General features: G+C 42.4%; 1 protein-coding gene across 2 annotated transcripts; it reads left to right on the plus strand.

Annotated features, from left to right (window-relative positions):
• The first annotated feature begins 15,200 nt into the window (after window positions 1-15,200).
• Window positions 15,201-118,208, plus strand: SDC2 (syndecan 2). Of its 2 annotated transcripts, XM_072949490.1 has the most exons (6): window positions 15,275-15,901; window positions 41,806-41,868; window positions 104,248-104,359; window positions 111,945-112,081; window positions 115,863-115,998; window positions 116,941-118,208. In XM_072949490.1, exons 2-6 carry the CDS (start codon window positions 41,848-41,850, stop codon window positions 117,102-117,104), a joined length of 570 nt encoding a protein of 189 aa, XP_072805591.1. In that variant the 5' UTR covers window positions 15,275-15,901; window positions 41,806-41,847; the 3' UTR covers window positions 117,105-118,208. The 2 variants fall into 2 exon arrangements, with proteins under 2 accessions (XP_072805590.1, XP_072805591.1); XM_072949489.1 differs by lacking the exon at window positions 41,806-41,868 and having other exon boundaries at window positions 15,201-15,901.
• Window positions 118,209-144,179: the final 25,971 nt, after the last annotated feature.

Below are 144,179 nucleotides of genomic sequence, written 5' to 3' on the forward strand. Positions count from 1 at the left end.
ACTCTTAACAAAGCTCAATTCACAGATTCTGTACTATGTAACAGTATTTTTACCCATCTCTCCTGACTTTAGCTCTTCTTAGTGTTTCCTTTTTGAGTTACAGATGAAGAAATGGGCAAAATAGAAAATGCTTAAATATTTTTCTCAAAAATCAGCAGGGAGCTCAGAAAAATGACTTCCTAGGCTTTTATCTCTATACCCAACAACATACCAGTTCAGTTTCCCTAACCAGCAGCAATGACTTCACAGTTCTTTGAGTTTTTCAGTTTTGCCTATGGGGTTACTTTTTCTTCTTAATCAATCTTGTAAGGGGTTAATACTTTCATTAATCTTTTCAAAGAACTGATTTTTTTCCTTGTTAGTTTTCTTTACAGTTTGTCTATTTTCTATATTGTTAATCCTGACTTTGCTATTTTTCTTTTTTCTACCCATTTGAATTTATTTTTCTTTTTAATTACTCATTTTAAGAAATTCAGGGAGTTGATTTGACATTGTTCCTTGTTTCTAATTTAAGTATTTAAAGTTACACATTTCTCTTGAAACATGGCTTTAGTTATATTCTACAGACTTTAATATAATATTTTCATTCAGTTAAAGACATGTTTCTAATAAACCTTCTGATTTCTTCCTTGATCCATTGGTTATTTAAAATTATGTGGTTTAATTTCCAAATATTTGAGCCCTTTCTGAGTATCTTATTGTTATTACATTTTAATTTGTTATCAGCTTCTACTGTAGCCAGAGAACATATTCTGCCTGATTTAAATCACTTCAGAACTTTATGGAAGACTTATTTTGTGTCACAGGTTATGGTGCACCTTGGTGAATGTTCCATGTGTACTTGAAAAGAATGTGTATTATGCAGTTGGATATAGTGTTCTGTAAAAGTCGATAAGGTCAAGTTGACTGGTAGTTTTGTTCATATCTTCTACATTCTTACTGATTGTTTAAAATCTATTTATTCTATCCATTACTGATAAAAAGTGTTAAAATACAAAGCTACGGTTGTCTCCGTTTACTTCTGTCAGTTTCCCTTCACATCTTTTGACGCTCTGGTACTACCGCATACATATTCAGGATTAGATTATTATATTTTCCTGAAGAATTGAACTTTAACATTATGAAAAGTCTCTTTTTTTAATCTTTTCTAGTATTTTTTGTCTTGAAGTCTACTTTGTCTGATATTAATACGGCTACATTTGGTTTCTCAGGCTTACTGTCTACCAGGTATATTTTTTCTATTCTCTTCATTACAACCTATCCGAGTCTTTATATATAAAAGTGTATTTCTACCTAGAGTTCAGTCTTACTTTTTTATTCAGGCTGATTTCAGCTTTTAATTGATATGTGTAGTCCATTTGAATTTAATAAATAAGTATTGCTATAATTGGGTTTAAGTCTACCATCTTGCCGATTTTATTTTATCGGCCTTATGTGAAATAAAATGACCAAACATCCTGGGAAATACCTCAGCCCCAGGTACACCATCAAAGGTGGTTACCCTCAGATCACAATATGGACCTTTACCTTACCAATATCTAATTCTAATTAATATTTATACAAAATGTAAGAACCTTACTATAATTCTAGTTACTACTCCCCTTCACTCTTTTTTGCTGTTCCTCTCATGGATTTTCCTAACACTAACACATTATAAACTCTAAACTAAAACTGTAATTACTTTTACTCTAAACAATCGAGTATCTTTTAAATAAATTAAAAGAAAAAAGATTTTTAAAATGTGTACAATTGACCCTTGAAAAACATGGATTTGAACAGTGTGGGTCCACTTCTACATGTATTTTTTTCAGTAAGTGCTGTACATGATCCATGGTTAGTTGAATCCCTGGATGCAGAACCGCAGCTACAGAGGTTTGAGTATGGACTTGAGCATCCACAGATTTTGGTATATTTTGCTGGGTCCTGAAACCAATCCCCCACGGATACTGAGGGATGACTGTCCATATCTTTACCATCCCTGGTGTTCTTTCATTCCTGCCTGTAGATTTAGTTTCTGTTTGCTATCATTCCTTTCAACATGAAGAATTTCCCTTAATATTTCTTATAGTGCATATCTGCTGGCAATAAATCCTGTCAGCTTTTGCTTATCTGATAATGTCTATTTCATCTTCATTTTTCAAAGATATTTTTACTAGATAAGGAATTCTGGGTTGACAGTTATTTTTTCCCCTTCTAGCACTTTAAAGATAATTTTTTACTGTCTTCTAGTCACCAAAGTTGCAGAACTCAGTCAAAATTCCTATTGTTATTCCCCTGTGCCTACTGTGTCTTTTATTTTTGACTTTTCAAAGACTTTCTCTTTATCTTTGTTTTCCATCAGCTTGGCTATGATGTGTCTAGGTGTGGTTTTCTCTGTATTTATCCCACACACTATTTGTTAAGCTTCTTGAATCCAATTTTGGAAAAAATCCAGCCACTGTTTCTTCCTATGTTTTTTTCTGCCCAATTCTGTCTCTGTCTCTGTCTCTGTCTCTCTTCCTCTCCCTCCCTCTTCTCTCCCCCACTTTTCTACCCTCCCCTCCTGTCTTCTCTCATCTCTTCTCCTTTTCTATCCTTTTTTCTTCTCAGACACTAATATATATGTTAGATCACTTGCTGAAGCTCTGTCTGTTTTTCACTTTTCTGTTATCTTACTTTTCCATTCTAGAATTTTCATTTGACTCTTTTTTATAATTTCCATTTATGTACTAATATTCCTTATTTGTTTATTCTTTATGTCTATCTTTTCCTTCAAGTCCCTGAAATATTTATAGTAGTTATTTTATTTTATTTTTTACATTTTTTATTGATTCATAATCATTTTACAGTGTTGTGTCAAATTTTAAAGTCCTTATTGGCTATATCTAACATCTTGGCCACTCCAGGGTCAATTTTTATTGACTGCCTTTTTTTTTAAGTACTGGTCACAATTTTCTATTTCTTTCCATGTCTAGTAATTATTGAAGGTGTTCTGGATATTGTGAGTGATCCACTGTTGGGAGCCTGGAATGTCCTGCCTTCCTTCAGAGAATGTTGAGTTTTGTTCTGGTGGGGAGTTACAATACTTGTAGGTCATTTTAATGTCAGAATTCATTTTATGCTCTTGGAGTGGGTCTATTTTGATTTTTACCTTTAGTCCTTGGGAATGGCTAGAACTAACTCTTAAGATGGTCTTTCTCTTGTTTTAACTGAATGCAGTGATGCTTCTGTATTCTGACTGGTCCAGGACTTCACATCTACCAGCACTGTGCAATCTCTGGTATCACTATTCTGCTCTTAGCTTCACAACAGCTGTCTTCTACTAGGCTGCTAGCCCTCTCCCAGAAGCCAAGATGAATCTCCACACAGAGCTCTGAGGTCACCCTTTGCTTAGCTACTTCCTTTCCAGAACGCCGCTCACAAATGTCAGCCTTCTGCAACCTCAATCTCTCATCTCTCTTCCTCGACTCAGCAAGATTGCTACTTGGGCTTTCCATTCCTGAGCTATAGTCCAGAAATTTTCCCCAGGCAGAAAACTAGGGTAGCCATGGGTGTCCTTTTGTGTATTTCCCTTTCTCAAGAATCAGAGTCCCACAGTTCCTGTTACCCAGTGCTTTAAAACAGCTACCTCATATATTTCATCCAATTTTACAGTTGTTTATGAAAACAGGGAGCAAACTCAGTAACAGTTACTCCATGCTGGCCAGAAGAAGAAGTAAAATTACTTGATTCTTACAAGTTTTCATTTTGTTTTTATAAAATCTTTGAATTTTTTACAGCATTGCGAAGGAAATTGAATTATGACTTATGTTCACAGTTCAGAGATCTAATTTCTCATGTTTTGCAAAGCTGTCACATCCCAACTGTTATAAATTTTTTCCTCTCAGATGTCAGAATATTTCTCTGGGACACTTGTGACCTGTCCTCCCATCTCAATCCCAGTGTTTCCCTTTTCATGTCAAACTTTTGCTCACTACCCCAAACTTTCTTATTGACATCTTCTGGAATATTCACCTGAAAACTGAAATTCCAAAGCTCCTTAATGCCTTTAAAAATTCAACATTCAGTCATCATTTATGCTTTATAAAAATGATTCTTGAATCTGTTTATATTTTCTTTTAAGCTATATTTGGGGAAAAGATCTCCAATATGTAACCTTTCTCACATTTATGCACATTTAAAAATTATTTTAGAATAAAATGTTATAGCAAAAACAAAAAGAAAATTCCAAGAGTTCACAATAAGTTCGCTCTCATTTGTCCTAAAACTATTTCTTCCAAGAACTAGGTGATGCTTTTAATTCTAAATCCAGGATTTGATGAACAAGTTTAACCACTCTCCAAGATAACTCTCCTTACTCTATAAGCATCAGTCACTTTCCTGTTCTTCTTAATCTTGTCTGAACTCGACTATTTCATTTAGTCTCTCCTCATTAGCTAGCTCCTAAATCTGTAGGCATTTTTTCTCTAGGACCTTCCAGTGTCCTTTTATGTCTCTTTCTGAAGCACGGTAGCCCCAGCTGCATCTGGTACTCCGGGAGAGCATCCACAATGAATCTGGACAAGGGAAAAACAAACATCACCCAGCAAGGAGGTGCTGGGTTCACATCTTGCGTCCCCTTTTGCTTGATACACGTAAGAATATCCAAATTGTGTTCTCTGATGACAATACAAGTCATTTGGCACTTGGTATTAAAAAGATACATTACAAAATCTATAAATAGGAAAACTAAAAAATACATTAAAAAACAAAACTGAAGACTCTGTCAGTGAAATATTTATAAATTTTGCCTAAGCTGTTAAAAATCTAGCAGGTAACTAATGTGTCCAATTCCTGACCAAGAAGAATTTATGGAAGAAATTTCAGAAGACTTAAAAAAATTCCAGACACATCCTGACTCCAGAACGCGCTAGCCAGGTCAATTTGAGCAAATGATGGAAACTCCCTGAGCCACAGTTTGTAATCTGTAATATGCAGACATTCTCTGGTTTATATGAGGTTTTCCTTGAAATGTTCACCTTGCAAAGAACTCTTGCTTTTTAAACCTTCTCTGTTCTTACTAAACAGGCTTCAAAACCTAGGTCTGTGTGACTCCATAACCCATTCTAGCCACTCTGTCATAATTTCAGTGTATTTCATTTTAGAAAATGTATTAGTAGAGTATTAGTAGTGTATTTCATTTTAGAAAATATAAAATGAAAGATAGCTTAGAAGAATCCACCAAAGTGCTAGTCGTGAATGCCTCCGCCCCACCATGTGTACCTTCGATTCCTCTAAGGGTAATCCTGAAGAGAAATGAATGGGTCATGGAGTATTTATGGGGCGGAAGACATTGTCCGCTCCATGTCAGTATGCTAAGTCTTTCTGATCCCCTCTACAAAGGCCACTGGGGCAAATCTTCCAGCCTCTGAGGCTGAGTTACAGGGAAGAGAGAGGCTTCCTCCAGGTGACCTGGCAGGGAGGCGAGAAAACTGACAGCAGCCTGCCCGTCAGTGCAGGGACACCTGAGCAGGATGGCTTTGCCTTCCCCCACCTATGGATCCCCATCAGAAGAATACTCTCAGATCAACTCAAACTGAGACCAAACCAGGCAACAGAGAAACATAACACCTGCACCTAAAGGTAAGCAGCAGCTTGAGAGAGGAAAAATCATTAGATCACACACCCGAGGAAATAAAACTGCTAGGAGAGACATGAAAAGGAAGTTTCAAAATGCACTTAAAGTACCTAAATGCATCTACAAACAAATACTAATATTAATTAATTAATACTAAAACGTATAATTTCCTAATAAAAAATTCAGAAGGTGAATTAAAGGAGAAAAATGGTCACTGCCATTAAGATCTAAATTAATGGTCTTGGAATTCATGAACAAGAGCAAGCAAAAAGTCAAGAAAATGGAAATTACGTCAGAAAAGCTAAGAGGTTTGACGAATATATTCAGGACATTTAACAGACAAATTATGGGAGTGACAGACAAATAACAGGAGTTCCAGAAAGAGGAGGAAAATAGAAAGAAATAAAATAATGAAATAAATAATACTAAAACCAAACTAAAACAAACCAAAAAACTCCCACAAGCAAACAAGCAGGAAGCTTTTTACTTGAGTAGGCAGACCTGAGTCTGGAAGCTAAAAGGTACACTGAAGAGACATCACAAGGAAGTAGTCATATCCTGGTAAATCTCCTCAGCTGTGAGGCTAATTGGGAAATCACACAAGCACCGAAACAGAGGGAACAAATAACCTACAGGGGAAAATTCATAGCCTCAAGTGCTTTTACTATTAAAGAAAGACATGAATAAAAGAACTTAGGATTCCATTTAAGAAATTATACACAGATCAAGTTTACAAACAAAAGAAAGGAATAAGAGAAAATTAACAAAGACAAAAGGGAAAGCAAACAAACACACAAAAAAGTAAGGCTAAATCAATGTAAAAGCTGCTTTAAAAAAAAAAGATTGATCATAGAACAGATAAATGTCTGGAGCCTAAGGAGAAAGAAGAGATAAGGTAAGGAATGAGGCAAGAATGCAGGAGAAATGTTAAGAATCATAAGGGAATGGTTATCTCCCTAAAAGCAAATACATGGCAACAAATTTGAAACTCTAGAGGATAACAATGACTTTCTGGCAAAATACTAATGTCTGAAATTGACCCTAGAATAAACAGTAAACTTGAACAGATCGGAAATGGTGGTAACAAAGCTGCCATTTAAACAGGCACCCAGACCAAGTGGGTTGCTAGAGTGGGTACTAGTAATCTCTAAAGAACTGACCCTTTCAGTGTCACCCAGATTAGTCCAGGCCAGAGAGGAAATACAAAAAGTGCCCCAATTCATTATATGTAGTCTGTATAACTTTGATGCCACAGCTGATCTAGTAGGAAAAAATGAAAAAATGATACACCTATACCACTTTCAAATAAGATGCCAAAAATTCTGACAAAATACAGATGGTTCCCAACTTACAATGGTTCATCTTAATGATTTTTCGACTTCATAATGGTGCAAAAGCTGTACACATTCAGTAAAAATCGTACTTCGAATTTTGATCTTTTCCCAGGCTAGTGATATGTGACATGACTCTTCCGTGGTGCTGGGCAGGGGCAGTGAGCTGCAGCTCCCAGTCCGTCACTCCATCAGGAGGATAAACAAACGACACACTTAAAACCATTCAGCACTCAGACAACCATTATGTTTTCCACTTTCAGTACAGCACTCAACAGGTTACATGAGACACTCAACACTTTACTATAAAATATGCTCTGTGTTAGATGATTCTGCCTAACTGTGGGCTAATGTTAAGTGTCTGAGCACATTGAAGGTAGACTAGGCTAAACTGTGATGTCCAATAGGTTAAGTGGATGAAACACATTTGTGACATAGGATATTTTCAATTTACGCTGGTTTTATCGGCACATAACCCCATCATAAGTTAAGGAAGATCTGTATTAGCAAATATTACTGAGTTCTCAAAAACTGATGGGCTAAGATCAAACAAGATTTGTTAAAGGAATGTGGAAGTGGCTTCCTAATAAAAAATCACTCTCAGGGAACATCAACACCATCTAGTACATCCACCAACTAAGAGACAAAACTCAAAGAATCATATCAATAAATCTTAGAAGGGCTTTCATAAAATTCAACAACCACTTCTAATAAAAACTCAAAATAAGTAATAAAACTTTTTGATCTACTAAAGACCACCCCCAAACCAACCACAACTGTCATTCTAAATGATAAAACAAAATACACTAAATTGTTTTCATTAAAATCAGGAGTTAGATTGGGATGCCTTGTTATCACCATTATTGTTTATAACACTTCTGTTGTTAAATAACCAGCATAGACATTAGAAATTAAAACCACATTTTTGCTGACGATACAATTGTATACTTAGAAATCCAAGAGACTCTAGTAAAAAAAAATGTACTAGGTTAGCTAAAGAATTTTATAAGATGGTAGTATACTAAATAAATATTAAAAGGTAAGGCAGTTTCCCTCTAGCAATAGCTCTCCAGATGAAAATGGGTGAAATTCTATTTATAATTGTGACAAAATAGAGGTAAGTATCGGGACTATATATAAAAAGAAGTTCACAGGAGCTATAGGAAACTATAAAACCTTCTAAAACACATTTAAAAATCTGAACAAAGTTGAATATAGCATTCTCTGGTTTGAGATTACTTAATATTATAAAAAATGTTAATTGTCCCTAAACCAATATATATAAATTTAGTTCAATTCCAAATGAAATTCTAAAATGGTTTGTTTTAATTGCCTAAAATATTCTTAGAATTTATATGGATGAAAGAAATACCCAAAGATATCCAAGGAAAGTATTTAAAAAAAAAAACAACAACAGTGTGTGATTAGGGAAAGTTGGGAGATTGGCTTTGGAAATATGACAGGGTACTATCTCATCAAGGAAATCAAATGCATATGGTATGACATAGAAATAGACAAATAGGTCAGTGGCTAGACTAAAGAATTGGATATAGATTGTAGTATATATAAAACTATATGCAAGATGGATTGATACCATAGTTGTAGATGGATACATTAAGAGCAATCATACAAGAGCTCTTACTAGAAAAAAGCATGTTACCATGTAGGGAAATGGGAAAAGGATATGAACAGATAATTCACAGAAGACCAACTCCAAATAACAAATACATTAAAAGATGCTCTAAAGCACTGGTACTCAGGAAAATGCACATACCTCTAGCAATGAGCTGTCACTTCATACTTATCAAACCAGCCAAGAAGAAAGCTAACACCTATTCCTGGCTGCGGCATGGAGAAAGGAAAAGGGTGCTCTCAAACAGCACTGGTGGAAGTGTGAGAACTTTTCGTTGTTGTAAAACTGTCAAACATCTCGTAAAATTAAAAATATTTGTACTCTTCAATTCAGCAATCCCACTCTTGGGAATCTAGCCTACAGAAAGAGAATCACGATGAATTAAGGAAATATATAAAAGGTATTGCCTGTAAGATTGTAGGCAACAACTGGAAACAGAATGAATGCCTATTACAGGGAAACGGCTGAATGGAGTATGAAATACTCACACCAAAGGGAAATATGCAGCCATTCAAAAGGAATGAAAGTCCTGTCGAGTGACTTGGAAGAATTTCTACAAGATGAAGATAGTGTTTAATTGGATCCTATTTTGTAAAACAAATTAGAACAAAATAAACAAAAAAAACCCTCATGTGTGTGTATTGTATGTGTGTGCATTGATATAAGCGTGATATGAGTAGAGACGGAAAAGGAGACATTCAGACTTGTGCTGTTCACATAGATCACCTGGGGGTGTTGGGGTGTGGCTGAGGTGAGTGGGTGGTGGGCACAGCGGCTTTTACTGGTTGCAACACTGGAATGAAATCTGCAGAGAACTTCCCTTTGTTACTGATAGCTACACAACAAAGAGCAAGAAGTAGACATACTGAGTTCTGAATCTGTGATAAATTGTATTTTTTCCTTCCCAGAAGCATTTTCCTTATTTCTATCTGAATTCAAGAGAGTGATTTTGTTTGCTCAATTCAATTCTCTTTCCTTCTACTTCATACTGGATTTTTATATTCTTTCTCCAGGTCTTTATTAGGGTTTAGACTTGTTATGGTGCATATTTTTTAAAGGCAGCATGATGGGTACTCTTGTTTCCTATGCCCTTCCTGATGCTATTCAGTGTTTTGTTTGTACTTTTAACTGCAACAGAACATGTTTCCATGAGCAAATTTTACTAATACTCAAATATTCTATCCCAGGTTATAATTCCTAGGTGAGAATTAATTGTCTTAATGGCTTCTTATTCAGTTGAGGAGGATCAGGAAAGGCTACCTGGAGGAGGTGTGCGACACACAGTAGGCATTCAAATATTTGCCAGTGAGGACACTTCTAAACTGACCCTGAAGGGGCAAGTAGAAAATAGCCAGAAAAATGGGAGAACAGATAAGTTATTCCAAGCAGAGGAAATTTTAATAATGACAACTGGCGTTTATTGGAAATTCACTGTGTACAAAGTAACCTGATAACTACTTTGATGTATTAGCTCAAAGATTCCACACTATAGCCCTAGTGTTTCCAATTTACAAACAAGGAAACTGAGGCTTAGATTCAGTGGCCTGCTAAGGTGTCAAGGCCTCTTAAAACATAGTAAGTGGTGGAACTGGGATTCAAACCCCAGTCTGTCTGTCGCCAAAGCCTGAGCGACACTGTATAGCCTCCCCTAATAGCAAGTGTAAGAGGCTGCATTCTGTCTCCTTAATGTATTGGGTTACTTAACAACTCACCCCAGCATGACCATACTACCTGCCTCACATTTCACTGCCTAAAGAACTTAGTAACATTTCACACCTGGATGTTTGTGCCTTTTAGATCTTTTCGAAAAACGTTCAATGAAGCAATTTCTTAGCATTAACCTGCAGGTAGTCCCAGTCTTAATGCTATTCTATTTAGAGAAACATCTATGCATTCTATTCTGCTTTTAGAATTTTAAAGATCTCTAACTGTACTGAGAGTGGAAAATAGTTTTCCCAAGAGAATTCAATAATTTAAATATCTTTTTCTTCAATTATTTTTCTGAAAAACTAAATTATAGTAGTTTATCTTCATTAAAACTGTTCTCTTTTTTTTTTTTTTTGGTGGGGGGTAATTAGACTTATTTATTTATTTTTAGAGGAGGTACTGGGGATTGAAACCCAGGACCTCGTGCTTGCTAAGTATATGCCCTACCACTGAGCTGTATCTACATCCTAAGCCTATTCTTTACTCATGTAAGCCTGTCAAGCACTGAATAGCAAGGTAGTCAAAACCCTGCCTCGTTTTCAGCCCTGTCTTTGTCTGGGATCATTTGTTTACTAGGAACAGCAAGCCTCTTGAACTAGCAAGGAAAAGACGAGGAATTTACCTTAAGAATACCAGAATATCTCATAGATCCTAAAGGAATCAAGTTGATTTGGGTCTCCAAAGGAGCTAGGAAAGGAACTGGAAAAAAAAAGAGTCTACAGAAAGCAGTAACAAGAGTAGTACCATCTTACATAAAATCGGCCAAGATTAGATATTCCTGTCCAACTGGTCATATACAAATGCAATGCAAATAATTTGAAGATGCCTTTATGGAGCCTTCCTAGAGTCACATATCCAAGTATGACTCTTAGGAAAATGTTTGATGCCCAAGAATGATGTACTCTATAAATAATGTTTTCTTTTAAGTTTTCATATCTGATTTTAGGGTGGAATCTGACATGGACCTTAGTCACAGACTTGTGACTTCAGGACACCTCTTAGTTTGGAATGCATTAACTAACACATTTTAGGAAAATTCACGTGCCTACCCCATGAGTACCTGGTATGTGGCAGGTATGTGGATGTATGTTTATCAAATGAATCAGTGTCCAGTTTTGCCAGTCCTTCAAAAACCATACCACTCTGTATGGACAACCAAAAGAGTGTTTTGCCTCCTATTTTATTCAGAGGATAATTTATGTATTATACAACCTTGACTTTCCTGCCTGTGTCCTGCTGCCCAAAATGTGATAATTTTGTTCAACATTACTACTGAGGCAAATTATGAAACTCCAATCAGCCAACTTCCCTGGCACAGGGCTGACGGAGGGGAACAGAGAGAACAGTGGAAAGACTGAGGCTAAGAACAGATTTTTTTTGGATTGCCTGTAGTTTTTCACCATGGTCTCCGCTCACTTGCCATTATTAGCACGGGTAATTAATAGCTGCCTGGCAGGATCGCCTTTTATTCTCAGGTTCTATCATCTTACAAGTGAGATTAGTCAGGGCTGATCCTACTAAATGGATGTTTAGCCTAGACCCCTGGGAACATTCCAGGGGATGGTGAGTGGAAAAGCAACCAAGAACAACCAAGTGGCATCTTTCTCCCTCTGCAGGTTCCTGCTCTGACAGCTCACCCTGGAACATAGCACCTGTTTGTCCACAGTTATAATATGATATCATTAGATACCGTAGTGACAGAGTCCAATGTGTCAGCTTAGGTTAAAAAATATGTCTCTAGTAGCTTTCATGTCTGTTATTTCATTTTGTCTGGTTCTCATTATCTCCTATTTTTTACATTTCTGGATCTACAGTCTGTGCATTTGCTATATTGTCTTCCAAAATTCTCGAGGTAGGGTGTTGTTTTTTTTTTCCCCCAGCAATCAGTGAAGCTGTTTGGAAAGCAATTGGTTCTGCTGTTTGCTATGACCCTCAAAGCACCGTCCTCAAATGAAGGACCTGAAAACATATATCACAGAGAAGCTTTTGGCTCTAGTCACAAGCTACACTTAGTGTATGAGATACATTGCACAAAATTCTACCAAATTCTGGTCCTCATCAGTTAAAAAAAATGTAATTAGCAGAACACACAAATAGGCAGCGATAGATTAAGTATTTGTGTCCCCCTCAAAATGCCTTTGTTGAAATCCTAGTCTCCAAGGTGACAGTGTTTGGTGATAGGGTCTTCTGGAAGGTGCTTATGTCATGAGAGCACAGCCCTCCTGGATAGGACTAACCCCCTTACAAGAGGCACCAGAGGACTTTCTCACTCCTTCTGCCACACAAGGACATGGTGAAAAGACAGACTTCTGTGAACCAGGAAGCCTGCTCTCACCAGACCCTGAATCTGCTGGTGCCTTGATTTTGGACTTCTCAGCCTCCAGAACTGTGAGAAATAAATTTTTGTTGTTTATAAGCCACCCAGTCTATGATATTTTTTCTTATAGCAGCCCAAACAGACTAAGACCCAGGTCTTGGTCATTTCCAAGTTTAGACACATTTCCATCCCTGGGGGACATCCCCTACTCGCACTTGACGTGGGTAACTTTTTTGTAGTCAGCTCTGGTGTAAGTGCTTTCACTATTTGTGATTTTCACCATCAGATTATCCTTTTGGCCACACCTGTTCATACATTCGAGCTCAAGATCTTGAATATTTATTTGTTATCATATGCCTGCTATTGTGTGACTCTCAGAATAGTACGATCGCCTTGTTACATATACTCTCAATGCTACATGACCATTTATAAAAAATAATACCAAGTCACAGAGAGTCTCATAAACGCCAAGAGTTTTAGGGTATGTCTTCAGGTGCACAGGGAGATTCCTTCAACAGATGCATCTGTTAATTCATTTTTATCACCGCCTTCCCAAGCTGAATCAAAGAGCAACCGCCATGCTTGTCAGTTGGATGCCCCAGTAAACAGCAGCAACCATGAGAGCCATCGGAGAAGTGCATTTTCCTCTTTCATTGGAATTCTAATTTATTTGATAAGTTCTCAATTGTTGGGGAAAAAAGGGGTGTGGCCTTGTCCAAAGCCTGGAGAGCAGACTAGGTTTCTTTTCTGGGTAGAGTGACTTTTTATGGCTCGGTGCATTTCTCTTGTATTGCTCTCAGTCCTTTGGGTACTCCTTTCAGAAGTCTCCCCATCTCAAGAAATTCTCCAACCCACAAATAGATCCTTCTGAACTCACAGGTTGGGAAACCCATAGACCCAGGTTCAAGTCTCCCTCCTTAAAAGCTGGGACCCTCTTCTGCACCAGGGGTCTGCTAAGGATAACTTCATCCAGGTTATAGGATGACAGTGGCCCTTGGACTGGCAGCCCTGCAGAAGTAGGAATGGCCATGCTCAGCCATGTTCAACCCACAAAGAATCCATCTTTAAAATACTGTCAGTTCATTCTCCCCAAAACCAAGCCTGACCCACATTGACCCCCAGGTGCCAGCTCAGTTTCTCTGGAGTCAGAAGCATCTGCTGTTACAACTTCCAGCCTCCTGATCTTCTTCTTCTTTTCTTTCTCTTTCACCCACTCTTTCAGCTTTCCATATTACCTTTTAGCTGCCAACGCCTTAGATTTGCCTGTTGGGAGCTTGGTAGTTGGGACTTAAAACCAAAGAGCTGGATGTCTCAGGCTTTGTGTTTCCTAAAGTTCTCTCCAGTTGTCTAAATCTTTTTCTCTGAGGTTTCTTGCAGTGAAAGGTTATTAAGACACTGTAATTTTCACCTAGTGTATGGCTATATTGTAGTCTAATACTAAGTTCAAAAATTTTCATAGTTTAGTATCTGTATCTACATCTATGTTTCATAAAAGCTCACAACTCTTCTGCAGCATAGATTGAGTTTTAGATAAAAATTTATCTGAGAAATATTTATGTGTACTTTTATGTACCAGGAATGATAATACAGCAGTGAACGAGACAGAAAATGTCTCTGGTCTCCTGGAGTGGGCATTCTAGGAGAAGACTGGCTACGTAACTCATTTAGTCTGTAAGTCAGAGAGAAAAATAGTGCTAGAAACCGGAAGGGAGTATGCATTTGCCATGTCCTGTAGCATACTCTAGACACGGAATTGAAAAAAAGGATTTCACAACAAAATATTTCAGATCAATTACTTCCATTCAGGAAATACAGGCTCATTATTTTCTTCAAACTAGAAATTACTTTATCCCTCTTTTCTTTGAAGTTCTCTTAAATCTCTTGTTATTCAGGGTCTCTATCCAATTTCTCACCAAATTGCCCTATTTGTAGCTTCCAAACGTTAACACCCTGTGCTGAAATAGAGCCTATAAAATGCCTTAAGGGCTTAAACTGTGTGTGAGGCAGAAATGGTATTTAAGCCCTTAATGAAATTATGAGCTTTGAAAGTGTTGCATTTTGGGTTTATGGGAATCTTTCTCCACGTCTTTTTTTTAAGGGCGAGGGGTAAGGAGGGTGGGAAATACTCAACATAAATTTTATTATATTTATTGTCTTCTCTTTTAAAATACAATTTTCATGAACTAGCGATTTACGAACATTTCACACTGCCCGAAAGCATCTGGAAACTTCGCGTGTGTTTTTCCAACTCTCAAAGCAGTTTCTGGCTACTGGTCTAATTCTCGCAGGCAGAAAAGCTAAATATGTCTCTCGTTATCTCACCAATCTTTTTCCAGAAAAGTTAAACTGAAGAGAAGAGAAAATACAGAAGAAAAGAGCACGGAGGAGGAGAAAGGGAAAGGGGAGAAAGAGGAGGGGAAAAGGGAGCCAGAAATTGAAGGAGCACCGGAGCGGAGCATAGACTGCGGACCAGCAGACCCAGAGCAGCCACCGCGCGGAGCCGGCGGCGGCCACTGGTCCCCGCAGCTGCCAATCGGGGCGTAATCCTGTAGGAATTTCTACTGGGTTTAGCTGGGAGTCACACTGCCGCCTCCTCTCCCCGAGACGCGCGGAGGAGCCCGAAGGAGCAGGCTCGGGAGGGAGGGGGGAGGGAGCAGGAGGAGAAGAGGAGGAGGGGGAGGAGGAGGAGAAGGAGGACCCTGGGAGGGAGGCGGCAGCGCTGGAGGAGGAGGGGCGCAGCCGCGGAGCCACTAGCCCCGCTCCGACGCGCTCCTCTCCAGATACTCCGGGAGCTCCAGCCGCGCGGATCGCGCGCCCCCACCGCTCTGCCCCCAAACTTCAGCTGCAGCTACATTCAAGCCGTCTAATTTATTCCTCAGAAATCAGAAACTGAGCCGCGACACGAGGAACGAGTCCGCGGAGGAGTAAAACAACAGCAGAGCACGAACTGCTCCAGAGAGCTGCCTCCCCGGAGCAAGAACTCGGCGTCGGGAGTGTAGGAACCAACAAGTGAGAAGGCGCCGTGTACCGGGGCGCAGCGGTGGGCGGCGGGAGCAGACGCAGGTGGAGGAAGCGAGCGCCCCCGAGCCCCGAGCCCCGAGCCCGAGCGCCGAGCCCAAGCCCCCAAGCCCGAGCCGCGGTCGCTGCTGCTGCTCTGCTCCGGATCTTTCTGCGCGGGCTGCGCGGGGCGCTGGGCAAGAGGCTTCGTTTCTCCTTCACTGCAAGCGGCGGCTGGGAACAGCCGGTCCCCGGGGAATATGCGGCGCGCTTGGATCCTGCTCACCTTGGGCTTGGTGGCCTGCGTGTCGGCGGAGTCGGTGAGTGGGTCAGGCGGGGGACGCGCGCGCCGTTTACGGTGTCGAGGCCGAGCCGAGTCCGCACAGACTGGGGGAAATCGGGGAGCGCCACCTTGGGGATGCCCCCCACCCCGAGACGTGGCGCTCGGCTTCCGAGGACCTGCTGGGACAAATGAACTCGCTCCTCCACCCCTCTCCCCTTACCTTCTCTCAGAAAAGCGCCGCTCGCCAGAGTTGCCCCGCGGTCTCCCGGGATGAGAGCGGGAGTATCTCAGTTTTGTCGAGCCGCAGAGGCCCCTGAAGTCATTCCCAACTTCTTCACCCTCGGAGGGTCTTGCTGCGTGGCCGGGAAGGACCAATGGCAAACGGTGGCTGGAGAGAGGAAGTCTGGATAGGGCTGCGAGGGAACTGGTCCCCTCCGCGCCCTCCCCCAGACCCAGGCACGACCTGGAAACTTTGGGGTCCTTCCTCCGCACACCATCCCCCTGTGCCAGCTTTCCTACTCTATTGAATGCATAGTCTGGGGAGATGGGGTCCACCTTTAAGAAGCCCGCGAGTGTTGGGAGAGGAAAGTTAGCAGAAGTTCTTTTGTTTGATAGTCTCGGTGGCTGGGGCGAGGGAGCAGGCACTACGTGGAAACGCTACCCGCGGAGGCTCAGTCCTTGGTCCCGCGGCTGTTGCGCGGTACGCGCCCCAAAATGCCAGGGTGTGGGCCGCTGGGATCCAGGTCTTGCGGCGACCCGTCCTCGTGGGGCCGGGGGCGGCTTGCGAGCCCTTAGGGGCAGGAGGACATTTCAGCGTGGACTGCACTCGAGTGCAGCAGCAGTAGCAGGGTGAGGCGGGGTGCCTGTGACACTGCGCTCGGCCTCGGGTCGCCAGGCTGCTCGGAGACAGAGGCTTCCAGCCCGCCACGCTCGCCCTCGCGGGCCTTAGCGGGGGTGCATTGAGGCCCGGAGGAGTCTCTTCTCCGGCTCGGCCGGCTGCGGACACCCAGCCTCCCTCCGTGGCCTCGGCGGTGGGAACTTGGTTTCTCCTCCTTTGAGTCGCGTTTCGGGAGTTGGAGCTTGTTTCCCTGTGACGCCCAATGAGCGCCCTCTAAAGGGAACTGCCTCCTGCTCTTCCACTTGTCCGTGGCGGCCCCTACCCGGGGCGCCCGGAGCTGGAAGCCCCAGCACCCCAATTCCATCTGCAGCCTCATTGCGGTCTGGGGCCTCGGTCAGAGAGTGCAGCTGTTTCTGTTCCTCCTAGTGCCTCTTATATCCTCCCTATGCCACCTAATATAATTTGTCCATTTCTAATAAACTGAACTATCTCTTCGAAGACAAATAATGTCATCTTTGGAAGTGGCTTTGTGAGTTTTTTCCCCTTCGCCTTTGGTGTGCTATTTCTCTCTTCTCCCCCTCGCCCCCCTTTTTTGAGTTGATGCGATTTGGGATTGGGAAACCTCTTCGGCACTGAGCAGCAGATGGGCATTTTTCATCGGCATCGGAGCCCCTGTGTGGGCTAGCAGGTCCCCAAACGTTTACGCGAGATAGGAGAGCATGTAGGATTGCAGACTAAACAGAGTAGATGAAAATTTGGGTGCTCTGGCTGTAAAATAGAACTCTGAGCCTTATCGGCATTTCTCTTTGGCAAACGGTCATTCTGTCTGTTGGGACTGGTAATCTTCCAGCCAGTTATGAACTTTGGCTCTTTGGACACAAAAGGGAGAGATTCTCTGTTTGTTTCCGAAAAACATTATTGCTCATCTTGTTGCAAAACAGGGCAAAGGGAGAATTCTATCTAAAGATATACAGGAGAAACCTGCCTAAAAAGATATACAGTGCTAAGGAGGTTCCTTTTTGCTGAGTCCCGTTCAGGGATTTGCTAGGAAGTGTTACTGTTTGCAGATTCTAGAGAAAAACTGTCTCCTTGGGTTTTGTTCTTAAATCTGACAGTACTTAAGGAAGCTTTTTGGCTGAACTATACCTATCGTCCCTACTGACATCTTTCTTCCCAGCTCTGTGTCTTTGGGGTTGTAATATTTCTTATTTCCAATCAGAATTGGAGTGAGCTGTTCCACTGTGGTAGATACGGTTTTCAGTAATTGGAGTATCATTCAAAAGAGTGATTAGCTATTTTTAAAATGTCAACTTGAGACTGTAGCAGAGTCTTTGTTAGGCACTGAGTCAGTTTTCCTCAATAGAAGCTGTTTGAAAGCCTGGGATGGCCAATAATAGTCCATTTAAATTACTTTTCAGCCTCTGTTTCATATATAGCAGCATAAATGTTGGCAAAGTTGAAAGACTTACTTTTTCAACATTTAGCCATTATAGTCCATTATTTCCAGTACTCCACATTTTAATTTGAAAACTGCAACTGTTTCCTGGGAACTAGAAGTAGTGAGCATCTGAGCTTAAAGCCTCTCTTTTTTAAAAGGGAAAAAGGTAAAATGTCCACAGTTAGTGAGTTCTTAAATTTTATACTAGGCTCAAGGGAGAAAAAGAGGTTCTCAGCAACTAAGGCTTAGAGCTGTCTGTAAAAAGGGACTGGTGGCCCTTCCTTTATGGACGCTGGAGACAGCAGGGAGAGCCTGGTCATGGCGATGCGTTCAGGCTTCCCATCAGCCCTGCGAAGGGAGAGACTGACCGAGTGTGGCAGTAGTGATATGCTGCTGTTTTTCTATCAATTTTTTTACATGACTGTATATCTTTAGAAATAATACATTGCAGACTGCTATAAACACGTAATTTGAACTGGAAATATGTTTAAGGAAAGGAAGCTTTTTGAACTAGTGGAATTTTATACACTTGCCTAGATGCACGTAAATTAAAAGGAACTGTCAAATCATTTGGACCCACGCATTACCTCTCAGTGTATTATGAAAGGCAGGCATTGGAAAGTTTGCATTCGAGGGAAAGATAAAATGGGAACCATGTAACCTTTTGCAGTTCTTCAAAATATATATGTATTTTGGCTGTTCTAGTAATGGAGTTAAATTACATTTGCTAGGGCATCTTACAGAAACGAGGGCTCTTTCTCTGTTAGTTGCTGTTAGTTGGATATTAGAGTAGGTAGCTGTCATTTAAGAAGGAAAGATCTTATTAAGATTAAGCTTGCAGAAGATGGGTGTCCAGAAGGAATTTGAGTACACCGTCTGACTCCTACTTCTGGGATCTGGAGCATATAGCTTTGAGGGTGCTTGTCATTTGAAGGACTGTGTAATACAATTATACACATGGCACCTTGAATAATCATTAGTTTGGGAAGGATTTCAAAAGATTATTTAGGTTTTTTTTTTCCCCCTGGGCAGAACTAGTTCTCAAGTTTCCAGAAGCCCCAGAGACCTGACTGGCAGGCTTCAGGGGGCCTGGAGTCTTCCAGGTTGGCTAAGCCCCAGGCTGACCCAGCCACACAGAGCCCGGCCAGCTCTGTCATTAAGGTTTATAGGGAGTCCGGTTAAGCCACTGTGCTGTAGGCATGTCAACTGGCGGTGATCTTAGATCATGTGAGGAATGTCATCTGAGTTTAGATTCTCATGAGATTGTCTCTCCTCCATTTGCCAAAAATCAAACTAAAAGATCTTGCCTATCATTTTCTTCCCAAGACAGAAGACCTGCTATTCATGCCACTGTTGATGGTACATTCCTGTATTTCAAAAATCACCTAATTCTTTCATGCACCATAAGCCAAAGTAAAGTTGTAGAGAAAAAAGCAAGTCATGAAGAGTTTTGCTGAAAACAAGCCACTCTTTGTCAGTCACCTCTGCTGGTGCCATCATCCTAATTCTAGACTTTTGGATTTGAATCTTGAAGAAGGCCTTGGCCCATTTGTCTTTGTTGACTTCTTGGACCAGTTGGCCTCTAAGTGCACCCGCATGTTGTTCATTTCACTATCTTTATTTAGCATCGACAAAGTGCTCAGGATAAAGGCGTGAGCAAACCCGGCAGCCCCTCTGTCTTCTTGGAGCTCACATTCTGGCCATCCAGGCAGCATTCCCTTTCAGATTTTTCTTTATTGGGGCCTTGCCAGCTTGTGGTCCATGTCGACAGCCTTGTTGTCCTTCCTGGTCCAGGTGCTCACCTGCTGTTTGATTTAGCCTGTACCACTTTGTGTTTCCTTGTTATCATAGTGTGGAGTCTAAATACCTTTGTCGGATTGATCTGATGCCCCATAATATTGCATAATATCCCCCTCCCACGCCCCCCTGTCACTCTCCATCATGTCTCCCTGCCCTCGCCCACTGGTCTCGCTGTTCTGAACGCTCCCCGGACATAGCCACCTCTTCAGTGTTTCTCCTTTTAAATATTCCCTTTAAATTCAGTGGATCTAGCCGTTGTTTCTCTCTTCCTGTGAATACTAAGGGTATCAGAATCACTGGAAGTATGTAAAAATACAGATTTCAGGGCCTCCTACACAATCAGAAGCCTGAAAGGGGCAGAGTGATCTGTGTTTTTATGAAGCATCTCAGATGATGCTAATGAATTAGCCACATTTGGGAACCACTGGTTTAATTACATACTTTATTACATGCTGTTTTGTTTTAGTCCCGGGGCTCCTGACATTAAGAAGCTATATGACCCTGGGGACCAGAGTAGAGACAAAGGGCTTGGGCCAGGGAAGTGGACAAGTCTGAGTTCAGATGCTGGTCCTCTGCCACTTACTCCATGTTAGGACTTAGACAAGATACTAAAACTTTGAGTAACTTGAAAAAACACTTACGTGTGTATACAAATTGCACCTTAGAATATGGTGCCTTTATAACATGACCGTTCGAGGATTAAATGAGGGAGCATAGGAATGGTACTTGAGGCAAAGAAAATATTAAGTGTTTTTTTTTTTCCTTTTTCTTTCTTTGGCTTTGTTTTCTTGAATGTGAAGTGCGAGGGTCATATATGATGTTCTTAAGGCCTCTTTGCCCTCTGACGTTCTAGAGTTTGGCACTGCTGAGGGCAGGGCCCTTGTTTCCACACCTTTGATCTCTGTGGTAAACACCTGTTGATGCCCCGTATTCAAGGACAGGTGCATGTATTTAAGTGCAGGTGCTCATGGCCCGGGCAGTCGGGGTCAGTCTGTCTTGCTGAAGCTTGGCGTTGCTCTGGCCACTGAAGGCAGTGTGGTCTGGGTCACCTGAATCCACCAGCCTGGGGGTGGACCTGGGGCTAGTTTGCAAGTTTTGACTCTCTAGACCTCAGTTTCTCCAACATTGTAGGGTTGGCATGAGGAATAAACAAGACACTGAAGTCCAGCGCCTCACATCACTGTGCATTCCTGCTTCCTCCCATGTCCTTCGGCTGGGTTGAGATTCTAGCCCGTCGGGGGAGAGCGTTCCCGCGGCTCGGCGTGCTTGAGTGCCCCTGGGCATCTAGAATGAGGGGCATGGGAGGTGAGGGATTGTTGGGGAGCTGTGGGCAGCGGTAGGAAGTATTTTTATTTTTTAAGGGTAGAAGTGCACGGAATTTCTCCTTTTAGCAATTTGAGCTGTGGGTCCCACTATTAAGAATCTCCATTGTGTTTGACAAGTGTGTTTCTAGGGCAGCACTAGTTTTAGCAAGAAGGCTGGAGGGATGACTGCCTCTGAATGGAAAAGGACACTGTTGAAATAGACTGTGTGCATCTGTTTTTCTCAGATATCTCAAAGAATTGGTAGGACTGGGAGAAGGGGAGAAGCCTTAAGTTCATTGGAGATTTCCCTTTTGAATCAGCAGAGTGAGGCCAACTGGTATACCAATCAGTGGTGTGAGAGCCAGTTCATGGTTTTGGACCCCAAGCTACAGAAAAATGTTTTCACATTTTTCTATATGTTTTCACATTTCTTTCGTCTGCTGTTGAATCTCTTTTGTGAAAAATGTCACAAAGATGCAGTAAATGTGCCCTTTACAGAGCATTTTGATGTTTACTTTCTTTTCTTAGAGTTACACAGGTATATTAAATACAAACAGTACTGATGTTTGAGGAGTATGTGCAATTACAAGACTTTGGTCTCATGGTAAGAATGACATATGGAACAAGATATCCATTTATTAAAGGGAAGTTATTTTTTTTTTCAGTTTCTTCCCCCTCAAGGAGTTAAGTATGTATTTTTATACGATTTATTGTTAAATATAAAGATGATAAGGATAAATATACCACATTGAAGGCAAAAGTGAGGTTTTGCAGACATGTAATTAATAATCTTAATCCCCGTGGGACCTCAGATTCCCAAACTATAAAATGATGAAGTGACCTGGAAGACCTGTCTGTCTTGAATATTTATTTATTTTTAGTATGCTTCAGGGTATGATCGGAGCAATGTTAAGATTAACCTAATCAATAAGTGATTATTAAGTTCCTGCCAAATACTTACTATTTTATTACTGCAGCAAGGAATGTATTCGCATTACATAAGGGCAAGTCACTTCCACTAGCTGATGGTAATCAGTTAACATTGCTCTGAATAGTCGTGATCTAATGTCTAGTGTTTTTCCGTGTTTTTCTGGTACAAGCCAATGAGCATCAAGAGCAGTAGATGTGACTCACTTTCATTCTAGATAGAAGACAGCGTGACTTGTTGATGTAATATGGAGGGCTTTTCGAGGCGTAAGTCACTGAGGTCTCAGGCTCCTCGTTGGGTTTCTGGCCTTGACCTCTGTTTCCAGAGAGGGGCCTTCAGCTGGTGCCTTCCCTTGGGTGCCTTTCCACAGCGCTGGAGCCCAGGGTCAGTGCTGTGGAGAACACGGCAGAATCTAAATGAGCAGGCAGTGTGGTGAAGTGGCTCAGAGCCTGGGCACTGGTGGTAGGACTTGTCTGGGTTAGAGTCCACTGACTGTGTAATCTTGGGCAAGTTTCTTAGCCTCTCTGTGCTCAGTTTTCTCATCTGTTAAATGGAATATCCTAAACTGGATTCTTAGGATTATGTGTGACAGAAGAGGTAGGCGCTTTTAACACAGCAGCAAGTCCACACTCTATGTCACATGTTACTGTTACTCTCATTCCTGGTTTCCTGTCTCCCTTAAAGATGGGGGGGGTTGGGGCGGGGGCTTGGCACACTACTTGGGCTCATCTGATAAGCTCCAGCCCAGAGGGTGGCCCAGGACATACATGTTTGAGCCTGCTTTTTCATAGCGGGGTTCTTTCTTTGACTCAGAGTCATCCCTTCAAAGGGTTGGAATCAGCTCCTTCCAAACTCCTGTGAATGTTGGTATTTTGACCTCTTCCTGTGAGTCACAAGTGTTCTTAATGACATCTGGAATGGTGAATCCTTTCCGGAAAGTTTTCAATTTACTTTGCCCAAATTCATCAGAGGAATCACTATCAGTGGCAGGCAGAGCCTTATAGAATGTATTTCTTAAATAGTTAAGAATTGAAATTTGAAATGCCTCCTTGATCCAGGGCTGCAGAATGGATGTTGTGTTGGCAGGCGTGAACACAGCATTACTCTCACTGTGCATCTTCACCAGAGTTCTTTGGTAGCCAGGTTCATGGTCAATGTTTTGAAAGGAGTCTTTTTTTCTGAGCAGTTGGTGTCAACAGTGGACTTAAGATACTCAGTAAACCATGTTATAAACAGATGTGCTGTAATCCAGGCCTTATTGTTCCATTTATAGAGCACAGTGTAGACTTGGCATAAGTGGTCATTTAAACTTCATTCAACCTCAAGTCACCAACTGCATTAGCCCCTAGCGAGAGAGATAGCCTGTCCTTGAAGCTTTGAAGCCAGGCAGTGACTTCTCTTGTCTAGCTACGCAAGTCCTAGATGACTTCTTCTTCCGAGAAAAGGCTGTTTCGTCTACACTGATGTTTTAGCGCAGCCACCTTCATGAATGACCTGAGCCGGATCTTCTGGATGACTTGCTGCAGCTTCTCCATCAGCGCTTGCTGCTTCTCTTTGTATTTTATGTTATGGAGACGGCTTCTTTCCTTAAACCTTATGAACCAGCCTCTGCCAGCTTCAGCCTTTTCTTCTGCAGCTTCCTCACCTCCCTCAGCCTTCATAGGATTGAAGGGAGTCAGTGCCTTGCTCTGGATTTACTTTTGGCTTAAGTGAATATTGTCTGGTTTGATCTTCTGTCCAGACCGCTAAACTTTCCCCATATCAGTGATAAGGCTGTTTTGCTTTCCTATCATTCTAGTGTTCATGTGAGTAGCACTTTCATTTGCTTTAAGAACTTTTCCTTTGCATTCATTCACAACTTGGGCAGTTGGCAAAGAGGCCTAGTTTTTGACCTACCTCGGCTTTGGACATGCCTTCCTCACTAAGCTTGATAAGCATTTCTAGCTTTTGATTTCAAGTCAGAGAAGGGCAACAGTTCCTTTCACTTCAATACTCAGAGGCCGAGGTGGGTTATTAATTGGCCTAATTTCAATCTTGCATCTCAGGTAGAAGAAAGAGACAGGAAATGCCGGTCAGCGGAGCAGTAAGAATACACACGACGCTTATTAAGTTCCTTGTCATATGGGCGATGTTCGTGCCCAGAACAATTGCAATAGTAACATCAAAGATCACAGATCACCAAAACACATATAATAATGATGAAAAAGTTTTAAATATTGTGCAAATTACCAAAATAGAACACAGAGACAGGAAGTGAGCAAATGTTGGTGGTAAAATGGTGCTGATAGACTTGTGTGATGCAGGGTTGCCCCAAACCTTCAATTTGTAAAATATGCTTTATCTTTGAGGCATAATAAAATGAGGTCTGCCTGTACTCAGCCATTTCTCTAAAGGTGGGTGATGTGAGAGAATATATCATTGATTATTTCTGGCCCAGGAAAGTTTTCTCCAGGAATTTTATCTTTACAAATCTTTCCAAAGGAAATTATCATAGCTGGGTAGATGTATTTATAGAAGCCAATTTATAATAGCTTTTTAAAAAGTAGAAATAAGTGTACAATTGTAGAGGAAAGGTTAAATAAAATATTTTAAATTATACATTAAATATCTTACAGCCATTAAAATGTATTTGAAGAATGTTTATAACTTGGACACTGTTTATAATAGACAAAAAAGTCAGATTTAAAACAATGTATAATAAAACCTTGGTTATGTTAAATAGTAGTATATGTATCTACACACACATATATATTTATACTATGTATGTATGTATTCACAAACCTCTACATGTGATGAAATTTGCAGAGAACTAAATATATACACACACACACACTCACACACACACACACACACAAATGATTACAGATAAAAGTGAGGAACTCTGAATAAGACTGGTGGTTTGTATCAATGTCCGTATCCTTGTTGTGATATTTACTATAGTTTTATAAAGTGTTACCATTGGGGAAAACTGGGTAAAGTTTCCAAGACATGTCTCTGTATTATTTCTTAACAACTGCATGTGAATCTACAGTTAACTCAATAAAAAAGTCAATTAAAAAAATGGCGCCAACCTAGATGGTTTTGCAGACAGGTTCTGCTGCTCCTTCAAGGAACAGAAAATGTATCCTATGTCAAAACCAGACAAGGAAGAGCACAGGAAAACAAATCGATAGTCCAGTTTCACTTGTGATCACAGATGCCAAAATTTTAAATAGAATATTGTCAAACTGAATATGGCAGCCTATTAAAAGAAATAATGATAAGTCTAAGTAGGGTTTATCCAAGGAATGCTTCAACATCAGAAAAGCAATGCAGTTAGTAACAGTTTAAGGGAGATAACAATATGATCATCTCAACAGATGCAGAAAAGCATCTGATAAAAGTTTATCAAAATGTTAACATAAATGTCTGATGCTGGTTAACTGAAGGCTTACTGTTCGGGTTAGTCCATCTGTGCTGAAGGCTCAATTTCTTTGACATGTTTAGGAACCAAAAGGCCACTGTTTACTGGGTTGTTAGGCAACCGTCTCTGCTGGCATGGATGACAGGTGTGTGACAGCACAGTAAAGTGTGGGCCATAACATACATAGATCCTAGTTTGTGTGAAGTCGTGCTTCTAGCATCATCAGGTTTCACTTGTGTGCTCTCCCAAATCAAGATAACACAGCAAAATGACATCCTATGGAATGGGAGAAAACTTTTGCAAACAATGAAACAGACAAAGGCTTGATCTCCAGAATATATAAGCAGCTCATATGACATAATAAGAAAAAAACAAACAACCCAATCTAGAAATGGGCAGAAGACCTAAACAAGCAATTCTCTGAGGAAGAAATACAAATGGCCAACAGGCACATGAAAAAATGCTCAATATCACTAATTATCAGAGAAATGCAAATCAAAACTACAATGAGGTATCACCTCACACCAGACAGAATGGCCATCATTCAAAAGTCCACAAATGACAAATGCTGGAGAGGCTGTGGAGAAAAGGGAACCCTCCTACACTGCTGGTGGGAATGTATTTTGGTGCAGCCACTGTGGAAAAAAGTATGAAGATTCCTCAAAAGACTAGGAATAGACTTACCGTATGACCCAGTAATCCCACTCCTGGGCATATATCCAGAAGGAACCCTACTTCAAAATGACTCCTGCACCCCAACATTATTAGCAGCACTATTTACAATAGCCAAGACATGGAAACAGCCTAAATGTCCATCAACAGATGACTGGATAAAGATATGGTCTATTTATACAGTGGAATACTATTCAGCCATAAAAACAACAACATAATGCCATTTGCAGCAACATGGATGTCCCTGGAGAATGTTATTCTAAGTAAAGTAAGCCAGAAAGAAAAAGAAAAATGCCATATGAGATCACCCATATGTGGAATCTAAAAATAAATAAATTAATTTAAAAAGAACATAAATACAAAACAGAAACAGACTCATAGACATAGAATACACACTTGTGGTTGCCAGAGGGGCGGGGGTGGGAAGGGACAGACTGGGAGTTCAAAATTTGTAGATACTGACAGGAATATGCAGAATAGATAAACAAAATTATAATGTATAGCACAGGGAAATATATACAAGATCTTGTGGTAGCTCACAGCGAAAAAAAAATGTGACAGTGAATATATGTATGTTCATGTATAACTGAACTTGACACATGGTAAAATGACTATAACTCAATAAAAATGTTTTTAAAAAAGTAAACATAAAAAAAAGATAACACAGCAGATGATGTCAAAGGTTTTAGAATCAAGTATGTTGTGCTTCAGTTTCTGCTATTACCATCTAAAATCACATCACCTTGGGGAGGTTTCCTATCATCCCTGAGCTTGTTTCTTTAGTGTAAAATTGGGAATTACAGTATTTTGCTTTTGGGTTAATTTTGAAGATTAGCCTCAATAATGACTGAAAACTTCAAACAAAAACCCTGACAAACAAAAACACATTTGATTCTCTTTCCTTCCAGCTTTAAATTTTATGTTTCTGGAATATATTATATATGCATAAATATGTATGTTTCTTGTTTCTCACTTGCCTTCTGACCTTTGGCACCAATGGACATTTATTTTCACACGTTTATGACCAGGTCCTTTTTCACCAGGCAGAACATGATGCTGAATTATGTTTTTTCTTTCCTGCATCATCTGTTTGCTGGATTACATTCAGGTAAAGCTCAAAATAGACTTGCATACAGGTTGAAATTTAGTTAAGGCTTGAAAATCTAACATCGTACTTGGGATTATGATTGTAAAATGCTTAAAGGAGGTCAACGTTGGACTCTTACGTTGTAAACGCTGATTTATCTGTTAGGTTTACTGATGAATTAAAGACTTCATTTGTATCTCACTTCTGAACTCATTTAGATGAGAGTGGTATTTTGATTATGTTCGAGTTGATTAGATTTTGTAATTGTCCTGATCAGTTAGTGAATTAAATTTTATATTTGGTAAGTCAGTCAGTTAATAGTTAACTTAAGTTACTGCACATCAACTCTTTGCTTGTCTTGCAAGTTGATAAGAAATGACATGATACCTACCTTTCAAGCAACTGTTACCTGCCTTTGGATTATTTAGGGTAATTGCAGATGGGTTGGGCCCATATTCCACATATGCATTATATGGAGAATATGCATCAGTTTGTTTTTATCTGACTCTAGCTAGACATATCTAGCGATCAAAACTACCTGTGAACTACAGCTGAGAAGGACAAGAAGAACCTCTTATAGAAGTCACTGCTTTCCCAGAAAAACAAAAAACCTTCCCTGAAGAGGCACAGTGTGTTAGAGAGAAACCAGAATCAGACCCTGGATTTTCATACTTTTATCCTTTCCCTCACCAAGGAGCGACTTCTGAATATTAAAATGTACAAAAGACACAAAGAGTGAGAAATTATTTTGAACCCGAATAATCTATTGATATTTTTGTCGGGGGAGAAAGAAATCTTACATTTCATCCAGTTTCATTGGATATAAGCTTTGGACTCTTATTAAAGTTGAGAGCTGGACCTTGTATTTTGTGTTCAGTTAAGATCAAAGAGTCTTAGCTGAAGAATGAAAGAAATATAAAAGTACTGGGGTGATTTTCATTGTACTCTTTTGGATTCTGCTTTTTCAGTATGTAACAGTGGACTTTAGAGCTGGAGTTGACTCATCCCAGATCACATAGTTAGTTAGAGGTATAAGTTGGGCCCAGGCCATCTGATTTGTTACTGTTTTTTCCTTACCATAAAACATTTCCTTTCTGGCTCCTTCTCCCTCATTCCCTACTTTAACAATTAGCACCACTTCTGGCACATGCTTGATGAATAAATGAAGTTCCAAATGGAATATGTATTATATGTTATAATACTCTGCATCAGAGTGGTTTGTGTGTTTTGTGCAAAATGAATGATTTAAAGTGATGTTTCAATCATTTCTCAATTTTCAGCAAAAAACAAGTGTTCCTGCTAACTCTTTCATTGTCTGTGAATCTTTTGGCTAATTAGGAGAGGCAGGGCTGAGAGCACTGGGATTTGGAAGACCCAGAGAGATCAGGGGCTGAAGGCAAGTTGATTTGTGAATCTTAGGGAGATTGTGGAAACTTGTAGGAAGAAGAGGAGATAAGAATCAAAACCAGAAGCAAAATCCTTACAAATTAATACCACATTTTATGTGGGGAGCAAAATGCTGTTGTAGGTTGAGGGAGGAAGAGCATTCCTTGGATTTTTATACTAAAATTATATCAGTGCCTTCAGGGAAAAGAGTGTGGCATTTAGGGCCCAGGCAGAAGTGCTTTTTGCCAGTGTTGGATGTAGGTTTATCTTTTCTCCTGACATTTTTCTCTTGAGTCCTAATTTTATAAATCGTTGTGTAATAACGTGTATCTGACTTACAGTTTTTCAGAAAATAAGTCTGGAGGATGATATTTTTGAGAAACGGATTTGATTAGAAGACCATAACATGAGAAATTACTACACTGATCACCTCCTCTGTACTTAGAACGATGTTGGGTTCTTCCCATTCCTGACCTATAATTGTCTCACAACCCCTCGGTGGTATCACTTGCCACGGCTGTCTTAGGTGACCGAGCAGAAGTCAGATCTTGAGTTTTTCTAGCTTTATATAGCCCTGGCGTGATACTGTAATCTTTCAAGAGAGCAGTGAGTGTTTAAATGTATAATTCACCTTCTAATGCAGTCTGCTGGATGTGGCCCCCCCAGCAGCGACAGTCAGACCCTTCATTTGCCTTGGTTGACCTAACATTCGAAGTCACCCATGGCCTGATTTCTTTATCAACATTTAGCATCTTACCTTGAGGTCTTCTCTCCGCGGGCTTCGGTCTGGTGATGGGAGGACTGAGGAGTAGAGTGAACGGGAATCTCCGCCGGTATCTGGCTGTGTGGCTTTGTGCAGTTTGCTTAGTCTCTCTGTGCCTCAGTGTCTCCTCTGAGAACATGAGTCACCGTGGCCAGCTCATCGAGTTGCCCTGAGGATGAATGAGTTACAGCATGTCAAGCATTTAGGAGAGTGCGGGGCGTGGGGCCGGAACTAGTCTCAATATTGACGCTGATTGAAATGGATGGCTAATTAGGTATGCTCATCAAAGAAGAAGGGATCCTCTTTTGAGTTTTTAAATCTGAGACAGAGAAGAATGATGGTGCCCCTGACCAGATAGGAAAGACTGAAGGAGAGGCTGGAGTTTTTTCTTTTCCTATTTTTTTTGTGACTCATGTTTCGGTGAAAAGAAGAGGTGTTTTCCTTTCCTAGCTCTTAGTTCTCACTCATCTGGATAGGGACGAGGATGTTCTAGATCAGTGGTTCTCAGCCTTTCCCGCACATTAAATTCACCCAGGGAGCTTTTACAAGCTCTCTGTGCCTGGGCCCCACCCAGGACCAATTAAATCTGAATCCATGGGAGTGGAGCTCAGCCAACAGTGCAAGGCTCCCCAGGTGATTCTCACGTCCAGAAGATTTGGGAACCACTGCTCAGGTGATGCTTCTTCTGGGTCTCCTCCAGCTTGCAAGTCTGGCAGGTTAGGTTTTGTTTTCTCAAACCATGCTCTCTACTGCACGTGTGACCACATCGCAGGGAACGCAGTGGCTTCCTGGGTCGGGTCTGTTCCCCTCACGGTCTTAGCTGCGGAGAATCAGGAAATGCTCTCTCCCTGCAGCTTTTCCTTTTTCTACTCTTCTCGTCAGCATCTCTTGCTGCTGTTTCCTACTCTTCGGATACTTATGTTGGTGGATTAGGACACATTTGAGGGCTCTTCAGATGAGAGATTATACATGACTAAATTGAGTTTATCTGAGAATGTCGTAAAAAATTTGAAATATCTGCCTTTCCTTTTGAAAACTTTCCTTAGTGGAACAAAGGATGCTTGTCCTCTGGGCCTGGTTGCAGAAAAGCGTGTTTGGTCAGCTTATTAGATTTGCCTGAGTTCATGCTTTGAATGGGGAGATGGTGTGTTTTACTGATTGGAAATGTATTCTTGGACGTGTCTGAATGTGCTGGTCGTGTATAAGCCGTGCACACGTGTCTTAATGATGGCCCTAATTGTAACTGCACTTCAGTTCAGTTGCTTGGACCTGGTTCAAGTCGAATTAATTTCACGGAACTCTACTGTTTCCGGTTGAAGTCGGGAAGAGCGAGTGCTTTAGGCTAGTCCTGTGAATAAGACATCTGAGTTGTCTTTAGTTCTTGCTCAAGTGAAAAAGCAGCAGCCCATTATCTAATCTATTCATGGTTTACTTTGTTCAGATATCTAATTTGGGAGCATGTTTGCCCTCAGTCAACTCTGAGACACAATTTTCCATCCCTTGAATAAAAGGGGGTATCTTTAATTGACTCGGGGAAAAAAACCTTTTTTCAGAATTCTAGAGTTCTCAAAGCTTTTAAAAATGGCTCTGCAGGATAGCATTAAAATGCTGACCCTTTAGAAATTGCCACTCAACGTGTATCTGTCCTACAATAGAGTTGGAGGAAGTATCATTCTGAGTGAGCTGTTAAAGTGAGCTCTTGGTAGGATTCATAGGCTTTTAACTCCAAGGCGCCTGTAATAGCCAGAAGGAAACTCAACATTACTGTTTATTCTTTTGGTGACAGTAGGGTTAAATGTGTCTTTACAAAGTATTAAGCATGCACTGAGACTTATCTTAGAAATTAAGGAAGTGGAAATGTGAATTTTGCTCCCCTCCCCCAGTGTATTTATGATAGATGTTCCAGAGCATTGATAGAATAAAACTGGCAGATAAAGCTGTTTGTTCTCAGTGGAAATTGAGGTCTGTGCAGGAGTCATTATGTCTAGTATTTGGTCAGTGCTTCTCAGAGTGTGGACAGATGAGCAGCATCTGTGTCACCTAGGAGCTTGTTAGAGATGTGAGTCTGGGGGCTGGGTGTAGCTCCGTGGTGGAGTGGGTGCTAAGCATGCAGGAGGTCGGGTTCAATCCCCAGTACCTCCATTAAAAAAAAAAGAAAAAAAAGAAATGCAGGTTTTGGACGTAACTCCGGACCAACAAACTTATCAGAAATCTAGGGGTGGGGCCCGGCAATCAGTGTTTGGAAGCCTGCCAGGTGGATCCTGTGGTATGCTGGCGTTTGAGAACTACTGAGAAGTGGTCCTCACCCCTGAGGGTCCATGCACCATGGAAGGAGGGCCCCTGGCTGTGGGGCGCAGGTATCAGTGCTTTTTTTAAGCTGCGTTGGTGATTCTGCCGTGCTGCCGCTGGGCTTGCAGACCGCTGCCTGAGGGCGTTCCTGCTCCAGATGTGCGCCCTGGATCACCTGGGAGGGAGCTCATAGAAATGCAGAATCCCAAACCCCACTTGAGACTGCTGACTTCTGATTTGCATTTTAGCAAGACTCCTGGTGACTCAGAAGCACATTGAAGTTGGCAATACCCTATAGAAACAATGAGTTTTCTTTTTTAGAAGTCAGTCCCTAAAATGCCCTTAATTTACAGGTTTGTGAGGCAGCAGTGTAGCTGCTCTGGCTTCTGCCTGGTGTTGACTCAGGGAAGTGGGCATTGATTGGGAACAAAAGGATGGCTCAGTAGCTTCAGCTTTGATCCTAGGATCAGCAGATGTAACCATAGCCCATGAGCCCTCATCATTTGATAGCCGTTAAGACAGTTCCAGGTGCAAGTAACAGAAGTCCCCCCAACTCAGACTGGCACAAGCAATAAAAAGGAACTTTTGGGCCAAGATAATGGAGAAGTCCAGGAGTAGTTCTGTCATCAGGCTGGGCTATCTCAACAGGCGGAAGTATCGGCCTCAGGTTTTACATCTCTCAGTGCAACTTTCCTTTCTTAGATTTAGTCCCAGGACTTACACTAATTAAGGTAACAGATCAGCTGTTGCTAAAAGGAGATTCCTCAAATATAGTGGCTTAAAATAGATGTTTTATTTCCCTTTGACATAATAGTCCAAAGACAACTGGTGGGATGGCTCTACCGTGCTCACATGCAGCTCTTATCTGTGGCTCAAAGGGGGCTGCTCCATCTTTACTGTCCCCCAGCCAGGGGAAGAGTCAAGGGGAGGACAAGCCCGTTCCTGTTAATGCCCTGGCCAGGAAATGCACACTTCGCTTCCGCTTAACATCCCCTTGGGCAGAATGGAGTCATGATCGCACAGGATGCAGTGCAGGCTGGGAAGTGTACTTTCTACATGTGCCTAGTAAAAATCTGGGGAGGTCATACTACTAAAGAAGGGAAGATTCTAAATGATGATGACAACCGGGAGAGACCTCCCCTTGTGGCGGTAAGATGTGGCCTGGCAACTCCAGGCTCACAAACAGCCTGTGTTCTCAGCAGTTATGGTAGAAAGAGCTGCTTTTTCCAAATTATTCTAGTAAGAATCTGAGAATAGCTGGTCATTGACTCTTGATTGGCTTGATCTGAGTGCCTCTGGTCAGTCCCTTCACCTGTGCTCCGGCTCTTAATGCAGTAACTTCTCTCTCTTTCAAGCCTGATCTTCACCTTGCCTGATTTTGCCAGGGTAAGTTGTTACACTTACACTCCTGAGGACGTATCTTGGAAGTGGGTGCATATCTTAGAAGTAGATTTGTATTTTGAAAGTGGGTGCGTATCTTAGAAGGGAGGTCATATATTGGAAGGAGAGGTCATAGATGTTGGAAGAGGAGGGGGTCATATCTTGGAAATGGATTCAGGCATTGCCCTTTATCCAGGTGAAAACGTCTGTGTACACCTATTTAGTGACAAATTAATTAGCAGGCTTAGTGGAGAGTGAGCACTCTTTTAACCTGCTTTTGTTCCTAAACAAGACTGGGAAGTGGAGAACTTGAGGATGCTAAAGCCAGGGATGAGGGAGTAATTACTGTCAACTTAGTTGAATATGAAGTATTTGAATATTACTGGCATATGAGATAAAAGGCATTTAAGAACAGACTTACTTGATGAGTTTATAAACATAGGCGACTGTAGCAGTGTACCTTTTGATGTCTTATTTTAATGGTTGGTAAATGTACATAAAGGAAAAGGTATATTTGTTTATCTGTGGCCGATCAGTAAATGCTTTGTTTTTAAACATTCTAAATGAAATGGTTTGCATCTTTAACTGCTGAAGATTGTATAGAGGCCGTTAGTACATCAAACAGTGATGAGTGTTATAAACTGCACTTGTGTTTACCTCATTCTCAAGGTTTTGTTTCCTTACACATACATGTTTTTATACCTCACTCACTGCACAGAAGCTTTCAGGTAATTTCCAAAACCGCATACTTTTCCACAAACTTTAGAAGAAATGATATAAATGGTTGAATTATATGCAGCTGGAGCATTCTAAAAGCATGCTATGTGATGCGTAAAGAACACCTTTTAACAGAGTTAAATGATAGGAAAAAATGCATCATATTCAAAATAACATGCTATTTACAAGCCTCTCAACTGAATACTTACTGTCTTTTTTAATAAAAATGTGGATTGCAGGCACAGCTGATGTAAATGAATTAAAATTTCATTTGCCCAGAACTTTGTGTATTACGTTAATAAGATTTACCCAAAACACTGTTGTCGGTTTAATAAATATTAAGAGCGTTTGTGAGATGCCTCCTGGTGCTTGCTGTTCCTCTCCTTGGGCATTAACTACATGAGCCTTTGTTGTTTTGTGCCTTGAGGTGTAAATAGAGACAGGAAACCCAGAAGATTCAGCCAAATTCCATACCATAAAGTATTTGCAGATGTGTTTAGTATTCACTCAGGAGAGCCTTTTAGTCTGTTTAATATAAAACTACTTTCTTTCAGCATCTCCATGTGCAAGAGGTTGTATTTACTTTGCTGGAAATTTTAAAAAACAATAATAAAAACATTTTCCGGAAAGTACCATCATCTAACAAGCATCAAGAAGATATGATGTAATGACTTTCATCTGACCCTTTGCCTCCTTGGATCTTTTGGGCAATTAGGAATGAAAGAAGTGATAGCTTCCAAGGAGACAGATTCTGATTGAACAAAATGAAGCCCTTTCTTAAAAGGCAGGCAGAGATGGACTAGACCACTTCAGAAGTAGTGAGGGCCCCAGCCTGGAGGTAAGTAAGTGTGTGTTTGAATGGCCATTGGTTTGGGATCTTTAGAGGAGATTCCACCTTTATAGCTTCCATCTAACCTTAGATTCTACTGTGCTTATAATATTTTGAAGTTAAATACTGAGCCAAGCAACTTGAAATATATTTTATTTCCTTTCCTGATAACTTGGTCTTAGACTGGGTACCATTTGTTGCCGTATTGAAGGATTATGGAGTTCTAGAACCAACTTTGTTAAACTTGATGGCAAGACCTCTATTTGCCAAATTTGGGGACAGTGTAACTATTGAAATTTGACATTGCCTCAAACTTCAAGTGACTCTGACAGGTCCTTAAATCAGGTAGAATAGCCAGCTTGACTGTGATGTGAGCCAGAGAGGTGTGCACCCGGGAGATAAGGACAACTCAAATCACAGCAAGGGGCCTTGAAGGGGAAGGACTTGAGGGGAAAGGAAGAGGCTTCAAAGGAGGATAGGCAGTCTCCCAGCCAGCATGGAGAGAATCAGGGAGAGGGGCCACTGTCTCCATCTGTCAAGCGTTTGGGAGCTCATCGTAGCCTCCCAAGCCTTCACTTCTCTATCACTTGGTGACATGCACCAAGGACCTCTCAGACTGGATGAGACAGTCATGGGGTATCACCATCACTTTGACCTGTGGGTCATAGCACAAAGCTTTCCTTATGAGGCTTAAGCAGCCACTATGAAAACATCACTGAAACTAATGAGGTTGGGAGCCATTTCTCTATCTCTTTACTATTGTCCAAATAACACTCCCTTTGTGTTTCCTTCTTTGTTCTGCATGAAGCAAGAGAATGCTGGACAGGTAGCCAGAAGACTTGGGTTCTTACCAGCTGACCTTCCTCTGTCGGTAACCAGCAGTGGCCACTGGCAAATCCTTCAACTTCTTTTGTCTCATTTTCTCCATTTGTAAAACCCATTGATCTCTGCTATGGTTCTATAATGGCTGTACTTTTTTTTTTTTAAGGAAATAATTTTTTTCCCTCCGTTCTATCTACTGCCTTGGAATAAAGTTTTAAAAATTCCAGTCCATGTTTTAACATTGTGTTCTATTCTCTTCTCCTTTCTCGACCAAGTAAGTTGGTTACAGTTGTCATTTAGAATGCCATAATCTTTCATGACTAACCATTTCCTCCTAGAGATGCCACTCCATCTAGCTGCTGTAGCTCAGATTTCTTCCTCTCAGAGAGGAGGATGGAGGTTGGGGGTATGGGAAGTAGAGGTTGGAGTAGGGGGTGAAGTTCTCACAGTACGGAGAAGGCTGTCCACCTGTTAGAGACAGGAAACAACTGGGGTGTGCAAGCCAGCTGTCCTTGTTCTATGGATGACAATTCCCAGCAGATTTTCCCCCTCATTTTAGTCTGCGACTATTACACACTAGATATATAGTTTTCTTGTCCTGGAATCTAATACTTCTATTAAAAGCTGTGCACTCCAGAAAGCTCAGATGGCTCAAGTGCTGTATTCTGGGGGTCTCTAGGATTTGATGAACTTCCTCTTCCAGAGGCGAACATTTCACCCAGAGTGATCTATCTACAAACTTTCAGATTTGAGTATCTCCCAAATGCCTGTGAAATTGATGGCCAGAATTATCCCAAGGCAGGTGAAAAATGCTGCCCAACTGTGATCATGACACGCCCACTGACTTACAGCTCATTAGCCTCAGGACCACCCGAAGGAGCCTTTCCAGATGGTTGGGTCTCCTTGCCCAAAGTGTTGTCCTCACACTGCCTGTGTTAGAATCATCTTGGGAGAGGGGAGGGATGGTTTGTCAAAAATGCACTTTCTTGGTTCCCACCCTCGACTCTGCATGTTAATGTCTAAACACAATGAAGTTAGGGAATAATTGCTTTAGGCTGAAAAACTGGAAAACTTGGAATGACTTTCTGTGGACCCCACCTCTATGCTAATAACCTTCTTGGTGTTTTTAGTTCTGGTCTAAAATGTAAAATTTGACACAGCTCAGGATCAAAACATACCTTGCGTTATCTGGAAATTATTTCTTTATTAAAAAATAGTTTATTTCGGCACGCAGTAGGAAAACTGGCAAAGTCTTTCTTTTATGCTCTTTTATGCCATTGATGTACATATATACATAAAATTTAACAGCCTAAGATATAACTCACATACCACAAAGAGTCACCCATTTAAAGTATACAGTTTAGTGGTTTTTAGTATTTTCTCAGTTGTGCATCAGTCACCACAACTAAGATTTGACTTTACAAAACAATTTGATTCTAGAACATTTTCATCACCCACAAAGGAAACCCTCTGCCCATCAGCAGTCACTTCTCATTCTGTCCAAATTCTGTGTAACTGCTAATCTACCTTCTGTCTTTATAGATTGTCTCTATAGATTTATTTTTTCTAGACATTTTGTGTAAGTGAAATCATTTAATATATGGTCTTTTGTGGCCAATTTCTTTCACTTGGCATGATGTTTTCAAGGTTCATCCATACTGGTGCAGGTCTCCATTGTATGGATGTGCCAGATTTTCTTCATCCGTTGGTCAGTTGGCTGTGTATACCTAGGAGTGGAATTGCTGGATCAAATGGTAACTTTGTGTTTAATATTTTGGGGAACTGCCAAGCTGGTTTTCAAAGTGCCTGAAATAGTTTACATTCCCACCAGCAGTGCACAGGGGCTCTCTCCCTCCTTGCAGACACTTGTTATTTTCTGTTGTTTTGATCATAGTCATTCTGGTGGGCGTGAAATGGTACCTCATTGTGGTTTTGCATCTACCTAATGACTAATGATGCTGAGCATCCTTTTGTGTTCCTGTTAGCCATTTGTATTTCCTCTTTGGAGTAAAGTCTATTTAAGTCCTTTGCCCATTTGAAAATTGTTATTTGTCTTATTATTATTGAGTTTTGAGAGTTCTTTAAATGTTCTTAATGCAAGTCCCTTGTCAGATACTCAGTTTGTCAGTATTTTTTCCCACTCTGTGGACTGTCTTTTCTTTCTCTTGATAGTGACCTTAGAAGCACAGTTTTTAATTTTTATGAAAACCTATTTATCTAATTTTTCTCTTGGTGTCATATGTAAGAAACCATTTCCTAAGTGAAGGTTGGAAGGCTTTATTCCTATGTATTCTAATGTTCTTTGTTTTTAACACCTACATTTAGGTTTGTGATTCATTTTGAGTTAAATACCAATTTTCGCATGTGTTATGGAATAGGGGTACAACTTTTTAAATTTTTCTGTATGTGGTTTCTTGTTGTTCCAACACATTTTGTTAAAAAGACTGTTCTTTTCCCCCACTGAATTCTCTTGGCACCCATCTTGAAAATCAGGTGACCATAAATGTAAGGATTTTATTTCTGAACTCTTGATTTTATTGCATTTATTGTATGATCTATATACAGTACTACATGTACATAAATATGTGTGTGTGTAGAAGGGAGTCTTCAAACAAACTTAGTTGTGATTGATGTCTTTCCTTTGGCATTAATTTAGATGGTTAGGAAGTGGGACGAATTAAAAAGTCAGAATTTGAGACATTAACTGTATCAGAAGACTTGGCCATGCCAGGGGTAGGGAGGGTGGGTGGGTAACAGAGTAGCAGCGTTGTTGGATTGCTGTTAGATTTTTATTCTTGTTTTTCTTCGTCCTAACATGGAATGCATTTCTGAATGTTTGGAGTGGAACACATTTTAGCCCTCTGGTCCTTGGCTTAACCCTACCAGTAGAAAACTCGGTTAAGTGACCTTCATGGACTCTGACTGCCCTCCACACTGCACACAGATTCTCTGGGCCTGGGTTTCTTTAGCTGTGAAATGAAGGAGTTGGCTAGATTCTAATGCTTACCCTGTCTGCCCCCTCAATCAGCTTAAAATTCTGTGATTTGTGTACCTGGCCACCCCTAAAAAAATGGTATGATTTATCTTAGTTGTCTCTGCATGTAACTGAAAGAATAAAAACATAGCCTACTAATTTTCTCACATTATGTTGGTGGTTCTGGTGAGAAGAGGCAGGGCAGCAAATAAATGGTGGGATGGAAGCGACCCAGTCTCTTAGTTTAATGGTATAAAAAGCCTAGTCCTGTGTTCTTTGTGATGTTTCTTGGTTATTTTAATTTTTAATGATAAAATGCATGACAGAAAAAAGATTTTGTTGTGACACTGTGTGCTTCTGCCTTGTGGATACAGAGAGAGCAGTTAACTTACAGATAAATAGCTGGAACTTCTTTCAGAAATGTCTTATTTTTATTCTTGGGTTCGTGGGAATTTTAGAAATATAGGCTTTTAATTGTTCACAGCTGGTGCGTGAATATAGCGGTAATAATAATTAGAAATAAAATGGTTCACCTCTGAAGTTGTTAGTTTTAATCCACTAATTGTTTTTGATCTGAAGTCTGGCAGAGTCTAAGAGTGGAGCACTTGGAAGAGGTCCACGCTAGTTTTCGGTCAGGGAGTGTGCGTGTCCCCCTTGTCTTGCTAATTTGTTACAGTGACTTCACTGGTTTGATTTTAATGTCTTCCACCTAAAAGCACACACACAAAACCAGCCCACCCTCAACAAAAATCCATCCAGACATCCTCACTGCAGAGCCCTGAAGTAGATGGAGCCATGAGCCTGTATCAGGCGTATCTGGGGAGCTTGCTGCCCCTCTGCAGTGGGAACCCCGCCCGATGGAGATGACAGCCTTGTTAGGAGAGGAGGTGAGCTGGACTTAAGCTCCTGTGAATGGAGGCTGAACACCAGTGCGGCACTCCTTCCTTACTTCCCTGGGATAAAAAGAACTCTTCCAGTTCCCTAGGTGGTAGACCCAGATCATAAAGCTGAGTTTACACATTCTTTATCCCTCCCACCTTGCTTTTTGTAAAGTCTTCAGAGTCCAAAGTATTAAGACAATTTATTGGTGGAATTTACTCTCCATGGTTTCCTAATGGTCCATCATAGAGAAATTTTTCTAAATGATAAATATTTATTAGAGAATAAGTATTTTAAAACGTGTGTTTTGGAATAGTGATTTGGTTGGAAGGAGTAGTCCAGGAAACTTTAAAACAACAACAAAATAGATTTCATATGAGAACATGTAGTTACATCAAGTTGTCAAAAGATACCCCTTTTACCTTGGATAACTTGGGGAGAAAAAAACCTTTAAATTTACACTTCATATGGGAAAGGAATGTAAATGCTAATTTATGTTATTTTTAGAAGTAGTAATGTCACATTAATTATATGAGCAAATTGATAGCTTCTCATAATTTATGCTGGCCACTAATTTGGCTGAGGCAGTCAACAGTTGTTACCTGGAACTATCCTTTTTTTTTCTTAATTAAAAAAAATTTTTTTAGTTGAAGTATAGTCAGTTTACAATGTGTCAATTTCTGGTGTACAGCATAATGTTTCAGTCATACATGAACATACATATATTCCTTTTCATATTCTTTTTCATTACAGGTTACTACAAAATACTGAATATAGTTCCCTGTGCTGTACAGTAGTAGGACCTGTTGCTTACTTACTTTATATAGTGTTGGAACTGACTCTCATAACACATCCTCTTCACTTTTCTCACAGGACTTCCTGGAACAAGACGACTTTTGCCAGGTAGAGTTGATAGAATCTTGCCAAGAAAACTTGGTAATGACGACTTTTTTACTTTTGAATGAGTACACATTGTTAAAAAAAAAAAACAACTCTTGAAACTACAAATAGGACTTTTTACAAACTTAAGATGTGAGTCACATTGTATTTCCAGGAAAACAAGGTGGAATTGTTTTTACTTTTGAGGGCCGTGAAAGTGACGTAGAGAGAGGTTGTGACTTGGTGGAAATGCTAGATCAGTGTTAGGAATTAGTGTGAGATACATCAATGCAGCTTTTTTTCTAAGTGGATGATTTTAGTTCTACTCACTTTTGCTATTTCATGAAATCTGGTCTGTCGTAGTGTATAGAGGGACAGCAGTAGTCCCTTCAGTAAGGAGGCCCGCGTCCCTGCCCCTCGAAGACTCTCTTCCCACCCCAAGCTGTTTATATGGGATCAGCATGTGGACGCTGTGCATGCTTATGTTTTTGAAGTGTTTGCTTCTGGAGAGCCAGCTTGAAAAAGGAAAACAGGAAAATCCATTGGCATTTTGAGAGTTGAATCCACAGAAGATGTTGTTTGCAATGTGCCAAAAACATAAGGTCCAAACAGCCGGAACAGGCCTGGTGCCAGGCAATTTCACTGTGAGAGAAAGAGGAGGTCTGAAGCCGTCCTTTTAGGATTATCTCCAACCCAGCAGCTGCTGTCTGAGTTTGATTATGCACATCCTGCTCTGGGAGACCTGCATTAACCCGCCGGCCCCTGGGGAATGTCAGGGCTCCCTTTTAAACAAAAGACTCTTCCCCTGGACACCCAAGGGCAAAAGCCAAAACAATATGGAGGTTAAAAGAAGGTGGAGCTTTTTGAAGATTGGATTGGAGAGAACAATCCAGGAAGGAAACTGATGGCAGAATTTCGGAACTGCAAGAGCCTTTTAAGACCCTTTAATTTTGCAGATGAAGGAGCGGAGGCCTGGGGAAGTTACGTGATTCGCCCAAGGAGAACCAATCAGAACTGAAATCCAGGTCTCCTGGTCCCCAGGTTACAGCTGTTTTGTACGGTACCGCATTCTTAATGACATGAATCTCACGTCAGTGTGAATGATCCATTTTGTATTTTTGAAAATTGAGCTGAAAGAGAAGAAACTTTTAAAAAGCATTTGGAATGAGGAGTTAACCAGGCATATGCAGAGTTTCCTTTAAGGCAGTAGCATTTCACCAGTGGGGAAATCTTGATAAGTGCACCAGGAAATATATTATTCCAGCAAATTCTGTGTGTTACTCCTTTTTAAAAAAAAAAAATTCACCCTTTTTAATTTTGGGGGGAGGAAGTAATTAGGTTATTTACATATTTATAGGTGGCACTGGGGATTGAACCCACAACCTTGTGCATGCTGGTGTGCACTCTGCCACTGAGCTGTGCCTGCCTCCGTATATGATTCTTAAAGGCAAAACAGGCAGATTGGAGAGGTGTTGGGAGGCACAACTTGAGTCTAGGAAGACTGCTCTGCAAACTAGCAAGTGTGTTTATGTAATGAACTCTTTTTTGTTCAGCGATGGTGGTATCTGGAGCAGGGCTGCAGCCTCTGAGGATTTATGGCCTCCAGTCTGGAGAAGGTAGGTGGGCTCACATTATCTGTATTGAAGAATGTGTGTGGGGTCCTTGAGCCCAAGGCAGTCCAGGTAACAAAGGGCTTTGTCAAAGAGGATGGCTGTCTAGAGTTCTTGGAAAGTAATGTCTTGTGGTTTGTTTCACATCTGTGTTGGGAAGTGAGAATTTTCCCTGCGCTGTGGTTGTAACAAGGTCCCCAGTTTTCTTCCTTTTAAAGATTGGGAAGCTAATTTTTGGTAGAAAATAATACATTAAATCCAGGGATATCGCTAAAACGTGGATGGATGCTTTCTCTTCTTGCCCAATGAAAGGACTGAGCTGTTAAGAGTTATGACTGGTAGAATGGAATTATGTTTGACTCAGCAAGAGAGAAAAACCAGGATGACTTTATTCACTCACGTGCCAAGTGGATTTGGAATCTTTTTATACTTTTTTTTTAATAGTAGGGTTTTTCATTAACTATTCAATTTTCAAGGTTATGTTGACTGTGAGCTGAGTATGCTTCTCTGTATCCCACCATCCTTTCTGGAAAACTTAGAAAATACCACAGTTAAGATACTCACTTGAGATACAGTGGAATGTCTTTGTTTGCATTTATTCTCTTTCTAGGATTTTGGTGACATCTGTAGCTGAAAATTAAGAGGTGACGGGAGGTCTGGAGCACGTCCTAAACAGGCAAACGTGAGAACCTTCTTTTAAAGCTAAGCCTTGGGAATATCTCTTATTTAGTGGCCTAATTAGGACATTCCTGTGTCTGTTTATTGACCGAGGAGCTTTTGAAGTACAACTGTTGCAAGAAAGTGAAATTTTCAAGTAGTTACCTGATTTTTTTTTCCCCTCTGCCTGGAGAAAAGTTGGGGCACAGGGTGAAGCTATGTATTATTTTCGTTGTTCTTCACCAAAGACACTGTTTTGGGTCCTTTGGAAAGAGAAGGTTATCAAAAGGTCATTAATCTTCCCTCTGTTGTTTCCCTTAATTGATAGCAGTGGCTCTTTGTCCCTTTGGGAAACACTCTCTTAATGCTATTTTTATGCTGTAATGATATCAAAGGAGGAAACTAAAGTGATTTTCTCTGTAGGCAGTTATTCCAGTGTATGATATGTTATGAAACTTTTTGGAGAGCTGTTTAGATGACTAAGACAGGGAAAGTAACTTAAGGATCTCTGATCTCTGATTTGAGATAGTTATTAAGCTAATTGGATATTTAGAGCAAAATGAGCAGTTTCAGGATGTGGAGGGTAAGATAAGTCCTGTGTATGTATGGCTTTTGGATTGTCACCTCGACCAGAAGTAACGTCCCCCTGGTGGCAGCCTTCTCTGGGAAGGGGAAATACATATGTCTGTTTCTGGATTAGTTTCACACAAATGAAGTGAATTTCCCACCTGCTGCTCTTTGCCTGGGGTTAGAATTTTTCCCTTTCACTGCTTGTCACTCGGCCTTTGAATGGAAATGTGTCCTCCCTTTCAGAGCCAGGAGAGTCTGTGTAATTCATCAGGAAAAATTTCTCCATGGAGTTATTAATTCAGTTGGACTGTAGTCAGTGGCTCACCCTACAGTGATAAACCTCTGAATTTGAAATCTCTTTAAAAATTGTATTTTTCTATTCTTCAAAAAATGTATACAATTGATTTCTCAGCAGCTAAAAATCCCACATTGTATAGCACTGTCATTCTCTGTAATCTCTTTCATAGAAGATTTGATGGTGTTTTGCTGCTGAAGCTGAACCACATTAACATGAAGTTCAGGCTTTGGAAGTGTGGAAGTCATTCAGGAATAATGACTGGGAGAGCCTTTAGAGCTCCTTGAGGAAGGAAGATGAATGTGTGGTGAATACACATGAATACCCCGTGTTTGAAAATGTTACTTATTAATTTGGGTTGGGGGTTAAGCTGTCCCCTGGTGTATTGGGCCTCTTCCAGGAGTGGCGCTTGGAGTCCTGGGTGCTATTAGAGAGGAGCCTTTCATTCTCAGCATTCTGGGGGAGATTTACATCTGTAAGCCGGATAAAAATAGGTGGCAAGGTGATTAGTTTAATTGGCCCACTCTTATAATTATTCTGTAGGAGGTGTTGGTGGGATGGCTATTATAGCCCAAAATGCCTGGTAGGAAGGGGAGGAGGCTCATTGAGAGCAGCAGCAACACTATAAAACATTGGTTTATATGTGCATTTAATAACCAGTGACACTGGCACTGTAAGAAGGATGGAAGAATTCAGAATCCACCCTAAAAAAGAGGTGGGCCTTTTTTTCTAGGCTAACTGTGGGGAAGTCTGCTAATGATTTCTCTTCCCTTAAAATAGTCTGCGGGGAAACAGGATTTGATGGATGTTGTCTTGCTCCAAGTGTTTGTAACTTTCAGCTGGTCATTCATTTTTTTTTTTTTCAATTCTGAAATCCCAGTCTATTCATTCTGGTCATTCATTCTGAAGGTGTTGCAACAGACAGGGTGGCCACGAGGGTGGTGGTGGTTTAGCTTCTTTCAGAAAAAGCCCAGTCGAGGGTCATGTTGTAAAGTGGAGTGTTTTTCTTTCACATAAAAGGGCAGGGACTGTTAGACAGATAGCCAGCCAAGAAGTAGGGAGCAGGCTTTTCAGAACGTGCTGTGTTGGGAAAGTATGTGTGGAATGTCGTGGTTCAGGGACCAGGGGCCCCGATGTGAATCTAGGTACCCGCCTCGTGCTGTTTTCCCGGAGGCAGAAACTGTAGCCAGATGAACCAAAAATAAAATTGATGGCTTTATTGGACATTCTTTTCATGAAATTCAGCTTTCTGATGTGCACATATATCACTCTGGGGATGTCATTATACACGGCTGACCTTTTGTTTGAGGGAGCTGCTGCAGCTGGCTGGCTGTGCCGCTCCGCTCGGCTCGGCTTTGATTACGGCCCACATCTGTTGAGCATGTGAGATATATATATATATATTTTTTTTTTTCTTCTGAAGCACAACTGGCTAAAAAGATTTAATGGAAACCAGTCAGAACTTATTTCAGTTAGACATTACAGTTTGGGATCTTAGCTCTTTCGGTTTCAGATGTAGAAGTTAAAGCTTCCTCAAAGTTGCTGTTGGAGGCAGCATCAGCATGTCTCCTTGGAGGAAACTCTAATTTGAAAGGACACCTACACCCCAGTGTTCACAGCAGCACTATTTACAATAGCCAAGACATGGAAACAACCTCATGGAAACAACCTCCATCAACAGATGACTGGATAAAGAAGTTGCAGTATATTTATACAATGGAATACTACTCAGCCATAAAAAGAATCAAATAATGCCATCTGCAGCAACATGGGTGGACCTGGATATCATCATTCTAAGTGAAGTAAACCAGAAAGAGAAAGAAAAATGCCATGTGTTATCACTCATATGTGAAATCTAAAAAAAAGACACAAATGAACTTATTTACAAACACCTCGCCCCTATCAAGGGGAGAAGATTAAACAGTGAGCAAAAAATGAAAAAGGCCTTTCCCTTTTCATTTTGAGAATTAAGGGCCATCATAAATACTTGGGATCCATTGCAAAGACAAAGGGCCAATCCAGGGAACCCCAGATTGGGTTTTGTACTGACCATGCATGTGGCCATGGTCAGGGCACCTGATTTCTCTTGTCTCTGTTGGATCATCCATAAAATAGAAACAGTGGTACTGCTTCAAGGAAGGCTTGAAAGGCACTCCCAGGGCTCCTGGATCTGCAGGGAGCTGGGTCTGGCCACTGGCCTGGAGGGGCAGAGGTAGGTGTCCTCTGGAAAGTGATGGCGCCATACAACAGTCTTACTGGGTGACTCCAATTCCTAATTCTTGGCTCTGTTTTGAGATGTCAGAGTCCTGTTCTTCATTCTGTACAACTCCTGCTGATTTTTAGCACTGACCCATCCAGGGTTTATTTCAACAGCTGACTTGGTGTCTGATCCATAGTAGGTGCTCAGTTAACACTGGTTGAGCAAATGCACCCCATGGGGAAGAGGGACTTCGTGCCTGTTGACAGGTGGGGAGAGATCATGCCTGGGGACAGGTTTACAAGCTTCATTGTATCTGTCCCTGGAGTGTTTGCACCCTCTGTAGCAATAGAGGCAATGCTGCCAAGTCATAAATATCACAAAGAATCATTCTTTGTTTTCCACTGCCCTTGTCCTTGTCACTGCTTGTTTAGGCACTCCAGGAGATTCCCAGCTGTTCTCCTGCCTCTATTGGACACTTTGGCGCTAATCTCACCGTCCACTCTTACTGTTCTCTTTATCCTTCTAAAACCGAAATCTGATCACGGCAGTCTCCTTGCTACTTAAAGACCTTCAGTGGCTCCCTGTTGCCTCCAGTAGAGTGCACACTCCTTGCTCCTGGGGCACAAAGCCCTCTGGCCTGGCCCTGGTGCCTGTGCTGTGTCAGATCTCAGGCCTCCTTGGGCAGACCTGAAGCCTGCTGGGGGAGGGGGTGGGGCTCTGATCTGCTGTCTGGGGTTAGATCTGCTGGGTTTTAAAACCAGGAAGTTTTAAACCCATTGTGAATTGTGTCTCCAAATGAGCTGAGAATCATCATATTTGGGACACATTAGTAGGCTATACGTTAAAAAAAAAGATATTGAATGTTTGGAACAGGAGTATAATAATTCATGTTAAGTGACTGGAGAAAATTGAGATGTTAAGGGAGCTTTGCGTATAGTCTTCAGCAATCAATTCAATAAGAAGTGTTTTTCACCGCTCCTTTAGTTTTCCTGGAAGAATAATGTATATGTAAAGGAACATACATATACATAGGTATTTTAATTTGGAAAAGGAATGACACAGAGACTTGTACTAATGGAGATTACAACTTATTGGAAAGCTATAATAATAAAAGAGGATAACATGGGTGCAAAAATATACAAATACTCAAAATAGCACCGCTCAAAATTTTCCAGGGTGTACAATAACAATTCTGTGATAAGTCCTTGGGGGAAGGTACAGATTATCTGGTAAAGGAGGTTGTGAAATTGGATACTTAAAAACAAACAAACAAACAAACAAACAAACAAACCCCACACACAATCTGTTTAGATTCTTGCCTCAGGTCATCACCAAAATATCATTCATGTGGACTCATTTATATATTTTTAAAACACTAAACCGAAAAAAAAAAATTGGAGGATACTTGATCTCTGAATGAGGATGTCTTTTTAAGCCTGAAAGCAAGAAACTTAGTGATTGCCCAACTCGAGTGCATAAAATAATTCCTTTTAGCAAGGAATTATAAATGACTAATAATGAATCACTAGTGTCAAAAATGCAAACCAAAGCAAGTGTTCATTGTTCTGTCATCATATTAGGAAAGATTTAGAAAGTACAAATACGCATAGACACCCTTTCTAGAAAGAAATGTGATTTAAAATAAATTTTAAATAAACTATTTTTAAAGTTTTTGCATTTACATACACTGGGGGACTATTTCTATCTAAAAAGCTAGTGTAAGTTATTTAAAAATGAAAATCTCGTAGTTTTATAACTTTGGTTTTTCATCTTAGTTTTGTTGTTACTGTTGTTTTAAACATCCTTTAGCCTTTGGGTTGTCCAAAAGAGAGGCACCTATAATTTACTACTTTTAATCATGTACTTCTCCATATAAAATGTGCAAAGAGATAAACCAGTTCAGAAAACGTGTCTTATAAAGGAGATTTATGGTCCTTGGTATCCTAGAAGACCATGATGAGGCATCCTGTGTGAAAGACAAGTCATCTTAGATGCCAGTTTCTGAAATGTTCAAATTGTAATTCATAGGGTGACTTTGAACAAGCTGCTTGACCTCTCTGGGTCTCAATATCCTCATCTGTAAAATGGGAGAGTTGGGTTAGCTCACCATTTCCCAACTAGGATGCCGTGGCACAGCTGTGCCAAGATTCTCATGTCCCTGAGCCCTCGGGCAGCTGGACAGAGCCCACAGTGAAGCCACAGATCTGTCATCTCCAGCCAAGAGCAGCCATTTCTCCCAGTAAGTTATGCAGATACCACCCTAAGTCATAGTGAGTTGTTCTACTTTTAAATTCAACAGGTGAAAGCTAGGTGGAGGGGAGCATTTCAGGTATCATAATGAACCACTCATCCTTTCCAGTCAGTATTCAATAGCATGTTAAAAAATGAATGGAGGAAAAGGTTATCAGTAATTATTTCTGGTGGCAGACTTAGGGCTAATTTTTATTCTCTTATTTATAATATTCTCTATCTTTCAAATCTGCTGTTAGGAATGGGTTAAGTTTAAAATATGAATGGTAATTAAAAACAAATTCTCCCTGTAGCCGTCCTTATATTCCAAAGCTCCGTCAGTACAGGTGGCTGCCGTGGCTGTCAGTGTTTCTGATGAAAATAAAACACCGAACCTGGAACGATTTTCTCTTTATGTAAATATCCTGGGGCACTTGTAGCCCAGGATTTCTTGCTCAGTGCTTATTTGCAAGGCTGGTTTAAAGTGTTTGAAGTAACCTTTGAGCAGAAGGCTTGTCTGCTGAGGGAGTTCGAAGTCTTTTCCTTACTCAAAGGTAGCTTACCCCGAAAGTCTTCTTCCTCCCCCAGATGCTTTCTTCCCTCCCTTTTCCCTTCCCTGTGATCCTGGAATTATGGAATAATTCTTTCTCTGTTCTTCTTGATCCCCGGCTTGTATAGGTTGGATGTCCCTTGTGTCCGCTTAGCTGAGCGATGGAGATTCTGTTTTTAACTTGTCCTTTATTTGGCAGCCCTCTAGCTCCTTACTCATAATTGTCTTTCCTCTCCCACCTCCCTCCGGCTTATTTACCTTTTTCTGATAATGCATTGCCTGGAACTTTCCAACGTGTTAGTTTAAACTAGTTTGGGGAAGGTGGGCTTCCCCCCCCCCTTTGTTGGTTTTGCTTTACTTTGAGGATAAACACTGTAGACATCAAAGGTGTTTAAACCTTGTTTTCTCTTGATTTAAGTAGGTGTTTTGATTGGCTCCAAACATTTTAATTCTATGAAAAGTGTGATTGTTTTGTCTAAAGGATGGAGGTGATGGGCACATGGGTAATTCGAAGTGCCATGATAATTCTTCAGCAGAATTTTAGAATGATCAGTAGTGAGGCTACCATGGTGTATAGTAGTTACTTATAAAAGTTAGAATATACTATACTATTGTTGGTATTGAAGCTATGCTAACTGTAGATTACTTTCTTTTATGTGATGCTTTGGGGTCTTACAGTGTGCCTTGACATTCTGAGCAGAGATAACCAACTAAGATATTATGTAATAGAAATTTCTAATTGGTAGAATGCTAGTAAAGAACACTGTAATTACCTGTTTAATTTTTACAGTAATGTTGATTTCTTACAGTGATGCCATTGCAGTGTGAGCCATTGTAACAGATTTGTTAAATACTTCCTCTTAATACAGCTCCATGCTCGGCACTGCAGGTGATAGAATCACATGGTAGTTGGCCACGGGCAGTAGCTCAGACTTAAAATTATAGTTACAAGATGTCAGAGCTAATAGGGACCCCGAGGCCATCTAGTCCAGTGCTTCCCAGCTGTTTTCACATCATGGCACACATTGAAAAGGTTTGCACAGCTCACTGCAGAGAAACAAATGGCTGCTTTTGGCTGGAGGTGATGGTTCTGGAGCCTCCATTGTGGGCACTGTCCAGCTGCCCTGAGGGCCAAGGGGCATCAGAATCTTGGCACTGCTGTGCCAGTGAATCTTAGTTGGGAAATTAACCCAACCCTCCCATTTTACAAATGAGATATCTGTGATTACACATCGACACCCGGAGAGGTCTGGTGGCTTGTTCAAGGTCACACAATGAATTAGTGATGTCATAGTAGACAGAATTTGAGCATTTCAATCACTGGAGTCTGAATCGACTTCTCTTTTATGTAGAATGCCTCTTTATGGTCTTTCCAAGGTTATTAAAGACCATGAAGACCTTTTGTAGAGCATGTTTCCCCCAAGTTTACTATCTCTTTGCCATATTTTATATGGAAAAGTATATGATTAAGAGTAGTAAATTAAACATTTGTTTCTTTTGGACAATCCAAAGAATAAAAGATTTTTTAAAAGAAACCAACAAAATTAAGGTTATGAAACGAAAAAAAGTCCAGTATATGTAAAAACCACCAAACCATTGTATGTATGTATGTGTGTATTTGTTTATTGGTAGCACTTGGGACTGAACTCAGGACTTCGTGCATGCTAAGCAAGCATGTGCTGTACCACTGAGCTATACCCTCCCCCGGCCAAATCATTTTAAAATATTTTATTTATACAAATGAAAAATGTACTCAATGTATAAAACTTGTAAGTTTGGGAGTTACATTGCTTTTGAAGTTCAAGAGATAAAAGTAAGATGGAAAAGAAAATTTAAAATGTAAGTTTCATCATGAACCACCATCACTTATATTTACCAGCTGCTGACTATTTAAGCTCCATACTAGGTAACTGTGGTTGTCTGTTGTAGTTTTATGATTCACTTCTGGTGACTTCTGAGTTCTCCTTCCACCCCAGAGTATGACTCAGTGATTCTAGTGTAACTGGCTCAGTTCAGCCTCACATACGTGAATGTGCGTGCCAGTCAGGATGAGTCCTGGAATGTGGCGTCTCGTGTTCAATTCCTTGACTGAACTACAAACTCTGTGTGCCAATTTAGGACAGTTTATGGTGTGCTAGGGTTGTGCTATCAGATTGAGTTGTTCCATCAGTATCTCAACATGTATAGTCTAGACTCGCATCACCTACCATTAACAGCTGTATGACCTTGAAGTTCCTTCCTTGATCTCTCTCTCTGTCTCCTTTTCCCCATCTGTGCAGCGGGGGGATCATAGTCCCTGTTTGCTGGGCTTGTTGCACAGATTAAATACGTTTATAAATGCAAAGACTTAAGAAGAACACCTGGCACGTAGAAAACCCACAATAAATGTTAGCTATTTTTATTACTATTATTTGCCACCATGGATTGTCATTGAGTAGGGGGCAGGCAGGACCTTCAGGTGGAGCTAAGAGTGCCCCTACTTCTGTCAGTCTCAGACTTACACCTTTTATAAAAGTAGTAGTCACCTGACTGAGTGCCTGGGGCACCAGCAGTGAGACTCTCGCCAGGTACCCCCAGCTGCCTGCTCTTTGAGGGGTCTTTTCGTTGGGCTTTCTTCTTTGTAGAAAAATAAAAAGGAAGCCTACCTCCCGAGATGTGAGTGAAGTATATTTTCCCCTGTAATTAATGTTAAATTTTGGTCATTCTTTTGCAGAATGCCGTGTAATAAGAAGGAGGGATAAAGACTCCAAGTTTTGGTTTTTCTAAGGCCGCAAGTAACTGATGTCTGGATGGAATCGGGGCTTTTTCGGTCATGCGCTCCTCCAGAGAGGGTGAGGGAAGGCGCTGGAGCTTTGAATTCCGACAGGCTGGTGTATAGCAGTGCATCCTGGGCTGGGGTTTTCTGTCTTGAACAGTCCTCCAGTGGGGAGCCACCTCCTACAGGTGTTGCCAGCCACTGGGGATGTGGTGTAAGAGACTTAGCGAGGCGCCTGGAACACAGACTGCATGAACATGACCTCTCTTTTCTGATTTTATTGTTGCCCAAGTGTGGTGCTTTTTTTTAAACTGCTTCTTTGGGCAGGCTTGTGTGGTGGCCCATATGAGGCTGTTGATGCCAGTGGCCTTTTCATGGTGAGTTTCAGTGAGTGGTTCTCAAGCTCCTTGTCCTCTCCCATCTTCCCCTACGGACTTTTTTAGCATCATTCTAAGTTATTCCAACTCCTTAGTTTTGTCACCCAGGTTCTCAGTTCTCTCATCACAACCTCTAGCCTCACTATGCTCCTTGCTGTCTCAGTGTAAGTGTTCAGTATCCCCTCACTCATAGGATTCCCAGATAAAATACAGGGTGCTCAGTTAAAATGTCATTTTAGATAAACACCCAAGTTTCTTTTTTTTTTTTAGCATAAGTATGTCCCATGTACTACTTGGGGTATAATTATACTGAAAAGTATTCATTATTTGAAATTCACATTTAACTGAGCATCCCTTATTTTTAAGTCTGGCAACTCTGAGTATCTGTACCAGTCGTGCTGTTGTAACTCACTCCCAGAGTGGTGTATTTTGGCCTTAAGGACACCAAGAGGTATAAGAGAGGCTTCCCAGGGACTTCTGAGGCCTTGTATTGACTGCCTTGAAAAGAAAATGCCTGCAAGTTAATAGGAGAGGCTGATAGTCAGTAGGGAATTCCGTGATCTCAGGACATGAGATTTATATCTACTTTGATTTGGGAGATTGACATGATATAAAAAGATGGTCATTCAGCAGTTAAGTGTTGCATTCGGCAGTTTTATGAAACGTAGGAGTGGGTTTTTCATGCTGCTTAAAGGCGTGATATTGACCGGGAAAACCCAAGCAGGAATGATTTGTGTTTGTCAACTAGGAACATTTACGGAAATGTCCAGGGGGAATACCGAAGTAATCGGATGACATGGGCTTGCCCAGCAAGGAATCTAATTTATGGGTGAGAAATGTGAAGATAGAATGGCTTATCCCAACTTCTCTTTCTCTTCTTTTTGTTTCTTTTAATTTCCCTCCTTAGAGACAGTACTAAGACTGCCACTGCGGACAGGAATCATCACATGAGGGTTGGTTGTGGCCCGAATGCTCCCAGGGACAGGTTCCACAGATGCTCCCAGATATTTCTTGAGTGCCTTCTGGCTGGGGGTGGTCATCCTGTTTACTGAGTGTCTTGTGTGTGCCTGGCAGGGCTGTAGGTGCTGGGGCACCAGCAGTGAGTGACAGGGGCACAGTCCCAGTTCCGTGGAGCTTGTGTTCCATCATTGTGGGCGCTTTGAGAAATACAAAGATGTCCCAGGTCTGGAGGAAATCCCGGACCCCAGGCGCCTGGTTAGGATTGGTTCCTGTGCACTTTCCCTCTGTTCAATTAGAGAAGGAGTCTGCTGTTGGCCAGAACACTGGAAACCTGTCTGCCTTGTCATCTGGAAAGTTCATCAAACCTCAGGTCCCTCACTGAGGACTTTATACCAGTATCTCCAGTAGCCCACCCAAGCTGACAGTGGCAGGCTGTAATGCAATGGCTGGTCAACAGTCGGTCAATTTATCTTCATAAAATGATGAAGGAACCCTTCACCTTATGTCCAGTAGCAGGCCTCCTAACGTTGGTGTGTTATCAGTGCCTTTGTAGGAGTCTACTACTATGAAAAATGGTGGGGCTTGGTTAATTCTAAGACATTTTGACACATTTTAGGGGAGTTAAGAAGACTGCACTGTGATAACAAGATTTTCCTTCCTCACCAGAAGAATTTACAAATGGTACAGAGTAAGAAAGAAGGCTCATGGTTCTGGAAGTTCAAAAAAAAATTTTTTTTTTTTTGGATAAGAGAGGAAATAAGCCTGATTTTAAACCCCTTGGAGTTTGAACTCTTGTTTGTGTGCTTGGGCTTTCTTGGGCTGCTTGAGGTTCCCCAGCCTGAGGTTTATGGGCCCTCATAGTGTCCAGTGTCACCAAATTCTCAGAAAATTCCGAAAACAATAGACTTAAGGAATAAATGCCCACAGTGGAGTACTCTGCAGGGCTAGCCGGGTTCTCTATTGGGGAAATAACAAATCAAGTGGTAAGGGGGTGGTTATCATGTCAAAAAGACTGCACAGAAATCAGTGGTTTTAGGTGTTCAGGGAAGTTACATTAATAACATTTTTTCTGAAAGATTTTTGCTTTGGGATATTTTGTTTATTTTGTACTAGTTTCAAATGCTGTTTTAATGAGCCCCGTATTTTGTAGTGGGCCTATAACCTAGCCGTGAATTTTAAGGATAATGTGGGGAGGAAAAGTTCATTCTCCCATTCTTAAAGGGCTAATGAACTTAAAAATAACTGTCAGTTTTGTCTTTAAAATCTTTTTATTTACAAGTGACCCCTGCCTTCAGGCCTAGTTGGTTCCAAAGAGTTCAGTCTTGAGGCAAGACCATAACACTAGCTCTCAGTTCCAGGAGGCTGTGTTAAATGTAAAGCTTATCTTGTATATTGGTCTTCCATCCCTGGAAGTCTGTTTTATAAGATTAAAAATAGCAAAATGGATATGAACATACATCAGAAAAACAAATCCATTACAAAAAAATCATATATTAACTATTTCAAGTGAAAGATACTAAAGATAATAAAAAGATTTTCTGTAAATAAATGTTACTCTGGGGGAATTTTTCTGCTTAGGTTGAATTGATTGAAACTTGTTAGTTGAATTTCCCTTAAGCGGATATAGATATTTTTTCCGTTGCTTCAAGGACCTGAAAATTGTGTTCTATAATAGGCTTCTGTTGGGCATGAAAATTCTAGAAATGCCACTAAGTTTCTTAATTGATGGGAGTTGAAGGAGGGGCGGTTGCCATGGCAACTTCTGCAGCCACTCTTGCTGAGCTGTGAACGAAATATTAAGAATTCATTCATGTCTTTAGAATGTGAAGAGCAATTGCTAAAGGAATTCATTCGCCCTGGGTACAGTTAGAACCGACAGCTAGCTGGATTTGTGCTGACCTGAGCCATACTGGTTCACTGACCAAGGCATTGACTTTGAACATCGTCCTTCGTGGGTCTGACTGCCATCAGATTTGTGATCCCTATGAGCATCTTATAAGGGGAGAGGCAGTTTCAAGTTGGCCTCTCTTTGAGGTTTGCTCCCCAAACATCATTAAGGTGTTCTCCTTTAATCTGAGTGTGTTTGTGTCTCAAGAAAGTAAGCAAAATATAAATTTTGGCTACGAGAACAAATTTCTGCTGAAGTCATTTTCTGGTTTTCCTTTGAAATAAGAAAACAAAGCAGGGCCTGGCATGACTTGTAATAACCAGCACTGACCATAGAATTTCATGTTGGAGTACCTGTAGAAACGACGTTAAAGGAAGATCTTTTATCTCCCATGTTTTCAAAGATGAAACACATCTACATGTGAATGAGATGATACAAAAGTGTTTTCCTCAGATGTCTTGGGGTGCTTCTTTTTTCTGACTGATCATCTCATCTAAATTTTGTGCTTTGTAGGGTTGCGTATGTGGTAAATAACTTAAGGATTCATGAGATGTCAACGCTCACTTTCCGGTTGAATTTGTATTTTTAAAAAATTACTGAATTATGTTAAGAAAGGAAGAGAAACAACAATCTTGCACTGGCACTCATAGTCAGGCAAACACCAGTCTATAAATGAACAAGTGTTAAGTATGGTGGATATTTGCCTCGCACTCTACCCCCACAGGGGTCATAGGGACACATGAGGAATGGTCTCTACTCCCTTTAAGTTGCCTGACCATTTGTTAATGATTAAGAAGCATATCTTGGCAATTATAAATAATGTTGCTGTTAATTGCAGGAAGTATGTATCTTTTTGAATTAATTCTTATGTGGTTGGCTTTATTGTTTGGATAACTATGAAAGTTTAAAAAGCTAAAGCTCTAAACGTTCTTAGAAACAATGAACAGTACGTATATGTAAATTAAAAATACATGTGCATTAAAAAAAAAAAGAAATGAGCTATCAAGCCTGAAAGACATGGAAGAAACTTAAAAGACATATTATTAAATGAAAGAAGCCAGTCTGAAAAGGCTACAAACTGTACGATTCCAACCAAATGACATTCTGGAAAAGGCACAGCTACAGAAACTAAAAAGATCATGGTTTCCAGGGGTTTGGGGAGAGGAAGGGAGGGAGGAATGAATAGATGAGGCACAAGGGATTTTTAGGGCAGTGAAATTACTCTGTATGATACTATAGTGGTGGCTACGTGTCATTATGCATTTGTCAAAGCCCATAGAATGTACAACATCAGGAGTGAACCCTAATGTGAACTATGGACTTTGGTTGATAATAATGTGTCCATGTTGGTTCATCGATTGTACCAAACATGCCACACTGATGAGGGATGTTGAGGGAAGGGGAGTATCTATGTGTGGGGAGGGCTATGTGCAAACTCTCTGTGTTTTCTGCTCAATTCTGCTGTGAACCTGCTTTAAAAAAATAAAGTCTATTAATAAAAAAAAGAAACAACAACAAAACAAAAAAAGAAAGCCCAAAGATAAGACTTTTGCCACAACTGATTTTTCTTTGACTATGTGTTGAGAAGGGCAGAACAAAGTTACAAGAAATACGAACATCTATGGCTCTTTGAAATCAAGTGGTTAAAAATTGTTTAATGTCATTGCACAGCATATGGCATATGGTAAATACCTGGGATTTTTGTTTGCTTTTCATTTTTATAATGAGTAAAATGGAAGTTCAGAAGATAAAATTAAATTAAATTAAAAAAAACAGTATGACATGAGTTTAATTAGATTTTCACCACCAGTGCATTCTACTCCCATTTCTTCATTCATCCAGTTTGCTTGTGTTAGATAACATTTCTGGTATTCTTAGTCTTATGGGTCACTCCCCTACTCACATTTTCCACTTTTCCAAGGTGTCATTTCTGGATCGAGAGACAATTTAACCCTTTCCTACCCTTTAGGACATCATATGAGAGGGGTGAGCCAGAAGCAGTTCTGACCAGTTAATGTGGTCAGGAGAATGGGGCCATGTTGACAGGAAGAATTGGCAGAAGAGATGCTTTTAAAACAAGTCATTACAGTTAGCTTCACTGAGATAATTAGATCAACTTTCCAAGAAGTTCCAAGTAGTAGGAAGAAAAAGTGTCACATTCATCGTGAGGAGCATCTGTGATGAAGCATTTCTGCTGTCTGTTCAGAATCTCAGGGTGGCGGAAGGAGGGAGAAGGGAGGCCCCTACAGGAGCAGCAGTAAAGGCCTTGAAGACTCAGCACCATGCACACAGTAGCTTTCAGCCGGTCTCTGATGCTCACCTGCCCTTTGTGGGAGGTCACCCTTACGGAGACAGTGGCTTCCCCGAGGCCCCTCCCACACACTGCTTTTTTGAAACTTCTGTGGTTTGTGGAAGTCAGAATTTGAAAAGATTTAGCGATTATTTATTCATGCTGTAGTGGTTTTTTCTTCCCAGATGAAGAGGCTACTCTCTTGGCCTTCAGGAAAATAGGTTTTACTCTTGCCTTGAAACAGAGGCGTTAAAATACAAGCTGATAAAAGCAAGGAGGTTTACCAGAAGAGCCTCAGTTCACACAGGCCAAGTGAGTTCTTGGGTCCCTTGTGCTCCTGGAATGGGAGGAAACAGAAGGGTGCTTTGGGGAAGCATTCTCTTACCTGTTTTTTTTTTTTTAAATTGCCAGATCATCTCTGTTTCTCTAAGAAATTTTGAATAGTCCAGTCTAAGAGAGAGACTTGAAACCTCACATTTGAGGAGGCTGAGTTCCAGTCTCTGAGGTATAGCTCCTTCAACTCAAAAGGCTAATTTAGTATAGAAAAACAGTAAGGGTTATATACATACATTGAGTTATTATTCAGCCTTAAAAAGAGGAAATTCTAACACCTGCTACATGGATGAACCTTGAGGACATTATACTGAGTGAAATAAACCATTCACAAAAGACAAGTATGGTAGGATTCCACTTTTTTGAGGGAGGTGGTTTTTAATTAATTAATTAATTAGTTTTAATGGTGGTCCTGGGGATTGAACCCAGGACCTCGTGCATGTTAAGCATGCGCTCCACCACTGAGCCATACCCTCCCGCCTTGATTCCTCTTTTATATGAGGCACTGAGAGCAGTCAAATTCATAGAGACAGAGAGTTGAAGGGTGGTTGCTAGGGACTGAGGACTGGGGAGTTGTTTAATGGATTCAGGGTTTCAGTTTTGCAAGATGAAGAGAGTTCTAGAAGGGATAGTGGTGATGATCGTAGAACATGTTGAACTATACACTTGAAAATGGTGAAGATGATGAATTTTATGTTCTGAATATTTTACTATGATTGAAAAAAAAAGGCATTATTGAATATGTTTTTGGATGCCAGATATACCCCAGTGACTGATACAAAACCCCCCATGTTTGGGGGAGCTCACAGGTCAGTGAGAGGTGAGGGGTGTGATGCTGCTGGGCTGGGAAGCACAAGATCACGTCTCGATTAGGGATGCTCTGGTCCTCAACTCAGGGTACCTGAACACCAAGCGATGAAAAGAGGCCAGACGTGGTTCTCTGTAATTCCCACTTCTGCCCAGCTTCCCCTCAACACATGTCCTACTGCCTCGTTGCTACATCCCCAAAGCCAGTGTCTTGGGGATCCCTTTAACCAGGTTTTCCTCTCACTGATTTACTTTCTGCCCTGTTCCCAAGTCCAGCTCTGTTCTTCCTCCTCCGCCTGCATTTTCAGGTCCCCTATTTGATGTGTGAGTGTCTCCTATTTTATAGCCCTTGTCGTTGTCCTTTTGGACTATAGATTCAGGGAGGTTGTGGGCTATGCACTTTGACCTTTGCAGCACCCAGCACAGTAAACTACACTTAATGAATGTTTTGGATGAGGATGAGCCTGTGAAGTTGGAAGCTGACATTGCTAACGCCAATTTAATTGAAGGTTATTAATGCCTCTGTAGCAGTGAAGGATAGTCTTCTGTTTATACCGGCGAGCAAACAAGCCCTCCAGCTTTTCCCAGTGGTTCCCAAAGAATTTGCAGTCCGGTACATAGTGACCTGGACTCTGCATCCCAGAGGGAGAGAGACAAGGGTCAGCAGGGCAGCTTCTCTTTCTTGTGCATGGTTCAAAGATGGAACTCAGCACTGGGATAGCTCCTAATATTTACATACTAGTTCAGCCTATTAAACATGAGATTTTCCTTCTCTTCCTCTTCCTGAGGGGACTTTTCCTTCTGTCTAGAATAATAGTTGTAGATGGGGTTACCCTGTGTCCACCCAGGGTGTTTCATACCTGTTTCTCTGGCTTAATTATTAATAGTTCCCCCTTTCACTCTCCAGAATGCTCTGGTTGGCTGATGAATTTTATTGCTTCTGTGGCTAAAAGGAGGAACATGTAGAATCAGTTATTAGGGAAAGGTGGGGAGAAAAAGGAAGGGAAATTGAGGCTGCAAGAGATTCAGGAGGAGAGGGATTTGAGAGATAACTGTGTAGTTTGAGGTGTGACATATTCTTTGGATGGAAAAAATTATTTGGCTCTTAAATTGGCTAGTCTAATATGTTAGAATTTGAAAGTCTTGCGGGCTACATGGGATCAAAGGGAGATTTATTTTAATTAGTTGCACTATAGAATCCTTTAGTGCAGGTTAATAGGTTAATTTGTTTACTTCAAGCTTCAAACATTTTTTTTCTGGCTGATGACAAAAGAATTCACTGTAATGTACCAATGTGTCTATGTATCTTGCATTTGTGTCTTTAACTATGAAAATTAATTCCAGTCTGTTAAAATTCTGTTTTATATGTGTATATATTTAAACGTTATAATGTGTAGTGGATATTCATTATTGATTGACCTTAGCTATTTTAAAAAGCCATGATTTTTTTTAATAGCCAATCTTTTTTTTAATAGCTAATGGAGGAATTTAGGTAGGACCGTATTAATGCCTTTATATTTATTAAGAGAATGTCATCTAATCTGAACAAAATAATTTTTTTTAAAACTCAAGTATCGTTTAGGAATTTTTTTAGGTTGCAAGTTTCAATTTAAATAAGTTTGAGCTGGTTTTCTGTTTAAGGAAATGTCTCTGTTTAAGTAAACAGGCAGTCTAGCCCTAGGGTGCTTCCAGGGTTGGTTTTCCAGCAGCCCAGCAATTTTAACACCATCCTGTTTATTTCCATTTCTCTGCTCTGGCATCCCTGGCATCTGCTTCAGCCTGAGCCGAGCGCTCCCCTTGCTGTGGGCAGTCGGCATGTTGTGAGAGGAATTTTTTAAAAAATCATGTCAATGTATACTTAAAAATGTTTAAACATTTTCAAAACTTATCTGGTAGTATTGCCTTATACTTTGAAAGAGCTTTATAATTTGACAGAGGATCTTCACATCCATCTTGTTAGACCAGCAGCCTTAAACAGGGTGGAGAAATTATCATTTGTATTTTGCATGGGAAGAAACTGAATGTGAGTGACACACTCAAGGTGTCGTAGCTGACAGAATGAGCTTGGACTCTAACCTTAGTCTTCTGACCTCACATCCGTTGCTCCAGCCATGATGCGCCCTCTTCCTTCTTGCCCACTTTATGGCAGAACATAGCTTTTCCTCCAATTTCTTTTCCATTTAGGCTTCATTTGAGGTTGTGCCACACTATTGTGCCATACTATTGTTAAGAAAGAAATAACCTGGAAGCCTTTGGGCTAATTGAACAAGGTGTACCCATCAACAGAGTGACTTTACTAAATGCTATTTGCAGCAACATGAACGGACCTGGAGATGATCATGCTAAGTGAAGTAAGCTGGAAAGAGAAAGAAAAATACCTATGATATCACTCATGTGGAATAATGAAGTGATCTACAAAACAGAAACAGACTCACAGACATAGTAAACAAACTTATGGCTACCAGGATGAAAGGATAAATTGGGAGTTTGAGATTTATAAATATTAACTACTATATGTAAAATAGATAAAAACAAATTTCTTCTGTTATAGCACAGGGAACTATATTCAACATCATGTCATAACCTATAATGAAAAAGAATATGAAAAGGAATACATGTATGCATGTGTATGACTAAAACATTATGCTGTACGCCAGAAATTGACACGTTGCAACTAACTATGCTTAAATAAAAAATAAATAAAATAAAATAAAATAAAATAATCTCCAACCTACAAGGTGTGTCCAAGAGAGGCCAAGGAGCCTCCGTTCAATTTTCCTCTTGACAACTCGGCCTCAGTTGCCATCCCATCCCATCCCATCCCATCCTGAGCGTAAGGCATTTCCCATCTTTGTCCTTTCCCTCTTGCTCTTCCTGCTTTCAGTCCTCTCAATTCTATCCTCAGCAGCCAGGGGACGCGCTGCTTTCTCAGTGCTGTTTGCTCTCCTTGCTCCAGTAATCGCCCCTTCTCTCCAGAGCTCCTGAGGTCCCTTGAATTTCTCGGACGGCACTCATCACACCTGCTTCGCACCGCAGCTGTTTGTCTTTATTGTATTCCTTCCTGCAAGACTGTGTGGAGCTCCTCAAGGGCAGTAACCATCTCTCATTCAGCTGGGCGTCCCCGCAGCACAGAACACAGCGCCACATCCCTTGGAAGCTTTGCAGTTAATTTTTTTGAATAAGTGAATGAGTTTAGAGATGGTCATGCCCGCTCCTAAGCTTTCAGGATTGAAGGTTTTTTAAAACATGTGCATATTCTAGGGAACCTTATTATCGGTGTAATTATCACCTGGTCTGTGCATAATTTCACAAAGCGATTGTCTGCTTGTATGCAGCAGGGTGTCATGGACAGTTTTAAGACTGCACTGTTCTTTATGGGCCTGTCATTTAATTAAATTGCATAGGGGTTTTTGAGAATGCTCCTTGAGGAAGGGGCAGAGGAGGCGGGGCGGAGCTGAGGTCCTTTTCAGAAGCTGGGTGAGCCGGCTCTTCGCCTCATCGGTAGATCCTGTTAGGCTAAGCCCTGGCACAGCTGTCGCCGCTCTCCCCCAGCTTTTCCCTGGTAGCTGGCACTCCCTGCATTAGCTGAGAGAACAGGTTTAAAAACTTTAACTCTTCTCTGCCTGGTCATCAGGTCCAGAAGTATTTTAGAGGCGTTTTGAAAAAGAGAAATTCAATAAAAAGGATTTGGGTGGTTTTGAGAGTTCTCCCTGTTTTATGTCAATTTTTTTTTTAATGTTCACACATTTCCATTTCACTCCATGTTTTTCCAATTCTGCAGCCCTGGGACTGGCCTAGTAACTGGCAGTTTTAAGAACTAGGTAATTCTGATGTGTGATGTCAGAGAAAAACCCACCTTGCGAGAGAGAACAGAATAGATGAGATGGGGGAAGGGGGGGCTTTGAGATAGACCTTTTAAGACGCATAAGATTTAGGTAGGTGAATATTTCCATGTAGAGGTAAGAAATAGAACGACGTCTAAGGTGAGAATGAGCATGCAGTATTAGGAGGGTCTTAACCAGGCTTCAAATAAGAGATTATTTCTGAGCAGAAGTTCACAGACTGGGGGTGTTGAGTGAGCTTTGTAAATACGCACGTTCCTGCATCCTGCTCTGAAATTCTGTCAGTTTGGGGGTATCCTGAGGTTCAGGGAGTGGCCTGGGCCTCTGCATTTCTGACAAGCATCCACCTGACCTTGGACTCCCTGGAGTGATGGAACCCCTGGAGGTTTTTGGAGGATAAGCTGACAGGGTAGCCGGGACTATGTTTTGGCAGCCCTTCCGTTTTTGGATGAAGTTTTGGGATGTACAGTGGGGAGACTAGAGCTCTGGCTGGGGGACCGGTTGCAGGGCTGCTGAGTAATCCTGGTGAGGTGACATGAGCAGTGAGGGGACCGGGAGAGGGGGGACCGGGAATTACAGGGCAGAGCTTTTCCTCGGAAGAACGTTATTAGCTGAAAAAGGAGTTTGCTCCTCTGTAGACTGCTCAGAAATTGGAAAGAAATTTTCCATTTACATAATCTGTTGACATTTGTTTTTAGAAAGGTAAGCCTTTTCATCTATCTGTTGATGGGCCTGGTGTTGGTCCCTCACAGATGTCCAGAACAGCCTGAGATCCGAGACTGGACCAGTCTTGGGGTTTGACTTGGAATCCATGAATCCTGCACGGGCCTCAGGACTTCGTGAGTCAACTTCCAGAAACTGTAGAGTTTTGTGGGGACACACGGTATTGGGTGGGAGGGTCCACGGTCTCCCGCAGGGCCTCCCGTCCAGGACCCTTCCTGGGATTCCAGGTGAGATAATTTTGTCCTTGGCTGATTGGCTGGCTTGTTCTTTCTCTCTTCCCTCTTCTAAAATCAGAAGCAAATTCCTGTCCCTGACACAAATGAGCCAGAACGCAGGCAGCTCCAGTCCACAGGATGGAGGAGCCACGGGCTTTCTCACGGAAGGCCCCCCTGCGCTGCTGTGTGGTGGGGACGCGATGGTAATAAGCCGAAGGAGGGAGTGGGGAGTGTTTGAAGAATGTGTGAGATGAATTTTCCCGTTCCTCGCGGAGCAATTTCACTGGTCTCAGCCGCGGTACCAAGAAAGGGCTGTTTTAACGGCAAGGAGGTGAATCACTAGTTAACTGCTGTCAGGTTTGGCGTCGAGGAAGAAAGCTGATGTGTGAAGGCGGCCCACGTGTGAATGGCTTTCTCAAGTGTTTCATTAAAAGATTCGTCAGCATGGTTGGGCCTCTAAGGGTCTAGACTCTCTCGCCTCTGATTCCTTTGTGGAATTAAAAAAATGCTTTTGGGAAGAGGGTTTCAACAAGCCTTTTGTTTGCATTTCCATATATTGATTAATGGGCCCGGGAGAACATCCCGCTGTGCGGTCCCTCCGCTGATGGTAACCCGCACAATGAGCAAAGCTTTTCCCAACTGGCACTTGCCACGCAGCCTGCAGGCTGCTATATTGGGTGTGACCATTTTTTAAAAAGCCACAGCGCTAGAATGAAAACAGAGCCATTTCTTAACGGCCTATTGATTTGCAAAACCTTTTTGTGTCAGATTGAATGGTCTCATATCTGGGTTGAGGGGAAAATGCAAGCTATTTTCAGTTTATTATTGTGTCTCAAAAGTTTGAGTTGATGTTCAGGCAGGGCAGCTCCCCTCCTCTTGAAAGGTCCACTCACATCTGTGCCTTGGATGTACATGCAAAAATGTGGTTCATCAGCTTATCCTGTAAAGGACTTCTACAGCTCCACTTACAGAGTGAGTCACAGTCAGTAAATATGGATCAAGAAGGCCTAATTATGGCTCAAGCTCACCCATAAACTTGGGGACCACCTCCCCACCAATGCTCTCCACCCGCTATTTATAGAAGAAGCCACCAGCAATTGTTAGGATCTGTGCTCATTTGCCTCATCACAGTCTTCAATCTTGAGGTGAGTCTGGGCTCTTGCTAAGAGTTGCACATGGTCATAAATGGTGTCACAGGTGAACCCGGGTTTTTTTTGTTTTGTTTTTTTGCCTGCTGATACAGGATATCAAAGTGGCTCTTATGCAAAAGTGTGGGGTCTGGATTTAAAGGATGCTTTCTTTGTCTTGGTATCTGGCCTGACTTGGGTGGGTCCTGGTTTTTATGCAAACTTTTAATGCAGCTTTTGTAGTTGTTTATTACTAACAACGAAACAACAATAATAATCAGACAGGGAGCTGAGACGTCTACTATTTGTCTTTCTCCGAACATGGAGGGTCAAGGAGGAAGAAAGTTCTAAGGGTCACAGAGGCTTTCTGCTGCAGACAGACCTGTGATGTGATCTGCCTTGTGAGAGGGGTTCTTCTCGCCTCCAGGCAGCTTTCCTGCAGGGAGCGAGCTGCCCTCCCTCCTTTCACTGGTTTTTAACCTGTATTTCCCCCCAGCATTTCAGTGCTTCCTTTCTTCCCCTTTTAGAAGTGACAGGATTATTCATGAAAGGTGAGGAGCTCTTGCACATAGCTGTGACCAGAAATGGACTGATGAAATTCCTGGGTGAGGCTTCTGTTTAAACTGCTGATTTTAATGTGGAGGATCTGCTTGGTAATGACCATGAAACAAGGAATTTGCAGCTTTGAGCGCACTCACTTCACTGCCTTGATGTCTGTATTGGTGGCAGGTAGGACCACAGCGACAAAAAAAGCTCTAACCCCCAACACTGGAGCATCCTAGACAACAGTGTGCACGTGGGGTAGGTTTTTGCAGAATCTTTTGTGTTGTATAAAATTCCTTATCACTGTTGTAGCAAATTGAACTCAAATGTGCCTGTGCACCTTTTATCTCTTGGATCACAAATTTTATCTGTCAGAAACATCTCTTGGGTAGTCTGAGGATAGGAATCCAAAAATTGAGTGTTTACCAGAACATTCTTATACTGAAATTGAGATCCTTAGTTCTTCTGAAAAACTTAGGAAAGTGTGTTATTTAAAAACAATTTGGTGTATCTGTCAACTTGCCTTCTGTTTTCCTCCTTTGCATTCATTTGCCTCCCAACCAGAGAAGGGCTTTGGCGGGGGGGAAAAAACAATCTTTTTTCCCTCCAGTGTTTACCTGTGTTTCCTGCTCTGGAATCACCACCTCCCTGAACAGCTCGGTGGCTTGAGGTGCTCCTGCAGGGTGCAGGGCAAGTCCTTGTGAATGGCAAACATCTGTACAAAACCCTGAAAATGGGACTGAAGTCTTTATCTCTGAGAGCTGTCCAGCAGCTGCTGTGCACTGAGCAGCCTTCTTAGAAATGTGTGGCTTATGAGCTACTGGGAATGAGGAAGTTCATTCTTAAGAACAGTAAGGCTGGGAAGCGGTAATACAGCTGGTAGGTGGGACCAGTGACCCACTGAATCGGCCCATGGGAGCCAGTAACTTGGAGGATGTTTATTAATCGGCTGGTTATTTCTCCTCGTTTGGAATGTCTCCGTCAGGCTGTTATCTTGATGCCTCCCATCAGGGAGGATATGATTTTAAAAGCTCTCCTATCAATAGGAGAATTTTTTCTCTTCTGAGGGCTGTAGTAATAGCTCCCGTGTGCGCACCCTGAAATGCCTTTGTGTTGGGACTCAGTAAGTACTTATTATTGTGTTTGATTTTTTAAAATTTAATGAGGATTTCTTAAAACCAATAAAACCTATTTCCTTAGGTTGAATGAACCAAGAGCCTAGAAATGGTTGTGGTGTAGTGAATGTGGGTATTAGACCTTGAGCTAGAAGAATAGAGTTAGAAGAACCTTTCTGATTCATCGGTCTTGAAATCCAGCTCACTCTTGAGACTTCGCTCTCTTTTAGGTTTGAAATTTTGCACTTGGGCTTTTGGAGTTTCCCTGGGAGAGGAGGTAGTACTTCCAAATACAGGCAGCAGAGATAGGCTGGGACCTCTCTACTCACATGAAAATTTGAACCCCAAAAGCTTATCAAAGCGCTCATATACAAGTGTGTATAATATGAAATATAAAAATTAAAATAAAAGTGGAAGGTCGAATGGTTGCTCCCGCCTCACTCTAGAATTTTGGATAGAATAGAGTGGTAATTTAAGCACTTGATGGAGAATGCCAACGGTCATTCCCAGAGATAGACAATTCTACTGGGAAAGAAAGCTTAATGGCCAACAGCACTATCGTTATTGACACAGTGCTTGTGTCAACGGTGCTTGTGAGGAAGGCGTTTTTGTTACTCCCCATTATGTATGTATGACACCTCCACTAACTTGGGCTGGTACCCACCCAACACACAGACCTCTGGAACGCTGGGAACATAACTTAGCCCCACAAAAGCCCCCAACCCCCTCGTCTCTAGGCACGTTTTATTAAAAGAAAATTTTAAATGTTCTGTTTGAGTATATTACAGCGATTCGTACTTAAACTGGCCAAACGTAACAGACCAGTGTCCTGTGATTATTCCTCGTCAGTGTCTGCAGCCCCCAGGAGCCTCCTGTGTAGGTCTCACTGCTGGGGTGACTGGAGTCAAATCCCTTCCTGTTGATGGGTCCTCTGATCATGTTTCTAGTCCTAATACTGTTAGCTCTTAGTTCCTACCCACGGTCTCTGTGATCATCTGTCTGGCGAGGTCCCCAGGGGCGCACAGACCACAAGTTACCACTGAAGAGGACTCGGAACTTGCCTCCGGTTCAGCCAGTGATCAGCATGCTCGCCCAAGTCCCCACCGGTGAGCAGGGCTGCTGGAATAGTAGGTGACTGTCCCTGGGGAGTTCCTGCTTAGTGCTAACCTGTCCCCCAGGTGAGGGTTTCTTTGGTCCACATCTAGCATAGGCAGGTGGTGTGGATGCAGGGAAGACACCTGTCGTCCTTGCTGTGGGCTGCATCACACATCCTCCTACAAGCCCTAGGAAATGCACGTCTCACACACTCAACGGCATTAAGAGAAAAACCTGCCTGTGGTTATAATTTTCCTAATCAAACCCATCTCTTCTTCATGGGACAGCAGAAAACCAACCACTTCGTCAGTAAATAACTTCTAGTAACTAATGCTATGCATTGCTTACTTATGCGCCAGGCAGCTGTCATAAGTGGTCTGTGTGTGTCGGGTCATGGAATCTTCACTGCCGTCTTGTGAGACAGGTATGCTGTTACCCCTTCCAGTTTACAGGTGAGTTAACCAGAGAGACTGGAGCAGTTAAGTCCCTTGCCCAGTGTCACTGGGCTGGTGGAACCAGGAATTAACCCCACCTATCTAGCTCCAAGGCTCTGCCTTTAACCTTTTGTACCGCCCATCGCCAAGTGCAAGCTAGTTTCAGGGTGGTTGATTTGGGATTCTGATGGACTTTTTAGGTGATTGAGTTTGACTGTTTATGAGAGCAGGCAGGTCGTTTTTGGACTCTATGGAGGACAGATACCAAGAAAGAGACCAGGAACAGAAAGAGTTCTTGTCGAGCTCAGGGCTCTGGGACGCCTCTCCTTCCTCTCTGATTCCACCTCCCACACACTTGGGTGCCAGTTCCTCTTGTACTGTTTCCTTTTTCTTGGAATAGGTTCTCCAAGAATCTCCATCTTCCTTCCAATCTTTTCTTCTCTTCCTCCTTCCTTTCTCTTGAACAAGCTCAGCCTGTGCTCACTCTTGGGGGGCAGGGTGCGAGCCCCAGGAATTATAGACCTGACTGGCGGTGCGAGGTGCCAGTTCTCGCTGCCTCCCAGGAGGACTTGCTGTCTCCTGATGGGGGAAAGCAGCAAACGACAGCATCCTTCAACAGAAGCTGCGGCCCATTGGTGTGTATCTGGCTTGCTGCTGATCTGACGGTGCTCTCCTGCCAGACCTGGCCAGAACCCCTGCTTCACCCAGACCTTGTTCAAGTCAGTGTCTCAGCCTCCAGGTGAAATGAGGGATGAAATACAGATTCTAGTATCTAATAGAAAACTCGAACTTGTTTTTACTCTGAGTTCCACCTAGGGACTCTGTTCTATCCAGAGGCCTCAAGGAACTTCTTTCCCTCTTTTGTTTTGATATATTAAAGTTCTTGAATTGTATTTCCTGTTATTGATCTTGGCAAATGTGGGTTTCAGAAGTGAGAGAGAAGTAAATGCTACCCAGTCGTTACCATGCGTTTGTTTGAATTCTGTCCAACATCTAAAAGAAGAGAATTCTATCCAGCCTCAGATTCTGGCCATCTAAAAGAAGAGAATTCTATCCAGCTATCCAGCCTCAGATTTTGGACATACAAGCAGTTTTCACTTTGCCTTTTAAAAAATGGGTTGATTCATTCAGTACATTTGGTGTTTGCTGTACCTAAGAGTATACCCTGGTTCAGTGTCATTGTAAAGTCCCACATTTTACGAGGGCAAAATTGTCTAATAGCCCCACTTACAGGCCATCTTCCTTTGCTTTCAAGACTAAAAAGGACAAAGGAGTTTTTAGGTTTTTGTCACTAACTGTTAACGTATAATTAAAAAGTATTTTTATACTGTTTTGAAGCCTCTCTGTTTTGTTTTGTGGTTCTTTTGTTCTTCAGAAGGGATACTTTACAATCGTTCAGTGTATTCAGTTGACTTTTCCTGGAGTGTGGTCTCCCCTCCCCCACCCCACGTGGGAAGACTATGAATGATGAAATTCCTGTGGAGTCTTGAAGCTTCTTGCCTTTGTGAGGGGGTAATGCTTCTCCAATTCATTAAGCCTATAAGAGTTTTCTGGCACTGAATGAACAAGACTTGTAGGTATTTCAGGAATTCCGGAATAGCTACTTTATAATCCGACCAGTGAAAAGAAAGCAGTTTTAGGCTTGGGGTTAATATGTAATACAAGTTTCAAATGTTAAAAATGATGCAAAAATCTGACACTCTTAAAAAATGCTCTTTTTTCATTGAAGGAGAAATTGCTGCTAAAAGGCATAAAATAAATTTCATTTGATAAATATTTGTAAGAAAAATGTATCTTGTGAGGCATACTTTTAAATAGACTCAACCCCTGTGGCCAATATTAATTTCAGAAAACACTAATTACAGGCATTCAGTCCTGATACCGAGTCTGTAAGTTTTCTGTCCACATAGGTTATATGAGAATGGGTTTTTATCGATTTTTATTCTGTTTTATTCTTTTTACTTTAAAAAATAATTTTTTGACGATACCTACAGCAGTTGTAACTGTAAATGACCTAGAAGTTACGCTATTTAATATGTAAATAGTCTAAAGAGTTTGTGTGTGTATGTGTGTCTACTGAGTCATTACTCTTGCTGACGTTTGAAAGCTTTAATATCTTCCTTTTAGAAAGAGATAAGGATAATGGAAAGTTGTAGCGATAACCTTATACCAACATCGGTTTTAGAGCATCTTACTTTTTTTTTTCTTGCTTGCTTTCTTTTTGGCAGCAAGAACTTCATGCACTAAAAATGGAGTAGATAGAGCCATTTATCCATCGTAAAGAACCACACGTGTGTTCTTTTCTTTATACTTTAATTACTCTACTGTAGAATCTTGCCTTCAGACCATGAGAGGCACTTGCATTTCAACTTCTTTTTGTTTAATTGTATATAAAAATTGGTTAGCTCTCTGTCTAGTTTGGCTTCAAGCTCTCTATGTAATAAGATAATTGATTGATGACATACAATTTTGGATTTATACCAAAGATATTTTTTTCTAAGGAGTGGTGATTATTTAAGATATAAGTTTCTGGGATGTAGAAATGTAATAGATGAATATCCAGACATCCAGCCTTCCATCCCTGAAGGGTCGTAGTGCAGGTTAACGTCTGAATTTTAATAGGGCCTTGTGTTTTGTGAATATCATTCCCTTTAGAGAAGCCCGAATCTGAGAGTATTACTCTTAAAGTAATTATATCTTTGTGCACACGTTTCCTAATTTGTGATTTTTCAAAGGAGAAAGTAGGTTTTATGAAAATCATGGTTTATATTCCAGCATTTAATTGAAATAACCTATAATCTTATAATGCTGTCAATTTGCCACACACTTCACAAAGCAGTTTCACATCCTCCACCTAATTCATTCCTTACATGGTCTCTGAGATGGGTCTTAGTATCTTGGGCTGACACACTAGGTGGGACAGAGGTCAGTGCCGACCTGTTTTTCGGTTGTTTGTTTTTTTTTTCCCCAGTTTTTTAATTGAAGTATAGTTGATTTACAGTGTTGTGTTAAGTTTCTGGTGTACAGCAAAACATGGTCTTACTGTATAGCGCAGGGCGCCCAGCTGTTTCTTCTGATCTGGAACTTGTGACTGGGAGCCACTTGTCTGATTTGGGGTCCAGGCCACTTTCTACTCTGCCAAATGCAGCTTTTTTGTGTGTTTTCGCTTGCCTCTTATTTTATGTTAAAATAAAGACACGTCAACTGGATGCTGCAGGTCTGGCCTCTGCCTACCTCTCTGCCCCGTCTTGCCTGTCCCGCCGTCACTCAGCAGCGTGGGCAGCTTTCTGCGTCTCCTGTGGGCCCATCTCCTCCCTCCGGGGGCTTTTGCATAAGCTGCTACTTCTGCATGGAATGGTCCCCCTTCCTTTCCTTCCTGATTCCCTAAGTGAAGGCCGAGCCTCCTTCAGGCTTCCGGGCAAGTCTCTTTAGACATCCCTCTCCCCCAGAAGAAACCCCACACTCTCACAGCTCTCCTCACCTCTCCTTGGAAGCACTTACTTCTACAGTTTATCTTCATGGCTCTTGATTGTCTCTAAATGGACCAAGCTCCTGGGGGTGGGGACTTGGCCCCTTGTGCACCCTGTGTTATAAATGAGGGAGGAAGCCCTCCACTAGGTGGTGGCGTTCTTAAGGATCATCACAAACGGCTGCAGAAGTGTCTGCTGGAGAGGCATGTAACATTAAAGGAGTTACTGCACTCACAGGTCCTAGAAGAGGGGGGCACGGCTTGCGGTGCAGGGGCCGCGTCTGACGGGGACCTGCGGGCAGGCAGCACACTCCGCCGGGCCGGTGGGGCTGGGGAGAGGACCCATGGGCTAGTGGTGGAGTCCACAAGCACGGGATGTGAGTTCACTGGTGTGACTGAATGACACTAGCTCACGGTTGGTGGAGGGCAAGAGGGGAACTTGTAGGACCAGCTTTATTGCACTGGTGCCACTGGTCGCCTGGATGAAGTGTTGATTTCCTGTTTGTGGGAATGTTGAGGCATGAGGAAAACGAGAATTTTGAAAAATTTACTACACACACATATTCTCAGTTCTTAGCATGGGGCTCAGCGTGTAAGAGGTTTCACATACCTGGATGGGTGGACGGGTGGATGATACAGGCTTTGTTTTGTCTTCTTTCTTAGAATCATGGGGAGCTCACGGGATTCAGTCAGCATCCATTCAGAGTAGCTGGTATGGCCCTTGGCCAGACTTGAACAAATTAGGAATCCTTTGCTTTGTTTAGTTCCAACTCCAATCAGTTACCTAATATTTACTGAGTATGAGACAGGGTGTGAAGTGCTGTGGCCCTGTTGTCTTCTTTATGTCTCCATCTTAGCATTTTTTCATGTTTACAGAGCAGTGAGAATGATTCAAGCAGCTGATGGAAGCCTCCAGGTAAAAGTACGCAGATGATAAATACTAGTATTTATTGGAGGAAGCTGCAAAAGCATTTAAACACAAATGTATATCACATTTAATAAATTCAACTTATTAAATTTTTACTTAATAAGGTAGGCTAGATTAAAATTGTTCCCCTTTAGTATGACATACTTCACGGTCTTGGAAGTTTTCAGAAAATGAGGCCACTTCTCAGTTACTCCTGACAAAACTTAACTCTTCAAATTTAATAGCATTTTCTACACTAACATCCTTCCTTTGTCCATCTCTCAGACTCACTTTATGGACCCTACAAGTTGAGACAAACATGCAGATCCACATGCTAAGCTTCTTTACCTGCTGCAGAGGTTTTGAGAGAGTGTAAATTTTCTCTTGGTCTAAGAATAGTATATTTCCAGCTTGAGCTATAATAAACTGTGAAACTTCATGAAAACGCGACCTCTCCACTTCCTCTTGAGCTTGATTGTTAAAATAGAGTCCATTTGGAGTGAATTCTCAGAATATCACATGTACACATTTATTCAGATGTGATTAAGTGACATACTTGGAAGTCAAACTTGAATTAGAAAATTTATGGCCTGGCTGATTCTTGTCATGTAAGTTCAGATTTCCCACCCTTATGTTCCCCTCTTTGGGGCTGATCATTTGAGAAGTGAATTACATATAAACCAGCTTTAAGAAATGTTACTACATTTAAAAGAAAAAGAAACTAAACATGGAAATTACTCCTCCTCTTTGGCTACACTGCTGCCCCCACCCTGTGCACACACACTTTTAACCAATTTTAGGATTGTATCCATTGAATGTTTTGTCATGTGCCGGTCACTTGCTGTCTTTATATAAAGATGGTGCCGTTTCTTGCTAAACAGTATTTCTGTGTCTTTGATACTTGCCCCAGACCCAAGCACACAATAGCGGTGTTGTGTAGTAAGAAGGTTCTAGAATGCCAGGCTGGGATTTCTGTTTTAAGGAGACACGTAAGTACAAGAGAAACGTATGTACGTTAAACTGATCCTGAAGATAGATGTCAGGGCGTGTCTAAACCGTGTCTACACTCAGTGTACTTTGTAAATAAAGCCCGTAATTGGAGCGCATGAGTAGTTAGAGCAGTTCTAATTGCATGAAACCCGTCTGAGAGAAGGAGCCATTCTGTTCTTGGCGGTTGAGGAGATTTTAAGTGTAGGGTAGAGCTGTGTGTCATTTAGAAACGGTTTGCGAGGGTTCAGACAGGCCGCTTTTCTGGTGGGTGAGGTGGGGTGAGAGGGAAATAGTTGGAGTCCCCCTGGTTCTTGGGAAGGAGGAGGATTTGTGATTCAGGCTCACGGTTTGGGTAACTGGGAACGATGCTCAAGCAGAAGAGATGGCTGGTGGTGGCTTTGTGGCAGGAAACGGACGGACCTTCCTTGGTAAGGGCGTTGCCTGTGTTGGTTGTTGTCTTCAGTTACATCCTTGACATGTAACGGAGAAAACCTTTTCAAAGCAAGTATAAAAATAACAATGTCGAATTTCTGAATTTTACCACTCGAGATGGGCTTAGGGTTCTAATGCTGACTCGGGTTCTGACACCGAGTGGGTGCTCTGAAATATTTATTGAATGAGGGAATGAATGTGATTTTTTTTCCAAATGGGAAAAGTCCATATAAATCAAATATCCACTTTTGAAGCCCTCCCATAAATGACGTGAAATTCGATCCTTACTGTGTAATAAACTAAGGGATGCATATTAGTAAAGCACCTTAACAGGAAACTCTTGAGCCGTACATTATCTTAAAAGTCACGTGTAAAAGTAATTTCCAGATGATTTCACGGACTGCTAGTGGAGGAGCTGGTTTGTTTGTAGACTGTTTTTGCATGAATTCACTGGAATTGGGGAGTAAATGTACTCACAGTAAATTAATGACTAGGTCATCTGCCTCATGCTCGGGTCTGGCCCAGGTGCTTGTGGTGCGAGGTCTCCCCAGAGAATAACGGTGGAGACAAGGTTGCCGTGTTTGGCACAAGGGCCAACGGGGACTAGGTGGGATGCAGTGCCCTGAGAGAGGAGAGTCAAGGCTGAATGGCCGAGAAGGACGTGAAGTTTCAGGTGGGGCTTGGAAGATTTAGGAGTCTGAAGGCTAAAGGGGAGAAAGGAAGGGACTGCTGGAGAAGCTCCACTCACCTGGAGATGCAGTTGAGCGTGAGACAGTGAGGGGGATGACCAACCTTGAGGCTGTTGTAAAAGGCGGGAAATGAGGTGGGGTGTGGGGCCAAGCAGAGGATTTGGGATTTAATAAGACAGGTGATGTTAAGAGACCATTGAAAATTTCTGGAAAGAGGAGTGGAAGAGTGAAACTGTGGTTTAAAGATACATTTGCTGTATTCATGAGCACTTCTTTTGACATTAGTATAATTTGCTGTTTCTGTACCCCTTATGGCCAATAATGATTTAGTGGTTAAAGCTTTCTGCGTATTAGCTTTTTGTCCCAATTTTCATACCTCTCTCAGTCAGAATGCACATAAGTAGTTCAGTCCTCACTCTACAGGAGGGGAGATGGATGAAACTCGAGTTCTTCAGCCAAATACTAACCGAGTTGGAATTAATCCAGGAACAACAGTAAGCCAACTTTCCTCTTCCAGTCACCACTGAACTTGCTAATGTGAAATGAATTGTATCTACCTGGGGACACAAAACCCTTTGTGAGTTTCTGAGTTGTATCAATTTTGATCTTAAAGACGACAAGACAACAAAATATTGAAAATTGATTCCCTGTGTTAGTTTTCAATTGATTTTTTTAACAGCTTTGTTGAGATATGTTTCCCATACTGTATAGTTCATCCATCTAAAAAGGGCACAACTCAGCCGCTTTTAGTATATTCGGAGTTGTGCAACCATCCCAACATGCTAATTTTAGAACTTTTTCATCAGGCCCTTGAAAGAAAACCTGTATCAGTCAGCAGTCACTTCCCTGCCCCCCTGCAGTTCTCACCTCTTCTCCCCCGGCTCACATCTAGACAACCACTAATCAAATTTCTGTCTCTATAGTTCAGTTTATTTTTTAAAATGAGTATTCTGTAGAATGTTACCGTGAATTTTGACATCAGACTACCTAGGTTCAAACCCCAGCTTAGTAGTACTATGACCTTGAGAAAATTTTTTAACCTTGTCTGTTTCCATACTTTGAAAACATGAATAATATCCACATCACAGCTTTTCGTGAAGATTAAAGGATGTTTATATATAAGTGTTATAACAGTGATATATGAGTTCATTGTCCCACAGCAGGTGTGTAACTGAATTACTAAAGAGTCTCAAATATTGATCCTTTAAAGTAGTTGGTGGAACATAATAGAAAGCGTAATAAATGTTTGGATATGAAAGGACAGAGTTTATATTTTTAAGGCTATAGGTTTGTTGTGTATGTGACTTTAGGGTTTGACTTTTAAAATGGAAGAAGTTTTTCTGGATTTTCCCTGCAGAACCTGGTAGAGTGGTACTTATCCTATTTTTGGATCACAAACTCCTTTGAGAATTTGATGAAAGCTATACACATACACTTGATTTTATTTTTTGAAAAATCAGGGGGTTGATGGATCCCTTTAAACCACCCATTTACTCCCTACAGACTAGATTAAGAACCTGCAGCCTTTTAAAAGAGAGAGAAAATAGCTCTTCAAAGCTGGTGTGAACAGCCTCACACATGGGCAGGAAAACACAGCCATCAGCTTGAAGTGTGCTTATTTAGCCTCCAGTTTTAATATCCGTGTAAAAGTGCGCCCAGTGTATGTTGAACCAAGCAAGGTGGATTTTCTTCTGGGTACAGAAATGCACATACATCTCACGTAGAGAAGAAATGAAGAGTAGTGTCCCTGAAAGACAGAGCTGGTGAGGGGAGATAAAAAACAATGACAGCTTCTGTCAGATTGTTAACAGTCCCCCCGCATGCCCCGTCCCCGTCCCCGTCCCCGGCCTGCACATTTTAGAACCCTTGTATAAACAAGCAAGCACTGGATTCCCGGAGGACCACGGGGAGGTGGGAATTCACAGCAGCCCTACGGTGCAGGTGAGCAGGATGGCCTTGACTGACCTTATTCTCCAGATAGTTGCTCTTCACGGGCAGCTTGATACCTCGCCTCTGTTGTTTATTTCATTGTGGTTCACTGGCCCCATGGTGCGACATCCTTCAATCGATTTAACAAAGGTCTTACTGTATGGAAAAAGTAAATTTCTTCCTTATCATATCTATGTTCCCAGTTCCTTCCCTTGATTTGGCATGTTTATTATTGTGGGAAAATACCTGGGTACCAGTGGTAAAAGGGTCCAACTAAGAACAAAGTCCAGAGGGGTGGGACAGGGTAAAAAGATCAATTTTACTCCTAAGGCGGCTGTCAGTTGCTCATCTGTGCATTGGAGTTCACGCACAACAGTTCTAGAATTGAGTTTTGAACTTTAAAAAAAAGTGCACTTTAAGCTGTTCCTCTGTGCCAGCTGACAGGCCCTTTGCCTGTAAAAACACTGTTGAATTGAGGGTTAGACTTCTGTTTCCTCTCTACATATTGGATGAGGACACTTGTCATCTTTACTCATGGGCCGCCGATGGCCACACTCTGTCATTACAGACCAGCAGGCTTTGCAACCAGTCAACTGCCAATTACCAAACTACAGGCCTGTGCTCGGAAAGCTCACCCCACATCTTGGTTGTTCCTTCTGTTGCCGGGCGTAGACATGGGTCTTATAGCTTGGTGGCTTGGTAATTACACCCTTTTGAAGACTCAGGTGTCCCCATCTGTCCTGGTGAGGTTTTACATCTTAGTCTTATTTTTAAATGTAGGAATCTATCCTTGTCCCGTTCAGCATGGGAGTGCAAGCCACCCGTACTGCCAGTGGGCAGGAAAAAGACGGATGGGAAGGCATTGTGGCCTACAGACTATTAGAGGCACTTCTGTGCCTTTTTAAAAAAATTATTTGTTTCATTTATTCACTTTTTAAAATTGAAGTATAGTCAGGTTACAATATGTCAGTTTCTGGTGTACAGCATAATGTTTCAGTCATAATATGCATATAGATTCCTTTTCAGATTCTTTTTCATTATAGGTTACTACAAGATATTGAATACAGTTCCCTGTGCTGTACAGAAGAAACTTGTTGTTTATCTATTTTATATATATTAGTTAGTATCTGCAAATCTTGAACTCCTTCTTTATCCCTTCCCACCTGCTTTTTCTCCTGGTAACTATAAGTGTGTGTTCTGTCTGTGAGTCTGTTTCTGTTTTGTAAATAAGCTTATTTGTCTTTTTTTTTTTTTAGATTCCACATGTAAGTGATATCATACGGTATTTTCTTTCTCTTTCTTGTTTACTTCACTTAGAACGACAATCTCCAGTTCCATCCATGTTGCAGCAAATGGCATTATTTTATTCTTTTTTATGACTGAGTAGTATTCCATTGCATACATACATACATTCTTTATCCAGTCATCTGTTGATAGGCATTTAGGTTGCTTCCATGTCTTGGCTATCGTAAGTAGTGCTGCTATGAACATTGGGGTGCAGTGTCTTTTTGAATTAGAATTCCCTCTGGATATATGTCCAGGAGTGGGATTGCTGGATCATAGGAATCTCCATACTGTTTTTTCATCATGGTTGTACCAAACTCACTTTGATGCTTTTAATTTCACAAGGGCAGGTCCCCAAGGGTGAATGCAGTTTGCAGAGGTCATTTGGAGCTCCTGAGAAGGTCGTCAGTATCTAATAGACTTTTCACTGCTCTTCTCAGTATAGTTGCATCTGCTGCTCTAGCCTATAGTCCTGTGAATGTACTGTTGACATCGGTTGCCTGTGGCCTGGCCTCACACTGAGAGGTAAAGGACCTCTCATTTAGTGGGGCTTCTTGTGTGAAGGGTTCTAAAGGGAAAGCTGAAAGAGTGCTCTCTGATGTGTGAATGTACCTAAGATGTTTCCCTTGTACACCTCTGAACTTCTGATAACCTAACCTGAAATAAAACTTCCCAAGGAAATGCCTAGAGGTTCTAGATTTTTTTTTTTGGCAGTTCAGCTTACAAGTTTTATTATTTCTCCATGGGTAAGTGATGAGGTCAGCCCTGCCGGTGCTCTGGGAAAGCTCCTTGCCCATCGTTTTGGGAGCTGAACTTGGTGATCCTTTAGAAAACTGACTTGTCTTCTGTTGCATCTTGGTCATTCTCTGTACATTTTCCACTCTCCTTCATAAACTTTGATAAGTTAGCAAGCAATAGGGAATTTTTTTCTGCTCGAGTGCATTTGTTTATTCTTTTAAAATTGTACACTGAGGGAAGGAAAGTAGTTTTTAGGAAAACTATGGTGCATTAAACATGTACGTTAAAGGCATAAAATATATCAAGTATTTTAGTTACAGTTTATTATGAATGAATGTTATATGAATGAATTATTATATGAATGAATAGTACACATTAATATGCTAAGCTCTTATTTGTGAAGTTTGTTTTAGAAATGAGATTTCTGTTTTGTATTAGTGTGGTTAAGTGAGTATGTTTGCTGTTCGTAAATGATCAATTTTCTAAAAATTCTCAGAATTTTTTTCCTAGAGGTGAAAGTTTTATCAGAGATGTTGCTTTTTATTTTACAGGTGAGTGCAGTAAGGTCCTAATAAATCACACTGACCACTGAAACCACCCTGGTCTGATTTAATCTTTTATTCAGAAGATATCTCAGGGTCCTATGGGATCATCATACTGAAAAGAATCTTTCGTGTTCTCTGTGCTGAAGAAGTGAATTTAGGTTGAGTCTTAGTTTAATAGGGTTTTGCATTAACAGAGTTTAACATACGTAAATCCTGATACTGCATTTACGTTGCCCTCTATTAGGGCAGGGACAAAGTGGGCACTGGGGGCGGTGGGGGGACAGAACCGAGCGTCTGTGACACCTGCAGCAGCTGCTTATATATGTGCAGGGTTGAGTGTTGCCGTATGGCTGTGTCTCCATTTTCCCTGATGCAGTCATCTCCACATCACACAAAGACTGGGGAAAACTGCATCCCCTTCCACAAGCCCTAGGCCTCATAGCTAACTGCTGGGGAGAAATTGGAGACGTTTGGAATGTGATGGTGTTTCCCCTGCTGGTGGGAGGTGATGGGTGTGGGGTGGATAATTGAGGACTCAGTGGCCCAGAAGTTGTGGTGAGTTGAAGTTCTGCAACCAGTTGAAGCACCTGAATTGTTACCCCGTGGACAACTCGTACAGTGAGTGAAGAATGCCGTGGCCCTGCCACCCCGAAGACCTGGGCTTAAGTCTTCCTTCTTCCCTGTCCCCTTTGTCACTTAGTAGCTGTGTAATCTTGGGTAGGACCCTACACTTGCGTCCTTTTTTTCCCCCCAAATTAAAGGTCTCATGTATTTATTACCAAGCCAGTCCACTAGTGCAGAAACATTGAAACAAAGAGAAAAATCATTTTTCCAATAAAGCACAGCCAGCTGTCCAGATAGTAGCCACGTTTTCATAGTGATACGGTAAGATGAAAATGACCTCAATAGAGCATAAATATCTGCTTACTCCTGTATGACTCCTTATAGACCCAGCATAGTTCTTCTCCAGTGTCTCCTGTTGGAGCTGGACCTGATTTTATCAGGACTTTTCATCCAAATCCACTGGGGAATTGGGACAATTCTGCTTTTGTTTCTTGGCCAGGAATGGCTTGATCCTGAAAGCCTGTGAGAAAACATGGTGAGGAACGAGCCTACCGCACACGCAAGAATGGCAGAGAAGAAGAGAGAGCATCCTTTGATGGCGATGATGCCCGCTGCCTGGCCCACCTCATCTGGACGTAGTGGGCATCTCACTGTAGGATGTGAGAACATGGCATAGATAGAAAGCAGCGAAATGAAATGTCTGGTGTGTTAACATGATCATTATCATGGTTATACTGTTTATTATATTGGCCGGCTTTGTCAGGGGTTTTTTATTTAGATGCTTCCCTTAAAGAAATACGGAATTTTAGTTTAAAAAGCACATCTCACATAAGAACGTTAGAGTTGACTTGGGTAAATTAATGAACTTAAACACTTAAACTCTCTCACAGCCTTTCATTATTTCTTGATTATTTAAGAGTGTCTAACTCATCCTAGTGCTGTGGAGTCATAAAACCGTTAATGCTATTACAGGTTTGGAAGCAAAGGCTACAGCTAAGTTATTAGAATGATGAGGAATGTTGTGAAAGGGTTTTCAGTCATTCTACTCACAGCATTTCTGGGCAAGTAATGAAATGTAAGCCCGAGGAGATTTTAATTGGGCGTATTTTTCTTGTCTAAAGAAGCTTTTATAATAACTATTGTCCTTACTAGTTTATGTGAAGGACAACTAATAAGTATATATACTATATTAGAAAATATTTTTGCTGACCTTGCTTTCTCTGAGATGTTAGTGTCTTTCTTTTTTAAGTCATTCTGACCTTGCAGTTTGCCAAGCATGGGCATTATTTCTGTACTTCAGTCCCTTGTAAGCATTTCTGTTTGGGGGGGGGGGGCGTGTGTATGTCCAAGTCTATCTTTTTATTTCCTAAATTTTACACAGTGAAAAATTTTCAGTGAGATCTCATGGCTATGACAGTTTCTATCAATTGTCATCAAAGTCTGCCTCAAGAATCCGGGTAGCAAAAAGATAGGGAAGGATTTCTCATTTCTCAGTTGCAGTTTGAAGAGAAAATGGTGTCTTCTTCTGGAAGCCTGACGTTCTGGCGTGCTCTGCCATCTTTAATCTGATTGAGTGCTCCCAAGGATAATTTAGTTGTCACAGATCTTTTTTTCCAAAACTTATTTTTGCCATAAAAGCCTCATTACCCAACTATATTCTGAGAAGTAGAGTGGGACTAACATCTCTTGAGTACCTACTGCGTGCCAGGCACTGTTAGATACTTTCTGTCATTCTCCTGTAGTAGCAGTATAGTCTTCACTTTCTAGAAGCAAAAACTCCTATAAATGGTTGCTGTCACTCATTCCTAGGTCCATTACACACTGAATGTCCATATTTTTCCCACTGCTTCCTTTTAAAGGCATAATTGCCAACTCTTTAAGATGCCAGTAAAGCTTATTCTGAACTTAAAGGGGACTTGTCTCAGTTTCCTTTGCTTTGTCTTAAAGTTATACGAGGTAGGGGCCAGGTGAACCCTCTGTCTGCAGCAAAGCCTGTGGATTTTTCCTCTCCTCTTAAGTTCTTAGTTACTTTTGGCATATGTTTTGGTGAAGGGATACGTCTTGTGGGGGTGGAAAATGAAATGGTAACTATAATGAATAAAATTGTTGGGCAGTGCAATGAGTTGGTTTAAACAGAAGGGGAAAGTAGCTAGAATGAATTTGATTTTTGTAATATACCCTTAAAACATAATCAAAACTTGTCGAAGGTACTAAACAATTGTCCAGTTGCTAAAATGGTTGGATTAGTACTTGGTGATAAGAGTCCTGAAGCTCTGTCTGTATCAGCTAGACAGGCAAGGTGGCTGGAGGGGAGATGTCTGAGGGTCAGAGAGGTTCAGTGACTTGCCTAAGGGAAGACCTGGAGGTGGAACCCTTACTTGGTGTTCTTGATTCGTAGGTGGGAAATAAATAACACAGAGACTGAGTTAGAGCCATCTTTTCTTGTATCTGCAAGTTTGTGGAATGTTAACTGGTTTGATACTGTAAATTGAGCATGGGTCTGCTGAAGCCAAGAGCTGGTTGGTGTAGCCCTGGTCAAGGACCAGATCTGAGGTCGCCATTTTGGAAAATTGGGTCTTGACTCGTAAGGAAAAGTAGGGGAAAAGTGCATTCATTCAATAAGCATTTACTAAATGTTTTCTGTGTTTAGTAGGGAAGCAGGTGACAAGGGGAACTCTTCATTTGTTGGGGTAGGCAGACGTAAGTCAGAGTGTAATAAAAGTAAGAGTCATGAGGAATAATGAAAAGTCGTTATATGACCAGGGAAGGGTGAGATGTTACGTGTAGCCGATGCTTGGGTAGGAATGATAGAATGTTCTTTCATCCTCACTTCCCTTTCTTCCTTCTAATTATCTCAGCCTCAATATCCTTTCTTCCATGATGCCCTTTGCCTGACCCCCATCCCAGGACTGGGTTAGATTCCCTTGCTGTGGGGTCCTAGAGTACAGTGTACTGCCCATAGCAGTACCCCCTAGCTCATAACTGACTCTTACCCATCTCTCTTCCTTGACTGCAAGCTCCCATGAGAGAAAGGGCCATGTAGGTACAGTGCCCTGCACTTAGTAGGCGCTTTAATATTTGCTAAATGAAACTATAAAGATTGGAATCCAATTGTAGATGGCTCTGTGATAATAACAATTATAGATATTAATCAAATGCTTATTATGGGCCAGGCACTGTTAAAAGGGCTTGAGATGTATTAACTCATTTAATTGTTAGCCATCCCACAAAGTAGGTACTGTTATGATTCCATTTTATAGATGAGACAAAGAAAGTTGAATCTGTTTTCAAAGATTGCTCGGCTTATAAGTACAGAGCCTGGCTTAACCCTAGTCATTTGGATCTGGAGCCTTGGTCTCACCTACTTGGCTCCCTGCCTGCCCTGCTGGGGAGTTTAGACCAGCTCTTGGAGGCAGAGGGGGCTGTCAGTGCTGTAAGCAGAGGAGTGTGTGAGCATGTGTGCCCTGTGTAAAGTAGTCCTGGCAGTGCTGTGGAAATGGGCTGTACAATGAAGAGGGATGCCTGGAGCAGGGTGGTCACCCCTGACACGGCACCGGCAAGACAAAGCAGTGTGATGTACTGACTTAACAAACACACAGAGCACTTACTATATGCCAGGCACTATTCAAAGGGCTTTACAAATATTAACTGCTTTAATGTTCATGGCAACCCTGTGAGGTAGGCACTGCCATCATCCCCACTTTATAGGTGAGAAACCTGAGGTTCAGAGAGGTCCCACAGCTGGTAAGTGGCAGTAAGGCAAGGCTGGGTCCAGGCTCTTAACCACTATCCATGCTGCCTCTGAGTCTTCCTGTAAATGGGAACATTCAGTTACTGGTAGTCTCCACTGATAACCTCCATTCCAGATAGTAGAGGATCTTGGTAATTTTGGAGACAGGTGCTTCCATTTGTAAAAGCATCTGCTCTAAAGACGTTTGTCTAGAAATATTTATATGATTATATTCTGTTTAATATATGCTTGGCTTAGAGCAGAAAACAAAACAAAAAAACAGAAGGCACAGGCACTGCCTTGAGGAACTTATAGTCTGCTGAAGGGAGACAAGTTATCCACTAAGGTAACTCCTCGCCACGTGTCCACTGAGCACTTGAAACTTGTCCTCTCCACACTGAAGTGCTGTAAGTGTGAAATACACACAGCAGTTCCGCAACTCAGTATGAAAAGAAAGTGACAGAGATCTTAATTTTTACATTGATTATATCTTAAAAATAAATGGTTTATATATTGGATTAAATAAAATAGATTTAACAAATGACAAGTGAAACAAGCTAGGGAGAAAAGGACAAATAGTTTGTGTTCCATTTATATGAGCGATAATCCGATTCCTAGAAACAGAAAGTAAAATGATGGTTACCAGGGGCTGGAAGGGGCAGGAAATGGGGAATTACTGTTCGGTGGGTACAGAGTTTCAGTTTGGGGTGATGAAACAGGCCTGGAGATGGATGGTAGTGATGGTTACTCAACAGTATGAATGTACTTAATGCCACTGAACTTTACACCCTAAAATGGTTACAGTGGTGAAATTTATGTCATATCTGTTTTAACCACAGTTTAAAAAAATGCAAACAAAGGAGTTTACCTTGGAAAATTTGACAACTAAAAATTTAAAATTACATGTGTGCTTCATATTATATTCTTATTGGACTGTGCTGGGATAAAGAGTGATGGGTAAGGTGGTCAGGAAAGGCATTTTTGGGGAGATCTTCAAAAAGAGAAATGAGTTCTGAAATGGGAAGGAAGTGACCACACAGAAGCACAAGGGAAGAGTTTCAGGCAAACAAGGAGCTGGTGCAAAGGTCCTGGGGTGGGAATAAGCCTGAATTCCTGGGGAGGTGGGGTGAGGTGAGGACGGAAGTAGGGGTCCCAGATCATACAGCATCTTACAGGCCACAGTGAAGAGTTCAGACGCTACTTCTGTTCAACCTGAGAACAGAAACAAAGCAGTAAGAAATGCAAATTCTGTCGAGACAAAACCATACAAAACTGACAAAACTGCTGGTGCTTCTGACTTTGGTACAAAATGGCAGTTTCATCTGATTGGACCTAACATGGGGATTTGTTTCACCAGTGATACGCCCTTTCTGCTGTAAAGAACACACTTCCTTGTTTCTGATTCCTTGCTCTTTGGTGGGCGCCTCAGGACAGCACCCGTCCTCTTGGCTTGCGGAGCATGATGCCTGACAACAGATCTGTGTTGAAATGAAGAAAACCTAGCCGGTCGCACACTGACACTGTCACCAATAATGAAATCCTGCAGGCACTGTCTCGAATGTTTCCTACTTTATAAACCTTTGTCTTTGTCAGCTGGGTGGCTTTTGGAAGCTGGAGGGAGAAATAATAGTGTCATTAGCGCCTTTGGATCTCTTGTCTGTATCGAGTGACCGGGGGCTTTTATTATTATCGCACAGGTAGACTTTTCCTTCTGGAGAGGTCTTGGCTCAGGACAAGTAAATTGAAGGGTTGGCTTTCCCCGTCAGGGAGGGTGGTTAGGAAGACAAGCTGGGATGGTTTATCCTTATATTAAAGTCCATCGGTGCCGGCTCAGGTCGGCTCGTGGCCGTGCTCTGCTTCCCAAGTCACCTTGGTGGCCTTGTGTGCTATTACCCCTCTCCCGGGGCCGGGGGCCTGGGACAATAAGAGGCCACCCCACAGGAGTGCTGCAGAGCAAACCTTTTTCTTAATAGTCTTTGATTCCAGAGCCCCTGGTGGAAAATGTTAAAGGGGAAGATGGTTAACACCTAAAATCTTCCATTTCGTAAAAACATTTTCTGGGCTTTGAAACGTCTCCAGCCACCTGCTGGGGCCCAGGGAATCCAGCCAGCGATAATGATTACCGCCTTGTGCTCCCGTCTTTTGTGGAGGCGGGCTGCGTCCTATTTGAAGTCCCGGACGAAACGGTTGTAGTGGCCCCTCAGGTGTGAGGGGAAGAGGTGAGTGTGGTGTCCTGAGGCTATGTTGGGCTCCCCAGGGATGACTAGACATCACTTCTGGTGGCCTAGGTGCTATGCAAGGTAATTTTCTAAAAACCATAGAGGCGTGTTATGTCATTGATACCTGAGCCACAAAGCAGAAACCGGTCCCACAGTTTCCAGCAGATCTCTGGGTTCTGCACACACTGTGATCTCTGTGGGGTCACCACTGTGTCATCCTTGTTTACTGTCAAATGGTCAGTAGAAGTCATTAACCACATTCATTCACCACTTTCTCACCACATAAGGAACTCTGTATTTTGATGTGAAGTGGAGTTGGGTTTAGGTTAGTTAAAGAGACTTGAATTTATTTTTCAGTCCTGATCAGCTGCATTTGATTTGTTTTATGTCAAGGTTAACCAGACCACTGTGAGCCCCTGGCTTCAATATGACACAGAGTAGGAAAGCTGTGTGACTTCTCCGGAGGTGGTGTGAGTTTGAGGATCAGTCACGTGACCTGCCTAAAAGCACAAATGCATCCACACCATCTACACCAATATAATTGATCGTGTGCTGAGTTTTTATACAGTTTACATTAGCTGTTTCACACATTGCCTCTCTTTTTAATCTCCCCGTGGAGCCCGGGAGCCTGGCATTATTATTTTCTCATCTTACAGATAAGGAACCTCAGTCTCCGGGTTTCCGTCCAGGTGCACGGACTTCAGGTCGGATTCTCTTCTGCACCTTCTAACTCCCACATGGCCTGACTTTCCGGCAAGTGGCCAGACTGTAAGAATCCAGTCATTCAACATAAGGGGGGAAGACGACCATGTATCAAGCATCATTTCTGATTCTGTCTCTAGTAACTCCCACGGGCATGTCCTGCTTGCTCTTTCTCCAGACTCATCGTATCTCAAACACAGCTTACTGTCTGAGCTGCATGCCTGCTTCTTCCTGTATTTCCGAGTCGGTGAAGAACTCTACCCCTCATTCAAGGGCCCAAATCAGGACCCTGGGTGTTAGGATTGATATGTGGGTGATGGTGGACACATCATGTGATCGCTAAGGCTCAAGGCTCTGCTGTAAAATGGCGATCATACCTGCCTTACTGAGTGTTGGGAGTTATTTTGGAGTCTCATGCATTTAAATTTGGCACACAAATGCTCTGTAAGGACAGCGGCTATAGCTGTCATTAAAAAAAAAATCATTATATCCTCTTACCCCTCAGTCAGTTGGCAGGTTCTACCCACACCAGTGCCATTGACTGGGAAGGAGGGTGTAGCTCAAGTGGTAGAGCACATGCTTGGCATGCACGAGGTCCCACGTTCAATCCCCAGTACTGCCTCTAAAAATCAGTAAATAAACCTAATTACCTCCCTCCCCCTGCCAAAAACCAAAACAAAACAAAACAGAAAAACAGAAAAACACCATTGACTTGTCCTCTCTAGTCTCTCCACCTTAGACTTCTTACATAATTACTGCCATAACCTGACTCATCCCTGGGACTCCAGTCCAGCCCCTCTAATCCACCATCTACACTACAGCCTGATAGTTCCAAAAATACAAATTTAAACTTCTCCTTGAAGTGCCTCATTTGCTTATAGAACAGCTATTCCTTAGTTTTTCCCCAAAGGCCCTTCATGATCACAGCCTCATCTCACACTATCATCCCAGTTCCTGGATACTGACGGTTCCCTCCATCGTGCAGAACTGGGGCTCCTCTGAATAATTCCCCATCCTGTCTTGGTCCCATAAATGCTGACATTCTATGTCCTCAGTTTCCCCTGCTGTCTCCCTGCCCCTCACACCTTCTTCCCTGCCTCCCTCTGCCTGGCTGGTGTCAATTCACTTTTTGCTTCGTGGTCTAAGCACCCTGCATGTAGTAGGTGCTCAAGAAGTGAATGGATGAACTCTTGGCTTCAGTGGATGCGGTGGGCCATTTTGGCCCGGGGTCCTCTCAAGTCTCTGGCATCTCGTTGGGGGTTTGGCAAGGCCGGACATAGACTGGGTCTTCGGAGGGAAGACTCTGGGTTGGTAGCTGAGCCGCCAGGAGACCCCATGCGGGAACTTGGGCTGAAGAGAAATGAGGTCATTGGGTCACTGTCACCAGAATTCATCCACTTCATCACAACAAGAAGCCTGCCTGCGGTTCACCTACGTACAGCAGTAGCTGTCCCATCAGGTATTTAGATACAAACTCTAGATGGAGTTGCCATTTGACTCTTCAGAATTTAAACCGCAATTGTTCCTAAATATTCCCTGCAGAAGCAGCCGTCTGCCCCCAGCCCTCCCCAGCCACAACCAGCTGAGAGTGATTATCCGTGGTTACCAGGTGCACAGTCTCCTTTAGTCGAGAAGTCACAGCCAGGCCTGCTGTCCCTGCAGGCGGTAGGGTCCTGGCTTTTGTGGTTGGAATCACACCTGTCCAGTGTCATCTGACAGCTTTCTATGGAGGGTTGGGTGCACTCATCTCATTTTACTGTTTCGTGAGAAAGACATTTAATACTTCCCTTCATATGTTACGCTCTGGAAAACTCAGGAAGCATGGAAAAACTTACTACGTTACATGCATGTTCGAAACAACTAGAAATCTAAGCCTCTGTCCTTCATGAGAACTGGGGGGTGTGCTTTGCCCCCGAAAGATGCAAAGCCTGCTAAGTATGTTCCCTGAGTAAGAGTGGATGTCTCTTTGAGTTTTGTGCCTGAAAAAGAAACACACGATCCATGTGCTGTGGACCTCGGACATGCAGCCCTGTCTGAGAGAGAAGGCTGTGACCCGGGAGGAGGCTTTGTTCTCTGGGATGCAGGTCGCTCTCTTTGTGTTGGTTTGGTTTAGCCAACTTTTTACTGACGTGTAACACTATCAGAAAAGGACACAGATCAGAAGCAGACAGCTTGAATTTTCAAGTTGCCCTTTTAATGTATTAACATATAATATGAATAGCTTAGGATTTGGTGTCCACCACTTTCTTGTTTAATTAAATGAAGGGGTCTGTGAGGATGGAGGCGGGAGTCGAGCTCTGAGTTCTGGTCTCTTGGCACAGCTGTTGAATAACCATCCCGTTAGTCATGGGCTCAGGGAGGCAAAGTTCTGTTTTCCCGCTGGTGATATCTGAACCACTCACAGCCTGTAATTCTTGCCTCCGATCCTGTTTCTTTAAGCACTTTGAATACACGAATGAACTCCGCTAAAGCCCCCAGATATAAAAATGGCCCCTTCCTGTCTCCACGTGTCTGATACTTGTTTGTCCAAGAAAAGGACACCAAAGAGTATATCTGCACGTGTTGTTCGGATAAGGAGTTCCTTACCTAGATTGAATTTCTCCCCCTTATGAAGATGCTTCTCTTACCCCTATGTCTCCCCTTTTTCTGCCTTTAGAAGTGACAATTCTTTAGGGCTCTAGTCATCTCTCAAGTTCATGGCCTTCTCTTCTTCTAGAAGATTGTCTAATCACCTCCTGTCGTCCCATGCAGTCTCTTGTGGGTCCATTTAGTTGAAGCCAACTTGATACAGGCTCGTACCATTTTCGGTGAAGTTCAGTTTTCTCTTCCACCTGCTGATGAAAACACTTTCTTGTCCCATTAGTGATGAACTACTCCCTATGATCAGCCTTGGTGTCACTTGAAATGTTTTCAACTGGAATTATTTACCCCCTCACCCTGAAACTTTTTAATTATGAAAATTCTCATATACAGAAAAGGTGAATCTCCTCTACCTAAATTCAATAATTGGTAGTATTTTACCATATTTCCTTTATTCTCTTTATGTGCAGATTTTAGGGGGTTGTACTGTTGATAGTAAAATTTGGCCATCAGGCTACTTCACCCCTGAATTCTTCAGCATTCACCACTTATGAGGGAGGGCAGTATTTTATATAAACGCAATCTTATCCAAGAGAATTAATTATAACTCATAATATTTTCTCATATCCACATTCAGATTTCCCCAGTTGTCCTAAGACATTGTCCTAAGAATGTCTTTTATAGCTGTTGATTTTGTTTTTAAAAACCAGGGTATACAAGAGTTTTTATCACTTGTAGTTTATTAACGCATCAGAGAACATCCAGATGATTGTGGCAGTTAAGTGGATGGAACGATGTTGCAGCTCATCAGTTAATCATGTAGGAAGTTCCCCAGGAGAAGACGGCGTGTGCTTGTCGGCTGTTGGCACTTCCTCACTTATTTGGTTCAGCGGCATAGACAAAAAGGAATGAACAAACATGGGTGCAGGATACCCAGCACCACGGGAAAAGGCCGCTTGCAACTTCTAGCAGTCCAGGACGTCTCATTTATTTCACGAAGCTAATTGAGTCTGCCACTGTGTGAGGCAGCCACATATAGACGTTGTTAACACCCAGAACCCATCTCGCTTGTGCTGGTTTGCCAAAAACGTGTGTTGTTGTTCTAGAAGGGAGCGTAGCTCAGGACAGAAGGCCTCAGGAATTCTCCAGAGATTTGGACTTCATGATAATGAAGAGACTTTGTTTCAGGGAGGCACACTTTATGATTTACGGAATAACTGAACAGATAGTATATAGTTTTATATATCCCCGAGGCCCCTGTTTTCCTTATTATTGCATACTGATTACAGTGAATGAACCAATATTAGCACATTAGCTCTAGCCCACAGTTTACCATAGGTTCACAATTTGTGTTGTACATTCTGTGAGTTTTGACAAATGCATAATGTCGTGTATCCACCGTTACTGTTTTGCACAGAATAGTTTCATGGCTCTAAAAATCCCCTGTGTTCCACCTGTTCATCCCGCCTTACCCCTTAACACGTGATCTTCTAACTGTCTCCACGGCTCTTCCAGAATGTCACATAGTTGACATCATACAGTGTGTAGCCTTTTCAGACTGGCTTCTTTCACGTAGTGGAGTAGGCATTTAAGTTTCCTCCATGTCTTTTCATGGCTTGATAGCTCATTTTATCTTATTGCTGAATAATATTTGGCTGTACTATACTTTGTTTATCCATTCACAAAGCTCACTGTTTTATTTTTAAACAGATCATAGAACATTCCGGCACATAGTAGGTTTTTGGTAAATAAGTAGTTATGAAGTGACCTAGGTAGAGGGAACCCTTACTTTTTCTGACAGGTGTGTAGTGCCGTGGGAGTGTTGTGATGGAGAAGGCAATAATGTTGTTAGGCACTGATTTCTGCTAATAGGCAGTTATTGTTTAAGGAAAGGGCATTTAACACCAGAGCGGCTTTGACCAGAAGCTACAGCTAGCTTTGATATTCCCAGCCTTCCCAGCTTAAAAATGCCCCTTAGCGCTGCGCTGTCCAGTACAGTAGCCACTGGCCACATGTGGCTATTTTTGTTTAAATTGATTAAAAGTAAATGAAATAAAAACTTCAGTGCCTCTGTTGCACTAGCCACGTTTCAACTGCTCGCTAGCTGTCTGTGGCTAGTGGCTACCAATTTGGACAAGGCACAGATGGAGCATTTTCCTCATCTCAGAGAATTTTCTCAGACAGCCCTGACCTAGAGCATTCAAATAGAAGGATGGGTGGAACTGAGCCGACCAAGCTGATTCTGGTCTCTCTTCAACGCTTCGCTGTTTTGTGCTGCAGTGATTTTACAATGGGAGAGAGGAAGGCCAGAGATTTGTTTGCTGGAGAAAAGTTGCTTAAAATAACTTACTGGGGATAAAGAGGCTGCCTGGGCCAGTGAAGCTGTGAAATCTTCCTTGTGTGACCACCCCAGGAGGCCCAGCTCCACAAAGGTTTCGGCCCTTGATCAACTAGTGTTAAGGAGTTTTACAGAACTCCGAGTGCTTGCTTATTTAGTTTGCTGAAAAAGCGGGGGGCCTCCTCTAATTTGAGGGGTTGGGGTGGGTGTGGAGAGAGAGTTAAACTTCTCAACTAATAAATTTGCAAATTGTACACCAGTCCCTTAGGAAACTCCTGTGGTCGTTGGGTGCCAGGAATGTGAAACCTGAACGAATATCAGATATTTGAGACAGAAATTGGAGCTCACCCCCCTTGAAGTTGAAATGACTCTTATTTGGGAGCAAAGCACGTTAAGTTTTCTTAGTTTTTTGCTTTCTTTTTTTGCCAGCTTTTTGGATTTGATCAGATCTAATTTCATTCACGCGGTAAGTGCCATGCTGACACAAAGGATTATGGGCTGTCAGCCTACCTGGATTTCAGTTCTGTATTCCTTTTATGTGGGGGGCATTTTAATCAAGTCTTCATGTCTTTCCCTTCAAAATAGAAGTACAGATAACAGACATTATATAAAATTATGCTTTTCCTTAATGTCTAATCTGGAAATTGGCAGTTGGTGCTGGTGAGGGTTTTTAGTGTAATTTTTAACTGAAAACACCAAATTGTTCCATTTGCACATTGTAACTTTAAATACTGACTTTTCATCTTTTGACGTGCTCGAACTTCTGAGAGGCGTAATGTGGAAAGGCAAATTTGACAGAGTAATGTGTCTACCATGTTGCCTGTGAAAAGACTTAAAATATTCTGGCATTTGGAAGTCCAGTCAGGATGTGACCACTTGGAATCATGACCGTCTATAAACACAGGCTTAGAATTGATAGTTTTCTCTAAGAATAGGCACAGAGAAAATAGTATATTATCTTGTAAATGAAGAATGGGGAAATGCCAGACCTCAAATGAAGACAGATTTCCCTTTAATCTTTCAGCTAGTGTCACCTGCTAAACTGCTCTTAGGAGAGTTGCTGAGATTCAGTCAGTATTTAATAATTATTGCATTTGTTCAACTGATGTTTCATTAAAAGCAGACGTGTTGGCCCTTGAATAAAAGGCGGGGTCATGGATGGATTTCTTATATTTACTATGGTTTTCATTTAACTTTAAAACGTATATTTTAATTTAGACACTGTTCCATGTTAGCGGAGTCTCAAGAAATTGATTATGGTTTCTTTGCATGGAATTGTGTTCTGAAAAGCCATGCAAGGGAAAAAATCAATATTGGGGCTTTCTGAGTGGCAGCATTTTCTGGAGGCCCCCCAAGCACAATTGATTACAGCTGTTTTTGTAAAGGATTTAAAAAGGACAGTCTGTATGAAAAACCTCTTTTGGTATGAGCTTGAACAGTTCCAAGAGGGTTTCCATGGGGGCTGCACCGCAGTGTGACCACTTGAAGGCCTTGTGGCCTCACCGGCGGGCCAGGGCAGCCTGGCGGGGAAAGGCTATTAGGTGAGGGGTGTTGGCATGCATGCCAAAGAGGTTACCCTGGTAGCTGCAGTCATTCAGCCGAAATTCCCTAGCCTTCAAAGAAGGAGGGGCCGGGGGGGAGAGGCAAGTGATTTTTCTGCCAGCAGTAGTTAAGGATAAGCATCCGAAAGAGAGGTGAAAGTACCTCTGTGTTCCAGAGCATCAGCCAAAGGCAAGTATGTCCCATCCAAGTGAGGAATGATAGAAACTGACAGCCCCCCCACCTTCCGCATCCTCAGCTGTTGCCTCGAAGCCTGTGAGGCGCGGACGTGTCTTCCTTCAGCCTCTTAACCCACGAGCACCGGAGCAAGTTCTTCTCTGGCTGCTCGCTGATCTGGTACCAATTAAATAATAAACTCCACACCGTGGGCAGAGGCACCGGAGGGCGGCGTGGGTGCCTAGGTAGCTGAATCTATTTGAAACCGGTCCCATCTCAAAAGGTGTGTGACAGGACCAAAGTGAGAAACCATGAATGTGGGCTGAGCTCCCAGAGCTTGAATTCTCAGTAGGACCCTGCACTCCCTAGGAAATAAACATGCAATAGGTAGGTAGCCCAGATGGCTGTCATCTGAAAAGGCGAGGCTTTTTACATAGATCTTGGCTTTGGTTGCTTTACAGAAGGTATTTGCAGGCATGGAGTGGTCCATTAATTTGGAAAGAAGTAAAGATCCTGGGAAATGTGGAAATTTTATGGAAAAACTGTTAGATTTAGTATCATCAATTTTTACTTAGCATCCTAGGGTGCCAAATCACCACAGAGACCTTTGGTATGACTTGCTTCGAAACTGATGGAATCAGCTGGTAAGCTGCTTTTATTACTAGATTTGCTTGGAGAAAAAAAATGCTTTGAGATGATTTCTAATATGTTTTTGACTCCTAACTATTTGCTTTTCTTTATCTCCCATATTTTTAGAAAAGTAAATGCTATGTCTCTTATGAAATGATGCTTATGAATATGTGTTCCAACAGAGACTTTTAATTATCACCCATGAATTACCACGAATTAGCCTCATTTGAGAGCAAAAAAAACCACAAATAATGATAGGCTCTTTTAAAATATATTCTCAAAAGTGCTTAAATATTATTTTTAATTGAGCATGTAATTTTACCATTTTGCAGGCTTCTTTCACCCTTCATCTTCCACACCCTCGTGTCACAAGACCAAGAGCATACGATTCCATCAGCAGTGTCAGAATGTCTTTGTATACAGATTGTGATGTAGGTAGATCAGAAAGACAGAAGGCGGCACTGGGGTGGAATTGGTTACCTTTCGTGTTTTTGAAGGCTTTGCCCTCTTGTTAGTTTGAACAGCCAATAGTGTTTTATCGTTGGAAAAAAATATGACTATCCACACATCTCCTTTCCTCTTCCTTTGGCAAGACTTGTAAATGTTACCTTCAGATATATAACTCGTAAACAACACTTGAGCGCACCAGCGGGAGTGCTTTGTAAAACGCGTTGTTCGCTTCAGAGGTGGCCGGGTCCCGTGACTATAAACACACTCCTCGTGAAGCAGGTGCTTCTGTCTGGGAGCTCGTGCCCCCACCTTCAGTGCTGTTGTGCAGCCTGGGGGAGGCTCTGTTTCCTAGGGAACTGTATACAGGGTCCACGGTGGATTTCATGATGGACTCTTATGCCTTTACATCTTTTCCTGGTTCCCCTATCAAAGAAATAATTTCTTTTTCTAAAGTATTTCTTACTTATTTTATTTTATTTTTTAACAGAGGTACTGAGGATGGAACCCAGGACTCGTAAATTTAGCTAAATAAGCATGTGCTCTACCACTAAGCTATTCCCTCCTACACCAAGGAAATAATTTTTTAAAAAGCTGCTTGGCCCTCTTTGTTTACTTGGTTGAAAAGTTTGTTCAAGAACAGTTCCTTTATATAATAGAAAGAAATACAGGGCCAGGGGCGATGAGCCTTAGGCAGAATCAGGGTGTTTTTCTGGTAGATAGCAAGAATGTGAATAATCCTATGACACACAGTGCAGCCGCCACTGTGACTTGGCACTTGGTATTAAAAGCCCACCATTCAGAGCAGCTTGACTCCAGTTTTGAAATCCATGGTCTCATCACCTTTGGGTGTTTTCCTTTCTACTGTCTAGCTTCATTACTTTTATTTAGATAAGTGCTGACACGTTTTCAATCTTCCAGTGTCAGGAACTAGCTGCAAATGTCATTTTCTTCATTGAAAAAGTCTCCTAGATCAGGTAGTCACTGTGTCAACCCGAAGGCTTTCTGGAATCAGCAAAAAGAGAGGCAGAGCACAAGATGACAGACAGACGAGATACGTGTGACAGAATGGAGCCTGCCAACCAGGAGAGGCTCGCTGGCGCATCAGTCCTGAGGGGAGTGTCCAGGGCCCAGCGCTCCCGGGTCAGGGACTGGCCACAGGTGAGGACTAAGCTGGAAGGGAGCTTGCTGACTAGGGAACCAGCAACCTCACCGTGACATGGAGTGTCTTCCCTATTTTAAGTAACCCAGGTGTAAAGAGTAGCTAATGAGATGGGTAATTAGACCCAGGAAATTTTAGAACCTAGAATCTTGTTATTAAATATCCATTTTACTACACCTTTTGCCTTTGTGCCCTTAGATAAGATGGATCAGGAGTGGCCCAAGCACTGTAGTGTGATTCAGTGGCACTTTTCTGAAGTGTGAAGATTTTTTAGTGTTTGTTGCATACATACCCATGTACTTCCCTAATGCTTTCTTTAGATTCTTTACACACACACAGACACACATACACATGTATGTAACTGTCTGTTTGAATGCATTCATTGTTAAATAATTAATGCTTGTTTGTGGGAGTTCATTTGTACTTTTGATGTTTGAAAGCTGGTCCCTGGTCATTTCCATTGGTCTCGTGCTTTCTGGGCCTTTAGCAGCAAATATATGTTGGAAAAATAGAACAGTAATATCAATTATGAACGAAAATTGTTCATGCACCACCACCGTCACCGATTAACTCTCTTCGTTTATCCATTGCCCTTTCAATGATTGGCCAAAGGATTTGAAATGTTAAGTTATAGTTATAATATTAGAAAATGTTAAAACAATATATGCTTTTTAAATACAGCATATTGTCTAAACATTTTTCCTTGTTCTGTGGTATATGAGTTTTAATGGCTATGTTGAGAAAATTAATGTATCATGTGTCATTGGCATTGCTGCTCCTCTATAGCTGGCATTTAGGTTGATTGTCTCAGTGATTTTGCCTTAATGCAGTAGTAAGCACCTCACCTTCTCCTTTTTAGGATATTTCCTGAAGATACTTCCTGAGAGTAGAAATACTTGATCAAGTGGTATGGAAGCTTACCTTCTTAAAGCACATTACTCGTGTGCTTCCCAGAGGGCTTGTGCCCATTTCTGTTAGTTGGCATCTTTTAAATAGTCAGAGCGTCTCTTTACAGGCCAGTAGTAAAGGGTCCCCTGTTCCTAGGAACATTCAGGCTCTGCTACAGGCTTGGTGGGGAAATCCACCCACCAACTGCTGCTCACCGCAGAGAGCAGGTTCACTCTGAGGCACCAGTGAGCTGGAAGGGCGTGGCCTGCCCCTTGCACCCAAGGTCTTTCCTATCTTCCTGCCCCGCAGACTTCCTGTGGCACTCCGTCAGCCCCCGAACAGGGTGGAGAATGTATGTGGTTGTGCCTTGGGGCCTAAAATTGTAGCAGTTGAAAAACCCTTAGAGTGAATTATTAAATCTAAACCAGAGCTTGTTGGCTTCCTGTGCTTGAGTTGGAGTCTGTTCCATTATGGTAGTTTTCACAAAACACTTCTGAATGAGAAATAAATTCCAAATCTCCTTCTCCCCCTCTCCTGCCAAACTCCACCAGTTATTATATTTCAGTTAGAGTGTATTAATACTGACCCTCTCCAGCACTTGGGACTTTTCAGGTTAGGCCCACCCGGCTTCTATTTTTACTCTAGTCTAAACTGTGGTCATATGGATGGCAAAATAAATACTGGAATATTCTGGTTTGGGAGGGGGAGAGGCAGCAGAGCTTGTAATAACACGGCTGCAAACCTCTTGCTTCCTTCTGTTTGATATTCCAAAAAAGGAAGAAAGCACATCTTGGAGCACATCTGTAAGTCATGAAAGCTTTCCTTGTGCGTCTCACACATCCTTGATGTAATCCCGCTCCCCGCCCCAGGCGTTGCTTTGATATGCGCAGTGCTTCATGGAGCCCTGTTTTTGGGGTCAACAAATTTACTTCAGAACAAAGGTGGCTTCCTTTGTCTTTTCGGATCAAGACTCCAAACCCTTTACCACACGCAGGAGTAAGAATTTTTGGTGTGTTCTGCGTTGATCCCCTACGATCCCTGCCCCTCACCCCCTACCTCCTGGTTGACTTCCTTGTTGCTAAGGAGGAAGACTGGTTTTTGTTTAGTATTAGCAGTAAACCAGTCTCAGGAAGAGTGTTTCGTTTTTGTTTTTGTTTTTGTTTTTGTTTTAATATTGATTGAATTTTATAATACAAAGGTTTTGAAATTCAAAAGTGACAAAAGGGCCTAAAGTGGAAATTCTCTCCAGGTGAGACATTTTGCATTTAATTAATTGTCCATCATTCCTTTAGGTTACAAAGCACCAAGTATGTCAAGAATTTAGGTGCAAGGTTTAGATTTCTTTCTGCTCGGTTTATTTAATTAAGGGTTCTTCTTCATGAAATGATGGATTATAGAAACAGGGCTTTGGAACAGGGAGAGTTTGTAGAGTGGTACATCAGTGATGTGATCATTGGTGGGTGGGCATATTCTCCGTGAATCTGTGTGATCAGGGCTATTCCCTGTACCAAGTTCTCGATTAAAGAGAAATGTGACCGGGGACCTGTATCCTATCTGTTCTGTGTGTCACAATGCATGGGGGCAGAGGAGGGGCCCATCATTCTGCTAAATAAGCTTCGTGGTCATCATATCTGAGATGCTGGTTTAAATTTACCCAGCAAACCCCTTACTGAGCCAGGTACCGGTCTGCAGACTCATGGTAGGAAGAAAAATAATTTTGAAACACTGGCTACACCTACAGTGAAGCACCTTCTCTGAAAATGCTGTTGAATCTGTTGAATCATAAATGTAAATTCAGACGAGCCAAGTAATCCTTTGGCAAGGTTTTTTTGCTGTTTTTCTTAACAGGCTGATCATTGTGCTGAGCATTTTATTAGCAAAAGAGTTTATCTGAGCTTTGTTGGCTAGGAAATCTCACTGCTTTGAACCACATTCGGTTCTTTTTTTAAACAAAGGGGAGAATTTCTACTGTTAAGTACACTAACTCAGTGTTACTTTTTAAAACGCTTTCCAGCCATTGAAGCGTTCCCCGGAGACTTAGTGTCGTGCCCGGCTCATGGGAGGCCTTCTTAATGAGCTGGCAGCTTCTTCTAAGGTCATCCTTATCTTTCTGGCAGTCCTCCTCACGGCGTACGGCTGAATTCCAGACTGCCTTTTCGAAGAAGAGACCCAGTGAGAGTACTTTCATTTAATTTTCCCTGATGTGAAGTAAGCAAGTAACTTACTTAAAATACATGGTTATTTGCTTTCACCAAATGGCTTAGAGCTTGGATTCAGCCTTTCAGAAAAAACGGGTCCTCCCCTGCTCTTTGTTGAACCTTTACCACATGAGCAGTAAGGGAGGCAGAAAGTACCAGGCCTGGTCCTGGTTCTGGGACCCCTTCAAGGAATCCACATCCTCAGTGGTGAGGTAAGAGTCCCACCCTGTGTGTAGCGTCCAGCGGGCAAACCCACCATGACCGGTAGGTTCCAAATGAGGGGTTCAGTCTTGAAGGATTGTAAACTGATACCGTAGGAATTCTGTCATCCGCTGTGCCTTGGTTTGTTTCGTAGAACTAGTTGAACTTTTCCACAGTTGCCCATGATTTGACTTATTAAAAGTTTGTTTTTTAATACGTCATTTTTATGAGCAGCCCAGTCATTTTTTTGCCTCACTTCACACCAAAATGTGATTCTGCCTTCCTAGAACCTGATTTTTTTTCTTTTCAGGATTGGATTTATTTTCCAAATATGCACCAGTGAATAATTTAAACTAATTACCCACTTTATGGAAGGTATGCTGAAGTGTTTCTTAAAGTTAGAAACTTTAGATTTTTATGTAATTAAGGACTAGTCTAGGTGTTTGAAGCAGGGCTGAGCTAAAGATCTTAAGGATTTCTTAAGTAGGGATTTAACAATTTGCTTGACCTCGCCTTTGACCTCAGCTTTGTAGGTATTATATACAGGATAGGAGAGTAAGCCTAGGACATAGGGCATTGTTTAGGGACCAGGTAATTTTCTGTAAACAAACCCTTAAAATAAGTGCTTGGTAAATACAGTTCTGTTTGCTTGTAAACATATAGTGCAGCCACGTCTCATATGTTCAAGGACAACAGTATCTTTTCCCAGCAATAAACATAAGTTTCTTTCCTTTTATTGTATCTTTGGTTTGGATGGGACGCCTGATAGAGATGAAGGTATTACTAAAAATGAATGATTGACACTTGATGTACATGGCCCCGGACAGCCTTCCTATGGACAATTTACAGGACGTTAGACAGAGAAGAAGTTGCTAAGCTAGACCTCTAATTCTTGACACAGATTTTTTCCCCCCATCTATGATGCCAAGAAGGCTAGTTCTGAAAGATGTTAAAGTGATTTTCTAGGGGGAGAATTTCCATGGCCAAAGTTTGAAAGTGCTGGATGAAGCATAGTTCAACATGACTGTTTATTACAGTTCTTCTAGGGGCCTTTATTATGATGACATGTGAATCACAAGGAGAGGGGCACAGCACGGCCAACACTCTCAATGCACACAGACTTTGCGGCCTGGACTTGGATGTGAATCCCTGCTCCCCACTTCTCTGAGCTGTAGGTCTTTGGACAAGCCTCAGTTCCTTGGTCTGCACTGGAGATTGTTGAGGTGATTAAAGGGGCCAGTGCTTATAAAACCCTTAGCACAAAATGCCTAGCACATAAACACTAAACAGTTAGCGGCAGCTAATCCTTCTGAACCCCAGGCTGACCGGCTCCGATTGCATCATGTCATGGGGCATTGCAGTGCAATAGAGCGAGCCCAGAACCAGGTGCCAGATGTTCTGGGCTCCAGTTTGGCCACCAGTTAGACTGAATGGTTTTAAGTGACTTGGCCACTATGGTGTTGTGTGTCTCCCGTTTGAAACAAACAGGTGGTCTTGATGCTTATAACATCCAGTCAAGCTCTAAGACACGTTCCTTTGGTCTCTGCCTAAGTCAGAATTGGCAAGTTCATCTTAAGGGCAAGTATGTCATCCTCTGTGAGACCTTGTGGGAGAAAATTTTAACTGTTATTTCATTTACCATGTGTGTTAGCTAGTCATGAAATACTTTATAGTTAATTATTAAGTTACCTCTGGAAAGATAAGCTGAAGTTACAACCAGCTTGGTGTTTCATAATCACCATAGAAGTTAATATGCATCTGAATCGAAATCAGGATGAGACTTTATCCTAAAACTAAAATCAGGATGAGACTTTGTCCTAAAACTAAGAGGCATCTTGTAGGTGTTGGTTTTCTATGATGTGATACAGAATGTCATATCAGGCCACATGCATCTTTAATTTTTATGTCCAAAGGCTAATTTTCTGACAGCTGGGACCGAGGGTGTGTGGTATCCATAAGTAGCTTGTTATCAACCTAAGCTTAAACTGTAACTTTAACACCTACTGCTTTGCGCTTTAATTATCTGGACCACTGTTTATCGTTTGCACTGGTTTAAGGCATTTAGAGGACATTCATCTAGTAGATAAGGCAGGGTACCTTTCAAAGAAGACCTTGAGTTTCTAAATAACAGATTTGCAGCCTGGCAGTTTGAAACATGGTATTTGTCGGATGTCAGGTTTACCTGCACAAGAAAAATCTAGCAAGTAGGTTTGTTCAGTGGCTCTCCCACAGATTTTCTTTGTGGACAAAATAGGCAGGTTTGTGATATTTCTTACTAAAACCGAGGTTAGTGCACTTACGGTCTTCCAGGCACTGAATCAGCATTTTCTCTGTTCATGCTTATTAAAAACACCATAAAAGTTTGGGCTGAATCATTTTGTCAGAATACTAGTTTTCATCATCCTCAATATGTGAGGCCTCGATCACCACTGCTTTTCTCAGTTTTCTCTCCTTAGAGGAGTTTATTTACCCTTAATGGTTCTGTATAAAGGAAATTGGTGTCACCAGGTCTCTTAGTGGAGTTTTTCTGTCACAGAGCCTGTGATTTGTAGAGGAAGTGGCAGCAGCTGACACTGGAAATGCAGGTGAGGCCATGTGGGTAAAAAGATGTCTTTCAAGACTCAGGAGTTTTTCTTCCATCCTATAGGTGATAGGGAGCCAATAAAGGGTTTTTAGGAGGGGAGTGATGTGGTCATATTTAAGAATGCTCCCTCTGGGATGGGGAGGGTATCATGCAGTGGTGGAGCACGTGCTTCGCATGCATGAGGTCCTGGGCTCAATTCCCTGTACCTCTATTAAAATAAATAAGTAAATAAATAAACCGAATTACCTCACCCCAAGAGAAAAACAAAACAAAACAAACAAAAAATAAACAGTAAAGAAAAAAAAAAAGAATAGTCCCTCTGCAAACAGTGGATTCAAAGACAGAGGCTTGCGGGGTGGCCAAGGGAAGGGGCCTCTGTACTGGCCCAGGCCCCAGACGGCCAGGTGGCTGCTGTTTGGGGGAGACGGAGGAAGGGGTGGAGTTGAGGAGGTGAGCACGCGTCCTGCCTGCGCTCTCGGCGCTGTGGGGAGTGCAAGCCGCGGTCAGGGTGCCTTCTCCCCCGGGAAGAGCTGCCCCCTCTCTGGAGGCAGTTCCGTGCTCCGCTTCTGTGGCCGAGCGTGGCATCAAGCAGAAAGCTCCATTTGGGTCTGCAGTATGTTCTCCCCGACGTGGTACCGAGTTGCTCTCCTCAGCTTCCCTTTGCTCTCCTGTACGCACATCTTGCATCAGCCAAGGGGGAAAAGGTCTGAAAGACCAGCTTTGTTTTTCTTCCAGCTTGTCCTCTGAGCCCTGTTAGCCAACAGCATTGGCGCTGCCTCACAGAAATGGCCAGTCCCAAATTAAACAGCCTCGTTAGGAAACCCTGCCGTCGGGCTGCAGCTCTGCCCTCCGGGGCTGTGCCTCTGCCCACCGCCCACCCTCGTCCCCCCCAGGGTGACTTTAGTCCAGTGGCTCTGTCCGTCCCATCGAGCGTGAGAGTGCTCAGTGTGTCTGGGGGGCTTCTGCGTAGTGAGGCCAGTCACGGTTAGCTAGGTGAGAGGCAGTGCTCTTGAGGCACCCCTTTTCTTGGCTTTGGAGAGATGCACATCTCGCCCCGAGGGAGGTTAGTGCATAATTCATTTCCCTCTCCAGGCAATCTTTTCAGCACAGAGTGTGGAGTCTTCACAAAAGGAACTGTCATGTTTGCAAGGGTGTTTTTTTGTTTAAAAGGAGAGACAATGGAGGTGTTCTTTGCACATTATCTGCTGCAGAGTGACAAGGAGCCTGCATGTATTAAATTGGACTCTGTGGAAGGATATTGGTCATTTCCCTTAGGTGCTTGGCCCCTGACGTCAGCACAGGAGATAACTTCTAGTGTGATGTCAAAATTATTTGCACCACACTGGAGGGTGGAGGGACAAACACTTTTAGCTGCCCTTGAGCACATTAAACATCCCATCAGCCTCAGGACCACCCTGAGGCCCTGCAGAGCCCAAGTGGTCCAGACCAAGCCAGCTTTTCTAGACGCATCCTAACCCTCCACCCCAAGTCTTGTAGTAATTCAGGCCTGACAGCTTCCTTCCTCCTCAGGAGCTGGTTGTCCTGGGGAAGTCAGTTGCCTATCGAGCTACCTGATGTGGTTGAACTACGAGGTGGGCAGAATTCTTTGGGAGACAGTTTTGGCCCATCTGCCTTTTAGTGTGACAGATGTGTCAGTCACCTAATGAATAGAAATTCAGTTTACAAATAGGGATTAAATATCTTCGTGTGGCCCATGCCACCAAATACTTCTTTGACAGAGCCAAGAGGACAATGACAGTCATTCATTGTTGAGAAAAGGCAAACAGGTTTCTGCTTTGAAGACTCGAGGTTGCTTAAGAAGGTGCAATGCAAGTGTTATGGAGGTTTGGGGCCAGTGATCTCCTGGGCTTTGTCTCAAGGTATTTTTAAATCTCCTCTTTGATTTCATCTTCGACCCATTGGTTTTTTAGTAGCGTGTTGTTTAGTCTCCATGCAGTCATTTTTTCCCCTAGTTTTTCTTTCTGTGGTTGATTTCTAGTTTCATGCCACTGTGGTTAGGAAAGATGTTTGAAATAATTTCTATCTTCTTAACTTTGTTGAGGCTTGTTTTGTGTCTGAGTATGTTGTCTATCCTAGAGAATGTTCCATGAGCACTTGAAAAGAATGTATGTTCTGTTTTTTGGGGTATGTAATGTCCTAAAAATATCAACCTAGTCTAACTGTTCAATTGAGTCATTTAGTATCTCCGGTGCCTTCCTGATTTTCTGTCTGGAAGAGCTGTCCAGTGACATTAGTGGGGTGTGACAAGTCTCCTACTATTATTGCGGTCCCATCAATTTCTCCCTTTATGTCTGTTAGCATTTGTTTTATGTATTGAGGTGCTCCTCTATTGGGTGCATGTATGTTAGTGAGTGTACCATCTTCTACTTATATTGCTCCTTTCCTCGGCTTTGGATTGAAAGATTGTAACTGTAGGAATCCTGGAGATCTTGTGCAATGTGTTAACTCTGAAACCCGAGTCAAAGGCCAGTTTGTTTTCTGTAATCTCAATTGGCAAATATTTATTGAGTACCCATGTACTCAGAGGGGCAGGGAGCACACACAGGTCACTGAAGACCTGCCTTCTCCAAGTATACTCTGCTGAGGGGCCAGCGAAAATACACAAAGCAATGAAAAATCACAGTGAGAGTTTGTCCTAAACTGTTCATAGGCTGCAAAATCCAAAATAGTAGTTTGTAACAAAGGGACAGGACTAGAAAAGTCAGATCATGTTTTGTAGACAGGATTTGAGACGGTCCCCCAGGTGAAGGTCACAGGACAAAGTTTAAATTACTAACAGAACAGCAAACAAACAACCCAAGCAGTGTTTACTGAGCACCTGCTATATGACAGATGCTGTGACTGCAGGGAGTTGGGGTGCATGAAAGATGGGTGAGGCACAGTCCTTGCCCTCAGAGGAGCTGAGAGTCTACTAGGGGTCAGTTGAGTTGATGGGTGGACCGTGGAACGCAGGGCTCCTGAAACAGTCAGTACACAAGCTTTGGGAATTATGGCCTGGAACGGTGAGAGCCTTGGAAACCCGGATCATGCAGGATGGCCTCAGATTGAAGAGTTAAGCCCTGAGTGTTCTAGCAGAAACATTCCAGCACTCTCTTGGCTCAGGGTAGTCCCTCAGTGCCTGCAGGCCAGACCACCGGGAAACCAGTCCCTAAGGTTTCAGTTCTCAGAATAATGGGCTGATGTGGTTGCTCAGACAAAGTGGGCTCCCCTACTTTTCTATTGTTTGGCCCTGAAGCCTGGAGGATATACGCTGAGGTTCGGGCTGGCCCCATTGTCCTCTAAGGAAGGTAGCAGCCCCCATGACAGCTGGAACAGAAGGCTTTAAGTGGAAATCTAACAAGAGCCATTGTAGTAAGGGAAACATTTTTTTTTTATGATTCCTATTAGGAACAAAAATTTAATTTGATTTTTAAAAAAGTAGGGCAATGATAAGAGTTGCCTGTTTCCAAACACAAATGTTTTGAAGCTGCTGTATTTGTTTCTGGGCTTTCGTGAGATGCTGATGGTAAAATATCAATTTACTAAAATCATTTAAGAAGAACTGTACGTGTCCTCTGCCTCCAGTTCATGCGTGCTACTCTCTTGGCAGGATTAGGTTGAATTTTAATACCAAAACTCTTACTGAAGCGCTAAGAAGCTGTAGAGCTGGTAATTTAGTGGACAATCCCTCTCCATATTCAGCGTGTGAGTTGCTGTCGTTACCAAGTGCCAGGAGTGTAAAAAGAATGTGCCCCTGTGGGTTTATCTGCATTTGTCATTAAAGCTCTGCTGAGCCAGTGAGCCCTAGACGCATGGCTTGTGGTGGGCTGTCACCCTGGTCCCTGAGCCTCGTGGGCACTGCTCCCCACGGGTGTCATCTGGGCTGTGGTGGGGAGCCCTGGACGGCCTGCCTGTCCTCCCCAGGAGCTGCCAGTGGGGGCCAGGTAGCGGTGATGCTCTGAGCATGGCCAGGCCTGCAGACATCCAGGGGGCCTTGGAGGATCCCTGCTGGTGCTTTTGCCTAAGCACACTAACACATCTCCAAGAATGTCTTAAATACTTTGAGCGTTTTGTAGCTTTTCTAGTAAGGGAGCCTCTCGTCGACTGTGACAACAAGAACGCGTGAGATGGGCACTGGGGCCCCTGGAACTCAGACAGGTTTAGCGGAGCGCAGCGAAAGGAGTCTGGGAGAGGCACTGCGGTCCCTGAGCCATCTTCACACCACTGAGTTAGGCTGCACAGGCCTCCCTTGGAGGCCTTCGTCAGTGGTCAGCCCTTGACATGATGCAGTTTGTCAGGGGGTCCTGAGGAAGGGAAGGGCCAGAAATGTGGGTTGAGAGGGGCAGGTAGTCGCCGAGGTGTAAACCTGAAGAGTAAGATCAATAAGCTCATTTCCTAATCGCTCACCATCCTGAACCCCTTCTCTTTCCTTTCTCAGCGGGCAGAGCTGACATCCGATAAAGACATGTACCTTGACAACAGCTCCATCGAAGAAGCTTCCGGAGTGTATCCTATTGATGACGACGACTATGCTTCTGCGTCAGGCTCGGGTAAGGCTGGCTACATCCACGCTCACCTCTGTTTTCATGCTTGTACATGCTCGTGTGCACACACACACACACACTCTACTGGAACTTACTTCTTAGAGACAGCAGGTAGGATGTGCAGTGGTTAAGAGCATGCTCTGTGGAGTCCAGGAGCCTGGCTGTGAAATCTAGCTCTCCACCACTTAAGCTGTGAGATCTTGGGAGCGTGTTTAACTTGGCTGAACCTCAGTTTCCTCATTAATAAGATGGACAGTAATGACCGTGCCTACCACACGGGCTTGTTGGGAGGATTAAAGGGGTTGATGCATGTGTAGCTCTCAGAGTTTGCTGCTTGGCATGTAGTCAGTTGTCCCATCAACATTAGCTTTTATTTTATTATTAAGGCTTTCAGAGTGATGTCATGGAAACCACCCTTAGTGAAATCCCTCAAACACTAGTTTCATAAAACTGCCAACCCTGCATTAAAGATGATAAGTGAGACTAAGGAGAGTGATACTTTCTTGCTCCTAGTGTATTGCTCTAAAGTAGAAGGGAGAAAGTAGCAGCCAAATAAAATGATTGCTCAGTGATATACTCAGCTCCCATGGTGTATCAGTTATCTGTTGCCTCAGTGGTGCCTCGTAACACATCACCCCAGAAGATAGTGGCTAAAAACGATTGTTTATTTAGCTCATTATTCTGCATGGTGGCAGTTAGGCTGGGCTAACTGGGCTCCATCACGTACCAGTGGTCAGCTGCAGGCTGGATTTGCCACTTTGTTGTTCTTGTTGTCTCTCTCATAACCTTGGGGCAACTGGGCAGACCTGGCTCTGGTCCCTTCAGTCTCTCATCCTCCAAAAGGCCAGCTGTTTATCTGCAGGGAAGAAGCAGAGATCCCAAGAGAGCAAGCAGGAGTGTGCAAAGCCTCTTAACGCCTAGGCAATTTCACTCCCACATTTGATTGGTCAAAGCCAGTCAGAAGGCCAGCCCAGACTCCACCTCTTAGGAGCTGCAGGGTCACATGGCAGAGGAAGTGGAGACCGGGGGGAATAAAGGACTTGTCCATTTTTGTGGTCTACCATACCTGGTAAATGTCTCACCTGTGCCAGGATTGGCCCCCAAGGAGCTGAAAGGGAGAATTTGTGCATGTGCTAATGGGCAGGGCAGGAACTTGAGGCCAACAGCATGCTGGGAAAGACTCATCCAGGGTTCTTCCTTGACTTGAGTTTTCATTGTCCATTAAATAGACATTAGAAGTGATGCTGAATGGAGATGTCTCACCATCAGATTGGCCTGGGCTTCAGAATGACCCAGAACCAAGTCAAATTAGTTGTGTGCCTGATGGAGATAAAGCTATCTGAGTGAATGTTTTAGGTTGGAAAACAGCAAGTCTGAGAAAGAAAGAGAGGTGGTGGCTGACCTAGTAACAGTGAGCTTACAGTGCAGTCCTAGTGTAAAAATAGCCCTGGTTATTCTGGGGAGGGCGATAGATATCGCACACACAGGATGAGTGTGAAAAGTTGTTCTCCGTAGCCCACAACTCTATTAATATCGTTCACTCCTGGCACCTCATTTTTTTTCTTCAGCACCTCCAAAGTGCTTTGTAACTGTCTTCTTCAGCATGTCCCAGGAAATAATATATGTGGACACTTTTGGGTCCCCATCTCACAGATCTTAGGATCTACGAGGTGTTAGAGATTTGTAGAGTTTGTCATTTTGCTGGTGTCTGCCAAGATTGTCCTTAAGCTTAATATAAAGAATGTAGGTTCAGTCTCGCTCCTCTGGCAGCCCCCACGCCCCCCACCCAGGTGAAAGGGGTTTGAAGTGGGTCATCTGAAATCCTGAACCACTCGTCAGACAGATCGAGCTGAGACCACATTGCTTTTGCCTTGGCTTCAACCTTGGGCAGGTCCTTGCTGCAAAAAAGTGGATCATCCTAAATTTTGGAAACCTCCTGGCACTACACTGGGGATGTGGATTTTCAGCTGAAAGGTAGTAGAAGTTGTAACTAAAAATGGAAAGAGAGGTGGGGGATGGATAAATTAGGAGTTTGGGATTAGCAGATACAAACTACTATATATAAAATGGATAAGCAACAAGGGTCCTACTGTACAGCACAGGGAACTATATTCAATGTCCTGTAATAAACCATAATTGAAAAGACTATGAAAGAATACATATATATGTATAAGTGAATCGCTTTACCGTGTACCAGAAGCTAACGCAAAGTTGTGCATCAACTATACTTCAATAAAAAATATTAAAAGAAGAAACTCAGGATTATAACAACAAAAAAGTTGTAAAGCCCGGGCTGTGTGTCGGGCACTGTTCCCAGCCTTTTAACGTCTCTGTGAGGACAGATTCTATTGTCTCCATGTTCCACGTGGGAAAACCTGAGGCTCAGGGAGATCCAGTAACTTGCCTCAGATCTCATGGTTGGAAAGTAATGGAGCTGGGCCAGGGGCCGGGGAGCTGGCCTTGAGAGTGTGTTCTCTTTGCTCTACTGCCTCCTCGTGTCAAAAAAAGCTCCAGCCTGGAATAAGGAGACCCGACTAGTTGATGCCCAGCCCCAGCTGGTGCCAGGGATCCTCCCGGGCTTTGGCCAGTGTTCCCCCTGTACCATGCTATATTCATGGACTCAGAGTGGGCACTGGTGGATGTGGAAACTTCAGCCATTCACTTAAGCACTTCATGGGCATTCACTATGTACCAGACCCTATGGCATATTCTTGGAACATAGAGATGAAAGATTAGGTCCCTGTCCTCAAGGAACCAATAGTCTGATGGGAAAAATTAGAGATGAGAAAAAAAAATCATTGTTACACCATGTCGTGGCCGATATAGCAGAGGAAGATGTGTACAACAGAAATGTAAGAGTTAAGTGTAGAGTTCTGGTTAAAGATGGCGGACTGAACACACATGCCTTCCAGTGCTCAGCTAAACTGACAGGAGAGGAATTGGGCCTACACTCACAAGGACACACAAGACAGTACAGGAGGCAAAGGGCACAATGTTTTGAAAGCTGGGAAGCAGATGGGCTAGTAGTAACAGACTTGGCAGATGTGAGAAAGCTGAGTTAGCCAGTGGTGGGGGTGGGGAGAGCCAGGAAGCATCCCTGTGAGGCCCCAGAATTGATGGCATTAGATGGAGGCTAAAAGTGATACTAAACTCAGGATGATTGGTTGAAAGTCCGCTTAAGAAACAAGGAGATTCTCTTAATTCCTTCCCACCATAATGCAGCAAAGGGACGGATGCTCTGACCTCAGAAGGAAACTGGAGGTTTATTACCTGGGAAGGTAGAACAGAGGGTCTTTGGACTAGGCATGTACCAGCACAGATGGGGCTGGGGGTGCCACCTGGAAAATAGGGAGAAAAAGTTCTTAGATGAAAAGCTGCTTAATGCAGAGATATTCCCACCTGTCTCCTCCCAGCCAGTTCCCGGAACACCGACGGTCTGGCCTTCACCCTCTCTAGGGAATTGGATCGACTTGGAGGAAACAGCTCCGAGGCACTGGCACTGGCAGCTCTCCAACAAAACGCACAACTCTTAACTGGTGGTGCCCATGTTTGACAAACCTCTCCCATGTGCCCAGAGCTTCTAGTAGCTTCTCAGCCTTTGCTTCTTAAGTGTGAGAAGACAACCAAGACTCTCCAGACGTTTATGGGAAAACTAGTAACTCCTGAAAGACAGAGACCTCCCCACACCCCAAAAGTGGAAGAGAACAGAAACTCACAGGGGGAGAACTTAGAGAAAAATTTGATACATTTGGAGAGATAAGAAGATGCTTTAGCAGTGAAACAACAAGAGAATCCTGTGAAAAAGGAATATTCTGAGAGTTGCAAGAGTCCTTGGAGAGTTGGACCTGCCATGTTAGAAATGAAAAACACGTTAGGACTTGAGATAATTCAGGAATATTTATTCATTCATTCAACAGGTATTTAATATTGACCCCCTGCATGGGGCACAGACACTGTTCTAGGTGCTAGGAACACTTCAGGAAATAAAATATAATGATGACTTCTCTGATGGTGGAATAATCTTATTTATTCCTCGCTGTATTTCTGTTTCCCAGTTTCACTTGTAAAAGTATTTTTTTTAACATGTTCTTTTTATAAGTACGAGAAAAAAATTTTTTTTAAAGGAGAAACTCAGTGAACTGTGGAAACAGAGAAAGAAACAGTTGGACAATGGACAGAGAGGGGATGACATTGATTCTGGCAAAAGAGAGTGTAAGCGGGAGTTTCCCAGGTGGAAACGGGCTCTGGGCTCTGGGCTGAGGCATCTCAGGCAGAGAGGATGGTGAGAGGTAGAAGTCAGGGATGAGGGAGATGTGATCAGGAGGGCTCCCAGGTTTCTGGCTGGGACAAGAGCATCAGTCTTTTTCATAAAGAGAATATATAGAGTACATGAGCCACCTGAGGTGGGTCACTCATCTGTCTCCATTGTAAGAAGTGCCAGCTTGACATCAAGCAACCTAAGTGTCCATCGATAGATGATTGAATAAAGAAGATGTGGTGTATATATGTGTGTGTGTGTGTATATATATATACACACACACACACATACGCATACACACACACACACACACACAATGGTATATTACTCACCCATAAAAGAGGATAAAATAATGCCATTTGCAGCAACATAGATGGACTTGGAGATTATCATTCTAAGTAAAGTAAGTCAGACAGAGAAAGACAAATAACGTATGATATCACTTACATGTGGAACCTACAAAATGGTACAAATGAACTTATTTACAAGACAGAAATAGACTCACAGACATAGAAAACAAACTTACCAAAGGGGAAAGGATAAATTGGGAATTTGGGATTTGCAGATCCAAATAGATAAACAAATAGATAAACAACAGGGTCCTACTGTGTATAACACAGGGGACTATATTCAACAGCTTATAATAAACTATAAATGGAAAAGAATATGAAAAAGAAAATATATCTGTATCTGTTACTGGAATCACTATGCTGAACACCAGAAACTAACACAACACTGTAAATCAACTATACTTCAATAAAAAAAAAAATTTTAAAGCGTCAGCTTGAGGGAATTTTCTACTTTACAAAATCTCTTCTCTCGCAACAAATTCTCTACACCTAGTTTGGTGATTCGTATTTGGAACTATTGTGAACCAAGAGAGTCTTGAAAGCCCTTAATTGAAAATTTTTCCTTTATCTTTGAATTTTTTTTGTAAGAAGCAAAACAAGCATATTAAGTATTAAACATTGACGGAAAATCAGGCAGGCTGATAGAAAAGAACAGTGCATTTCTGGAGCCATCATTATTAATGACTTACATTCATGTAACATTTTATGTGCACAGAATGCTTTCAAATATGTTATCTTGTTTGCACCCCTGAGAGCTAGTTGTTATCCCCATTTTAACAGGTGAGAAACTAAGACTTAAGTATTATTTGCCCCACATCACAGAGATAATAAATGCCAGAATCAGTGCTAAGTTTGTTTAGTGCCAAACCCAACATTGATTTCAAACGTCCCTTACCATTTTTTCTCTATATAATGAGTGTACAAACCAGAGACAGTCAGTATACTAAAATATTTTAAAATGAGCCACGGTCAGTCTTTGCACTGTTCCCAGCGTGTGACCTCTGACTCTTTGAACTGCTTGTTACAGCGACACGATTCTGGGCGGAATTTGAGGGTATTCATCATTTGTTCCTGTCTGAGGAAGCAGGTTAGCTGGAGTTACAGACTTTGAGGGTTTTTTCTTTTTTTTTTTTTAAGTTGTTACAAATTTGACAGATGATCAACTTAAAAAGAATGCTATATTTGAATATAATTGTAAGAAATTTTCAAATACTATTCTGGCCCAAAGACAAAAAAAAAAGTATAGTGCCCCAGCTGGCAGTCAGGGTCAGCCCTGTGGGTGTTGGGACTCTGTGAGGCACTCAGGGTGCAAACCAGATGCAGACCCTTGGCCACATGGAGCTTCAGTCCCGTAGGGGAAACTTCAGTCAACAGTTTTGCAAATGAGTCGTTACAACTGGTGATAAATGCAATTAGGGTAAGAAAGGTGGCGCTTAAAAAAAAAAATTTAACCGAGACTAATAGGAAGGGAGACCTTCTCTAAGGAATGACATTTGTGCTGAAGTCTGGAGATGAGTTAGGAATTCACTAGGTAAGGGCTTCTGGCCGAAGAACAGGGGACCACGGCTAGAGGTCAGGAGACAGCAGGGAGAATGATGCTGGAGGAAGCTGGCAGGGTCGGCCAGGACTGGACCACATGGGGCTAGGCTGAGGCATTTTATGTTCATCTTGAGAGCAGCGGCATGTTGTTGTAATGGTTTTAAACAGGAGGGTGATGGGGTCACAGCCAGTTTGTGGACAGTGGACTGAAAGGGAGCTACTACAAAGAAGGTGGATACAGAGCTTCATGGGAAGATGACAGTGGCTTGGATGAGGGTGGTCGCCCTGGAACTATAGAAAGGTGTTAGAGTGAGGACATAATAAGAAGGTGAAATCCACAGACCTGGGTGATGGGTTTGGTGTAGTCGTTGGAAGAGGGAGCGAGGGTGTGACTTAGAGGAATGGAGGGTTCCATCCACTGCAAGACAACCTGGGGAGAAGACAGGTTTGTAGCGGGAGGGGGAGGGAGAGGATGAGTTCTGTTTGAACAGGCTAGAGATGTACCTTTGAATCATTCAAGAGAAAATGTCAAGTAGGCCAGCGGATATGTGGGTCTAATCTCAGAGGAGTGGCATAAGCTAGTGATGTCAACTTGGGTTTCATTTGTATTTCGTTGGTGGTTGAAGCTGTGGGTGAGGGAGAAGGTGTAGAGTAAGAAGCAGCCTAGGGCTCAGCCTTAAGGAACTCTTCATGTTTTGTGCCCAGGTAGAAAAGAATGAACCTGCAAAGGAGACTTAGGAATAGCCGGAGAGGTGAGAGGAAAGCCAGAAAGGCAAAGTTACAGAAACCCAAAGAGAGTGTATTAAGAAGGAGGTGAGAGTTGACAGGTGTCCAGTGGTGCGAGGAGGTTCGATTCAGATGAGGACCACTCTGGAAAATGCCACTGGATATGGAATTGGAGAACGGTGATATTAACAAGACAGTACCAGTAGTGTGATGACAGGGGACATCTGACCAGAGGGAGCAGAGCAGGGAGTGGAGTAGATGGTGGGGAAAGGAGCTGGGGAGTATGTACACTGCCAGCCATCGGAAAAGTCTGGCTCTAAAAGGGGGCAAGAGGGCAGCAGCTTGCTCAGATCAAGGGTCAGCGTGTGAGAGTCTTCCTTTTTTGTTATGTTCTAAAACGTAAAATGTAGCATATTTCAGCATAAAAAGGAAGACACCTCAAGAGTATGAGAGATTGAACATGCCATTAAAAGGCTACTTGAGAATGTTTGAGATAATAATAGTATAGAAAAAAGGCCAGGCTACCCACAGATCCACTTTGAAATCACTTGTTCGTTTCTGTGAGGACGGCAGGAAGATTTGTGCTGAGTTATTGAGGAGCAGGTGTTTGGAAAGAGTGTAGCTCTCTGTCATTGTCAACTTCAGACAACGTTGTCTAACCATGTAGAAGTCTGTGTCATCATTCACGTGCTCAGCTCACCTTTGCTCATTTTTCCAGGAGCCGATGAGGATGGAGAGAGTCCAGAGCTGACCACATTGCGACCACTTCCAAAGATACCGTTCACTAGTGCTGCTCCGAGAGTGGAAACCACGACGCTGAACAAGCTCCAGAACAAGATCCCTGCTCAGACGAAGGTGTGTTTTGTTTTGCCTTGTGTTGTCAGGTTATTGTAAAGTGCCTTTTTTAAAATTGTACAGCATGTTCCTTTTAAGAGGCACCATTCTAAATTGTGTAAGGACAAATGGTCTTTTCATCATTGGCCCAGTCACCCATGTGGCAGCTGGTTTACTACATGGTTCTTTTGTTCATTTGTTTGTGGAGAAGGTAATTTGACTGATTGATTGACTGTTTATTTATTTATTTTTTAATGGAGGTACTGGGGATTGAACTCAGGACCTCGTGCATTCTCAGCATGCACTCTGCAACTGAGCTCTACCCTCCACCCCTTACCACGTGTTTATTTGACCACTTGTCATGACTGAGTCTCTTGATGTCAGCAACCATTAGGACTCCGTAGCTTGAGACAAAAAACTCAGTTTCGGCATTTCGTGGTAGAGTTTCTCCTAGGCAAAACCTAATTTGACGTAGAGCTCCCTTGTCAGTTGATAACAGTGGATTGAAAGTTGATTTAAGATTTTTAAAGTTAGCTTTAAGGAAGTAATTATGTCATTAAAATAAAGAAGGTAGACTTTTGGTGGATGAGCTCAGAAATTGAAGACCCGAAAACATTTTGATGTACTCCTGGTATCATTTGTGTTCGATGTAGTAATAATAAAAATTCATCCATTCATGGGAGATCTGTTGCATGCTACTCGTTGTGTCAAGCACTATTCTAGGTACTTCTGATAATATTAATAATGAATAATATTAATGGTGATTAAATTGTCTACTTTTAGTTATATGTCTAAATTAAACATTGCCTCTAGGATACCATTAATGTAGACTTTGCTTTTGAATAGGTCTCACAGTGGCATTAATGTCACTGTTACAGATATTCTGTCTAGTTTGTTGTTAATTTATGTGACAAAAATAAAAGCACAGTTGTTTGTTCAAGCAGAGCATCGCTTATAATCTTTCACGTCCTTCTCATTTCCATGACATCCAAACAACCAGACTTGGATGTGACAGGCCTTGAATGGGCTTCACTGCATCCCTGTGCAGCCTTTCCCTGTGCCTTTCACTTGGCAGGTGTGTACAGGAGTTAAGGTATCAGATTAGTTCTTTGGTGTAGCAGGGGTTCTTATTAGTGAAACCCCTGCTTTCGTACAATAATAGAACTTTTCCATTTAAAGAGTGAGTGTTGCATCCAGAGCGCCCGGAAGCTCGTGCACTGACGGGCCATTCCTGTGAGTACATGGTGGTCCCAGTTCTGGGGTGACCTCCTGGCTGCTGGGCATCAGAAGCTGATCAGAGGCTGTGGAAATGTCACCTCTCAGGTGATTTTAGGGACTTGGAACACCTGAGGGGGAATCATGGGATTTGTCATAATAATGGGACACAGGAGCTGGAGGTGAGCTCAGCTCAGTCTCTGATATGACAGTGGCTACTTCCATTCGCCTTATTCACCACCAGAACTCGCTTGTCTTTTCCCTCTGGTCACAAACCTGGGTCTCAAGCTACCTGAGTTTCCTCCTCCCTTTCTTAACCCTCCCCTAACTGCTAACAAGCGGAGAAAAAGTTCCTAGGTTTGAACCCGGATAGTTCATTCTCTGCCCTGTTGAGTTGTCTGCTCGGGATGCCGCCAGGCACCCAGTTAGCGAAGGGCTTTCCATGAGAAGCGTGGAGGGAACTCGGGCAGAATGCTGCCAGCGGGCTCTTCTCTGCTCTGCCGTAGTGCCTGAAAGCCGGGGAGGTCTTTCCTGTTTTCTCCTCTCGCAGCCACGGGGAGAAGAGTGAAACTTGGGTTGCACATTGTACAGCAATGCAATGATCATTTCCCTGCGGCCTCTGCTTTTTGCAAGTCGTGGCGGGTTGAGGTTTAAGGCACTGCAGGGTTTCCTGCCACCTGGGAAAGTAAGACAGACGTTCTTCATCACGCTTTCCTATGTGCCGTCTTCAGTGGGAGCCTCCCGCTCTGTCCACTGACCTCACATACTCTGGAGTTGGGATGGAGCCCAGCTAGTGATCCTTCTTTAGAAATACCGATGACCTTAAGGCACCCCAAGAAGGTGAGGTCTTTTGTGTTATTTAACCTTCTGAACTTAAGTGGCAGGTGGTCATTTTGAATGAATCCTGGATTTCAGAAGCAGTCCGTCACTTCACTGGGCCACAGCTTACTGCCCTCATGAAGGTGGTTGCCTCTTCTCAGGGAGAGAGGTAGCGCTAAGGAGGGTTTTTGTCTGCAGTGATAGGCCAGTGGAGTTGGCAGTGTTTCTTATCAGTAGTGTTGGCCAGCAAGAACTTCCTCCTGATAGAGAATAGCCAACTCATTTGAACTGAGTGTCTCTAATTCAGTGGTTCTCAAACCACAGAATTGTCTGGAAATCTTTAAATAAGTAGCAGTAAAAATCAATGCCAGTTTCTCCACCCCAGAACAACTGAAATAGAATATCTAGTGGTGGACCTGTACACACACACACACACACACACATATCTTAACTTTTCAAGTGATTTCAGATTTCACTGTAATCTTAGTCATTCATACAAGATGCCCGGCGTTGCTGCTGAAGGTTAGAAAGCCAACAGATGATACATGTGTTAGACTATGACTCAGAGATGATTTATGGTAGACGATAAAGTGTTCAGGGGTTTTAGAGAGCTGAAAGATAGAGAGGGCTTCATTAAGGACAAATGAACAATGAAAGAAGTGAAAATTTTGGACTGGAGTTGGGAGAACGGCAGGAACCAAGGCATAAAGGTTCAGAACCAGTTCTCGTAAATAAGTAGCGGTAGAGATGGCTTTGCAGGGCTTCCTGCTGAAGATTAAGCAGTGACCTGGGGGATCACCCAGGAAGCCACCTGGCACTTGCAGTTATGGGGTTGCTGCAAGAACTTGGGCATGATGTGATAAGGACCTTGACAAGGCTGTGGAGATGAGAATCTACGAAGACACTGAATTTGAGAGAATGGTGAAAGGAAGATTGTCGGTACCATTAATGGAAATGGAAAAAAGGGTCAATCTGGTTTGATGGTACAGCTAAGGGTGAGGGTCCTGTAGGCTGCTGGGTAGGTGGGGATGATGCTGCCTGGAGGTGAGGTGGTACGAATTATCATCTTAGATTTGTGCTTTATTTACAATTGCAGAATACTCAAGAATCTGAGCGTGCCCTTCATTGGATAGATATAGAAAGTGAGGTCCAGAAAAGTGATATGGCTTGATCAGGATCACACAGGAGCTACTTGCAAAACCCAGGCCCCCCGAAGCTCTAATCCAGGGTTTACTGGAGGTGTAAGAGTGAATAAATAGAGGGGAACATCACAGATGGAGCCTGGGGACTGCTCCCCACAGTGTGGCAGCAGGAGGAGCCCTGGGAGAACACGTGGAGAGAATGCCTACAAGGAGGGTGTCATCCCAGTGCCCTGTGTAGCAGAGACATGATGAAGGAGAGAGAACTGGGGCCATGCTGTTGGGTTGGAGTAGCCAGAGTGGGTTGTCAGAAGGGTGATGATAAAGTTAGAGATGTTTTGAAATGTCAGCTGAACCAACCTAACCATGTCATTAGGATTATTATGAACTCACTAACTGTCCATCTTACCTATACACGTGATGGGTGTTATCTGAAACCATGAACAACATGGGTCCGTCGCTGGACTCACCCATTGGTATACATGTCACCCAAAGAGATGATTCCAGTTATTTCCTGAACTTGGTGTTTGAAAAAAGCAGACTTTTGAGTGTGCTTATCTATTATTTCTTCTTTCCAGTACATTAAAAAAATTTTTTTTGGTTATCTTTCTTTTTTTTCCCCATACCAGTCACCTGAAGAGATTGATAAGGAAAAAGTTCACCTCTCTGACTCAGAAAGGAAAATGGAGCCTGCTGAAGAGGATACAAACGTGTACACTGAGAAGCACTCAGACAATCTGTTTAAACGAACAGAAGTCCTGGCAGGTGAGGAGGCCAGTGGGGGTCAGATGGGAGGGTCCTTAACTAGGCCTGTGTTTGTCCAAGTGATACTCAGAGGTGTAGGCGAAGCTTGCTGAATGCTGCCTACCTACTGACAGCGGTCTTGAGGGCCTGTCTCCTTCCAGAACAAGAGATAAGAGTTAGGCAATGTTGTCTTTATTTTCCACCAGCTCCCTCAGCCTCCCCCTTGGCCAGCCACGTGGGTGGGGTCGGGGGAGGCAGGAAGAAGTTACCGTCTGATCTGAATTGGTCCAGAACAGCTGGGCCTGGGGGCGGGGGGTGGCAGAATGTGAAGATCAGTCAATCTTGAGCCAAGTCATCCTGTTTTCAAAATAACCGTCAGAGAAGGAAAAGTTCTTTACCGTGCGGATAGTAGATACAGTGCCCAAGGCATTAAGAATGTTGTCTCTAATTGTAACTTATCTGGTGAAAGTATGAACATTTCATTTTAAAGGGGAAGATTTGCAAGATTTAAGAATATTTAATCCCGAAAACCGTAGTCCCAAATCCTAAACTAGAAAGGAAATTTGCATGCTTTCATATTTACCTTTGCAGAATTTAAGTCAGTTATATCATGTCTTGAGCTTTCGTCGGAAAAGCAATTAGAAGATGAGCCTACAGCATGTGAATACTGAATTTCAGACTCAAGAATTTCAAAGTATGGAATTAGTTCGGTCACAGCCAGGTTTTTCGTACTGAGGCTTTTGAGTGATATTATTAATACTAATCAAAGAAAATATTGGGTCTCCTGAGGAATGTCAGATTTGCATAATCACCTGGTTGCTTCACTGAGTCCAGTTTTTCAGAGTTTGGGGGTTTTCAAATTAAGCTTTTTGTGAAAGCTTAAATTGGTTGGACTGGACAAAAGCTAATTTCTGCCACCCTTGAATCTCTTCAGAAAGTGACCTTCCTTTCGGTGTGTTTCAGCTGTCATTGCTGGTGGAGTTATTGGCTTTCTCTTTGCCATCTTCCTCATCCTGCTGCTGGTGTATCGCATGAGAAAGAAGGATGAAGGAAGTTATGACCTTGGAGAACGCAAGCCATCCAGTGCTGCTTATCAGAAGGCGCCTACTAAGGAGTTTTATGCGTGAAAACTCGTCTTAGTGTCTCTATTTATGAGATCACTGAACTTTTAAAAATAAAGCTTTTGCATAGAATAATGAAGATCTCTGTTTTTTGGTTCTTTTTTTTTTCATTAAAGGGCCAGAATGGCCCTTTAATGATAAAAGCCCATTGTATTTAAAACTTTCCATGTATTTCTTTAGAACAACATAAAATTAAAACTTAACATCTGCAGTGTTCTGTGAATAGCAGTGGCAAAATATAAATGTTACAAAAACCCTCAATGTTCATGGAATCGGTTTAAACTTTCATGCGCAAATATGAAAAGATTGTTTTTATCCTGTGGTTCGAAGATGAAAGCTGTTTAATTTGTGTCAGCATGTCTCCGATTGACCTTACCAAGTTGGTCTTACTTTGTTAATTTATCTGTTTCCCTCTCCTCTGCTCTTCCCTCTTGTCCTCTTGAAAACAAAACAAAACTCTATGCCTTTTGTAGCTGTTACGGTGCAATTTGTCTTTGGATAATTCAGATTATGGTAATTTAGTGTATATGTGATTTTCAAATATGTAACTTTAACCTCCACTTTGTATAAATTTTTAAGTGTCAGACTATCCATTTTACACTTGCTTTGTTTTTCGTCACCTGTAGCTTCAGGCAGATTTGCAATAGCAAATTAACATGTAAAATTGGATTATCACCACAAAACTGTTTAGTCCTATCTATCTAATCAGATCTTCTTTTGGGAGGATTTGATGTGAGTTACTGACAAGCCTCAGCAAACCCAAAGATGCTAACAGTATTTTGAGAAGTTGCTGCAGATTCCTTTGGCCACTGTATTTGTTAATTTCTTGCAATTTGAAGGTACGAGTAGGGGTTTAAGGAAAAAAATCAGTTTTTGTTCTTAAAAATGCATTTAAGTTGTAAACGTCTTTTTAAGCCTTTGAAGTGCCTATGATTCTATGTAACTCGTCGCAGACTGGTGTTAATGAGTATATATAACAGTTAAAAAAAGTTGGTATTTTATAAGCACAGACAATTCTAATGGTAACTTTTGTAGTCTTACGAATAGACGTAAATTGTAATTTGGGAACATAAAAACTACTGAATAAATCATGTGGCCTAATGTTGAAAATGTCACTGTTATAAATTTTGTACATTTTCGATCAAATGTATCTCTCCCCTCTGCTAACGACTGTCTGCGCTCAAGGATGATGTGGGTTTGATTTCTGAGTGTTCCACGGTGTCTGTAAATCGAAACCAAAGAGCTCGTTGACGAGACTGTTTATTACCAGATCGGCTTCTGAACTGGCCAGAGGAAATCTGAATGTATCACCCTGTGTGTGTTTGGATGTAGATGTTGGAAGGCTGCCAGGGAGGGGATTGTGGATTTTGCAACCTTTATAGGATAGCTGATGGCAATATTGAGATGGAGGCCTGCTTTTGCAAATAACTTTCAGGAATATAAATTCCAAAGAACGAAAGGGGGCTTTCCTGACATCAGTATCTATGGCTTAGTCCTCCAGATTGTTTTACGTTTCAGACTGTGCTCTCAGTCTCTCCTGAAGCTCAGTGGAAGAGCTGATAGATGGAATACCATCTTCCACACTGCAGAGGACGAGGAGGACAGGGAGGATCTGTGCATTGAAAGGAGAGCGTCTCTGCTTACAAACGAAATTGCCAGGGAGCAGTGATGCCTGAGGGTGAGGTAGAAATAGCGAGGGTACCCTGTCTGGGGACATCCTTCTAACCGAACATTTCCTTTTTTCTCTTTGACCACTAAGTATAAACTGTGAGCCGCCAAAGTAGGAAGAAGATAGCACAGACAGCAACCTTTCCAACACACGATTTACTCTTACTGAAGTCTGTCTACTTCATTCAGAGAACATTCCCTGGGATTGCCACATGACTCATTAAAAAAAATTTTTTTTTATGCATCACTTGGAACAGCGTTTACTTAAATTTTTAATGGCCTTAATTCTCAGATTTTTGTCCCGTCACTTAGAGCCATCCATCCATTTTGGAGGGGTTACAAGGGAGTGGTGGTACCTTCTGAAACTGCACAACGTCCCTCAGGGACGGAGGTTAAGAATGTAGGGGGTATAGCTCTGACTGTGTGAAGCATAGTGAAACTCAGTTCGTAGAATAACAACTGCTTGGAATATCCATGCCAGGAAAAGGAAATTTCTGGCAAATATTTTGTCACTGCTGTAAAGCAAAATATTTGTTAAAGTGCCAAAATAAAGTCTGTCATGCTGAAAGTGAAAAATCATTGTATAGACTGACATCCAGTTTTCTTCAACTGTACATTTTATGCTTAGTTTTTTTTTCAATTTTCAAGATGCAGTAAATAGAACTATAGAAAATGTCAGTAATGATGACCAAATTCAGGAAAATTTTGGTAAATTATAAATATTAAAGCCAATGTGAAAATTTCCTGTTTCCTTAATCACCTCTAAATGATTTCCTGCGTGTGACTATGGCTTTGTTTCAGAGACTTGTGATCAGCAAACGGTCTCATTTTCAGCAGGTGGGGGACTGATGTGAGCACGTTCTTATTTCATAAAAAGTTCCATCTGCAGGTACCTAGTACCAGAACTTCAGGATTAGGACCTGGTTAATCAAATTGAATTTAGATTGGACAAGATTGCAGACATTGCCATCTATTAATATTAAAAGTTGACAGTTTCAGATCAAATGTTTAGTGAATTGATGTTTTGATAATGCGCTTTTTTGTTTTGTTTTTGTTTTTGCAAGTTGGACAAAATGCTCTTACTTCCTGAGGATATAGTCTGTTTGTATAGGGTCTGGGAGATTGAACTAAATAAGTAAAACATAATTAATTTACTCTGGTTGCCCGAAGGAAACCAAATGTCCTACAAAGGGTGCTAGTTCCTAAAAGACACAATAATGTCATAGTTTTAGGAGTTTATTTCCTCAGTATCTCAGACATTTTGAAACCTGGAAGAAAATCTTTTAAGTGAGGAGTAAAAATATAAAATCTAAAAATATTGCAGGGTTAATTTCATAATCAGGATCTTTTTCTATAAAAAGTTTTTGGGTTTTTTTTGTTGTTGTTGTTTTAGGGAGGAGATAATTAGGTTTGTTTATTTACTTACTTTAATGGAGGTACTGGGGATCGGACCCCGGGCATCATGCATGCTAAGCACATGATCTACCACTGAATTATATCCTCCCCACTAATCAGGACCTTCTTTACAGCTCTGTTATAATTATATAATGGGGTGGTAGAAAAAATGTTTTAAAATATATTTGTTTTAAAAAGGCAATGACCTTAAGCAACACCATCTCTAACTTGAGTTTTTAAGTTCTAAGCCTCTGGCCGACAACAGTGAGACCCTAAGAGGTTTCCAATGAAAATTAATCAAGCTAGCTGATGAATGGAGTAGTCTGAATTGAGTACTCACCGAGGGTTCTTTTCAGTGCTCATATTTTATGACAGTAGTGAAATTGGAGATTTGGCCATTTCTGGGGAATTAGATTTAGCTGGCATAGAAAACTTTCAAAAGGATAGGACAACTATCTGTCATTTAGAATTGGTAAAATAGTATCAAAATGAATTTTGTCCGCTCTGTTTCCTAACTCTGGGTGACTTCACTCATGATTTATGGTTCTAAGATTTCACTCCTTTTGTTTATCTGCTGCATATAGTTTTTAGCAGGGCTTTTTCCGACCAAGGAATCGTGGTGGCTTTGGGAAACTTGGTTTCCTGTGAATTAACTGGAAGAGTATAACCGAAGCAACTGTCCCAACCCATAAGTAGCAGAGTGAAGCTTTAGGCTCTGATGCTCCGGCTGTTCTGAGTGCAAGACTCATTCATTCCAGCTGCCTTGGCAATACAGCGTACAGGCCACAAGTGCTTCTATGTGCAAGGCATTGGAGCTTTAATGAACAGATAGTTGCCTACTGACTTGCACTGAGCCCTCTTCTAAAAGCTGGGGGGATGGTGGTGAGCTAGGTAGACCGAGACTCTGCTCTTGTGGGGTTTGGAGGGTTGGTTTGTAGGGCAAACAAAATTAATAAATAAAACAAGTAGAAATCGTATACCAACAGTTGGTATTTTCACAATGGACGTGATGCAGGTTGATGGAATGGACTGAGGGGCTCTTTCAGCCAAGACAGGCCAGGTATGCAGCAACAGCAGTCAAAGTCTCAGCAACTTAAAACAGGAGACACTGATTTCTTGCTCACGCTGTGTGTCCGTGGGCTTGCAGAGAATTCTGCTCTAAACAACTGTCATCCTCAGTCCAGGTCTCAGGTCAAGGGAGAAGCACTGCTAGTCACTGTGGCAGAAGAAAACTCGTGGTGAAGCACACAGTGGCTCCTAAAGCTTCTACCCAGTAGTGACCTATGTCACATCTGCCTACATTTCATTGGCCAAAGCAAGTCATGTGGCCATAACTAATTACCAAGGGGCAGAGGAGTGCAATCCTGCTTTGTGCCCCTAAGGAGAGATGGCATATTTGTGAACAGTTGTAATTACTACCACCTGGACGGGAAAGGCCTCTGAGAGGGTGAGACCCAAATGATGTGGGGCCAGTTGTGCTAAAATCAGGACAAGCATTCCAGACTGCGGGAAGCCTCAAAGAGGGAAGGGACTTGGCTTGCTGGAGGAACAGTGAGAAGGCCAGTGGCTGCTGAGCGAGTGGATGCTGGTAGAAGAGGTGGAGTAAGAGGGCTGGGAAGTATAATTGCCTCCTAACTAGTCTTCCTTCTTCCATTTTTGTCCCCTTATATTTTATCCCCCATGAAGAAGCAAGGCTGATCTCCTTACTATATAAATTATTTAGGTCCCTCCCTTCGGCAGCTCCTATGGCACTGAGAATAAAGTCCTGACTCCTTCCGTGTGCCCTCCAGGTCTTCAGGAACTGACCTCTGGGCAATGTCTTGTAAGGAGACACAGTGTGGATCCCATTGCCAGTCAGGAGGTCATGATTCTTACGCAGAGAAGTGATGGTCGCTTGGCCTCAGGTGGTAAGAGTGGAGACATAGAAGGCTGGGCAGGGATGGTTTGGGAGATAGAATCAAAGGGTTTTCTTAAACAGTTGGAAGGAATAGGGAGTAAGGAAAGAAAGGAATCAAAGATCATCCATATTTTGGCCTGGGTTGGGTGATTCATTCTGAGAAGGGGAATAATCAGGGGTAGCTGGCTGGTAAAACGAGTTCCTTCTGGACTGTATTAAATTAGAACTATGAGACACCCAAGTGGAGGTGTCAAGTGAACAACTGAATGTAAGAATCTGGAGGTCAGAGAGAAGTTCTGAGCTGAAGCAGTTAATTTAGGAGTTGTGTCCATCATTTACTGTGGGTGCTTTGACTCAGTTCCTTCTCTTCTCTGCTCTGCCCTGTATGGAAGTTGGGGGTCCAGGGGTGACCCATACAAACTGCATTTCCCAAGCTTCCTTGATGACTGGCTTCTGGGAAAGTCTGGCTGGTGGAAGGTACTGGCCAAAGACTAAAGGTCAGGAGGAAGGGAAAAAGCCAGAGTACTTTTCCGTCTCCCTGCTTTGGGCAGCGTCTCCAGATTCATAAATTTCCTCTGCGGTTTGAGTTCCCACTGGGCCGACTCTCCTTCGAGTTCCCCACTCCCACTGTCCCTAAACTCTCGAAAACCCCACCTTGCCCCTTTGTCTCTCCAGCTTCAGGGAGGGTAGCGGCTTCCTGCTGTTGCTCCTCTCTGAGTTATCTCACCCTCTCGGTTTGCTGGACAGTTTTAGCATCTTTGTAGCTAATTCCCTGGATTAAGTTCCCTCCATCGCGTTCCTCGGCATGGGTTCTGTTTTCCTTCCTGGACCCCGACTGATGACCTAGGAGTGAACAGCATGGCAATGGTATAAAGGCCATGGGACGAGATGAGATCATCCAGAGGGGTGCACAGACAGAGAAGGAGGGGGGCCCTGGGCCTGCCTACTAGCACGGTCTCTCTTTTTAGATGAAACACTCCCAGATTCACTCTTCATCCCTGGTCCCAGGACTGGATTCTCATTTTGGCAGATGCTAAGCAGGGAATACAATTTTTAATTGCAAGTGGGAAAAAAAGCCCCATAATGCATGATAGCTCATTTTTAAGCAAATTAATAAGCATGTTAAAGTATCCGCTTCTACTAGGTCTTTAATAACATACACTATGAACTGTTTTTAAAATTGAAAAAAGGAAGTGGGCAGAAGAGTAAGAACTACTCGAATATTCAGGAAATATGTCTATCATCTGTGTTTACAATAGGAAAATATCAGAAACAAAACAGTAATTCTGCTTGTAGCCTTGTCCTGGGATCACTGAAAGCAGGATTTTGTCTCCTTAATTACATTCCACCTAGGTAAATACCAGAGTAAGCTGGCATTTCCTGTGTCCAGACCGAGAAAGCAGTAAAGATGGTACAAAATGTAGATGAACGTGGCTCCACGTCAGACCCAGAATTTGGGGATTATGAAAAATTTCCTTTTTTGATAACCCCATACCTTGGTCCCTTTTCTTTTTTTTTCTTTTTTCTTTTTAGTATTTGTTACTTTTTTTTCATTTAGTTCACTTTTTTACATGTAAAATAAAGATGATAATGTACACTGCATTGGCTTGTTGTGGGAATTCAGTGAGGCACATCCAATGAGGTGATGTACTTAGCATGGCGTCTGGCATCTGGTAGAACCTCAATACAAGATCATTTGTTCATTCCTCCACCAGCTGTTTTCCGGGCACTCACTCTGTACCAGATACACAGTTCCAGGCCCTGGGAATACAGGCACCAACAAAACAAAGGCCCTTCTCTCAAATAACTTACATTCTAGTGGGAAGAGACAGACCATAAATATATCAACAAGAAGGTGACATTTGAGCAGAGGTGCAGGTGGTGAGGGATTGAGCCATAGTGGATGGGGTAGGGGGCCTGGGGAGCTGGGGAACATTCCAGGCAGAAGGAGCAGTAAGTGCCAAGGCCTTGAGTATGGCCAAGGAGCAAGTGAGCCAGGGACTAGGGTGATGGGCAGTCAGTGAAGGATCCACGGGACGGGTGGCATATGGATGGCCATGTAGCCGTTGTAACGACCTTGGAAAGCCATTGCAGGATTTTGAGCCAAGGAGTGATACTATCTCACCTATGATTACAATTCGTTCTCAAACCTTAGCAGGCATCAGAATCACCAGGAGCTCTTGTTAAAACAGATTTCTGTACCCTACCTCCAAAGTTTCTGATTCTACAGGTCAGTAGAACCCGAGAATCTGCATTTCCAACAACTTTTCCAAGTGCAGCTACTGCTACTAGTCCAAGGACCCCACTTGGAGGACCACTGCTTCAAAGAGATGGCTTTGATGATTGTATTGAGAATAGATTGATTGTGGGTGGTGGATGTAGGCAAAAGTACCAGGAGGAAGACTAGTGAGGCTGTTGCAGTCCTCAGGGACAGAGACAACCATAGTGGATGGAAGTGTCGAGAAGTGATGGATTCTGGAGAGCCGAGGTAGCCATAGAGTCTGGAAATCCAGGTGAATGCATAATAAATGGTTTATTCACATTATATTATCATGTCTGATCACATATGATTCACGTTTCCAGATTCTATGGCTGGCTACCCCATATTTTGAAGGTGTAGCCAACAGAAATTGCTAACAAACCCTGGGGTGATATGCTTTTCCCAGATGGCTGCAAGCTCCAGACTTTTCCCTTCTTCTTAGAGTATCAGGAACCACTGTCATTATCCTTCCCCCCATCAACCCCACTCCTTTCTCTTCACTCCTGTAACCTTCAGCATATACCTTGTTCCAGCCTTGTGTTATACATTCCTGCTTTTGCCTTTAGTTCTAAGTGTGTTGTGGACCTAGATGAGGTTTGGTTCATTTTGTGGCTTCCCACCCACCCTGAGTGCCTAGCCCAGTTCCTAGCAGCGGATGATGGATGCATGCACGTCTCATCAGCTCTCTTACCAGCTCTTACTCAATTCCTCCCTAAAATTTACTAAGGCCCCATACGTCTGGGACATTCAGCCAAACAAAACAAAACAATCTGTATCATACCAAAAATCTAAACAGACTTCAAGCAAGTAGTTGTTCACAGATATCTGTTAAAACCCTGGGCTTGAATGTCACCTACTTAAAACACAGGATGTGCTCTTGATGGGCTAATGGTTTCCTTGCAGATACATTTGATCATTTTGTAGATAAATATTTAGTATTTATACAGGGAGCTGATTAGTGTTTTCTGCCTTTGTTCTTTCAATATTTCCGTTATTGTGCCACATAATCACCATGCTGGATCCATGCTGTCCTGAGATCAAAAACTACCCGTTTTATGACCCTCTCTCCCATTTATGGGAAGGAGGCTGGGCTGTAAACACGGTATGAAAAAAAAAATCATATATGCCATCTTGATTGCTAACATCTGTTCAAATTTCCATTCATAAATGTAGAACCAGGCTTCTGTAGCCATCTGGTTTCTTGCAACAATCTGAAAAGAAGAAAAGCCCCAGGCCAATGTGCAGGTGAGGGAAGAGCTTCTGCCTGGCTTGGCCAGCTTTTCTGAGTCTTTGCTTTGCTTGCTCTTACCTCCCCAGCAGAGCCAGGTCTGACATTCGTTCCTTTGAGGAGGGATTTCAGTCCCTCTGTGGCAGCTCCCTGTCACCCTGGGAGAAGGGATTTGGAAATGACCAGTCTTCTTTTTCTCCCCATCCAAGTTCTTTTGAGTTTATTTAATCATGCTAACCCTATCTTCTGGAGAATTTGTAAAAAAAACTGTATTTTTCATTTTATTGCTGCCTTCCAGTGCTTTCTCTGTCTCCTTGTCTCTGACTCTGTCTGTCTGTCTCTGTTCCACACACACACTCACACACACACACACACACACACGCTAAGAGTGGAGTGCCCATTTTATGAACAAGAAGACAGGAACTGAGCAGTTTCTGCTGACTTGCTTCATGTTGCCCGTCGGCCTCGGCAGACGCTGGAGATCCGGAACCCACCGCCGGCCGGGATCACAGGCAGCTCTGTAGCTTGCTGGACCCCTGGGCCTTGCGCTGGGCATTTCTCCGACGATGACTTTGGCATGGTTAACGGATATGATTTGGCAGCTGTAGGGCCCAGATGCCACGCTAGGCAACGGCCCTTTTTATTTTGCTCTTGGCATTGTCATCAATGTCTAAGGGACCAGGCTGCTTCTAAAGCTGTTTGGCTTGATACCAACAGTGCTGTTGCAGCCACTGTGAAATGCCTTCAAAAGCTGATGTGATTTTTTCAGGGGCCTGTGGGGCTACAGGACTCTCTCAAATGCAACCGAGCCTGGGACTCACTTTTAGCTTTATGTAATTACTTTTTTCTAGTTTACCTTGAGAAAGTCCACAGCAAACCACATGCAGAAGTCTATTTCACATTCTAATGTCCCTCTATGAAAACCTGAGCAGCACGAACGAGGATCCACCCATCCTGAAGCCTCGTTTAATAGTCCTGTGCGTAAGCTGGTGGTTTGTGGGATCATCCTGCTGGGTTCCATGTACTCATTTTCATTCAACGCTGACATCGCTTTTATATATAACTCATGACAGACCTCACTGTGCCCAGGAATGAATCATTTCCCCATTCTGACAACTTCTTGAAATGCCACGAGAGTGGACAGTGTCAGAGACTTGCTCCCCTACGCTTGCTGATGTGTGGATCGTCGGGGTGTGAGGAAGGGCCAGGCTGGCACTACTGACACACGAATACTCAACTTGCAAGTTACCCACAATTTTGAACAGCAGTTGTCACCCCATCGGAGGAGCCCCAGCCGCTGATGTCACCACTGATTTCACCAGGCCCTCGCTCACTGTCGCGGAAGCCTCGAGCATTTCCGCCTCCCCTCTTTGCTCTCCGAATCCCTGCCGTGTCCCTTTCTTCCACTCCCTGGACTCCTGGGGAATCAAGATTGAGATGTATCCAGAGACAAGGCCGTAAGCCTTTGCTCACAGCTTAGTGTCAGGGCTTAAAAGGGTCTGGGGCAGAGGACTCTGGAGGAAGTTCCGCCAGTGACGAGACTCCAGACCCACTCCTTCATTGCTGGCTGGATAAGACAGTGTTTAGTAGTAATTCCACAAATACCATGGGTTTCTTCCCTGAGGATATTTTGTGAGAGAGAGAGAGAGAGAGCCAGGGAGAGATTTCTATTGTTCTTTCCCAAAGGATGTGGCAGGAGAGGTGCCAGTTTGCTAATAACTAGCAGGAAACTGATTAGTTTGCAAGGGGTTCCATAACAAAGCACCACGGACTGGGCTGCTTAACCAACAAAATTCTATTTTCTAACTGTTCTGGAGGCTGGGAGTTCAAGGTCAAGGTGTCCACAGGGCTGGCTTCTTCTGAGGCCCCTTTCCTTGGCTTAGAGACGGCTGTCTGCTCCCTGCGTCTTCACTTTGACTTCTCTCTGCGTATCCGTGTCCTAAGGGCTTTTTCCAAGAAGGACACCAGTCACATTGGACTAGCCACCCTCATGACTTCCTTTTAACTTATTTACCTCTTTAAAGATTCTATCTCCAAATACAGTCACATTCTGAGGCACTGAGGATTAAGACTCCAATATAAGAATTTTGAGGGGACACAACTGAGTCCATAGTAAGGACATGCCCCCATAAGTCTGAAAGCCTTACATAAGGCTACAAGTGGCCGGAGGGCCTTATACAATACAGGTTTTTAAGGCTTCCTTATTTGAATGACTAACCTCTTTATAAAAGCTTATTCTTTCTTATCCTTTCCCATCCAAAATTCCTTTAACAAATCTGGGGAAAAAAGGTCTGAATATTTTGGTGGGCTATAGAGGAAGTTTTGACCTTTGGGTTTCCTGAATAACATAAATTAAAGCCAAGGGCAGCAACGTCAAAAGAAGGCAGACATGTATTAAGGGGGTGACTGGTGGGTTTCTACAGGGCCCATGGAAGGAGACACAATGACTCAGTGGTTCTTGCTTATGGAGAGATGTCTGGCTTAGGGGTCCTGGGCTGGGTACAGAGGTTGGAGACCCTGGCCCATGGAATGTGAAGGGTATAGCCCAGAGACTTTGGAGGGACAACATTCAGAGTGAGACTGAAATAGAAAGCCAGGCTCAATGTACCATGAAGTATCAATCCAAAGAGATCCAGGTACCATACCACAGGACAGAAAATAGAGATAAGGAACCAGAGCAAGGGGTTTCAGAGTGGAAATTACAAAGTGGAAACTGGAGCAATTTTCTGAACCATTGGGACATGACGAGGAGCTGTCCACAGGTCCCCAGCAGTCTCAGCCAGGGGTGCTGCAGGGCCTGTTAGGGTAACCCAACCAAGTCATCCACTCTGTAAATCATGGTTCTCTTGAAGCAAATGGCAAAAACAGTAACTAACATCAGCTTAAATAAAAAGGAAATTTAATAGTGTATGTAGCTGAAAGGGGCAAATCTGGCCTCAGGAAAAAACCTGGTTCTTGGGGTTTAAATGGTATCAGTACCTTCTATGTAGCGTCTGCTCAACTCTGCCTCCCTCTTTGGTTTGGTTACATTTTCTCACCACATATGACTTTTCTAGGGCCAGAAAAGATGTTTTTAAATAGGGCAACTTCATCTGTCCAGAAGAATCCACCCTTCACTTCCAGTGTCTAGATCAGTTTGAGTTGTGTACCCCTTTATAAACCATTCACATGGTTAGGACGATGGCATTCTCTGAGTGGCCAGTCTGGGTGTGGCGGGAATTGGACACACTGTGCTAGAATCATTCAGAAAGAGAGAGCAGCGGATCCCCAGAAGGGCAGCAAGGTGCTGTTACCAGAGGAAGGGAGAATGGATGCATGGTAGGTGGGCCAAACCGTGCACCCATTGCAGGCACCTATACCAACACCAGGGGCGGACACCTTTTACATTCCCGGGGCATCTCTTGTCCTTTGTGCACTGGGTTATCTCTAACTTGCCTGAGAAGGACCTCAGAAGACTTGGTCTGAGGACTCCTTGAGTTTCTTACTATGGCACTGGCCTCTTTCTGAGTCAGGCCCTATCTCTATTTGCTAAACAAATGTCCACTCTGATCCACTTTTGCTTGTCATTCTAGTGTCCCCTAAGAGATCAGGAAGAATTATCCTGAGTCTAGCACATGGAGTAGGCAAAATGCATCCAGGTTTGGCCAAGTAAAGAGATGAATCTTCAGGGGTCTGGTGAGATGTCTCCTGCCAGAGAGGCCCAGTGACTGTTTCTGCCTGTCAAATAAGGGAGACAATGCCAGCTTGCTTCTGACTGCATTTCCTTTATTCTTTCTATCTATCTATCTTTTTTATTTTTATAATAATTTTTAATAATTAGTTTTATAAGTATTTTTATTTTTGAACATTATAATTTAAGATGGTCCTCTGGATTACCTTAATGGGATATAAGTAAATGGAATTCAAACTTCTAGATCCTAATGTATCTAGATACTAATGTACTAGGTACTACGCTAAAAAAAGTACTTACTTATTTGTCCTTAGTGAGACATAGTTCCTGCTCTCATGAAACTTAGTCTAGTGAGTAATAGTCAAATGTGACAGAGACTGAGAATTACCTCCCTGTCTATTCCATCTTTCTTCCTATTAGTAACAGAATCCTCAAAATTTCTGGTTGTGCACATGGCTGCCGTGTGCTGCGTTAGTAACTACTTTCCCCAGCACCTTTGTAACTAAATGTGGCTGTGAAATTATGTGTTGCCAGTCAGATGTGAGCAGAGGTAATGCATGCAGCTCCCCGGTCATCTTGATTAAAGGCTCTCCTTTCTCTCACTTTTGTCTCCCTTCCTGCAGACTAGAATGTGCACATATGTGCTGGGGTCCAGCTTCAACCATGGGATAAGAACTGTATCCTAATGGCCTGTCTCAAGTGGGGCTCCTGTAAGAGAAATAAGCCTTACAGGAAATGTTTTAAGAAATTTTTATCTCCATTATTTGAAGGATGGTACAAAGCTATACTAGTCTAGATACATAAGAGAAAAGTTAACTCATTATCAATGATGGATGCTTTAAAGCATTAAAGCTTAATTCTCTCAATTGGAAAAGGCTGCTTAAGGATACTGAAGTAAGAAAATAAAAGAAACCTGCATTCTTGGATGTCCACATGGACCACAGCCTCCAACCCATTTTGACAGCCTGCCCATCTCTGTGCAATCTGAGAGAATTCGAGCTGCTATGTTTTGTGGTGTCTTTTACACAGCAGCTTAGCCTTTTGTCTATCTAATTTATACCAGTAGGAGAAAGCACATTGCTGTGGGACTCAAGAGAACTGGGTTCAAAGAGTTGTATGATGCTGGGCCAGTTGGTCTCAATCTGAGAAGATGAATAAGAACACTTTGGATATTGTTTTTGGCACAATGCTTCAACCAAGGGAGGCCATCTGGACAGACAGTAGCTACAGACTCAGGGAGAACAACCTTAAAGCAATACCAGGAGGTGCTTTTTCCACTTGCCACCTGCCCAGAACCCTGTCTGAGAACTTTCTGGGGTACATACCCTTTATTCATGAACCCTAAATTTAAACTGCCAAGGTATGAAGTGGATATGTAAAAGAATTGCCAGAATAAACACTTTATGTGGCTGGCTTACTTCTGGGAGACACACCTTTCCCCAAAGACAAAAAGCTGTGGTTGCCAGAGAGGGTGCTAATAGTCATCTTAAGGGAATACCGTATTCTGGGTTCTACTGGGTTTTTGTTTCTCTCCAATATGTTGACTTTGCAGCACCGAAGTCCAACCATTGATCTTCCTTTTTTATAGTTCTTATCAACATAGTTAGTATTAGTGCCTAAGGTGCAAAGCCCAGGGGCACTGTCACACTTAAGTCTTATAATCACTTACAAAATGGGGGAGGTATCCATCTAGATTTAATGGATGAGAAAACTGATGTCTGGAGAATTTTAAAAAACTCATGGAAGCCCCACAGAGCTATTAAGTGATAGTCTGTTTGGTTTCTATTATACCATGCAGCCTCTAATTATTGAGTAAAAATGGCCTGTATGGGAGATTGAACTGTTGACCCCAAATTTTCACCTCTCCCTGTATCTATATTCTTTACAAGTGACTTGATAGTTCCTCTCATCAGAGGCAGTGTACTTCCCTGACTCTTGACTTTGGACTCAGCTATATGAGTTGCTTTGGCCAGTGGAATATGAGTGGACATCACTAGGTTCCTGTTCTGAGCCTAGATCTTAAGAGACATCACAGTTCCTGCCTTCCCTCTGGGGTTTCTGCCATTGCCATGGGAAGAAGATGCCCTGGATGGCCAACTGCACCAAGGAGGGTGAGGAGAAGTCTCCAAAGGCAGTGCTTCACCTTCAGCCCAGGCCCCACCATGAACACACATGGAGCAGATCTGAGATCAACCCACAGCAAGGAACTGAGCCCAGACAGACTTGCAGATTGAAGCAGAGCACCCAGCTCAGCCCCGCCTAGAATAGGCCTGGCCAACCTGAAGACATGAGAGCAAGAATAAATGAGTATTGCTTTCAGACACTGAGATGGTTTGTTATACATCAATAGCTGACTGAGACAATCTCTTAGAACACTTTTTATCCACTATGGAAATATGGTGCTGTCCTGAAATTGGGATTCTGCTTATAAAAGCTCCCTGTAGCTTTAATGATAAAGTCCACACACTAACTGATCTCCAAACAGTCTTGGATCTGATCTTTTCCTAATTGTCCACTTCATTTACTCCCCAACACACTCATTACGTTGGGTCCCCACATGGGTCACCGTGTTTCCCACCTCCATGTCTTTGTGTAGTCAGTAGCCTTCGCCTAGAATGTCTTGACTCTTCTGCCTAATCAATTCTAATCACTCTTCAGGATGAAGTAAAAACATCACCTCTCCCAGGAAGCTTTCTCTGCCCTCCAGGATGATTTACATGCCCCCTCACATGTGCTTACCTTTAGTCTAGCCCTTATCACATCGTACTAACACCACCTTTTCACATGCTTGTCTCTTCCATCTGCCTTTAATCGCCTTGAGAGCAGAGATCGTTTCATTTGTCTTTTATTCCTATAGACCCTGCCTCGACTTTGGGTTATAATCATTTATTCCTGTACAAGATCCAGCACAGCCTAACCAGAGTTCTGACCTTTGCATAGCAAACATGCTTAGATTGAGAATTTTACCTTCTTGGAAGCTCTTCGCTAATGATTAAGGAGGGTCATCAGCTTTTTCTGCTCTCCTGTGTCTTGATGAAAGCCTCTTTGCATGCCACCGAATGAGTGCTCTGGGGTTTCACACTTCTCTTTTGATTATACATTAATTACTCTCAACCACTGTCTATTGCCTTAATACAGTCACTCAATCCTGGTGTTCTTATAATTTCTTCCCTATTTCTTTAATACATCACACCCCTCTTTTTGGTGCTAAAATGTAAGGAAGTACTCAGTGAATAAAGAAACCAGCAACAAAAGAAATTCTGGAAGAGGGCTAACAGCTGCAGGCTGATTGTCTGCCAGCAGCACTCCCAGAAGTTGGGGAAATGACGGCGCAGAGGCCTGAAGCACCATGGGATGCTGGACGACTATGAGCAACTTAGAATTGGAGCTGGAGCTGGACCCACATAGCTAAGAGTTAGTAGTCAGAACCCGTGTCTTTCGAGAGTTAGCCTAGTTATTGTTCTGCTGTAATAAGCAATCTCTGTGAAGTCAAATAAAGAAGCTTGATTCCTTGCTGACACAGGGGAAAAAGCCATGCGTTCTTCTTTCCTGCTTCCCAAACCCCTTCTCACAGGAACAGGACAGAGAGGTACAGAACAGGGGCCCTGGCAGGATTCTCATAGCTCAGGCTCTATTTCAACATTTGGGGGACCTTTCAGCTCCAGTCACTGACGCTTCCTTGGTGCCCCCTCCTCCCTCATACCCGCAGGTACAAGGGATCCTGTATAGCCAGCCCTTCAGGGAGACAAGAACGGTACCCATGACTACTGGGTGCTCCCTTTATCAATTCTTTCCTAAGAGGCCGAGGATGCAAGGAAGCTCTATCTTCCATTTCTAGGATCATCACCACCCACCCTCCAACAGAGACAGGATCTTGTAGTACTTTAGAAGATCCTAAACTATCTCTATGTTTTAAAGGTATAGTAATATCTCATAAACAATGAGACCAAGAAAGAAAAACCCAACTGGATTTGGTCCTGCAATTCTGGGAAAACTAAATTGTTAATCATATAATTGCAGAATAGCACATTCAAAATAAATATCAGACAATTCCTTTGAAATTATGGTGTTGGAAAACAAGGCTGTCACCTGGTATATTCTACATTTATTTGGTTTGGGGGAGTGTAATTTGGCTGCAATTCACTATAATTAGGAACGGTATTATAATGGAGTTTAGCTCAACTCATACACTGGGTTTTGACTTACGTGACACATGTTACCATTTTGGGTTTCTTACACAAGTCGAATGCTTTATTCTGAGCATGGTCTCCACCACAGCGCTGTTCCCTGCCGGGAGTGGAGGAATGGGTGGTGATTAAGATTCTGAAAGTATAATCAATTCCCTTATACTTAATTTTACTTCTCTGTTCTTACATGGCTCTGCAAGTCACCTTTACTCTCATGGTTATCCTGGCCAGTGTAGTCTTATTACTAGGACTTACAACACAAATATTTGTTGAGTGCCTACTATGTGTCAGACAGCATTCTAAGTGCTGGGAATACATTAGGTAAAAAAGTAGAACTCCCTGCCCTTGAGGAATTTTCAAACAGTATACAATAAACATAATAAATAAATACTATTACACAGTATATTGGAAAATGATAAGTGCTACGGGAAAAAAGGTAGAGCAGGGAGAGAGTGATTGGGGCTCCAGGGAAGGGGCTGGTTGCAGTATTAAATGGGTGGTCAGGGTTGGCCTCACGCGTTAAATAGTGATAAATAATACCTACTCTGTAGGGCTGTTTATCAAGTTGTGAAGCTCTTAAAACAGGCATATAAATGCTATGAAAGCGCTTGTTTAATTAAATAAATAAAAACGTCTTTGGTAAGATAACTGAATATAATGGGGTAGTATGAGGTCTAACAGGAGATGCAGATGTAAACAAATAATTATAACATAACACGAAGTATGCACAAAAGATAGTGGTAACACAATGAGGATAAACTTGGTTTCCAGTGGTTATTATGAGCAGAGCCAAGGGCATAAAGGACGTTCCAGTTGGAGAGAGCAACACTAAGAGATGTGGAGATACACAAAAGTCACTGTACTTAGATGCTTAAAGCCAGACATCAATAAAAACCAAAGGGGGAAAATGTTGTGGTAGAGCTACAAGAAAGGAGTCATTCATTTCAACTCCAAAGCAAATGGAGGGGCCTTATGGAGAAGGGCCCAGCATCATGGTTGACTGCACGGGTGGTGGAGTCAGGCTGGCTCAGTTCAGAGCGCTACCTCTGCACCTCACTAGTTGTATGATTTGACCTCTCTAATCCCCAGTGTCCTCATCTGTAATGTGGGTAATAATACCATCTCTTAGAGTTGGTAAGAAATCACAGTTAATGCATGTAAAGTCTTAGCGTAAAGCACTCAATAAATGTTAAACTACTGTATTATTATTATTATTATCACCACATTACAAGTTGAACCTTGAGTGAGAACTTTGATTGGCACTAAAGGAATAATGAGAAAATGCCCAAAAGTCAGAAAGAATCTGACACATTTAAAGAACAGCAAATCAGTGCCACTTAAAATATGGTCATCATACGTGTCAGTACATGAACTGTTTTTACTGGTCCATGATGAGAGAAATAAAGAAATTGAGAGTAAACATTTAGAAATTAAAAAACAAAAACAAATTGACAGTAATTTTATACTTGTGTACTTGTATACCTGTAGTGAAAACTGGGGCTTGTAGTTTATGTCTTTTTTTACTTTTCTAGCAAATTTTTAATTGTAGCTTTAAAAAATGACAATCCATGACTTTTTTGGAAATAATAAAACTTGTCCTTTACCCCAAACGATTTGAGAAAAAAAAATTCAGTGGAGCTGGGTTTAGAGTACTGTAGAGATGATTCCAGAAAGATGGGCCAGGATCACATTGCGAGGAACTACTTTGAATGTCTCAGGGTTCATACTTTATTTGGTAGGCAACAGGGTTACTAAAGGTTTAGAGAGATGCTTAACTGAGGGTTTAGTGTGTATAAGTAAATGGACATACACGTTTTGTACTTCTTAAAAAATTCCCAGTAGGCATGGTTTTTTGTTTGTTTTTTTAAATTGAAAGATTTTTTTTTTGGTTAAGAGGAGAGATCCTAATTGCTCTGTGTTTCACAAAGATAACTGTTTGTATTTGACAAGAGTGTAGTTAAGTAAAGGAATTCAAATTATCAAAACAGAAAAAGTTGAAAGTACGTGAGCACACACTTAGTGACCAGCAATGCAAGTGATTTGTTGAGATAAGCTACCCAGGGTCATCAGCCGAGTCTCCCTTCTTGGGCACCTTCACACAATTAACCAGAAACCAAAGAGACAGGACTCTTTCTGATCTCCCAGTTTGTGCTGTCTGGTCCACATTCCCTCATCATCGTCTCTCCAACAATCTTGCAAGACGGGAAAACGATGGCGTTAACAGTCGCTTATTGGTGGGCGGCATCTGACAGCTCTCAAGGCCGGGGTTTCCAGAAGGGTTGGCCAGGCTTGGAGGCAGAGCCAAACCTTCCACGTTTTCCCTTCAGCTTCACACCCCCACCTCCACCCCCTGCACAGCCGCTCAGCTCATTAACGCACGAGACACCCTGCCCAGCCCTTCGCCGGACCTGAGGCTGCAGCTCCCGAACCCACCCGCGACTCCCGCCCTGTCCCCCCCACACCCCCCACCACCCCGACCCAGAGGCCCAGGCCGTGCGGACCCGCGAGGGTCTGAGGGCGACGCTCGGGCCCTTTGGCCGCTAAATAAAGAAGCAAGGCTGCGGGGGCCCAGGACAAAGGGTGTGACACTTATTTTCTAACAAGAGCCAGAAGTGAGAAGGTGAGGTGCCAGCCGGTCGGCCCGCGGCCCTCGGGGTCGCCCGAGTCGCAGCGAGGCCCGCGGGCGTTGCGGAGGCGGCGCCCGGGTCCCCGGCCCGGCCCTCCCGCCCGCGCCCGGAGCCCCGCGTCCCGGGCCACAGCGCCCCGCCTTCCGGGCCGCGGCGCGGGGGGGCAGGGCCGCGGTTCCTCCGCGACGCGCAGGGCCCGGGCCGCGTCGGGGGTGTGGCGCTGCCACCTGAAGGCTGGGCCTCGAGCCTGCCCTAGGCGCTGTCGCCGCCGCCGCCGCCGCCGCCGCCGCGCTGCCCGACCAGGTGCGTTCGCCAAGCCCGCGGGCGGCCGGGCCTGGCTCCTCCCGGCGGCCAGGCTGAGGCGGGGTGGGGTGAGGCGGCGGGGTGGACTTCCCAAGTCGCTCATTCGTGGGAGTGACTGACGGACGGGGTGGGGAGGCCACCGGGAGACAGGCTGGGCCTGCGGCTTCCGCGACTCGGGCCCAGAAATGAGCAAGCCGAGTGCGGGCGCCCAGATGGAGGAGGATGCTGTGCGCGGCCCGCGGCGAGCGGGGCGCCATGGTTCATTGGCCAAGGTCGCCTCCTCTTACCTCTCGTGTCCGGCGCGGGGGGAGGGGTGCCCGAGCCGCCGTCGCCCGCATCTGGAGCCCATTCCTCGTTCCCCTGAGCCTCCAGGGTACTTTATCAGGGCTTCTTTGTGGTTCTTTTCTCTTTTTATCTCGTACTTCAGTTTTGATATGCACATCTAGGCTCCACACAGGCTCTTAGGCTCCATAAGGGCACAGCCCCTGTATGTCGGGTACTCACTGGTGCTCAGGAAGCAGTGAATGAACGAGTGAATTCCTATGAACTTTTGAATTAATGAACCGGTGAATGAGTTCACGTAAAGCAGAGCCGAAAGGAGGAATACGCGAATGGGTATCAGTACACACGACGTGGACGCAGTGGAGGCACAGGCTTAGAACTCTTCTGATAATTTTCCAAAAGCTGTGTAAATGTTGCACTCTTGTAAGTGGAGTTAGTCAGATTGTGGCTACTTGAAAGGAGTTCTGTGCTGTTTTTAAAGAAAATAATCACCAGAAGCACCGCCTCAGATTTCCACTTTAGGTAGATTTTCGTGTATGTGTTGCTTAAAACAAAGGAGGCTTTTTCTTGTCTGTGTTTTCTACTTTGGGCTTTGGAGAATCATTGTCACCATAATAATATTTAATGTATTCCTGAAAGATAAAGGTGAATCTGATTTTAGTAACTTGTTTGTAAAACCAGACATTTCTTTGAATTCAGGATTTTGAGGAATCTTGTTTGTTTTCCTGAGACGGGTGCTGGCTGGTTTGTGGGTGGCTGATGAAGGCTGAATATAGTTCAGAGAGGAAAAGAGAGACGTTTATCCGTGTGCAGACACTTTGGAAGTTACACTGGTTGAGACTGCTTTAATTTGATTGGTTACCGCATCAGTTCTAGGTTTCCAGACCTGGGTTTCAGAAAGGCTGGATGACTTTAGACTTGTCACTTGATCTCTTTAGGTCTCAGTTTCTTAATCTCCAAGATGCAGGAGGTTAGGTAGGACCCCGTCCTGAGTTAGTCTTCCAGGATTCTCTTTTATCAGGTAAAAGATGAAGTTGCAGGTGATTTCATGAAGTCTGCTCACTCCCGCTGCTCTGCTTGGGATTCCATAGAATCTTGGCGCCACTATCTTCTCTGCAAATCACATCTAGTTCCTCCTTCCTCCAAAAGGACCTGGGGGCTTGAGATGAGAATTATAGACTCTGGTTTGGTGGGGAGAAAGGAGGGCAAGATTACTTTGTGCATTGCCACAGACCCCCAGCCCTGGGTCTAACTTGTTTCTAATGCAATCAGCCTGACAGTGCCATGTATTTTCGTTATATCTAGGGAGTTGTATCTCTATTTATTTGCCTGCATTTGAGATTAGTTATCATAGATCACAATGTTTTGGAACTGGAAGGACCTTAGAGAGTTTTTTAAAGGCACTTAAAAAGTCATTTTATATAGATATTAAAATATTTTTTGCATGCTACATTTAACAAACACAAAGTCCCAAACGTGTTAAATAAAATAAAATTAATGTTACCTACTTCAGCTATTTCAACTCTGTTGGGAGAAGTGAAGCCAAACGTCGTGCTTGGTGACAAAGACCAACTTTCTCTGACTCTTTTTCTCAAAGATCCACTTACGGGGTCATGTGTGGCTCAGGCATGGAATGTAACAGCTGACATTTATAAGGCACTGACCGCACCTAGAACTGATATTTTTAACCTTTTTACTTACATTGCCCCATTTAATCCTCACTGTGGACCTAAGAGTTAGGTACAATTGTAATCCCTATTCAATTTTCCTAAATAGAAACCGTGCTTGGAAAATGGGTAAGTCAGGTGTTCAAAACATAGGCAGTTGGAGGCAGGGTTTCTCCCAGAAATAGAGACAATCTCTGCTAGGAAAAACGGTGTCATGTTGGATAATGTGGTCTCTGTGTGTGTTCCAGGATATATGTTAAATTCTGGGGCACTGTGTGTTAGTGAATTAAGAATGGGAGCCCAGGAATGATTTAAGACTGAATTACAGAGAATTAATTGTTACATCATTTTGAAAATTACTAAATTCCATTGGTACTCTGGTAAACTCTAATATTTTGACCTAGATGCACATGCATCCTAATTTTAAACATGTTCAGATATATCAATCCAGGGAGTATAAAAAGGGTGACTTCAAGACCTATTGTCAGTGAGTAGCACTTAAGGGCTTTGAACTATGAGTCCCAGACAGTGCTGTTTCTTGGGCTAGTTTCGGGTCCTTGGGGTGCTGCTGCTTCCCAGCCTCCTTTATAAGAACGGCAGCTCAGTGCAGACGAAGTACGATGCCGACCTCACTGTAATCTAGGGGCAGAAATGCTCGTTGAGTTTCCAAAACCCTGATAATTAATTGACAAGAGGAAAAGAGAGGCCCAAAAAGTAACTAGAAAATTATTTTGTGTCTTCTTTGTCCGTCACATTTAGTCTCATAGAAGGCAGAGACCAGTTGGGGCTGCCTGAGAAACTGAGAGCCAGTGCCAGTTTGATTTAGCTCAGGAGGCTGAAACGCTCTGCCCTGAAGGCTGGTGTGGTGGAACAGACCTTCCCATTGCTCACAGTATTATGAAAAAAACATTAAAGCAACAATTTTTATTACTTGCCCTGCAGCTAGAGCTTTAAAATGTACTTTGTTCTCCCCCTGCCCTCCCTCAACCACTTAAGTTTTAAAAACAAACAACCCATTCATGGGTTTGCTACATCAGATTATTAGTCCTTTTCTTTATTCTGGGCCTTGTTTCTTTAAAGCAGCAAAGGAGGACTGGTGTGCCTCTAGGTCTGTGGAATTTTTCTTCAGTTCTTACTTTGTTCAGTATATGTTCATTTCAGTAACCATTTATTGAGTGCATACTATGTGCCAGATAGAGTTGAGTGAGATACTGAGTTTGGGTAGGAAAGGGATCCATCCACACATGGTTGCAGCACCAGGTGATGTGCAGTAGTGTCCACTCATTCTCCCAGGAAAGAAGTGCAGTTAGAGCTTAGCAAGACTTCACAGAGGAGGTGAATTTGGAACGGGATTCTGAAGCTTAAGGGCTAAGAGGAGAGGGAGAGATGGATGCTCTAACCCCAGAGAACTACATGGGCAAAGAATAGGATGCAAGTATGAGCATGGCGTCCCTAGGGAGAGATGGGGGTTCAGTGTGGCTGTGGTAGAGAAGTCTTGTGATGCTGGGGCCAGAGAAAGAAGGTCCTTGAGTGGTGTGTTATTTAGACTTAATCAGAGCTTAGATAATCTTTTTAAAGAGTTTTTAAGCTGAATTTTTAAGCAGAGGAGTGCTATGATTGGATTTTCTTTAGAAAATAGCTCCAGCAATAATTTTTTGGAGGATCCAGAGAGGGGAAAGTCAGGAGGCCAGAGGAAAATGAGGATGCTGTTGCTATAGTCCAGATGAAATAGCACCGGTCTGAGAGAGACTCAGAAAATAGGGAAGGCAGGATTTAATGACTAGTTGAATATGGGAAATCAGGTTGAAAATAATTCTGAGGTTTTGATTGCTTAACTGGTTATGAAGATGCCACTGATGAGGATAATAAATGTAAGATGAGGAAGAGGTTTTGAGAGAAGGACAGTGAGTAGAGGGAACTGGAACATCCAGGGGCGATCCCTAGTGTGCAGCCTTGACGGTAACTGTACTGTGATGTCACAGCCAAGACCTGCCAAACTTTACAACAGGCCCTTGGTCTAAAAAGATAAGTCACTTTAAAAAGAAGGGAAAAAATCACATTAGACTTTCTAATGATCCTTATATTTCAGATGAGTTTCTTAGAACTCTAATTCTTATGTAAGTTCTAGTGGAGAGAAAAAAGTTAGATACTCAAACAGTGAGGGATTATTACAAACCATCTAGAGAAACCAGAGTAGATAAACGCAGACAGGAGTGGTTGAAAGGAACACAGATAAGCAAATGGCAGGAGAGTAGCAAAGAGGACTGATTGCCGCAGACACGGGTAAAGGCAGATCTGGAATACAGAGAAGGCATTTGAGCTGGTTCTTCGAAATAACGTACTTCTTAAGTGGCAAGAATATCACAAGCTTTGGTTTCTCATCTTATGCAACTTGTTAGGAAAAAACAAACAGGAGATTGTTCATAGATGCTGTGCAGGGGGGTTGATCTTATTTTGCAAAGTGTTGGGAGACTTTGAACTAAGGGAAGAATAACAGGTAGGATAAGATCAAGTGGAAAGGATAATGGTTAGGAGGAATTTTCAGAGTATTTAATGAATTCTGTGAGAAATAGTAGCTAACAAAGAAAAAGGTGGATCGATGTAGTGTTGTCTTAGTGTTGTGGCATTAGATTTGCTTGGAAAAAAGAATATATTATCATAGCACTTCAAATATAAGAAGAATTTTTACATTTGATTGTTACATTAGTGCCTGGCCGCACCCAGATATAGGTGTGCACCTATATTTGGGTGCGGCCAGGCACTATTATCTTTTCTTTATAAACTAAAAATTTGGATATTAAGGAGGCTGCAGTTTGCCTCAGATCCCTAGGTGGCAAGGACTCCAGGGCTTCTGACTTTCTGCCCTCTGCTCTGTCCATTGTATCAGAGCCTTGCTTTGCCTTGGAACCTTGGCCTTTTATAGGGTGTCCCCTCCACCTCCCACCATGTCACATTGTGTAAAAGTAAGAGTAAAGTAGATGATACCTGAAGGCCAACAAAACCAAGATCTCTGGGGACAGGGGCAGTGATGGGAAGGATCCTTAGTGCCAACTCTGCTACGTGCAGTAGGGGTGGTCATGAAAGAGATTATGTGTGGCAATCGGATCATCCTTAAAATGCAATAGGAGAGTCTACCATATAAAACAGTCTTATGATTATGTCTTCCAAGAGGCAAATAACTCCTTTATAAGTGAACAATTAATCATGCCTTAATATATTATCTGGGTAAGTCCAGACTTTCACATATGGAGTTTGCTTAAGGCAAGATACATCTGCAGTAAGCTACATCTACATTGATTATATTATAGGTAAAGCCTTTTCCAACTTGAGTATCACACATGAAAACGGGAATCTGGAGCTGGATCCCCTAATTATTTGGGGCCATTTAAAACGTGTTGAACTGTAATGATTTGTAGTTAAATCCATCTAGCTAACTTTATTGGACATTGGGTGGGGTGAAGAAGCCCAGGTGGGAAATGGAGAGACAGGCTCATCACTGGTACTGCCCCTGGTCTGATGGTGGGACCCACAAGAGACAAGCATGAGTGTAATAAATCCATCAACATAGTGGGTCAGGGTAGGGAAACCAGAAATCTTTATGGGCCTTGAGTTCCACATCCTTATTAAAATGAAACCAAGTATAATTCAAAGCAAAGAGTGCTATGCTAGGTCTAGGGTTGTTTTATGTGGATAAAGGATAAAATCTATAAGGAAGACAGAATCGTTGTGACCTTTTATAGGCTAGGCATTTAAAAATACTTATCTTTAAAATATATAAAGGAAATGGTCAGAAGTATGAGACAATGACCAAAACAATATGTAGGAGGCTTTAAGATCAGTTGTTTACATGGCATATCAAGTAGACAAAAGCCAAATGGTAACGTGCAGAAGACAAATGGTTGGATTTGAATAATATAATTAATGAGGTTGAAGAATATAATTCATAAGGGTGAACAGGGAAGTAGAAAGGTTCAATCACATGATTGATTAAATGTTTATCAAATAATTATTTATGTTCTATATGAATGTATATGTGTGACGTATATTATATATGTATATATATGGTCTCTTATTCACAGAAAATTCATTTCTTCTTCAGAACATTTATGAAAGATTGTAAAAATAAGATTAATTGAAGAATTTAGTGAATTCCAGAGTCTTGCTGGTCTTGTGCTTCAGTCCTCTGGTTTAGTGTCTGTTTTCAGTTAACTTTGTAATAGACTGAAATGATAAAAAGAAAACATCCCCTTTCTTGATGCTGTCAAGCGGCTCATGTAATTAATCTTCCACCTTCTTATGTTTGTGTCCTTTTTGTTCCCAGGACATCATTTTGAGATTCTTTTACCGTTATCGAAATACTTTGGATCCATGTTACCTATAACTAACCTGAAGATGCATTTGTTACATTTGATTTTATTCCTCATCATTAATGCTCTGTATTGTATTACAAAGTTTGCTATCTGAGACATCTGGCTGTTCTTTCATTGGGTTTTTCTTTTCATTAACATTTCTGAGCTAAAGCTTGCAGAAAACTGGGGGCCATAGGAAGACTAGGGAATGAATGGAAAGTCACAAACCCCAGTTAACTTTTTGAGAAGCAGAGGGCACGGCATGGAAATCAGCACTGTTCTGACTCCACTGCACTACCTATTCAGTCTAAATTTTAGGGGTTACCACTTAAGCTAATCACTCTCTAGCAGCCTATATTCTCTATAGTTTAACAGTTAAGAACATGGGCTTTGAAGTTAGTTTCCTGGGTTCAAATCTCAGCTCTGTCACCAACACCTGTATGATCTTGGACCAATTACATATCCTCTCGATGCCTCAGTTTCTCTATCTGTAAAAAGGGGAAAATAATTATAACTGCCTGTGGAGGTAGAATAATGTCCTCCCCTAAAGGTACCCATGCCCTAATCCCCAGAACCTGTGAATATGATAGGTTACGTGGCAAAGGAGAATTAAGGTTGCAGATGGAATTAAGATCGCTCACTAACTGACCTTAAATCCATATCCTGGATTATGTGGATGGGCCCAAGTAACAGTGGAAGAGGGGGACAGAAGAGGAGTCAGAGTTAGGGAGATGTGACTGTGGAAGAATGGCGAGGGAGATGCAACATTGCCGGCTTTGAAGATGGAGGAAGGAGGCCATGAGACAAGGGATGGGTGGCCACGAGAAGCTGGAAAAGGCAAAGATCCTTCCCTAGGGCCTTCGGAAGGACTGCAGCCCTGCCAGCACTTTGATTTTACCTGGTGGCTCTAGTTCTGGATTTCTGACTACAGAACTGTAAGATATAAATTTATATTGTTTAAGCCACCAAGTTTGTGATAATTTATTGTGGCAGCAATAGGAAACTAACGCATTGTCCTATAGGTTTGTTGTAGGGTTAATAAATGTAAACACTTAGGACAGACCTGCTCAGTCAGTAGTAGCCACTAGCATAGTTATTTTTTTCATTGGTACTTTTGTTTCCCTCTTGTATTTGCCCCTTTGTCATAGTAGTCTTGTGATTACCCAAAATTGTTGGAACCTCCCCCCCCCCCGCCACAAACCTGCCCCAAGACTGGCCTTAGGAGTTTCTCACTCTCATGGCAGCCCATACTCCGCCTCCAGAAGTTTGTCAAAATACCATTTAGATATTCCTAGAGTTTATGGGTCCAGTGGCTTCTGCTCCAGGTAAGCAGATCTGGCCTGGGACTCTCTAGATTTGCCTCTCTTTCCATATTTTAGGGTGTTGGTTTGCCTTGCATCCTCACTTTTCTGCTGGGTCCAAGGAAAGTTGTTGATTTTCAGTTGGTTCAGTTTTATTTGTTGTCGTAAGGATGGGAGTGATGACGGTTGGAGGGCAGTGCCGTCATTACTTATGGCTATAGTGAGCTCTTCTTTTCTCAAGAGATTG

Source organism: Vicugna pacos, chromosome 25 (genome assembly GCF_048564905.1).
Source record: "Vicugna pacos chromosome 25, VicPac4, whole genome shotgun sequence".
Classification (NCBI taxonomy): domain Eukaryota; kingdom Metazoa; phylum Chordata; class Mammalia; order Artiodactyla; family Camelidae; genus Vicugna; species Vicugna pacos.

Excerpts from the sequence above, each read along its gene's own strand:
- SDC2 (XM_072949489.1), top strand. The coding sequence starts at position 15,842 with ATGCGGCGCGCTTGGATCCTGCTCACCTTGGGCTTGGTGGCCTGCGTG. Across the intron at positions 112,082-115,862 it reads AGATCCCTGCTCAGACGAAG|TCACCTGAAGAGATTGATAA; the intron begins GTGTGTTTTGTT and ends TCCCCATACCAG. Across the intron at positions 115,999-116,940 it reads ACGAACAGAAGTCCTGGCAG|CTGTCATTGCTGGTGGAGTT; the intron begins GTGAGGAGGCCA and ends GGTGTGTTTCAG.